Here is a 144,179-nt window from a genome sequence, read left to right as displayed (position 1 = left end):
TTAAATATTTCAAACATCAAGAAAATAGACACACGTGTAACCATAATCCAGACTAAAAAAAGTCAGCACATCATATTTATTACATTTTTTTTACTCTTTAAAAAATGAGATATTATAGATATCACAACCTCCATCTCATTCTCCTCCTACCCGCTCCAGATATAGTCAGTATTCTTGAAGTATGTTTGCATTCATAGCAATTTGCTTTTATTATTTAGTATTGTATACATGATGATGCAAGTAAAACTAACTTATTTTAATTGCTACATCAGAGACTTTAGAATTGAAATTGACTTCTCTGAGCCTTAGAATCTTTCGTAATATTCTTGCCCTAGCCACCCCATAACATTATGAAAACCAAAAGAAGTGATTGTGGGACTGATCCACAAACTACATAGTTTACACTATTATAAGGTAGGATATTTCTTCTTTCTCCTAAAATGGCAATCTCCTTTGTTGATGTGCTGCAATTCAGTCTGCCTATTGCTATTGTTTCCAAATCATGAAGATTTTGTTTTAATAAATTGTCATCGTACTTTCTTTACTAGCAGAGTAGATATAAATAGCCTTTATTAAAAGCTCTTACATTAATATTGGCATGGTCTTATTTTAACCTAACATGCTACAGAAACTTAGGTAACCCATTCTATCATCATATCCAACTGGCAAAACCAAAGATGTTTCTAATCTTTGACTTTCTTTTACTGGACTGTAGATGGTGGCACAAGCAATTGGCCTTTGTCATGCTATTTCCAAACACAGGTGGCATTTTAGCAAAGCCTCTTTATCTGATCCCATGATACAACAAAACCGATGAAAGGCAGCTAACCCCTTTAAAAACAGGATCATTGTTCAGATTTCAAGGTTGCATATTCCATGGATTCTAGTTTACATACAACATTAATTTCATTTAAACCTTGGTGTCTTTTACCATAATCATTAAGACTTGTAATACTATCTTGGACTCCTGTTGATAAGAATAAATGTACTATGCTGCAGCACCACCATTTATTACATATAACCTTGCCTACGTTTAGGTCACTAAATAAAAGTATGTAAAAGTAAATAAGATTATATTAATTAGGATAAAATATAGCCAAGGAAGAGAGTGGAGGTTGAGGTGGGGTATGAAAAGAGTAGAGTAGAGAGAATTTCACCAGAAACCTTAAGTTTAAAAACAACACTTCCACTGAGCCCAAAAAATAATTCTAAGCTTCCTGGCAGCAAAAGCAAAGAGGGAATACCCTGTATAATCAGAGCCATCTATTAAATGATAGCTTAATAGTCCTTGACAAGATAAGCTTTTCCTTTCTTGGCACATAAATGCCCAATAAATATGTCTTGAATAAATAAGAAGCAGCTTGTTAGGTAGACTTAGAATCACCTGTGCTTTCAATAACACCAACAAAGAAGTGTTCATCTTTATTTTTTATATTGACCTTTAAGAAAAGGCAAGAATTGTTGAATAGTAGTTCTGTACAGGTTTCCCCATGGAAGTCTAAGGGAATAAACTCCAAGTAAGTGACCTTCTAATACTCTAATTGATACAGTGATAGAGATTTTGCAATTTAAAAGAATGACGAGTTAACATGTCACATGATTTTCTCTTTGCATGTTCATTTTCTTAGTTGGATTTTTAGCAAAGAATAAGAAGCAGAAAGGTGACTGGAGTCTAAGTATTTTGTGCTATTGATCAAAATACAAGCCAAAGCTTGAAATGTCAGGGGGTATAGATGTTTGTCCTGCAGGATTTGGTTCATACTAAAGGAAGAGCACTCACCAAGTGGTACTGTGATTCTTTGATTTACAATAGCTGCTCTTCCAAGCATATTGCAGTTGGATATGCTTTAGGACAGGACTGTTACTTCTTTATCTTTGTATCTCCACCACCTAGCAAAGTGCCTGGAATTTATAGTACTCCATAAATACGTATTGACTCACAGGATGAAAGATTTTGTGTTTAAAAAAGAAGTGGAAAATGCTAAAAGCTGATAACACAATGTCTAGACTTCTAACTAGGTTTTTTGTGATAATTTTATGTTAAACAAATCCCAATTCATGTACGAAACTGTCATGTCGATAAGTACTTGGAGCACCTATACATGGCGTTTTAGAGAAGGAGGAGGTCTAGACTTCAGTCTAGACAAGATTAAGTCTAGACAAGACACTAGTCTTGAGTCTAAAGTACTCTGAGTTGCCTTTCAGGACACTGTCCAACTCACAAGCACAGTCATCTTTTAGTCAACATTTTAGGTCCATTCCTCAATGTTTAACTCTGGCCAAGTGTTTCAGCCTCTCTAAATCTCATTATTTCATTAAAAAAAAAAATGAATGTGTTGAAATCAGATGTTGTCTATAATTCCTTCTAACTCTAAACTTGTGTAATTCTAACTTTTCTTCTTCAGTGACTCCCTCTCTTTTTACAACTCTTTCAAACTGAAGTTATTTCTTCATATCTCCTATAAATTGCTTGAGTAATTTATTGTTTAATCCCTTAAGGTAGAACAACACTACCTTTAAAATTTAGTCTACTAATAAAATGGCAAAATTATGTCTTCATTTATTATTTTCACACTTTTAAATTTAATTTTCATTATCTTTTATCACCATGCCATTTTGGAGAAAAACAATCTCTGCTTCTGGTGTTTCTTACTTTTATTTCACCATGAAGATCACTGTCATATTTCTGAATTATTCACTTATTCCATTATTCTCCAAAAACAGTTTTTATCACAATTGATATATAAATGAATTCCATGAGATTACATTACTAAGTGTAATTATATTGATCACAAGGGATAAGATCATTGATTACATGTCTTTCAATATAAGAGAATATACTCAGTGTATGTTAGAAAAATGTAAACCTAAATTGAAATATTAAACTAATAAATATCACGTTTAAGATAAATCTGTGAAAGGCCATTCAAAAATCAAATTATAAAGTGATATTGACAGAAACGGCAGAGAAATAATTTTGAAATTCTCTCTTTCATGAAATCAAGAGAACACTAGCAAAAATTATCAGAATCTACTTTTTAAAAACTCCAGAAATAAGAGGCTTTTACAGCAAATCCATGATGTGTATTCCGGAAACATGGGTGCATCTTAGTAGGAATAGCAGACTACAAAGAACTTAAACAAATTTACAAAAAAAAACAAACAACCCCATCAACGAGTGGGCAAAGGATGTGAACCCCATCAAAAAGTGGGCAAAGGACAATGAACGTCTTAAAAGACATTTATGCAGCCAACAAACATATGAAAAAAAGCTCATCATAACTGGTCATTAGAGAAATGCAAATCAAAACCACAATGAGATACCATCTCACACCAACTACAGTGGCATTCATTAAAAAGTCAGGAAACAACAGATGCTGGAGAGGATGTGGAGAAATAGGAACTCTTTTACACTGTTGGTGGGAGTGTAAATTAGTTCAACCATTGTAGATATACAAAAAGAAGCTTAAACAGTTTGGTGGTTCCTCAAGGATCCAGAGCTAGAAATACCATTTGACCCAGCAATCCCATTATTGGGTATATACCCAAAGGATTATAAATCATTGTACTATGAAGACACATGTACATGTATGTATATTGTGGCACTGTTCACAACAGTAAAGACTTGGTACCAATCCAAATGCCCATCGATGATAGACTGCGTAAAGAAAATGTGGCACATATACACTATGGAATACTATGCAGCCATAAAGAAGGATGAGTTCATGTCCTTTGCAGGGATGTGGATGAAGCTGGAAACCATTATTTTCAGCAAACTAACACAAGAACAGAAAACCAAACACTGCATGTTCTCACTCATAAGTGGGAGTTGAACAATGAGAACACATGGACATGGGGGTGGGGGCATTACACATTGGGGCCTGTCAGGGGGTGGGGTCCTGGGAGAGGGATAGCATTAGGAGAAATACCTAATGTAGATGACAGGTTGATGTGTGCAGCAAACCACCATGGGACATGTATACCTATGTAACAAACCTGCACATTCTGCACATGTACCCCAGAACTTAAAATATAATAAAAAAATACTTAATAATTGTATGTCAACAAGTTAGATAAAATAGATAAAATGAAAATATCCTTAGACACAAACTACTGAAATTGATTCAAGATAAAACACATAATTTGAATAGACCTATAGTAACTAAGATATTTAATTAGTAATTTTAAAACATCCCACAAAGAAAAGCTCAGTATGAGATTTCTTCACTGGTGAATTTTTACTAAATATTTAAAGAAAAATATACTAGGTGCATTCATTCCTCCCCTCAATAATTTTTCTTTTTAGAACCTCAGAATGTGATCTTATTTGGGAAAAGAGGTGGTTTAGTTGTAATTAGTTAAGATGAGGTCATACTGGAGTAGGGTGGCCCTTAATCCAATATGACTGGTATCTTCATAAGAAGAGGAGGAGAGACAACAGATATAGAGGGAGGATGGCCACAGGCAGACATTGCAGTTATGCTACCACAAGTAAAGGAATTCCTGGGACTACCAGAAGCTTAAACAGGCAAGGAAAGAACCTCTTCTAGAGGCTTTGGTGGAAGAATGAACCTGCCATCATGTTTATTTCAGATATCTAAACTCCAGAACTGTGAAAGTATAAATTTATGTTATTAAAGCCACCAATTTTGTGGGCTCAGCTCTTGTGGGCTCACCTTACTAGGGCAGCACCAAGAAACTAATACAAACAACTAACACTAACTCCTTATAAATTCTTATCAAAAAACAGAAGAGGAAACACTTCCCAATTTGTTCTAGAAGAACAGTATTTCTCTGATACCCAAACTAGACCAAGACATCTCCTCCACCTCACACATACATAAAACCATAGATCAATATCCCTTATGAAAACAGGCACTAAAAAATCTTTTAAGAAAGACTAGAAAAGTGATTACAGCAACATACAAAAGTGAGTGTACACCTTAACAAAGTACTATTTATTCCAAGAATGCAAGGATGGCTCACATTTAAAATCAATCAATAGAACAGATGGAATTAATGAAGCAGGAAAACTGCATGATCATCTCAATAGATGCACAAAAAGAACTTGGCAAAATCCAGTAACTTTTCATCCCAACAAACTATGCATAGAAAGGACATTTCTCAACCAGATAATGGACATCAACAAAAATCTCATGAATAACATCAAGCTTAATGAGGAAAGACTGACTGCTTTACCCCAATAACGAACAAGATTAGCATTTCAATCTCACAGCTTCTTTTCAGAATTATACTATAAATTCTAGTCAAAGCAATCAGGAAAGAAACAGAAATAAATGGTATCCAGATTTGAAAGGAAGAAGTAAAATTATTTTCTGATTACAAGATCTTATATGTAGAAACTCCTAAGGAATACACACACACACACACACACACACACACACACACACTCAACCCGTAAAAGTTAACACAGGATTTCAGTAAGTTTGCAGAGTACAAGGTTAATATACAAAATTAAGTTGTATCCTACTGTAACAACAAAATTTATTTCCTATTAGATCAGATTTTTATTCCAGTTTTAATTTCTTATTTTAAAATTTGGGTTCAAACTAAGTAACACAAAGCCAAATTAGAGTTTCCTTTAAATGTAGAAAAATTACAGTTGCTTTTGTGTAATCTCTCAATGTTGGAGTGATGTAGAGCTCCATCCTAGGCATTCTTCTCTTTTATATGTATAATTCAAGCCACAGTGATGTCATTCAGTGTCATAGTTTATTACTCTATCCACATCTTAGTAACTCTTAAATTTACATCACCATCTCCAATTTTTCTCCCAAGAATCATACTTGTATGAACAAATACATATTTTCATCTCCAGCTGTATTTTTAACAGTAATCTCAAATTTAACAAGACTGATATACGCCCCTCACTCAAAATCTAACCTTTTTCTTTTTATCTCTGTTTATGTCAAGATCACATAGTAGCTTAAACTAAATACTGAGGAGTGTTCCCAGATCTTGGATTTTAAAAAATATTTCTCACCTCTAATGGGAACACAGCAGCTACTCTGCCTACAAAGAACCTGTATCAGGCAATCTAACTTAAAAGTAATTTCAGTCTTAGATGGAGAAAAGAAAGCTATTAGGATGAAAAACAAAAAAGATTTTTTTGTGACAGGGTCACACTCTGTCACCCAGGCTGGAGAGCAGTGGTACAATTATGGGTCAGTGCAGCCTCTGTCTCCCAAGGTTAAGCAATCCTCCCACCTAGCCTCCCAAGGAGCAGAGACTACAGGTGCAAACCACCAAAACCACCTAGATTTTTCTAAAAACATTTTGTAGAGATGAGGATTCACCATGTTGCCCAGGCTGGTCTGGAAGTTCTGGACTCAAGTGATTCACCTGCCTTGGCCTCCCAAAATGCAGGGATTACAGGCATGAGCCACTGTACCCAGCTGAAGAAAAAGTTTGAAGAAACAATTGCCAAAACACTTCGAAATGTGATCGAAAATATATAAACTAACTGATATGGTATGGCTGTGTTCCCACCAAAATCTCATCTTGAACTGTAGTTCCCATAATACCCACATGTCATGGGAGGGACCCGGTGGGAGGTAATTGAATCATGGGGGCAGTTACCTCCAGGCTGTCCCTGTGAGAGAGAGTGAGTTCTCATGAGATCTCATGGTTTTATAAAGGGCTTTCCCTACCACCGTTTGCTCTGCACTTCTCCCTACTGCTGCCATGTGAAAAAAGAAGGCTTCCCCTTCTGCCACAATTGTAAGTTTCCTGAGGCCTCCACAACCCTATGGAACTGTGAGTCAATCAGACCTCTTTCCTTTATAAATTACCCAGTCTTAGGTATGTCCTTATAGCAGCATGAGAATGGACTGATATAGTAAGCTGGTATCAGTAGAGTGGACTGCTGCTGTAAAGATACCCAAAAATGTGGAAGCGACTTTGGAGCTGGGTAACAGGCAGAGGTTGGAATAGTTCAGAGGACTCAGAAGAAGACAGAAAAATGTGGGAAAGTTTGGAACTTCTTAGAGACTTGTTGAAAGGCTTTCACCAAAATGCTGATAGTGATATGGACAATGGAGTCTAGGGTAAGGTGGTCTCAGATGGAGATGAGGAACTTGTTGGGAACTGGAGTAAAGGTCACTCTTGCTATACAGAGAGACTGGTGGGATTTTACCCCTGACCTAGATATATGTGGAACTTTGAACTTCAGAGAGATAATTTAGGGTATCTGGCAGAAGAAATTTCTAAGTGGCAGAATGTTCAAAGGAAGTAGAGCATAAAAGTTTGAAAAATTGGCAGCTTGATGATGCAGTAGAAAAGAAAAACCCATTTTCTGGGAAGAAATTAAAGCCAGCAGCAGAAATTTGCATAAGCAACAAGGAGCCAAAAACTAGTAACCAAGACAAAGGGGGAAAATGTCTCCAGGACATGTCAGAGACCTTCACAGTGGCCCTTCCCATCACAGGCCCAGAGGCCAAGGAGGGAAAAATGGTTTCCTGGGCTGGATCCAGGGACACCCTACTGTGTGCAGACTCAGGATTTGGTGCCCTGCATCCCAGCTGCTCCAGCCATGGCTAAAACGGGCCAAGGTACAGCTCAGGCCATGGCTTCAGAGGATGCAAGCCCCAAGCCTTGGCACCTTCCATATGGTGCATAGAAGTCAAAAATTGAGGTTTGGGAACCTCCACCTAGATTTCAGAGGATGTATGGAAACACCTGGTTATCCAGGCAGAACTCTGCTGCAGGGGCAGAGCCCTCATGAGAACCTGTGCTAGGGCAGTGCAGAAGGAAAATGCCAGGTTGGAGCCCCCACACAGAGTCCCCACTGGGGCACTGCCTAGTGGACCTGTGAGAAGAGGGCCACCATCCTCCAGATCCCAGAATGGTAGGTCCATCAACAGCTTGCACTCTGAACCTGAAAAAGCTGTGGACACTTGACACCAGCCTGTGAAAGCAACTCAGAAGGGGGCTGTACCCTGCAAAGCCACAGGGGCAGAGTTACCCAGGGCTGTGGGAGCCTATCTCTTACATCAGCATAATGTGGATGTAACACATGGAATCAAAAGAGATCATTTTGGAACTTTAAGGTTTAATGACTGCCCTATCACATTTGGACTTGCAAGGGGCCTATAGCCCCTTTGTTTTGGCCAATGTCTCCCATTTGGATTGGGTGTAGTTACCCAATGTCTGTACCCTCACTGTATCTAGGAAGTAACTAACTTGCTTTGGATTTTACAGGCTCATAGGTGGAAGGGAGTTGCCTTGTGTCAGATGAGACTTTGAACTTGAACTTTTGAGTTAATGCAAGAATGAGTTAAGACTTTGGGGGAGTGTTGGGAGGTCATGATTGGCTTTGAAATGTGAGGATATGAGATTTGGGAGGGGCCAAGAGTGGAATGATATGGTTTGGCTGTGTCTCCACCCAAATCTCACCTTGAACTGTAGTTTCCACAATCCCCACATGTCATGGGGGGTGCCCAACGGGAGGTAATTGAATCATAAGGGCGTTTACTTCCACGCTCTTCTTGTGACAGTGAGTGAGTTGTCATAAGATCTGATGGTTTTATAAGGATTTTTTCCCCCTTCACTCTGCATTTCTCCTTGCTGCTGCCATGTGAAAAAGGACGTGTTTGCCTTCCCTTCCACCATGATTGTAAGTTTCCTGAGGCCTTTCCAGCCCTGCAGTACTGTGAGTCAATTAAACCTCTTTCTTTTATAGATTACCCAGTTCTGACTGTGTCCTTTTAGAAACATGAGAATTGCCTAATACACTAACAGATCCAGAAATCTCAACAAGCCCCCAAAATGTATAAAAACAACCAACTGCATCAAGAAGCACCATAATAAAATCACTTAGAGAAAATTTTAAAAGCTTTTTGCTAAAATATAAAGACACAATATATACAGGGGATCAAGAATAACCCCTGACTTCTAATCAGAAACAATGCAAACAAGAAGACAACAGTACATATTCAATACATTAAAATAAAAAAAAACTTGTCCTAGAAGCCTATATCTAGTAAAACTATTTTCAAAACCATAAGTGATATAAAGACATTTTAGACAAACAAATCTGAGATAATTTAGGTGCAACAAATTAGCATTATATTAAACATTATAGAAAACGCAGATCTAAATAAAGGAATGCAAGAAATGATAAATGTATATTAATAAAAAGTTGTTTTCCTCACTTTAAAAATATTTCTTAAAATACAAATAACTGCTCAAAGCAAATATAATAATATTGTAGCAAGGGATATATACCATATGTAAGAGTAAAAAGTAGGACAACAATAGGAACACAAAGAAAGGAAGGAAAAACAGAAGGGTATTGGGCCGGGTGCAGTAGCTCACGCCTGTAATCCCAGCACTTTGGGAGGCTGAGGCAGGTGGACCACTTGAGGGCAGGAGTTCAAGACCAGCCTGGACAACATGATGAAATCCCATCTCTACTAAAACTACAAAAATTAGCCAGGCATGGTGGTGAGTGCCTGTAATCCCAGCTACTCAGGAGGCTGAGGCAGGAGAGTCACTTGAACCAGGAGGCAGAGGTTGCAGTGAGCCGAGATTGTGCCACTGCACTCCAACCTAGGTGACAGAGTGAGACTCCATCTCAAAAAAAAAAAAAAAAAAAAAAAAAAAAAAAAAAACAAGAAATGTATTGTTGTAAAATTCTCATATATAAAGTGGTTGATAGTATGTGAAGGTAGACTGTTATAGCTCAAAGATGAATATTCTTAAGGAAATGACCAAAATAATTGAGGACACTACTATAGCTAATAAGTCAGTAAACATAATAAAAATAGAATACTAAAAATACTCAATTCAAAAAAGAAAAAGAAGAGGGAAATAGACAAAACACACATGGGACAAACAGAGAACAAATAGTAGGATGATATCCTTAAAATATATAAATAATTACATTAAATGTCAAGTAAATGATCCAATCAAAAGGCAAAGATTATGAGTCTGGATTAAAAAATAAATAAGACCTCATTGTACGCTGTCTGCAAAAATCACACTTCAAATATAAATACATAGGTTAAAAGTTAAGAAAGGAACATGCTATACATTAATTTTATAAAACATGGAATTGATACATTAACTTAAAACAAAGTAGATGTCAACACTCTGTGTAATACCTGAGATAGTACATTTCTTAATGAAAAAAGGGTCAGTTCATCAATTAAAAACACAACAAAATGGCACACACCCATCCTTCTTATTATTCTTCATTCTCTTATGTTACTTTATTCTTCTTCATATGGGTTTATAACCACCAGAGCTATATAAACTGTTTGTTGACAGTCTATTAGAATGTAAGCTATCCAAAAGCAGAAACTTGGACTACTTTGCCTATCACTGTGTCCTGACCACCTAAACAGTGCCTGGATTATAGAATAACTCAATAAGTATTTGTTGAATAATTGAAAAAATATCCCATTTAACCTGAAATAGGTTACGGTTATTAGGTGTTTGGAATCAAACCACAGTTACATAATAGATTTTTCTAATACCAAAAGAACAAATTTCAATACTTAAAAAGTCTTTAAATATAGATTGTTAGGCATGAGACAATAATTGTTTTTACTCCCTTTTGAATCAAGTTGCTTTTATTGTTTTAAATAGTGTAGACATTTACTGGAAACACTTATAGGATTAAACAAAAGTTCTAAGCACTTGGCTATCGACTTCGTAAAACTTGGGATGGATAGGTAAAAAGATGACATAAAATAATAGAACTCAGCTACTGGATTTGGCTCCTATATAATCTAGAGCTGTTTAATTGAACTTTCTAGGATTATGGAAAATTCTATATTTGTGTTTTTCAATATGATAGCCATTATCCATATGTATCTATTAAACACATGAAAATGACTAGGGAAACTGAGGAAGTGAATGTTTAATTTCATTCCATTTGAATTTAGATATAGACTTAAATAGCCACATGTGGCTAGCAGCTCCCATTTTGGCACGGCCAGTCCAGATATTCACATGTGCTGGATTCTCCTCACTGCACCCTTGCTTTCTTTCATGCAGGCTTGGTCATCCTTTTTTGTCACCTCTGTCATGACAGAAATAATTTAACATCTCTATTTCCTACCATTGAATGGGGCCAGCCCACAGCTTTTACCCATAGCATGATTCTATGATCTGTGTCTGGTTTACAGAAATTGCCCAAAAGCCCAAAAAATATTTGTCATATGAATGAATCAACAAAAATATATTTCACTGCCATTTCTATGGAAGGAAAGATGACCCCGTTAGTTATGTATGTTTATCTCAATGTCATAGGTGGCTGAGTAAAAATTAAACATGGCCCAAATTTTCCCCATCTGTGTAATAAAAATGATGAGTTCAGATAAGAGTTTCCAAATGTTGAGGAGCCTTTGGAGAACCTAGTAAGAGAGGTCCTCCAAAAACAACCTTCTTCTTTTGTTCAGACTTCATTTGAAAATAAGGAGAGTCAAATGGAAGCAAAGTTAGGCCTTGATTTCTATGTATGAGATCAAGTGGTGTCATGTTAATTGAATTCCAGATTAGACAGAATTACTCACTAATTCACTGGCAATTCTACACTGAACCAGTTCTTTCACACAGGTGGGAGGCTACCTAAGTAAGACTTAGGAGGTAGACACAGAGTGGCTTGTATTCCCTGAAGTTCCTTTTCACATAGAACAAGATGAAAGCTAAGCAGAAAGTGCCCAGCTTTTATTTCCAATTAAAGTAGCCAGTTTATATATAATTGAGCTAAATAAGTGTTCTCTTACTCATGTGCGTCTATCTGACCACAAACAATTGTTGAAATAAATTGCAAATGAGATTATACAATAACTACATCTCTCTCAGTGAGTGAGCCATCTTTCCCAGAGGTTTAACATTTCTCCATCAATAACTCTGTAATACACAAAATAAAATGATTTCGTAATTTCATGATACAGTTGGCCATTTTATTGAATACAATATTTTATATTTAAGGTGCTTTTGAAAACAGGAAAAAATTTAGAATCAAATAAAAATTATGGCAAAGGGAAGGGGTACGTGTCACTAGGGCCTTGAAGTGACAGTTGAATAAGATGAGTGAGATGAAGTTGGTATTTGATAACAGAAAGTCAGAGGTTACTCAGAGAGGGAAAAATTGAAAGAAAAGATTTGTTCAAGAGAGTCTCTGCAGAACTCAGCAGTTCTTTGGAAAATGGAATGACATCCAAAGCCCCCATCTACCCTCTGATGCCGGCAAGATAACTCCTCTTTGCTTCTGCCAGCTCTCTAAATGAAGACGGGGTGCTAGAGGATTCTTTTTAATTGCTTCTTGATTGGAGTAAACCTGTCCAGAGAAGATAGGTATAAAAACCGTGAATGACAAGGGAGGAAATATATCAAGGTTACCCAGAACTCAAAGACACAAATGAATTATTCTTTAGACTAGGGAACAATTGAAATGCTTCCTCTAGGCAAGGAGTAGCTCCAGAATACAAGTGGGATCTGGCCAAGAGACAGGATGAAAAAGAGAGAAAAGAAGAATCAAAATGAAAAGAGTAAGTAGTAGTATGCCTGTTGCCATAGAGTGAGCCAACCGAGAAAATGATAAGCATGGCAGCCAAGGTCTACAGCCAAAAAGACAGTGCCTCAAACTTGTGCAAGAAATCTATTTGAGATTTTTTTTAAATAATAATTTTAAAAAACAAAATCAGAATTTCAGGTTTCCTTGCCAAAATTCATTTACCATTAAAAAACAATTGCACATTTCAGGCCAGGCACGGTGGCTCACGCCTGTAATCTCAGCACTTTAGGAGGCCAAGGCAGGTAGATCACGAGGTCAGGAGATCAAGACCATCCTGGCTAACACGGTGAAACCCCATCTCTACTAAAAATACAAAAAAAAAAAAAAAAAAAAAAAAACAGCCCAGCGTGGTGGCAGGCACCTATAGTCCCAGCTACTTGGGAAACTGAGACCAGAGAATGGCGTGAACCCGGGAGGCAGAGCTTACAGTGCAGTGAGGCAAGATCACACCACTGCACTCCAGCCTGGGCAACAGAACAAGGCTCTGTCTCAAAAAAAAAAAAAAAAAAAAAAAAAATTGCACAATTCAGAATGCATCAAAAAATAATTTTCTGTTCCTGAATTTCTGTGCTTCAAATTAAAAAATGTCTAACATACAACAGTAAAAGTCCCTTCAGGCTGACTTAAAGAAACTTAGTTTTTAGATCCATTTTTTTCTCCCTTATTCTTGCCCATCTTATTTTTCTTTTCATTCCTTGTTTCAAAGCATTCTGTATACAACCTCTGCCAATAAATGTGTGTTCAATAAATGGTAGTCGTGCATGTAAATGTAACTAATATCATGCATGTAAGTGTAACTAATGTAGAGGTATATGGTACTTATCAACGTTTTAGGATAATCAGTTTTACAATTAAATCACATATCCTCCTCTCTACGATGGTAGTGAAAGTAATAAAAAATTTGGAGTCAAAGGGATATATTTAAAGAGGACTTTTATTTTACTAAGTTTTGCTTTCTGGTGGACAATTTATCATTGATTACACGGCCCAAAGAAAGAGAAAGATGATAAAAATAAAAATAAACGTGAGAATCAGAGACCTCAGGGTCTGAAGGAAATACTGATGTTGCTACTCCTTTGCCTTTGCTTAGTACTTTACTTGAACGAGCTCAGATGCATGAAAACGTCTCTCCCGTGCTAGCACGGTCCTGGGAGAGGGAACTCACGCGCTTCTCACGGCCTGATCACGCCTTGTGAAGCTCTCAGGACACAGCATGCTTCCCTTTGTCAGATGTACTCAAGCACATGCTGGACGACCTTCTTCCAAAAAGAGAAGATGGGAAAGAGAGAATTCATAGGTAAATTTTCAGGGCTTTGGCATCAAAGCACTATCACCACTGAGTGTATTACGATTTTGAAAGCACATTCACATAATGTGAAAGTTAGTCTAGATATTTCTCAGGAGCTGAGGATGTTACTTTTCCATTTCAGTATCTTTTATGTCTGGCAGGAACAATAGTTCCTCAATAAATGTTTTTTGAACTAAACAACTGAGCTGCCCTAATTTGTGGGTGCCCTAATCTTGTTAAAACCCGTTGACTTTAATTAATATGAATCTATGAGGTCAATAAAAAGATGAAAGACACTTGTCTTTTAATGCACAATAAGAACAAGGCTACACAAAATTTCCTTGCAGTTAATTTGGACATTCAGAGTGGTAGACAATTACAGATGATATGGGAGGATGGCACGTAATGTTCCTGTTACCATGGATGAGGAGAATTACCGTCCTAAAACTCTGCTTCCCTCATCTGATTCAGTGTGTCTGAGCCAACTACGAGAGCTGTGTTACTCCAGGCTGGCTCACTATGATCTATTACTTCTTGAGTTCACAGTGTTATTTGGCCATCTGACAAGAGGGATTCCCATCATGCAGTGACTACCAGAAGCTCACAGCCCTTTGAGGCACCTTCAGTCTTTGAACAGTCTAGGTCACACCGATCCTCATTCTATCTATCCCTTTGCTATAATCGTCATATCCACTGAATCACTGTCCTTTCATTTAATCTATGTGCAAAACCCAAATCAGAAAAACGAGGTCTGACTTAGCTCTTCCCATACAAGGACTACTAAATCCTGCTGTTTAAACAACTACAAAGCTTGGGGGATTTGTGCTACTGATAATTCATAGTCTTCAGTACTGCCCAACAATCTCTAAGGATCAATACTCAGTTATCTCTACTAATCATTTTCAAATTACACTTTTAACTAACTGTGTCGCCATCAGTTTTCCTTCTTATTCTTGGTAGATTATTTTTTTCTAGCTCGTTAATAGAACAAGATTCCTCTAGGCAAGGCTTCACTAAGTTTCCTCCTTCAGTACCTGCACGCCTACATGGGTATCCTCCCATCCACCCACACACACGATTTGGATCCCATCTCCACTGTTTCCTTTTAAACTTTGTTCCAAAAACCATCCCTTTCTTACCATGGAAGTACGTTTCCATCACTGTTTCAAAAACCAAATTTCCGTCACTATTTCAGAAATGAGGAACGCTGGAGTCAGATAGATCTGGGTTTGAATTAAGACTTTCCACATCCTAGTTATGTGTCTTCCAACAAACTACATTTATATACCCATTCAACAAACATTTTCTGCTCTTCTACTTTGTCAGCTACCAAGTCAGGCATTGTGACACGGTCCTTGCCCAGTAGGAGATAGAGAAAATAATCACATCATTATGTGTGACAAGAAAAACATATCAATTTATAAACCCTTATTATCCTTCTCCTCATTGTCTCCAGACACCCACCCTTTTATAGTGCTGGCCTAGAATGGGAAAATTCATGGGTATTTTGATGCAAGCTGTGATATCAATGCTTGTCCAGAAAACCATAAGGGAAATGTATAGCAGGAAGCACAGAACCAATGCAGTGTGGCCAAGAGGGCTGGAGAAGGGGAAGAAAGGAAAGACCTCATACCACTGTGACTGAGAGAAGAGAGAGACTTTCATAAACGGGGGATGAAGAGAGAAATGCAGGAGTGAACTTAAAGCCGAGGGAATTTGGGATAAAAGGAATATGTGTAAAGGTGATATTTAGTGAGTTTGCAGAGCAACGAGCAGGTTATCTGCCTTCTCAATCTCATGGATAACAATCTGTTAGGTCTCACTTCTTTCATAGTCAGAAATCTGCTTTGAATATTATAACCTTTAAGTCTAAGAGAGGCCAGCATCAGCCCATCTGGGTTGTGAAAGTATTTAATTATACTTGTGATAAATGGTTTATAGAAAAAGTCAGAGGCACTTAAAATACAAATAACAGGAAACCAAAGTCAAAGATGTGATCCCTGAGGTTTGGGCATTTAACCTGGAAAAGAAAAGAGCTGGACTTCAGGAGCAAACTCTCTAAGCCTAACCTGTAAAATGTGTGTCCTAGTCTGTTTTCTCTGCTTTAACAGAATACCACAAACTGGGTAATTAATGAAGAAAGGACCCTTATTTGGCTCATGGTTCTTGAGGCTTGGAAGTCCAAGATTGAGGGGCTAAATCTGGTGAGGCCTTCTTGCTGCAAAACATGGCAGAGGGCATCACATGGCGAGGAAGTGCACACTGGGAGCAAAAAAAGAAATGGGGGCTGAAGTCCTAAGATAACCAGCTCCAGAGATTATTATGGTAATCCGTTCATGATGCCACTATACATCTATTAGAATGGCCAAAATCCAGAACACTGACAATATCACATGCTGCTGAGGATGAGGAGCAACAGAAACTGCCATTCATCACTGGTAGGAATTTGAAATGATACCACCTCTTTTGAAGACAAGTTGGCAGTTTCTTGCAAAAGTAAATATACCCTTACCGTGTAATTCAGCATTTCTGCTCCTTTGTACCTACCCGTAATTGAAAATGTATGTCCACATAAAACCCTGCATATGGATGTTTATGGCAGCTTTATTCATAATTGCCACATTGGTTTGGAAGCAATCAAAATAGCAGATGAATGAATAAACTTAGTACAAATGAGCTTATCAAGCCATGAAGAGAAACAGAAGAAACTTAAGTACATATTACTAAGTAAAAGAAGCCAGTGTGAAAAGGCTACGCTATGATTCCAACTTGATGATATTCTGGAAAAGGTACGTCTATGGAGAAAATAAAATTATTAGTGGCTGCCAGAGGTCAAGGAGAGGGAGAGGTGAGTAGGCAGGGCGCAGTGGATCTTCAGGGCGGTGAAACTACTCTGTATGATGCTGCAGTGGTGTAGACATGCCATTAGGTATTTGTCAAAACACGTAGACTCCAACACCAAGAAGGAACACTGATGTACACTATACACTTTGAGTGTCAATCTAGGTTCATCAGTAATGACAAATTTGCCACCCTAATGGTGGATATTAAAAGAATTTGATAGTGGGGAAAGCTGTTGAGGGGAGAAAGAGAATATATGGGAACTCTGTGCTTTTCACTCATTTTTTCTGTAAACCTAAAGCAGATCTAAAAACTGAAAAGTTTATTAACAAAAAATTCTGTGATCAAAAATGGAGTAAGAAATGCACTTAAGTTGACAGAGATTTTAGAGTACTGTGGTATCAACATTCTAATATTCATACTATAGTTCAGCATTTGAAATCAGAATACCATTGCATTAAATAAAATGTAATGAAGTTTGGTATAAAACATATACCATTAATTATTTGTAAGAAAGATGACAAATGAGTTAAAATAATTCCATTAAAGTATGTTTTACTTAAAATCACAGATTTTAAACGATGTTGAAGATATTGAAGAAAATAGAGCATAGAAAAATCCATAGAGAGGAATGACACACACAGGAGCCGGTCAGAAGGTGGAGGATGGCAGGAGGGAGAAGTTCAGGAAGAATAACTTACAGGTACAAGGCCTTATACCTGGGTGACAAAATAATCTGTACCACAAATCCCCGTGACATTAGTTTACATATGTAGGAAACCTGCACTTATACCTCCAAACTTAAAAAGTTTTTAAAAAGGAGGTAATACATGAAAAAATATAAAGGAAGAATGGAGGAACAAAGGAAGGAAAGACATGGTATCTACAGAAAACAAAAAGCAAAAGGCAAGCATGAATACAATGGTGTTAACACTAAAATAAATGTGAATGGATTAAACAATCCAATCAAAAAAAAAGAGAAAGGGTGTTCATTTAGTTTTCTTGTACAGAAGGAACTGAAAGTCTAAAAATGTTCTAATTTATTGACTTTGACAATACAAAAGTTATCAATTAACAGTATTTTGAAATGCGGAAAGATAACTATTACTATAAATAGCACATTATGTACTTTGCACATAACTACAGAAGATATTAGCAAACAAAATGTATTTTATATATACAGAAAGACAGAAATTAAAGGTACGAGTAAGAAAGTTAATAAAACAGGAACTAATGGCATGCTAAAACAGTCATAATATATTTTAAATTAAAAGTAAGATACCTACTATACATACAGCACGAATGTAATTTTGTAACATATATGTATATGAAATGCATAATTATATATGCAGAAAAAGGCTGGAATGGAAATTTTAAAGAGTTAATGCTGTTATCTCTGAGTAATGGTTGATTCTAATTTTTCACTCATAATTTATTTATATGTTTTCTACATCTCCTTTAACGTTTTTATGTAATATACATAAACACAAAAATGTAAACATAAAACTCCAATTCAAATATGAATTGAATATGGGTCATAATAATTTAATATTATTTGGCCATCACTCTTAAGCCATGAGAGCAAATAAGGGGATTAATAACAACCTAAAATCACTACCTCAGCCAAACCTGTACAAAGCAGGAGACATTGAACTAACGGGAGCCAAGAATTGATAATGCCAAGATATAACATTAAAAAGCTATTAAAAGCATTTCTGCCAAGTTGAAAGCCATAAACATAATACAATAACTGGAGCATAAGTCATAGAAAGTATCAATTCTCCCCTATATAGAATAAGCCCAGGAAATTGCTTTCAAATCATCCCGGCTTCACCGAATGCAGTCTCTTGTGTACAGATCCAGCAATTTGGTGTTGCACACAGCACTGTGGGATACTACAACTAGTTTGGTAATTAAATCTTTCTCCTTGGTTCCTCTAGTAGGTTTCAGCAAAGGAGATCAAATTCCTTTACTTTCACAGCAAACATGCATTGTACAGTCACCTTGTGATGAATTAGTGAAGTTGGCAGTTTCCTCTTGAATATAGTGACTTTCTTAAGCATCACTTTTTCCGGGTGGGCTCGAAGAGGACATATGGCCAACCCCTCTTTTGTCTGCTAGTCACAACATAGACTAAGTTGGATAGGCAAGCCTGCTTGTAACTGAATTCGCTTCAACACCCTACTCCTAACTAAATTCTCTAATGTTAAAACAGGTGAGATGCAAGTAAATGTGCTTGAATGAAGTATAGTACTGGTTAGGAAAACCCTAATGACTGTTTAAATAACATTTAAATGACATACTCAGAAAAAACATTCTTTTTTTTTTTTTTTTTTTTTTTTTTACCTCCTATCTATGTTTTAGCTTCAGAAAACATCATTTGCCCCAAATTAGGCCCAAAGACTATGGCAGCCCAGTCTTCTGATTTTCCACAGTGAAAGATGGACTCAAAGGCTCCCTTCTAAGACCGTACTTTCCCCCGCAAAATCCTCAGCCTCAACCACTAATTGGAGAAAAAGATTGTCTCCAAATACCATACAGGGGGAAAAACATTCTTCTAAAATGTGACTAAGTACTTTGCCATAAGAACTAATCTAGAATATATTTTTTCTTTTTCTTTAGTCTGGACTCCATATGGCATTCCTGGCTAGTTAAACCATCCAATACACACATTTATTTTGTTCTTAAAATAATAGTAACCAAAATAGATGCAAAAATTAAGTGTTAAAAAATAATGGCTAACTCAAATTTTCCCAGAACTTCAGCTACATTCAGGATGATAGTTTCCAAAGACAGTAACCTACATAAAAATGCATAATATATGAGACATGAGTGACAATTCTGTGGCTTTTAGTACATTAATAATGTTGTTTAATCATATCTTTATCTAGTTTCAAAATGTTTTCCTTGCTCCAAAATAAAACACTGTATCTATTAAGCAATTACTTCCCATTACCCAAGCTCCAAGCTCTTGGCAATGACCAATTTGTTTTCTGTGTTTATATATTTACCTATTTTTTGATATTTAATTAAAAATTGTACAATATGTAATCTTTTCATCTGGCTTCTTTTACTTAATCTTTTTCAGCTTCATGCTATAGCGTGCATCAGTACTTTTTGTGTGTATTTTGTTTTTTGACTTTTTTTGAGACAGAGTTTCACTCTGTCACCCAGGCTGGAGTGCAGTGGCATGATCTAGGCTCACTGTAAGCTCTGCCTCCCAGGGTCACGCCTTTCTCCCGCCTCAGCCTCCCAAGTAGGTGCGACTACAGGTGCCGCCACCAGGCCCAGCTAATTTTGTTTTTGTATTTGTAGTAGAGACGGGGTTTCACCATGTTATCCAGGATGGTCTCCATCTCCTGACCTCGTGATCCGCCCGCCTCGACCCCCCAAAGTGCTGGGATTACAGGCGTGAGCCACCACACCCGGCCAGTATTTCCTTTTTTTATAACTGAAGAATATTCCATTGTATGGATATCTGACAGTTTGCTTATTCATTCATCTGTCGATGGATATTTGAGCTGTTTCCATCTTTCGGCTATCGTCAGTAGTGCTGCTATTAATATTCATGCAGAGTTATTTGTCTGAATGCCTGTTTTCAATTCTCCAGGGATTATACCTGGGAGTGGAATTAGTGGGTCGTATGGTCAATTTCTTTACCTTTTGAAGGAACCACCAAACTCTTCCCCACAGTGGCTGATCCATTTTACCTTTCCACCAGCAACGCACAAGAACTCTTCCCCACAGTGGCTGACCCATTGACCTTTCCACCAGCAACACGCGAGGGTCCAGTGACTCCTCATGCTAATTAACACTTGCTGTTTTCTATTTTCTTCTTCACTTCTTTTTAAACTTGTAGCCATATTCTTGGGTGTAAAGTGTTCTCTTTGTGGTTTTTAATGTGTGTCTCTCTAACAAGAGATAACGTTGAGCGTCTTTTCATGTGCTTATTTTTAAGCCATTTGTGCATCTTCTGTGGAGAAGTATCTGTTGCAGTTCTTTTCCCATTTCTTAATTAGTTTTTTTGGTTTTTGTTGTTAGTGTTGAGTTGTAAGATATCTTTATTTACTCTGGACATGATACTTTTCATATGAATGACTTTCAAGTTTTCTCCCGTTCTGAAGATTGCCTTTTCACTTTCCTGATAATGTGCTTTGATGTACAAAAGTTTGGAATGCAGGGGTGTTTCAACATAAGAAAATCAATCAATGTAATAAATTATATTAACAGTATGAAGGGGAGAAATTGCATGATTATCTCATTGAGAGAAACCCACAAAAAAGTATTTCACAAAATCAAGCATTGTTTCATGATAAAGACACACAGTAATAGAAGGGAACTTCCTCACCATGGTAAGAAGCACTCGTGACATATGCACAGCTCATATCACACTCAATGCTGAAGACTGACAGCTCCCCTCTAAAATCAGGAATAAGAAAGAGATCCCTGCTTTCGGCATTGCTATTCCATTTTACTGGAAGTTCTAGCCAGAGCAACTTGGCAAGAAAAAAGGTATTCAAATTGAAAGGAAAGATGTAAAATTATCTTTATTCATGGATGGCATGATCCTATATATAGAAAATCTCAAAAATTCCACACAAAAACTAAAGCTAATAAACAATGTAGCAACTTCAGGGTATCAGATCACCACATAAAACATTAGTGTCTTTATAAACTGGTAATTAACAACCCAGAAAGGAAATTATGAAAACAATTCTACTTGTATTTTCATTCAAAAAATAGACTGCCTAGGAATACATTTAACCAAGTAGGGGAAAGATTTGCGCATTGAAAACTATGAAATATTACTGAAAAAAATTAAAGAAGCTCTAAATAAATTGTAAAAGCAAAAATCCCATGTTTATGGATTAGAAGAGTTAACATCATTAGAACAGCAATACTGCCCAAAGCAAACCCTAGTAAAAATGTAATGCAATCCCTATCAAAATCCCAGCACGTTTGGGCGTTTTTTTTCTTTTTTTGCAGAAATGATAAATCAGTTTTTCAAATTCACATGGAATTATAAGGAGTCTCAAATAGCCAAAACAATCTTGAGAAAGAACAAAGTTGGAAGACTCACGCTTTCCAATTTGAAAACTTGCTACAAAGCTACAGTGTTACAAGAGAATAGTATTGGCTTAAGGATAAACAAACAGACCAAAGGAATAAATTTCAAAGTCCAGAAATCAGCCCATACCTCTATGACTAACTGATTTTTGATGAGGGCGCCAAGACCAATCAATGAGGAAAAAACAGTCTCTTCAATCTCTTCAACTAGTGGTGCTGGGACAACTAAACGGCCATTTTGTATTACTTAAATGACTGTGATAAAAATGGCATTGGTACACCTAAAGCAATATGCAGAGGAATCAGAATAATTAGCAACTACTTTCACTTCAAAATTACCTTGAGGAGACACAGTCAGTGCTCTGCTCACACTCCTGGCACAGCCTTTGACTGCCATTGCAGCTGGCTGCTGGGCGTCCTTCTGCCTGGCTCTGCATCTCTGTGCCTGAGGGCACTCAGTTCCTGAGCCAAGAAAGGCTGCTCTGGTCACAGAAAGGCAGGCTGGAAATGATAGAATGAACACCCCAGGAGCAGCCTTTAATTCATTTTCAGAGGTCGGTGTTTAAATAGAGCAGCGCCATTGTTTCTTGGGTGGGAAAATTCTGAGACATGTGTTCCGCAATATGCCCCAGAGTTTCTCTGTGTGATTACACTCCCACATTAGGCTACTGTGGAAGTAGACTGAATACTGCACGTGCTATTGGCTTCCTTCTCTTCTTTTATATCACTTCCTCACTCCTCTTATCATGACCCTGAACCCTCCAAAAATGCATTTAAATCTCTGTCTTAGGATCGAATTCTGTGGGAACCTAAGTCACAGTCTAAACAACAGCAACAACAACTTTTCATTGAGTCTCATCTGATACAAGTTTTCATACTAAATATTAGAATTCAGTAATAAATGAGATACTGGTATCATTTGGCTGTGTCCCCACCCAAATCTCACCTTGAATTGAAATAATCCCCATGTACAAAGGGCGAGGCCAGGTGGAGATAACTGAATCACGGGGGCAGTTTCTTCCATACTGTTCTCATGGTAGTAAGTCTCACGAGATCTGATGGTTTTATACATGGGAGTTCCCCTGCACAAGCTCTCTTGTCTGCCACTACGTAAGACATGCCTTTGCTCTTCCTTCGCTTTTCACCATGATTGTGAGGCCATGTGGAACTGTGAGTCCATTAAACCTCTTTCCTTTATAAATCACCGAGTCTCAGGTATGTCCTTATTAGCCACATGAGAACAGACTAATACAGATACTCACTGATCTTGAGCTCACAGTGTCATTTAGTATTACTGCAGTCGTTGATGTTATTAAAACACTAAAATTTTAGACATGAATGGATCATATAACATTCCTGTAAGATTGTTACATGCTGACCTCAAGCATCTAAACTTACAGATGTTAGGTAACCAATAGTGTCACATAAAAATCACGTGTTCAGAAAATGATGTGAATCTAGCATCTTATTCCTTGTTCTAGATTCACTGGAGAAAACACCAGGCTGAAACAAACCAACTTAAGATATATGAATGAGAAACAAGGTTTTATATAACAGAAGAGTGAGCGCAACAGCTGTGTGGCTTAGAGAAAAGTGAGTGCGCGCTTTATGTTTTCTTTGTCATGACACATTGAATTATATCACATGCCCGGAAACACAGCAGCAAGATGACAACATAGGCCAATAACTGGAGTTGTAGGCATGTAAGGAGAAGTAGTCATTTGACAGAGTTAAGTCCTCAAAACTGCCTGAGCTTGTAGATCCAGCACTCTAGCTGCATTTTCAAGGGTCCAAGGTCAAACATAGGTGCATGGTTCCACACCACAGCCTGTCATGCCTGCTCAAAAACAATTCTCAAAACCTCCAAGTGCTTCCTTTTTTACAACAGCCCGAAGATGCAGAAGAAGGGGACTGAGGGAATCATAAAACCCTATGGAAAATTCCAGAAGCCTCCATTCCTGACCAGTCTGGAAAACCAGGTTCCTGCCCCGGCCCCTTGCCTTCACCATTTGACAATCCCTTTCTCCTCTGAAGAACTCAGGAAGCAAAGACACTTGTGCTTGTTTAAGGCAAGAACTGAGCAACAAAGAAAACTATATAATATGAACAGAAGTCTAACCAAAATCTCAATTACTCTGATTTAATCAGTACACATTGTATGCATGTGTCGAAGTATCTCCTGCACCCCAACAATACGTACAGTTTTAGGTATCAATTTGAAAAAGAAGAAGAAAAGTTAAATTTTAGCGCAAAAAAAAAAAAAAAAAAAAAAAAAAAGGTGCAAAACTCTCCAAGGCTGGGGAGGAATTCAGACGATTCCTTCCGTCCTTATTTCCTTTATGCACAGAACCAGTTTCACAAGAAACAAGCTCTTTCTTCACCATCTCCCTTTACTCAACAAAACCTGTATTTTTCTTTCCCTTATAAAAGTTTTGATCAGTTACACAGACAGAATCACCATAAAAAGACAATAAAGTGTTTAAATATTTCTTTGGTTTCAAACTCTGACAAAAAGAAGTAGTCCCAGAAAGTGTATATAATCGTCTTCATATGAATTCTCAGGGTATAAGAAAGCTCTGGGCCGGAGCCAAACTAAGAAGTGTTGAGCTACCCAAAAATGACTTGGCTAGTCAGGAGGGTAAGAAAGTCTGGGATTAAAGCCGTTTTCATAAAGTGTTCATTGGCTCAGTTAGAATAGTTGCCTTCCTGTTGGCAAAGAAATCATAAGGGAAACAACATGCGAAGACCCTGCTGTTTCTCCCACCCATGACTGTTTTTCTTCTGATTCGTTTATTATGTAAGAACAGCAGAAGTCTCCAGATGGGAATAAGGGACAGAGTCTAGACATCATTTATTGGCCACTGAATAGTGGAAACAAGTCTGCAACATCGACTATTTTTCCCCTTTTGGACTCCTCCCCCCACCCCAATTTACCACTTGTTTTACATTGCACACTCTGAAAAGTTAAATGATCCTGACACTTAGAATTACTCAAAAGCTAGAAAGATATTCCCAGTGGTGTCAGGAACGGCTGCTCCCTTTTCCTGAGACAGCTACATGGGCCAGTTGCTCCATCAGAAAGGCCTGCGATTGCTATCATGTCGCTGGTGTGTTTTCCTGCTACTCCTAGAAGTTGCTTGCAAATGGGTAGTAAATGAAGCAGCAGTTGATCACAGTACACCCAAGAGCAGCTTCTCCCCCCACTGGCAATGTTACTGAAAGACTCCTCCGGTCTTCAATTTCTTTCACTTCCTCTATTGCATAAAACTTGACAGAATGTTCACTCAGCACCAGGTGACAAGGTAAGCCAGAGAAATGGAATCAACAATACAAAGCCACTTCAATGAATCTACATTCAGGTTAGTAGGACAGATAAAGAAGTGATCTGTTTCAGTTCTCTTCTGTGTGACCTGGCCACTGCTTACTGCTCTGTCCTCGTATCTCAGCACTTGTTTCTCACAGTCTGCCCCACCACATCGGGCTCCCCCAGTCCCTCCAATGCCCACGCCGCTTCGCGCTGCCAGCTGGGGACACAGGCTGCTCTCCATGTCTGCGGTGGTCTTCCTTGGCTCTTCATTTGGCAAATGTCTATGAATCTTTCAGGTCATGGCTTAGAGGACGCCTCACCAGGAAGCCTTCCCAGAGCCCAAGACTGGGCTCAGCGCTGCTCCAACACGCTCTCCCATAGAGGACCGTGTTTCTTACACCATGTCATAGATTCTGAGGCTCAGAGATACAGGGACTGTGCCAATCACTGTATCTCTGAGACATGACGTCATGGCTGGTACAGGGGAGATGTCCAAGAGCTATGAAGGAATTATTTTCCAATGTCTGTTTACCGTAAATCCTTACCTAAGTAGTTTTATGGAATTGTGTAGAGTTCCTCTGGTGTTAGAAATTATTTTACGGATTTGTGTGACTATTTCCAAAATGGTAGTTGGTAATAGGGTAATAAAACAAGAAGCTCCTGTGGTTAAATACATTTGTGAAACTCTGGAGTAAACAAAATGAATTTCTTTATTGCAGAAAAGTCTCAGAAGCTTCAAAATACTCAGATGAAATACAAGTCTACAAAAGGGTGCTGTGTGAAGCATTGTCTAAGCTTTCTTGGGCCAAAGAGCCCTTTCAGAACATACATACCCTGCCAGCACTTCTCATGGGGTCCCTGTCATCAAACAAACTGGCTGTCCAGTCAGGACAGACAGACAATATACAGCCAAACAAACACGTAATCAAATGATCAAACACAAAGAGGAGTTTAAAAATCCTTTCATCAGTGCTGCTAAGAGGATAAAATAATTAGTGAAATCACGATTGGAAGGGGTGGAAGACTGATTAGGGAAGAGTGATCAGGGAAGGTCCATGCAACAGGTACATAAAGGTGAGAAGAAGCTGGTCTCAGTACCTCACGCCTGTAATCCCAACACTCTGAGAGGCTGAGGTGGAAGGATCACTTGAAGCCAGGAGTGCCAGACCAGCCTGTGCTGCATATAGCTAAACTCCATCTCTATACAATTTCTTTTTAAATCATCTGGGCACGGTGGCATACACCTGTAGTCCCAGTTACTTGGGAAGCTGGGACAGGAAGACTGCTTAAGCCCAGGAGTTCAATGTTGTGGGGAACTATGATCACATCACTGCACTTCAGCCTCGTTGACAGGCTGATACATTATGTGGAGTGAGATCCTGTCTCTAAAAAAGAAAAGAAAAAAAAAATTATGAGACAGAGTCCTTAATGCAAAGATCTGAACAAAAAGTGTCTCAGGAACAGGGAGGAGCAGGTGTAAAGGCCTTGAGGTAGAGCAAGCTCAGTGTATCCCAGAACAGAAAGGAAGTTCAGAGGGGGTGAAGCCTGAGGAACAAAAGGAAATTATGGTGGGAGAGTCAAGGCAGGCCAGGTAATACAGGGCCATGTGGTTCCAATTCAATATTGATTAAAACAGGAAGCCATTAAAGAATCTGGGAGCAGGGGAATGGGGGTGATCTTTTTAAAAGATCATTCTGTTACCTCCTTTTGTCATCTTAAAATTTATAGTTAAAGGATGAAGAGAAATTTCAATTAATGAAATACAAGCAAAAATGGCAATGAAATCAACAGATACTATTCTGACATCAAGAAGCAAATTGCAGCACTGGCAATAATAAAAATTCAGATCATACAAAAGCTGTAACTCATTTAGAGGAAGAAACAAATTGCAAAAAGAAATAATAAACAACTTTTGGGACTGTACCAATGACTAAAGAGAGTAAATTGCATGAACATATTGAGAAAAGATGTAAGTTTCTCCCTGACTTTCACAAATATAGTGAAAACTCAAAATACACCACTTCCATGAGTGAATGGATATTGTGAGTTCAAAAAGTATGTAAGATTAGTCATGGACCAGAATGCTTGAAATGACTTGAACTCTTACAACTCATATATGAAAGAGCGTCAGTAGAGGATTATCCACATGTGACAACAATCCTAAAAATCTACGTGTTACCGGAGATGAGTTGTGAAGCTAACAGTAACTTCTCCAGATTATTTTAACCAACAATGCTGGAAAAAAGGCTGAATTATTTTTTTCTATTTTCCCTACAGAAACTAGTTTTACAAAATGTTTGTTATATGTCAAGGCAAAATACAAGTAGCTCCCCAAACCCCTACAAAACTAGGAGGAAAAAATATTATGAAGTTGTGTGAGGATATAAAAGAATCTTATTTTTCTGGATTTTATGTTTATACCCTTTGTAAGCTTTATAAAATGTATAATTTGTTATGTTGTTTCTGTCCCTCTAAACAAATATTTCCTTTGGTACTAATTATATATTTCTAAGTTTATACTATGTTTCTTAAAGAGGACATTGCCAGCCTGGGTCTATGCTTGCATGGAGCTGTGAGACAGTTAAGGAACGTGAAGAATTGGATGTGTGTGGAAGACGAGAGACTAGAGATGAATATTGGACACAGGGAAACAGAAAGGATGAAACAGAAAGTCCACACTATTAAAATTGCTGGGCAGGGTGGTGCAAGCCTGTAATCCTGGCTACTTAGGAGGCTGAGGCGGGAGGATCCCAGACCAGCCTGGGCAACGTAGTGAGGCTCCATCTCAAAAAATGATAATAATAAAATAAAAATAAATTGAAATATCCTTTTCAAGATTTAAAAGTTACGTCCAAATTAAGAAACAGGTCAGAGAAGACAACATAGCTTTGAGGGCTGAGCAGGCTATTTGAAAATAGCCACATTTCCCCATGAGGCAGAAACTTTAACTTTTCTAGACATTGTGATATTAACTTTCCTTTATAGACTCCACATAATGTATCACGAGAATAGTACCATCGTATCGATTAAAAGAACATATTATACTCTAAAAGCATTTACTAAAATTTAACTAACAGCATTTAGTAAATTTAATTTAGTGTAATAAAACCTGGTAATGTAGAAAGTTATTGCCTGGGTTTTTTAAATTTTTATGTCATTTTCTCTGAAAAAAACATTAAAGAGCAAAGTAATGCCTACATATGCATAGTAGAATTAAAAGTTTCTAACAGAAAAACTTAAAAGGCATCTCTGAGGATTCAAATGTAGAGACTATGATCACATTTTAAAATTTGTATTTACTTATTTTTGAGTAAACAATAATATATTTATGTGTTTCACAAATCAAGGAGAACAAAACTTTTTACAATGACACTCTATCCTGTCCTTATCTCCCAGCTGCCAGTTCTCCTCTCCAGAGGAAATAAGTGTTATGATTTTTTTTACAAACCATCCCAAAGATAGTCTCTTCATTCTAAAAATGTATATACATTTTACACCTGCTTTTGCACAACTGCTCAAAGTGTTCTCCACCTTACTTTTTTCATTGAACAACACAATAATTTTAGATCAGTATCTGAAAATCCAATATTTGTAATGGATGCAGACTTGTACACGACATTACTAAAACCAGCTTCCTATTCAGAGACATTTAGGCAGAAGTACATTTACTAAATATTAAAACATATTATAAAGCTATCATGATTAAAAGTGGTACAAGAGTTGTTAAATAGATCAATGGAACAGAGTAAGAAAGTCCAGAAATATAACCTTACTGTTTTTAGCACATTTCTCATTAAATTTATTCCAAGGTACTTTGCCATGTGTATGGGATTATAAATGGGGTCTTCTCTTGCTGTATAGGTTCTGTATATACTCTAAAGATCATTTTGCATGCCCCTAATTTACAGAAGAGTTTTTCAGTTAATTGTCTAGACTATTTGAAGATATGCTACTATACAATTTGCCAATAAATAAAATTGTACCCTTCCTTTTTTCAATTTTCAGTTTTTTTTTTTTACTTTATCCTCTTGTCAACTTGCATTGGCGTATAGCTCCAGAAAAGTGCTAAATACCAGAGGCAGCAAACACCCTGGTCCTCTTATTTTAATGGAATGTTTCTAATATTTTTTCTTGCTAGTCATACTACTATCTTTAGCATTACTGTAAATATATTTTATCGGGTCGATGAAGAATTCATCTACACTTGTTTCATATTTTCTTTTTATTATGATTGGCTATTACTTATTCCTTTGTAATATCTGGGAAGATTAGCATATTAATTTTTATGCTTAAATTCATTAATGTAGATGAGAATTAATAGATTTATCAATATTAAATAGGCTTGCATTCCTGAAATAAACACATTGATCATGGTGCGTTTTTTTTAATGTTATGGAATCCTATATGTTAACATTGTATTTGCTTTCAAATTATTATTTATAACTCATATCGGACTCACCCATTTTTAATCGATATTGGTTTTGTGGTCAGTGTGAAGAGGACTCCTTGGCAGGGTGCTTCACCTCCTCACTGCACCCAAGTGTCCCCAGATGGAAGAAGAGAGTCCCTTCACACCTGCAGAAACAGGATCACTGCCCTGGCCCTGGCCCTAGGTGTCAGCCCTCGGCATAACTCCTGTTCAATCCTTGACAGCCGGTGCTCCAGCCCACCTGGTGTTTTCAGTAGGATTCCCATTGGATCCAAGGAGAAATGGGCCTATCTGGGCTGCCTTCTTTCAGGCCTGGGGTTCCCTTTCTTGTCAGATTAGATGCCTGGTTAAGACACAGGACACCGGTTCTGTGTTGTCCCTAACCCACAGGATCCCTCATCAGCCCACCTTCCTCTTCCTTTTTCTGGTATCCTCCTTCGGTTTTCTTGGGTTATTTCCAGAGTTGAAAGTTGTGTTTAGCAGGGAGGAGCAGGAAGACAGGACTTGTTCAGACCTCAAGCCCGCAGTTAACTGAATAGATATTAGATGAAATCACAGCATTCATAATAGTGATGTCATTAATATCAATCTCAGTGACTGCAGATTTCAGAAAAAAAACAAAACATCTTCTTTGCCTAACCCTTCAGTCCATGTATTTTTGAAGTGGGCCTCCATTTTGTAAAGCTGGCATCCACAGAACGATCAGAGACGTGTGCGGCTTCTACATGTTTCCAAACATTAGTGAATCTGGCTTCTTCTTATTTTTTTTTCCTAACATCTCTGTGTCATCACAGTGAACACATTTGGCTTTTTTCTTTTGTAGTAAACAACTAAAGATTTTCCACCCCCTATTTCTTTTTCCCGTATCTCTTTTCTGCTAACATGATATCCCATAATAATTTTGATAATATGATGTCGCAATGGCCTCCTCATCTCATCGAGGCTCTAAAAACTCCATTAACCTTATATTCCTACAAACGCCAGATCCTTTGTAACAAGCTCTAAGATGTAGGCTTCAGCATCACACAAATGCTTTGATACCTCATGGTACTTAGACTAATTGGGCCACCAATTATTCTGGAAATCTGGGCATATTTTGGTACAATTTTTGAGCCATGTAGAAGGTTCACAACTGTATACATTAGGGTGAGATGTGTGAAGACAAGTGGAGTTTCCTTGTTTCTTGGGGCTGATCCAATTTCTCAGTTTGTCAAACTTAGTCTGATCCAATAATTCAACTATTTCCTTGGGGAAATTCTCGGTATTCCCTATCTTTTGCTCTTCTCCAAGGTAACTTCTAGGCCTTTTAGGTGAGCCTGCTGCAGTCTGGCTGGGGCTTGAGTGCCAGAGAACAGGGCCCTACAAATGCATAGCATTCTGCAATCTCCCTTGTGCTCTAGGTGAGCTGCCCCTCTCCCTGAGCCCACAGCACTGTGGTGTGCCTAACTCCACAGCCACCCAGGCATCGTGACGGCTCTTCTTTCCAAAATCCTTGGTCTCAGCCACCTGCCTCATCCCTGAAGGTTTTACAAACTGCAGCCTTGGTCTCAAGCCTAGGATTGTTGACTCCTTCATCATTTTCTGCAGGGATTTCAAAAATCTCCTGCACACCACCCACAGGCTGTGGGACCAGGAGCCTGCCTCAGTCCTGTCTGTTTTGCCTCCTCCTTCGGCAAACCGCACATCATGCTGGATGCCACCTGAGCCCAGCTTCTCCTGGGAGAAACAGCTTTCCAACTACAGCACTTCTCCTAGAATGTCCTTGGGTTTTTGCCCTACTCCATCTACAAACTCCCCCACTCACAACCCCACACTGGGGTTCTATCCATGAGAGGAGAGATCAGGATGCACACTGACTTTTCTACCTTAACACTTTCTTTTTTATTTCTTCCATCAGCTTCTCAGCCAGGAAAGTGGGGGACTCTTACTTCTCCTTGTGTCTCCTCAATCTCATACTCCCTCCCTTCTTCACACAGAATTCATTCTCTGGGACCCTTATTCTCTGGGACTCATTCTTGTGTCAGGAGAAGTCCCCCTATCAATAAAGGAGTACAAATCAGTGATTTTCAAAGTATTACACCTGTAATATACAAAGACACTTACTGACACTTGTCCTCTCTGTTTGAAGCACATTCTTCATCACATCTTGCTCACTAGAGAATATTACATAAGCAAAAATCTTCCACTCATGTAATATTGATTGGGGTGGATGAAGGTGTGTGTGTGCATTTCAACTTTAAGACCAGTGAAAATTAATAACCAGATAAAATTAGCAACATCGAGTCTAGTAATAATACATAGCACATTGTCATTTCCTGCCAGAGGAACACTGGAGGCATGTTCAGACATTTATCACTATTTAGTATCCAGTTTTCATGAAGTATTTTACTGTCATCCCTAATTAATTCTACCTTTCAACAAGAAGCTCAGGATTGGCTGCTATTGTTATTCTACTCTTATATGTCAGGGAACTGAAGCAGAGGTTAATTAAATGACTTACTCTTATACCCGTAGGCTACGTTGGCAAGGCTGTGTCTTAACAGGGTTGCTGGCACAGATGGCCCAAAAGATGGAAATTTAAGTAACCCTGTTCCAGCAGGGGGCACCAGCTACATTACAAATTTGGGCACACCCTAGTATTCTGCTGGTTCAAAATCGTACAAGATGGTATACCCAAGAAAAAAATAGACTCCAAGTATTGCGAAGAGGACACCGTTCCCTAGTATCCCTCACACCGAATACAGTTCTTGGGATATAGACAGACTTTAACAAATCTGCAGTCACCTTCCTAGCATGTTTTAAAGAGTTCAAGACAGGAGCTCTTACTCCCAAAGTTCGACCCGTGATGATTTCTAGAATCTTATCATCACAGTTATACTTTCATTCCTTTTGGTCTTAAGAATTTGAAGGCCTCATTTTTAAAACCCCGTCATAAAAATCTCTGAGAAAGGCAACTCCATCAATGGAAATGCTCCCGTCAATGCTCAGGGCATTGGAGAAAGCATAAGAAGAGTGTGTGGTTACAGGATGGGCAAGACGGTCTCCAAGAAGGTGATGCAGGGACACCACCAACCAACTAACTTCCTGCATCACGGTCTTATTTACAGTTATGTCTTCTAGATTTAGTGAGTTCTAAACTCTTGCCTCTTTATATCCCTTAGGTGATAGTTTAAAGAAATACGTGTAGGCAGAATTTAGTTCTAATTTTGGGTCCATTGTGAGCCACAGGAAGCACTTTAAAATTTTCATTGAAAATAAGGTGTCTTCAAACAGCCAGAAAAGTTCCCTGAATCTTTCACATCTGTTTGCCTAAACAGAAACAATGAACTCATCCGGCGTCAAAAGCCCATGCCTGGTCAGTAATACGAGTGAAAATTATTTGCAGATCTTATGAAAATGCAGATTCTGGTTTTGTAGGCCTAGGGAAGGTCTGAGATTCCTCATTTCTCACCAGCTCCCAGGTGTGACCACTGCTGTTGGTCCCTACGGAACATGTACTGAGTAGCTAGAAGCTAGATGACAAAACAGGATCCATCTTCCTCAGCTTTCAGAAACGGATTGTGCAGAAAGCAGTCTAGAATTCATCAAGATACCCTCTCCCCCTCCCCATCAAAAAGGCCATTTCAAAAAAGGGTGTCATATAAGCAAAATGCTTTAAACTCCAAGTGAAAGATGATGTCCAATGAAGGAGTCACTCTTGGTTCTTCTAGGAGATGAGGGAAGTACAAAAGTGCCTAGAGACATAAAGAGACCCTGCCTTTTAAACTTTCTATATTCTTTGCAGTAAGATCAAGATGTAAAAGTTGAGACCTCTACTTCTTTGGGGGGATTCTTTTTAACCTAGAAAACAACACAGCAGTTGCTCAGCATTTTGTTTTAAAGATGTACTACTAGAAACAGCCCCCAAGTATTGCATTGCACCAAACTGATGCAAGATCTACATCGAAATTTTTATGTTGACTAATTCCTTATAAAAACAGAATTGATATATTATTGGTCTAGAGGCAGGTGAGGGGGAAGAGGGTAGAAAAATGCTCTGGATAAGGAAGAGGAAGAAAACACTTATTAAGTGATATGTACAGCGTGTTAGACAATGTATTAAACTTGGTGTTCCTAATAGTCTGATGAGTAAATAACACTAGCTTCACTTTACAAGTAAAGAAACTGAAATTTAAGGAACTTAATCATCTAGTTCAAGTTTCTGCAACTATTAGAAGCAGTAAAGCCTGCTCCAGCATCAGCCTCGCCCTGTTAAAACATAGATGGCTAGCCCCCGTTCCCCTCACTGGAGTTTCTGATTGAGTGGGTCTTGGGTAAAGTCCAAGAACCTGACTTTTAAAGGAGCTCCCAGTGATGCAGAGGCTGCCAGTCTGGGGACCACAGTGAGAGCCACAGTTGGTTGTAGGCCAGGTGGTTCCACGGATGAGATCAAGCTTTGTGGATCTCAGGAAACACGAATGCACTTAGAAGAACAATGTAAAAACCTTGATCGAAAGAGAGTGGCCCAAGAAAAACCCAACTTAAGCCACCATGCATGGTCTTGTGTTTAAAGACACTAGTATTTGTAATACATTGTAATAGAAAACAAGGAAAGAAAAATCAGAAATTCTCTTTGGCATCATTTTCTATATTTTTACTGTTGATAACGAAGAAAGAAAAAATCAATGTTATATGACACACACATACACACACGTCTGTCTTCAGAAAAGAAACATACATATATTTGGAAGGAGTTGTAGTTTTTCATTTTTCATGTGAAAAATTGAGGATATTCTTCTCCAGCTTGATTGTTAACCATCAACTAATTTCTTACTACCCTCATACAGTACAAAATTGACGTGGAGAATTTTTATGAGGCGTAATTTACACCAAAAACTCCCCTCCATCTCTCCTCCATGTTGTGAATGAGACCCTACAGCGATGAAGACTCCTTTCTATGTTTCTATATTCCTGAGGCATATTTCAGAATTTGGAATCCGTCTGTTTGACAAGTAGAGGCACGGTTCTACCGCGGGGCCCCCATCCGTGGGCGTGCACGTGTTTCAGCCACGGGAGTGACAGCGGCCAGAACACGTGGCTAGACTCTCGCCAAGTCCATCAGACCGTTGTTAACAGGGCTGGAAGAGCCAAACCACAGCACCATCAATGCTGTGATTTACGCTTTGAAAACACTCCAAGTGGAGCAAGCACACATTTATCAATACTAATGCAGGAACTGCGTCTGTGAGAAAAATAAGACAAACAAACAAAAGGGGTAGTAATGGTTACACTCTGTAAACGAAGGGTGTCCCATGGTTTAATAACCTTTTCTATCCCAACTAAATCCTAGCTCATCATCTCTTTTTAAAAAGTGGTGCCTTCTCCTGAGCAATAAGCAATCTAGACCAAAATCTCCTTGACATTAAGAGGCTGTTTCTGATATACTTCGGTCTTCCTCCTTCCTGAACTGGCTCAGATGCACTTACAGGTTGCAGAGACAGTGCAGAAGTCAAGCACAACCTTGGATGTGTCATCACTTCTGGCTCTGCAGACCCTCTCTGACCAGTGTTTTCTGCTGTCCTTCCTTCTGTGCCTACTTGCAGTCCCTCTGCTGGGAACTGACTCATCCAGAGCCTTTGGATTTGCACTTGATGCCTGGGTCTGGACTCTGCTTTTGTTCCTAGGCATTGTCTCCAGTTCTCTCTCTTCCTTTCCAAATGCTATGGCCAGCTCTGCCCACTGGGGATCCATGCACGGCTCCTAGAACCCTGGTACTGGTGCAATCACTGGCTGGCCTAGTGGCCCAAATGGAAAAGTGGGTGAGGGGAGACTACAGATGCTCACACAGCACCTAATAAGTAACTGCACAATGAGCGTTTCATAAGGGATGAAGGAAGAAAGGAAGGAAGGAAGGGGGACGGGAGCACAGGGTGCTATGAGAAATGGTACTCTGGCCTGCCTGAGCAGGTCACCAGCAAATGTCTACAGAAAGCCCAGAAACAAGTGGGGCCACAGGCCTCAGAGCTGATGTCCACGTGATTCCTTTATTCTCTTTTCACCACTGATCTCAAATTACAGTTCCTGTGCAGATATTTAACAAAATTCTAGAATTATGTTAATAAAATCTTCATACCCTCATACTCCCTAATATGCCTTTCATTCCATTCTATCTCAAGAAAGCCATTATGTTTTAGTAATTTTACTCAGATAGGTCTTAATGAAGATACGTATTTTTCTTAATGGAAGATGTTTTTAAAAGCTTTTCTTCTCTTCTACCTCTGTTCACAGTCACTTTAGAACCATAAAAGAAAAGCTAAGTTGAGGAATCCCCCAGTTCTCCTATTTGCTCTTGAATGGCGAAAGCTCCCCAGTCCTTATCAGAATAGCTCATCCGTTCACTTATTAATGATAGGAGGACCACTGAATGTCCAGATTGCTGCGGGCCTATGACACAGAAGATCCTTCTGTGAAAAAACATAAACGAACAATTTTGACTCATCATCCATTCTATAGGAAACAGCACAAACAAAAAATGTGTGTGTCCATTATGGAGAAATCCATAATTTTATTCTCAGCAATCCAACTCTGTTGAATTCTGTGGAGTATACGGAAAAAAGACAGGATCATTGGAAATGCTACAGACAGTTTTGGAAATGAAATTTTAGCTCAGGCTTTGACACTTACCACACATGTACTTTCAAAAAGCTGCATGACATGATGTTACAATTAAAAAGAAAACATCAAAACATGTTGTCACATGCAAATATAAAACAATGGGCCATGTCTTAGAGCATCTGCTTCAAGTTAACTGCAGATGTGAAATGTTGATAGAAATTATTATCATTGGTGGGTGTTTTGTACTTTACATTATATCACAATTTACTTAATTGGTTCAGACATATTTTAATAAATTTGATCTTAATCCAATCAGGCAGAAGTGTTCTGAAAAATTTACGTAATTGTTATTATAATACCTGAATGCTCTCTTAAGTGCTTTCAACAGTGTCTAGGTATTTAGGAATTTGGAGTTTGGTTTTCAGAGAGTCTATGAAAATCCCATAGACATTACAATATGAGGTTCTTTTTCCATTTGAAGAAATTTTTACTCCTTTAATGGAAAATCTCAGAGAGAATTTTGGGAAAAGACAAAAAAGGGAGACAGAAGGCCTTTGATTAACGTATTTTACATCAAGTCACATGTATTGTTCTCTTGGCTCTGCACCTAGGACCTGTCCCCACTGGATGGTGACAGAGGCAGATCACAGCAAGACAGCCTAGCTACTGAAGGCATGTGGCTGAGAGAATCCTGGCATTCTAGGTGAAAGTTTCAAGAAACTGCATCTTCAGGTCACGCTGGGGTCAAAGATAGTTTCCTGTGAGGCTTAGTGGCCAACTGGAGTTCAGAAATAAATAAAAACAATAGAAATAGATAAGCATCCATGTTGATGAATATTGCACTGTACCTGGCACATAATAAACACTCAATAAAATGAAATAAAACAAAGTAAGATTAAACACCAAGAGAACATCGTGAGTTCTAACTGAAAGGAACAATAAATTTAAAATAAAGCACGCATTATCACTTGGTTATCTAGACTGAACTGTTCGATATAGTAGCCACATATGACTATCTAAATTTTAACTAATTAAAATGTGATGAAATTTAAAAATTAGTTCTTCCATTGCACTAGACACATTTCAAGTGACTAATAGGCACTTAGGACTGTATGTACACTGCAGCAGACACAAAGATACAGAACATTTTCACCATCAAACAAGGTTCTATTTAAAAGTAGTGCTGCTCTAAACAATTGCCTGGAAGACATCTGAAGGAAGGAATAAAACACGGCTCTGAAATTTTTGATGGAGGAAATACATAGAAAGGACAGAGCAAATGGTGCTTCACAGAAAAGCTAATTCATGTGATATGCAAAATGAGGAGAAAAAAGGTCAGGCGTGGTGGCTCACGCCTGTAATCCTTGCACTTTAGAAGGCCAAGATGGGCTGATCACCTGAGGTCAGGAGTTCGAGACCAGCCTGGCCAACATGGTGAAACCACAGCTCTACGAACAATACAAAAATTAGCCAGGCATGGTGGCACATGCCTGTAATCCCAGCTACTTGGGCGGCTGAGGCAAGAGAATAGCTTGAACCCTGGAGGCAGAGGTTGCAGTGAGTGAGACCGTGACACTGCACTCCAGCCTGGGCAGCAGAGTGAGACTCCATCTCAAAAAAAAAAAGGAGAAAAATATACATTTTTATGGGGACATACAGAATATCTGGAGATTCATTTTGCAGGTAAAATCCCAGGGGAAAAACCACTCAATCATCTAAATCCATCTGCTTAGTTTTTGTGTTGGAAAATACAAGGAGGGAAAAATCATTGTTTTAAATCAGGTTAATAAGACACTATTTGATGTTATTTTTAGTGTTCAATGTAGACTTACAGTCAACACATCAAAGAATGAAATGATCTGTGATACTTGGTGACAGGCAAAAGTACATGGAAATAAAAATTTATGGTATAAGGCATTATTTTAAATTTGGTTTTTCATATTTTTCTTTCAGTGGGAAGATAGCAAGTCTCATCACTGACGGCTTTTTTGTATGACTTATGATGACAACCCACCTTAGTGGTTCAACGCACCATTAAATTTTATCTTCAGTATATTCCCGACATGAAACCTAAATCTCTATTAAGCCTCAGCAATATAATGCAGTAAATTTCTCCAGAGTAGGGATAACCATTACATCTCTGTAAAAAACATCATTTTTTCCACATATGAAAATGGTTAAACTAAAAATTTAATGACTGAATCTAGAAAAGCTCCTTTAGGACATAGAAAATGAGTTTAATCTGTGAATGTGATTTATGGCTGTCGGGGCACCAAACTTCATCATGCAGCCATAGCACACAATAAAATATGCTGCGATACTTGCCCTCCCTAATGATGCTTGTCTTTGTCCTACGCATGTGTTTAGTACCTTGGTGATTCTCTCTGAGCTATAAGAACATCTATATCCACCCCGCTAGATGAGGCAAATGTAACACCAGCTATCAAGATTACTGACTTGTGACTGAAATATTGCTCAGAAGTAACGTTTTTCTATCCTTAGAACTACAGCATTCTATTTCATCCTGGAGGTAATGTGAAATATAGCGGGGGAGGGTTAAAGTATTAAGATAATGAATTAAACAAGACAGCTACTTAAATTAAGTCACATCCACCCAATTAGCCAATGTATTGGGAACTACAGCCACTTACCATGTAGTTGTGTATGCAAAATTATAACACAAATTTTCACTGAATGAACCAACACTGCATATTCTCAAGGAATCTGGGGCATTTTTATTACACAGGAAATGCTAATCAAGGTAAGTTCAAGGGACAGTGCTTTGATCAGTTATAGCTTTCTGCCAAATAACTGAGGTTTCATTTAGCCACATACTCTCATTACTTTATAATTAATCAAAATTTATGTAATTTCTTAGCCATTTAAATATGTACTTATTATTTTCATATAGTTCATTATACCAAGAATGAATAAACATGTTGAAGAAAAATATTGTTGGTACATCAAACGCTGACAAAAGTTAAAATATGCTATTTTGACATATTTTATATGAAGTTATTCAAATATTATCACTATGGATTTCCCTCATTAATATTCACACATTTCAAAGGTAAAAAATCATAAATTTTAGCATAATATCTTGCCATTGTCTTATTCCCTATATTATTTATTTGCTGTGTAACAAATTAGTACTCCAAAACTTATGCCCTAAAATAACACGTATTTATTGTTTAATACTCCTGTGGGTCAGAAATCTGGGCACAGCTTAGCTGGGTCTTCTCCTTCAGGATTTCTGACAAGGCTGTGATCCAGGTGATATTTAAGATCATAGCCATCTCGGGGCTCAAGAGAGCTAGAATCAGCTTCGCAGCTCTCTCGGTGGTTGCAGGCAGAATCCCGACCCTCAAAGACTGTTGGACTTAGGGCTTCAGCCCCTTGCTGGCTTAGCGCCATACCATCTGGCCCTGTCCATTACAGCAAGCTCGGGGTAGAGTGAAGAAGAGTATACCAGTGAGATAGAAATCACAGTCTTCTATACCCTACTCCCAGAGGTGATATCCCCCTACTTTTATTTACTCTATGTGTTAGAAACAAGTCACTGGGTCCAGTGTACACTCAAGAGAACGTGAATATGAACACTCAAGAAGACCGATTGAGTCCAACTGCCTAGGGAAGTGAGTAAAGATCTAAAGAGCGGAGTTACCAACCTATGTAGGAAGTAAAGATGAAAGGATAGTTTTGAGGGAGGAGGAGATAATGAATTCAGTTCTGTTTAGTTTGAAGTCTCCATGGGATGGTCAGGTGGAGGATGTGCTGTAGGCACCCGATACAGGGTCTGTGACAGGTCAAGCTGACCACATAGATAAGAAAGCCATTAGCTCACGAGAGGTAGGTTTGGGAGCAGGGGTAGAGAAAGAAAATATGAGGACAAGGACAGAACACTAAGGAGCTCCAACATGCAGGACCAGGCAGAGAAAGAGGATCTAGAAAGGGAACTTAGAAGGAATGGTCACAAAGCTAGAGCCGTCATCATAATAATATTACAGAAAAGACAAAAGCAGAAGTGAAGAAATAAGAAAATAAGAAAGAAAAAGCTTCTGTTTCATTGTTAAAGTAATACAAAGAGATAAAATAAGACAAGGAATTAAATATGTCCACGTGATCTGATAATTCAGAAGTCATTAGAGACCATTAACAAGTACATTTTCATTTGCTTAATGGTGTGGAAGATAAATTGTAATAGGTTTAGAAGTGACTAAAAGGTGATGAAGTGATGGCAACCCATACAGGCTACACTTCAAGCTTAGTCAAGATAAGATTTTTCTTTCTCCTGTCAATATGGTAAATTTTTGAAAGTATGTTGACAATGGTGTAAAAATATGGTACTACCATCCATTTCTGGTAGAAATAATTATAAATTGAAATATTCTTTCCGAAAGGCAACGAATATTGACAGCCTCTCATAACCCCTACATTTCACACTAGGAATGTATTCCCAAGAAATAAGCAGGGACGAGGTCGGGCAGAGTGGCTTGGCTCATGCCTGTACTCCCAGTACTGTGGGAGGCTGAGGCACGTGGATCATCTGAAGTCAAGAGTTAGAGACCAGCCTGACCAGCGTGGTGAAATCCCGTCTCTACTAAAAATACAAAAAATTAGTTGGACATGGCGGTGCAGGCTTGTAATCCCAACTACTCGGGGCTGAGGCAGGAGAATTGCTTAAAACCAGGAGGTGGAGGTTGCAGTGAGCCGAGATCGCGCCACTGTGCTCCAGTCTAGGTGACAGAGTGAGACTGAAAGGAAAAGAGAAGAAAAGAGAAGAGAAGGGAGGGGAAGGGAGGGGACAGGAGGGGAGAAGGGAGAATGGAGGGAAGAGAAGAGAAGAGAAGAGAAGAGAAGAGAAGAGAAGAGAAGAGAAGAGAAGAGAAGAGAGAAAAGGAGGGAGGGAATTGATCCAAAACTTCATAGGAGGGAGGGAGGGAATTGATCCAAAACTTCATAGGTTAATATTATTGTCACAGTGGAAACCTAAAAACATCCGAAATGCCTAACCATAGAAGATATTTCAAATAAATTAAGGAACACTTTATACGTTGGTAAAGGTAAAACTTTTTATTACCATAGCAGATAAGCCCTAAATTCTCAGTGGCTTAACAAAATATACTTTTACTTCTCCAACCAGTTGCTAAGGGATCCGGTCTGACACAAGTCCCACCCTATTAAACAGCCAGAGCCTGAAGTCATCTTGAATATATCTAGTCAGAAGATGGAGGAAGAGAGAAAGGAGAAGGCATATGCACTTCTTCACCAGGTGGAAGTAAAATACATTCCTTCCATCTCCCTCAGATGCAAGGGGAAGTAAAAAATGTAGTCCTTAAATAGGCAGTTACTCCCAACAAGCATTTTCTAGTATGGAAGGGGAACAGGATCTCTGGGCATAGCTAGCCTTCTCTGCCACAGTCCTCTTCTCTCGTCAAAATGTATCCATGTGCATCCCCATTCCTACTTACAGGATCTATTCCCCACACCCCAGTGGACTTCGAAGCCCCATGTTGAATGTGTTAGATACCCTGGTCAGTCTGGCTCCCCATGTGACCGAATGCAGCAGCACTCTGCTTTTCCAACAAACGCCAAACCCGTGTATCATTTCTATTCTCTCTCAATGTTTGCCTACAAACAGAAACATTTTGCCTGGGGCCATGTAATTTTCCAATGTCCATTTTGTGAGTTGAGTTGTGGAATTCCACAATTGAATTGAATTTGGAAAAGCCGTATTGAAGACCTAATCCCTGATACCTGTGTGTGTGACCTTACTTGAAATTAGGATCTTTGCAGATATAATCAAGTTAAGATAAGGTTATACTGGATTAGGGTGGGCCCTACCTCCAAGGATTGGTAACTTTATAAGGAGAGATTTAGACAGACAGACAGACAGACACAGACACACACACACACAGGTAACTTTATAAGGAGAGATTTAGACAGACAGACAGACACACACACACACACACACACACATTGGTAACTTTATAAGGAGAGATTTAGACAGACAGACAGACACACACACACACACACACACACATTGGTAACTTTATAAGGAGAGATTTAGACACACACACACACACACACACACACAGGTAACTTTATAAGGAGAGATTTAGACAGACACACACACACACACACACACATTGGTAACTTTATAAGGAGAGATTTAGACAGACACACACACACACACACAGGTAACTTTATAAGGAGAGATTTAGACAGACACACACACACACACACACACATTGGTAACTTTATAAGGAGAGATTTAGACAGACACACACACACACACACACACACACACACAGCGATAGACATGTGAAGATGGATGAAGATACAGCTCCAAGCCAAGGAGCGTGAAGGAGCGTCAACCGCCACCCCCAGCAGCTAAGAGGCGCAGAAGGATTACTTCCCAGAGCTTTTAAGGAGAAAGGCCCTGCCAACAACTTGATTTTGGACTTCTAGGCTTCAGAACTATGAGGGAATGAATTTCTGTTGTTTCACGGGCCCAGTCTGTGGCAGCCCTAAGGAACTCATACAGTCTGCATTCAACCAACACATCCTACAAAGATTCTATTTCCACTTTCTGCAGTTATGGCTACAGGCAAGTTCATGATCTTTAAACTTATTTTTGGAGACAGCTGAACCAAATGTTTTGTTACCCCATACCCTGGGCCTCTGTCTTCCCATGCTTCCGCGCAAGGTCTTTTACTGTTCCCTGCCTGGCATCTCAAGAATGTCACATGTTTTAGGATATTTATTATACTAGCACTCACTTTAAGATACTAGTTCCTATTTTAAAGTAACACTAATCAATATAACAGATAAACTCCATATTTCAGTGGCTTAATCCCATGAAATTTTGTTTCTCACTCTGTAAATCTAGCCGGCAGCTGGGGGGAGAGGGAGTCCCAGGGCGTGGAAGTGTTCTACTCCGGAGGGTCATTCATGACCCTACTTTGATACAGGCTCTGCCAATCCTCAACACATGGCTTCCAAGGTGACCCTGGCCATTGTGACCCAGTAAACAGATGAAAGAAGTCACAGAGCTTGGAGAATACCCACTTCTTCACTATTTTGGCCCATAAGCAACACACACGACTTTTAATAAGCGCTTAGTCACATGGCCCTACTGTGGTGAAGGTGTCCTGGAAGGACAGTCACACCCCAGAAACAACTTTACAGAAGAGAAAAAGAGCATTGCAATGGGCTGAATGTTTGTGTTCCCATAAAATTCATATGTGAAATCCTAACCCCCAATGTGATAGCATTAGGAGGCAGGGTCCTTGGGAGATAATTAAGAGTGTGATCATGGAGTCCTCATGAACAGGGTGAGTGTCCTTAGAGAAGGGACAGGTCTCTTTGTCATGTAAGGACACAATGAGAAGTTGGGTCTGCAACCCAGGACCATTAACTAGCACAAACTTTGCATTCCAACACTATTCAAGAGCGTGAGAAACAGCTCATTAAAATACTTACAATAATTACAATTACAAACTTAAAATAATTTACATTGTAAGGCATATTTCGTATTTTTACTCTACCTGTATCTAAAATATATCATTACCAATAGGCAGCAGTACATATGTGCATATGTGGTTGGTTATATATTGATATTATCAGTGTTTGGCATGTGAGTAGGATTATTTGTAATTTTTATTTATTTTTTATACATTTCTAGGTTTTCCCAATTTATATTTCTAATTTAATACATATATACTTTTTGAGTCTGAAAAAGAATAAGTATTATATTGATCATAGAATTAAAGAAGTTTAGCATTGTACCTGGCACATAATAGCTGCTCAATAAACTTTTACTGGATTAATGAAGGACATTGGATGAGAAAGAAGAGAGAATGGATAGTAATTAGAGAGCATTTCAGGATCACAAGAGAGTTTCTGTAAGGGTAGGCTATTTGAGCATGTGTATAGGTTGAGGAAAAGAACTTAGTAAAGAACAAATAAACCTAAGATACACTATTGGAACAGAAGAAACTGAGATCAAAGGCCTGAGGGCAGACTGATCTTGGGCAGAAACAGAGACTAAAGAGGAGAGAAGCTTTGCTGAGAAGACAGGCAAATAATAAGGAAGGGAAGGAATTGTTTCATAGTTTATGTATATAACTTTATCTCTGTTCATATTTGATGTATATAACTTTATATACTGTTATCAATACGGCAGAGTTGGTGTTACTCAACCTGAAAAGTCTGTACTCTGACTTCTATAGCATCTACACCTCTAAAATTTTCATGTAAAATAGAAAAGGTCTTCCAGAGACAGTGAAAGACTAGGCGCTAACTAGAAGGCTCTAATGGAGTTTTCGGGAGGATAGCGCAGTAATGAATAGTCATTGTGTTTAAACTAGGGAGCAACGGAAGATTGAATTACTAAGTGTTCTGTAATGCAGTATTTTAGAAACTTTGTCTCAAGTTATATGCTACTTTCTGTAATTACAGAAATCTAATGTGTTTTTTTGTTTTTTTTTTTTTTTTTGAGACGGAGTCTCGCTCTGTCGCCCAGGCTGGAATGCGGTGGCCAGATCTCAGCTCACTGCAAGCTCCGCCTCCCGGGTTCACGCCATTCTCCTGCCTCAGCCTCCGGAGTAGCTGGGACTACAGGCGCCCGCCACCTCGCCCGGCTAGTTTTTTTTTTGTATTTTTAGTAGAGACGGGGTTTCACCGTGTTAGCCAGGATGGTCTCGATCTCCTGACCTCGTGATCCTCCCGTCTCGGCCTCCCACAGTGCTGGGATTACAGGCTTGAGCCACCGCGCCCGGCCAGAAATCTAATGTTATTTTATCTAATTTTGATCTGGGTGCAGACGGTGTCAACATCTTGGCTCTAGAATCAATAACACGTGTTTAGGTTTTATGACTGGTGATACACCCCCTTGGAAACCATTCTCCTGCATCATTCAGGCCACTACAACAGCAGGTGAATCTTCATGATGTTTTTGTTAGTCTCTGATGGAGGAGACACCAGTACAGTTTTGGCACATGGACTGAAAATACGTAAGATATAGTTCGCAAAGCCAACATTTAGAAAAGTTCTGCCTTTGTTAAAAACAAAATTTTATCTCAATAACTTCAAATAATTTCACACAATTTCTTATGCCCTAGTGAGTCTTGGTCTTAGGTATGCATATATGACTTACCTACTTTTTTCCTGCTATTAGCCAAGATCGGCAGCCCCCCACCCATGTCAGCTACACTCAAATTTGCTAGTTTCCATACTAAGAGTTCTACCTACTCCTTTTACACTCAGGGGAAGGAACAAGTACTCCTTGTACTTTCCACTTTAAATATAGAGCACCTGCCAATGCACTTAGCACATAAAGCTTCTGCTCAGTAAGTGTTAGTTACTAATACACGGAACATACTGGTCTTTCTACACTGCTAAGAATTACCAGTAGTCCAACAATACACTTCCTAGCTCACTAATGAATGTGAGTTTAAGAAAGGGCTCAAATCAATGGAGGGAGAAATTTCTTACATTAAAGCATTAGACAAGGAGTGAATTCATTGTTCAACAATAAATGTTCTGCTGGTTATTAATCCAGGTCCTGGGGATGGTATGTAGAGCTACCAAACCAGCTAACTTCCCTCAGTCATCTACAGCTATAACAGAGTTTGTGCAAGCAGAGTTATAAAGACCATAAGAAGGAAGAAATCCAAGCTGGGCCAAGGCTACCTGGAAGAGAATGATGATGGAAGTGTTTACTAAGATTCCTGATAAATAAAATACCATGCATGGGATGGCTTATTGGTGAATTTCAGCTGTTTCAGGCCAATTTTCTTATAATCCCACATGTGCTCACCAGCTGACCCATGTCGTCATATCATCTGCTGGACATTACTGAGATAGTAAGAACCTTCTCCTGGGATGGGAGTAGGGATACAAATCAGTTTTCTCAAAGTAATGTCAGTATGTGTGAAATTTACCATAACCAGGGGATTGTCAAATATATATACGTATCATTAGATAATCATTGGCTAATCTTATTTTAAAAGTTAGTGTATTCATAACTACTATAAAAAACATTAAAATTGCCTAAAAATATCATTACTAATGCTTAAATGTAAAGTTAGCACAGCAGTGAACCCGAACATTTTAGAGTTGTAGAGGCTCTAGAAGTCAGAGTCCAGAATTTTCAGGCTGACAAACACCAACTCTGCCTAATTGGACACAGTAGCGATTAAAGTAGAGGACTATTAAGTCCTATCAATATCTCTTTCAACCAATCATGATGCAATTTTTACTGTCAACTTTGTAATCTGTATTAAAGAATAATATCTTCTTTCTTTGTTGTGTTACAAGTGATGTCCTATAGGTCATGTCAAAATTTAAAAAAAAATAAAATGAGAAATCAATTTTGTAGATAATTTAGTTCTTATTCCTATCTACCAAGATTTTTCTCTTGTAATATTCAGATAAAGATAAGTTAGGGGACTTGAATCATACCGAGAAAGCTTCAGTGTTTTACTTTATTGTGTTTGGATGAACACAGACATATTAAAGAAAAGATAGACATCATTTCCTGCCATTCATCTAAGGACAATTCAGACTTAATACATGCAAACAGCATTTTTTTAAACAATCATTTAAAAAGCTAAGTGCTCCTTGAAAAACATTAGTGACCTCTGTTAATCACCAGGGCTTGTATTCTCATCCTTATTTGCACTATTTGTACTGTGTACATCATCAGCCTTAGCGCATCTCCATCCTTGATGCCTGTTTGTGAACAAAAACAGAGTTAAGCAAGACCTAGTAAGTCCTTCACGTGCGTGGCCCTAAGCATTCTGGCTACTAAAGGCAGCTGGATTTGAAACCCAGTAGGATCCAACTTGCAAAGATAAGGAAACTAATACAGGGTATGGCCGTAAGCATTGATCCACCTTTCTGGGTCAACAGCTGCTGGTCCGTGGGTATCTCTGATGAAAGCAGGGGAGCACGAGGAAATGGCCACGAACGTATCATGCATCACTCTTTCCACCATCCCCACCCACAACACCACACCTTGATTTTTAAAGGAATAAACTGCAGCACCCAGAGGATTGTTTAATTTTACTGAGAAAGTCCAAACTTGTAACAGCAATAAAAGTCAGAGTTTTCTGGTAAAGAATCAGTTTGGATTGTTCATGAAACATCTTTTATTCAAATGCCTCCAACCTGCTAAATGAAGGACAGGAATCCATATATTTTATAATAATCAAGAAAAGTGCCATACTGCATGGTGTTTCCTAAGGGAAAGCTCTGATGGAATCACAACACGCCATCATTAATGAAGTAACATTTCATCGCATTCATTTGACGACATTAACCCAGCACAGTGGGATACCCCCCTTCATTTGGCCAGTTGACAGCTTCTGGTGGCTTCTGAAATGTGAAAGATGTATTAAGTTCATACCTACTGAAGACATGGGCAAATCATTCCTGACACTGTGCAGTTTCACTTGATAAATCCAGAGAATGTGTCAGCAAGCCGAGTGTAGTCATCTGTGAAAAACACTCTACTTTTAAATAGAAAAATAAAACTTATTACACTTCTCTTTGCATCTTTAAAACGTACAGGCTTACACGTGAATATATCATTCTGCATTTCCATACCTATAAAATACATACCCCACTAGAAAATGTATTCTTGTTAGATCCTAGAATCACTAGGTTCTGGTTGCTTGAGAGAAATTTCTTAAAAAGCATTCTGGCTCAGTTTGGTATTCTCTATGGTTGTCTTTTACTGACAGACAAGGCACTTTGTGTTATTTTAACATCTTATATCCATTCACTCCACTAAATATCTGCTTTCTTCACAGTCCATAGACATAGCTGTAAGAAAGTCTAGCCACAGAAGGAAATTTTAATTTTTAAGCAGTTGATGAGATGGCAATCTGTCTTGGTTGCTGCCATAATCTTCCATTTACAGCTGACATGTTTATTCTTGGGCATTTAAACTGTGGCCCAGAAAGCCATGAAGGGAGGCCAGTTATAAATGTTAGATTTGATTGGAAATGACATTCCAAAATAAACATGCCAAAGTGCAGCACAGTGTTCTCCTATGCATCCACGCTGCACCACACTCAGCACACAAGCCCGCAGACACACAAACACACACAGAGCATTCGCCTGTGCAACTCCACCACACTCAGGCGTGCACACACACAGAGACGTGTGCACGATTTCTATCTGATTCAATCAGAGGGAAGAAAATGAAGCGGGCACCGGTCAAAACAAATGTCATTCTACTCAGCAGCAAAGCATGTAAGGAAGGCATTAAGCCTCATCTTCCAACACCAGAGAAGAATATTTTTAAAGACGCAGAAGGAAGTATTCCTCCTGAAAGATCAGCTGGGAGGTCCCCTTTCCACATCACTCAATTCTCTAATGAGAAAATAAATGAATGAGAATAATAAAGGAAGGAATCACTTTGAAAAGATATAGACGCACAATAAGAATAACCCAGACTGGGCCTTCTGCCCAGAAAATCAAGCGAACGAAGGCAAAATCTGGAGGGGGGAGGAAAAAACAGATTTTTTTTTTTTTTTTTTTTTTAAAAGAGAATACTTGAAAGGCATATTTAGCAAACTATGGGGGAAAAAAAAGGAAGCAAGAAAAACAGCGTGAACAAGTGTGTTTACACAATGGGAAGGCCTGGGAAATGAAAGAACAGAAGGCAGAAGCAAGTAAAACACGGAAACGCGAAGCCCACCTTTCTCCGTAAGGCTCTGCCTTCAGGAGCCAGCATATTATGTCAAATATCCTGCAACAGGAGGAAACGGAGGTGGAAACCCTTAATTAGAAATCTTCAAACTCCTGGCCTGTTTCTTTTTTTATTACTGTGTCTGGGTGCCAGAAGGACACATATTAATTTTCATCCCATTTCTCCAATTTGCCTTTATTTTTGGACTGGGCCCCCCCCAAAACAAAACAAAACAAAACAAAACAAAAACAAACAAACAAAAAAACACCATTAGCCTGTATCTGCTAGAATTATCCCCAGGATGGTGAGAAGGAGATAATATTAGAAGATAACAAATTGCCAAATGGTCAATTCAGTCGATGTGGCTGTACGTATGGAAGGATGAACTGGTGAAGTTTTAAGCTGCTAAAATTTCTAGTAATGTTACACAGGCAGAATCATAAAGTTCATGCTTCTGAGGGTAAAGAAATTTGTTTCTGCCTGGACTCAAATGTTAACCTACTCTTCCTGCCTAAAGAAACAATGTATAAATCCCACTTATCTAAGTGTGGGCTGAGCTCCTGGAGTACTCAGAAAGCAAGAATGGACCTTGTACCATTGTGAAAACCGTGAAGGATCAGGTATTTTACCCGACCTGCAAGCTAAAAGTTAGCCTGCCACCATTTCATGCTTACCCCTGAAGATATGAGACTCCTGGGCTAGAGACAAAATATTTTATTACCTCCAGCAAAAGCAGTAGTCAGTGACTGTGTAATTGCATCAATTTTCCAAGCCCCAAGTCCCACAAGAGCTTAAACAGACAAATGACATCTACATTGACCATGGGTGGCTTTACAAAAGAGAAACCCTGAGTTTGGGGTATTCACTGCTTTTAGAGTTAGTGAAAGCCAGATTTCTTTTTTCTGCAGGGCGATAGTACCTCATGCCTCAAAGTTGCTCTCACTGCAAAGAAAATCCTAAGTCCAGGTGAGGATCAGTCGGGGACTTGCATTTTGGGGACATCGTAAGATATAAATGAGCACAAGACTCCCAGTGACGAGTGTCTCCCAACAGGCACCATGCACATTACGAAACCACTGTTAGGATAATCATCATTGGTGGCAGGCATTTTGAAGAAATCAAAGCCCTTTCAGAAATACAGCTAGTGGTAAAGATTGTGCTTCAAGTTTGAACTCCAGGAACTGCAAATTAAAATAATTAGTAAGAGTTCTCTGAAACGTTCACTAAATTCTCTGAAATTTAGGAAAGCATCCACATCTGCCTCAGCTCAAAGCCCAGCTGAAAGACCTTGGTGAAATTATTTAATCTCTCTGTGCGTTAGCTCCTCCTCTGCATTAAGGAAGTACTAATGATAACTAATTATTAGATCATCATGAATATTAAACGACTATACTTCTAAATATAACACCATATAGACGTCAGCCACTACTATCACTGCTACTGTAATCATAATAGTATACTGGATGGGAATAATATGGAATGCACATTTAATAGGACCAAGATAATTGAAAAAGATAATACGTATTAGAATTAGTAGAAAAAAGTTTTCTTAAGTATTTCACTAAGTCGTGGCCAGGTTCAATTAGATGTTAATATTAGACTTCCACTTCCAAAGAGATGAAATAGAAGTACTTTTTCTCATTCCTTCTGCTAAGTACCATTTAAAACCCTGCACGTTGTGTATAAAACAAACATAAAAAGCCTCTGAAAGACAAAGGAGAAAGCTCACTGGCTAGAGATGGTAGGATACAAGGAACAACATCATGGTGAGTTCCTGGAGGGGTTTAGTTTGGGTTTTAGTGGGAGAAGCTGACAAGTCCAAATGTCAACAGGAGCAGATAAAAGCAAGCCCCCAATAAAAATGCCTGCTCTCCTTAACCAAAGAACCAGAAAGGAGCAGCTTAGCAAGACAGAAAACTTTCAGAGCATAACTGCTCTGCTCCAGCCAAAGAAAAGACAGTGGCCCCATATTCATGCCAGCAAAGGTAGAGTGAGAAGCCTAGACTTCCACTTACTCCAGGGTGAACAGAGACATCTCAACCTCCCTACTGGGGTCATGTCAGAGAAGGCAGAGAAGGGAACTGGGACGTTCATCCTTGCCACATGGTAATGAGGCTGCCTCACTGCAGGGTCAGTGGAGACTTTGTGGGAAACCTGGACTTCCACTCCAACCAGTAGTAATGAGATGCCCCTCCCTCTCCTTGATATGTTGGTGTCACAGGTGGCCTAGTGCAAGGTAAGTGCACTAGGTTTTCGCCATCACTCAGTGATCATAAGATCATTCTCCATGCTGTCAGTGGGACCATGTAGGGAGCACTCATGATGTATTTCTTCCTCTCCTTCCCAGGGGAATAAACAGGGGCCCAGGGGCTGGAGGATCCAGAACTCCCATCACTTTCCAGCAGTAACAGGAAACTCTCCATTTCAGGTATCAATGAGTGCCACGGGACTGGATTTCTTGCCCTAACTGGCGATAAAGAGGCAACTCACTCCCCGTTTTTCTGTCAGAGGATGTCAGAGGAAGCCAACTGATACATGTTTAAATAAGACCCAGAGAGTCTCATAACATAATACCTAAAATGTCGTCATTTCAATAAAAAAAATCACTCATCACAACAAGAATGAGAAAAATCTCAATCTGAATGAAAAGACAATCAATAGAGGCTAACATGAAGATGACAAAGATGTTGCAATTATCTGATAAATACTTTAAAGCAGCCACAATAAAAATATTTCAGTGAGCTATTCTGAACATATGTGAAGCAACTGAAAAATAGAATCTCTCAGCAAATAAATAGAAGATATAAAAAATCAAATGGAAATTGTAGAACTGAAAAACATAATAACAGAATATTTTTTTAAAACCTTAGTGTATGAGTTCAACAGTGGAATGAAAGGGACAAAAAGAAGAATTAGTGAGCTAAAACATAAAACAATATAAATAACCCAATATTAACAATGGAGAGTAAACAAACTGGAAAAAAAATAAATAAACAAGGCCTCTGGGACCTATGGGACTATAACATGAGATCTAAAATTCTTACCATTGAGACCTCGGAAGGAAAGGGGAAATAGAGTGAAGCTGACATGTACTCAAAGAAATATTGGCTGAAATGGCCCAAATTTGGCAAAAGACCTAAACCTACATATTTAAGAATCTAAGAGAAATCCAAACAGAAAAATTCTGGACTCTGGTTGCCCAGACTGGAGTACAATGGCGCCATCACAGCTCAGTGAAACCCCCACCTCCCGGGTTCAAGCGATTCTCCTGCTTCCGCCTCCTGAGTAGCTGAGATTACAGCATGCAACACCACGCCCGGCTAATTTTGTATTTTTAGTTGAGACGGGGTTTCTCCATGTTGGTCAGACATATCTCGAACTCTCGATCGCAGGTGATCCGCCCACCTCAGCCTCCCAGACCGCACCGGGCTATGGTTTTTAAAATGGGAGTTCCTCTGCACAAGCTCTCTCTTTGCCTGCTGCCATCCATGTAAGATGCCACGTGCTCCTTCTTGCCTTCCACCATGATTGTGAGGCCTCCCCAGCCACGTGGAACTGTAAGTCCAGTAAAACTCTTTCTTTTGTAAATTGCCCAGTCTGGGATATGTCGTTATCAGCAGTTTGAAAATGGATGAATACAGCTCATAAATATGTAAATGATAGAAAAAAAAAAAAGAAAAACTCTTAAGAAGTCCACCCCAAGACATAGCATAGTCAAATTTCTGAACACTGAAGACAAAGAAAAAGTCCTGAAAAAAGCAAGATAGAAATAAGCAATTGTTTATATTGAAAAAAATAATTAAAATGGTGGCATATTTTTCACTGGAAATCATGGAGGCCATAAGGAAGTAATCTACTTTTCAAGTGCTGAAAGGGAACTGTCAAGGGAAGAATCTATATCCACTGAAAAATAATCCTTCAGTAACAAACAAGAAACCAAGACATTTTCTGAGGAAGAAAAAGTAATAGAATTTGCCGCCAACAGATCTATCTTTTAAAAAGGTTGCGAATAAAAATTCTCTAAAAAGAAATCATAACAAAGAATCTTGGAACATTGCAAAAGAGAAAAGAACAAAGGAAAGAGTTAAGTATAAGCAAATAAGTTTTCCTCTTCAAGTTTCTAAATTATGTTTGAGGGTTTAAAAAATATAATATTCTCTAATGTAGTTCTAAATATATGGAGATAAAATATTTACAATTTTGTTATGAATGGGAGAAGATAAAGAAATGTAAAGAGATGTAAGGATTCTATACTTCACTTGAACTGGTAAAATATCAAGACCAGTCGGCTATAATAAATTATGTACCTATAATGTACTATCCAGAAAAACTACTAAAATTGCTACACAAAGAGATACTTAAAAACACTACAGACAAATCAAAATGTTATTCTAAAATGTGTTCAAGTGACCCACAGGAAGGTATGAAAACAGAGAAGTCAAAACAAGACAGAACGAATAGAAAACAAAAATAAAATATCAGCTTAAGCCTTAATATATCAGTAATCGTATTAAATGTAAATGGTCCAAATACATCAATTCAGTAACAGAGATTGGCAGAATGAATTTGAAAACATGACCAAACTATATGTTGTGTATAAGAAACTAAAGTCAAATATAATGATAGGAGTAGGCTAAAAGTAAAAAGATGGGGAAAATATATTATGCAGCCATTAATCTAAAGAAATTAAGAATAGCTATATTAACATCAAACAAAGTAGACTGTAGAGAAAATAAAATTACCAGAGAAGAGTATTACATAATGATAAAAGGGTAAATCCACCAAAACATACAAATTCTAAATGTGTATAAATGAAACAACAAAGCTGCAAAATATGTGAGGCAAAAACAGAACTAAAAGGAGAAATAAACAAACTCACAAAGTTGGGAACTTCAACATCCCTCTCTCAACAATGATAAAACAACTGGAGAGAAAATCAGCCAGGATCTGTAAGAACTGAAAACACATCACCCAGCAGAGTCTAACCAACATTCATACTTCAATCAGAAACATTTTTTACACTTACAGAACCTTAACCCATGAGAGATCATCTCCTGGGCCATTAAACAAACCTCAACAAATTTAAAAGAACTGAAATCACACAGAGTGTGTTTTATGAACCCAGTGGAATCAAACTAGAAATCAATAATGGAACGATAACAGAAAAACGTCCAGACATTTGGAAGTTAAACTATATATGTTTAGATATATATAAACTATATATATCTATATAGATATATATCAATATATATAGATATATAGATACATACATAGATAGATAGATAGCTATATATATAGTGACCATGGGTCACAGAGGAAGCCTCAAGCAAAATTAAATATATATATATATATATATATATATAGAGAGAGAGAGAGAGAGAGAGAGAGAGACTTGAAGAGAAATAAAAACACAACATGTCAAAATTTATAAGACACACTTAAAGCAGTGCTGAGAGAAAACCTTAGGAAATTAAATGTCTGTAATAGTAAAGAGAAAAAATTCAAATACATAATCTAACCTTCTACTTCAAGGACCTAGAAAAACAAGAACAAGAGAAACCTGAAGCAAGCAGAAGGAGAAAAATAATAAAGTTAAGAGCAGAAATCAAAGAAATTTAAAACAGAAAAAAAATCAGGACCAAATGTTAGGTGATCTAGCTCCTAGAGCTGACGTGGATTCAGTGGCCATGAAGAGCACTATCCAATTATGATCTTTCTTCTACTTTGTAATATGAAAGATAAACAGAAGCAAAAGGAGGAAATGGTGTGCACTTCTAAGTAACACTTTGATGTGAGCTAGGATTTTAGCTCTCCATATAGACAGGAGAAGTTTCCATCTACCACCACATGGAAAAATGATACATAGAAATTTATTTATTACTTTAGTGGATCTTTGAATTACATGCATCCTCTCTCAGGGTATCCGTGCATGAGCTATTGGATGAAAATTAAAAAAGAAAGTCTGAAAATTAAAAGAAAAAGAAAAAAATAGAAGAACGAAGTCTGAAAACATCTTCCATCATGGAAGAATACTGTGGTAGCATGTGATGAAATAGACATGTGATTCCCTTCCCCAAAGTATATCAGAAATTGCTAGTGTTTTGATGCTTTCGGTTGGTACCATGAGGTTGCATATTCAAGTGAAGGAACAGAATTCCAAGAAAAATGAGGCATATGTAGTTGGAATAAAATTTTGTAAACTTTGCAGCATGAGGAACACCCCCTTGTGGCTGCCAATCCGCCGTGCTGCCCCGGCTGCCAAGTTCTCCCTTATTAATGTACTGATTTTAATGATGACAGCAAAGAGAGTAACAGAGAGACTTGTTTCGTTTTGATTTTGCTGTGTCAGCATTTTTAAAATATTAGCTTCACCATTCAGCTATACTATCACATTCTCCAAATTGTTCCAAAACTAATAAAATTAAAGATAGCATCATTCATGCAGCTGGTAAAAAAGGGAGCTTTTTTATGTCTGAGTGGATCAATATTTACGCATCAAAATTGTAGCATAAAGTTTTCAAGTTCTAATCTGATATCAGTTAAATGGGATAATTTAGACATGCCAACTTTTAATACCACATAAAATTATGTCATTTAATGAATGCTAAATTTAGACATATTAGAAGCATGGGCAAATAAAGTTGTAACCTAAAATGAGGAAGTAAAATCACCTTTTATTTCTAAACATCATGGTAGTTGAGGTTGGAAGTTTTTAAGATGTATATATGATATACATCATATATAGAGATACCATTTTTAAAAATTACCCAAATAATGTAAGCAGCTACACAGACAGAAACCAGTGTATTATAGCCACAAAACTCAAATAGGTTCAGCTCCAACTCAGGCTATCAGTGAATCAAAAAGAAACACACATGGTGTCACAAAATCAGTTGTGCATGAATGATTTCATAATTCTAATTATCCCACTGATCCGTTTTGTCACATTTATCATGCACTGACTACACAGTCATGTCTCTCAATCTTTAAAACACCACTCTGCTGTTTTCTTTATTCCTCACCCTTCCATTCCTGTTGTCTCAGACTTGGAGTATTATGATGGATGCCACCCAGATCCTGTTTCAAGTGCTGCCTCACCTCCGCCATGATATTCTATGATTGCTTAAATTTCCTAAATTGCAACCTCATCATTTTACCCTCTACCTGAAATATTCCAATTGTTCCTCACCCTTTTCAGGATAGACTCCATAATCCTTATATAACATATTAGGCCGGGTGCAGTGGCTCATGGCTGTAATTCTAACACTTCGGGAGGCCGAGGTGGGTGATCACTCGAGGTCAGGAGTTCCAGATCAGCCTGGCCAACAAGGTGAAACCCCATCTCTAATAAAAATACAAAAATTAGCCAGGCATGGTGGTGCATGCCCATAATCTCAGCTACTGGCTACTCAGGGAGGCTGAGGCAGGATAACCACTTGAACCCAGGAGGCAGAGTTGGCATTGAGCCGAAATAGTGCCACCGCACTCCAGCCTGGGCAACGGTGTGGGACAAAGAAAAAAAAAAATCAATTCCCATATAATCTGACCTCTGCCTTTCCATGTTTCTTTCCTCACCCCACTCCCCACATTTGCCTACACACCAATGGTGCAGCCACTTCGAGCTACCTAGTTATGACATTCTTGCTTTTTCACAAACTATTCCTCTGCTTCCTGGGCCTGGGAGGACGACTAAAGCTGCACCAGGGAAGGGCCTGTCCCACCAACTGAGAAGGGGCGGGGCTCCCACTTGCACCCTGGCTGTCACTGGCTCTCCGTAGCGCGCGCAGCCCTGGGGGCGCCTCCGAGATTGGAGCAGGCACCAACAGCAATAGCAGGGAAGAGCCAGGCAGCTGGAGCAGGCAGTCGTGAGCCTGCAGGGGTTGGTGGCGGGGAGGAGCCTTCCTGGCCCCGCAAGAGCACAGAGATGACGGTGTCTGGAGCCATGGCAGGGCGGCTGCAGCGTCACCCGGAGCTGGAGGCCCGGCCCAGAGGGGCAGGGCTGCTGCCTCCACCATGGAGCATTATAGCCCCAGCCACGCCTCCCCCCTGCAGCCTGTGTCTTGGCAGCCATGGCTCTACATGGGCGGCTGCTGCCATGATTAGGATTCAAAAAGCAAAAAGAAGCAAAATAATAGTAGTAAAACAAAGAAAACAGGCCGGGCGCGGTGGCTCACCCCTGTAATCCCAGCACTCTGGGAGGCCGAGGCGGGCGCATCACGAGGTCAGAAGATCGAGACCATCCTGGTTAACATGGTGAAACCCCGTCTCTACTAAAAATACAAAAATCTAGCCGGGCGAGGTGGCGGCGCCTGTGGTCCCAGCTACTCGGGAGGCTGAGGCAGGAGAATGGCGGGAACCCGGGGGGCGGAGCTTGCAGTGAGCTGAAATCCGGCCACTGCACCCCAGCCTGGGCGGCAGAGCGAGTCTCCGTCTCAAAAAAAAAAAAAAAAAAAAAAGGTTCATATATCAAAGTAAGTTACTATGGTTAGTAAAGATAATAATAATGACTATGAAGTGAGGTTTGAGGATGCTCAGTAAATTACGTGCACCTCTTGCACCTAACTATTGATCTTAACAGATAGGACATAAGCATTAGCAGTTGGAGATCAAATATTGCCTTCCTTGCTTAACAAACTGATATTTGAGAAAGTAAGATGGTGGCAACAGTGGGCTGCTTCATACTGAACCGCAGAACTGCACTCCGTGTAATAAACACAGGAGCAGCCAGCTCCCACTGAGAAAGAAGGAGGGAAGAAACTCTTTCCATGCTCACGTCCCCTCCAGAGCTCATCCGTGAGGAGAGCGTTGCCCCCCCACCTGGGGTGGACGGATAAAGGGGTAAAGACAGGCCAAAGGTGTGACAAGTCTATGTGCCTGCCCTCAAAGAAAACATGAGGAATGCCCATTATGTATTTCACCCTGCAAATGACTAAGTTAAAGGCATTTGTTAAAAGAATAAGAATACCAGACAGCAATATTAAGATGTGAAGACTTTAAGTTGCATTACATTAAAAATTAAAAGGTAACTACTAAAAGAACACAAAGGGAAAGTCTATACCAATATAGATAAAAAGAGGAGTGAGTAAATCTACTTATCCAGTAAAGAATGTTAAAGAATAAAACAAAAATCAAAGAAAAGGTTTGGTATATAAACATAGATACACGGAAGTCTGGATGTATTAGTAATCATAACAAATGGTATTGCAGACAAAAAGCTGAATATAATCATAAGGAAATTTAAGAGAATTCCAATTTAGAGACATCTGATGAAACGAGTGACCTATGTGCTTAAAAAATGCAAACATAATAAAAGACAACAAATAACCAAGGAATATTCCAGATAAAGTAGATAAAGAGATATGATGATTAAATTTGGTGCATAATCTCGGGCTACACAGAGTCTTAGCAAAAGCTGTTATAAGAGAAATTGTTGGGACAAATGATAAAATTGGTATAGAAACAGTAGATTAGATAAAATATATCAATATTAAATTTTTAAAATTTGATAAGACACTTGTATATTACAAAATAAACACTGAGGTCAAGGGACATAACGTATATAATCTATTATCAAAAGGTTCAAAAAATTGCATATAGGGGGATGGATATGTGCATATGAGTGTGTATCAAAGGAAATGATAAATTCATGTGGCAAAATATTAAAAATCAGTGAAATCTAGATTAAGTGTATAAGATAATTATACTAGTCATGTAACTTTTTTAAAAATTTTAAATTATTAACAAATAAAATGTCTAAAACTGTTAAAAGAGAGCTGACAATAGAGTTTGTGATCATTTTAAAAACAAAAATAGCACTGTAGTACTGTGTGTGGACACACTGGAATGTAGGATGAGTATAAGTTCATGAGTGAGAAGGATACTACTAACTTCAGAATGCAGTTGTCCCCCCTTATCAGTGGGGGATATGTTCCAAGACCCCCAGTGGATGCCTGAAATCATGGATAGTGCTGAAGTAGGAAATTTCCCTGACCTCTTGACAGGCAGGATCTGGCATGCACAGGCACTGGCAGGGACAAACTCCACTCACTCGCTGCTTCACCTCTCACAGGAGGGGGAGTGCAGGTGAGCAGGTACAGGAGCTGGGGTGGGCACTTTTGGATGCCAGCAAGAGTGAACTCCATGCCAGCCCTGCAGCAGCAGCTTGGGGAGGGTGCCCACGACCCTTGAAGCCCCAGAGAAAGTGTTACACTGCCCTTGTAGCTTTGCTATCTGCGGATGTTTTATGTGTTAACAGCTCAGTGGAGGGTCAGTGTGACGGCCTTTTGCACCTGCACCTGAGTTCTTGTCCCACATCCAGGAGGAATGAGGTTGTACAAACAACCTGAAGACAGTAAATGTGGGGGGTTTTATTGTGATGAAAGTGGCTCTCAGTGGGACGGGGAGCTGAAAAGGGGATGGAGTGGAAAAGTAATCTTCCCTGAAGTCGGGCCATCTGCAGCCAGACTTCCCTTTAAAGATACGCTGTCAAGCCATCCCTCTGAAGTCAAGCCACTTTTCTCCAATGTCTAACCATAGTCTCTGACATCCAGCTGCATCTCCTCTCTCTGCCGGTTCAGCCTGGGGTTTTTATGGGCACAGGAAAGGGGGTGGGGCAGGCCATGGGTGGTTCTGGAAAAGGCAACATTTGAACAGGAAAACAGGGATGTATGTTCTCACTTTGGGCCACAGTTCCGGGCTTGAGGGTGGGGTTCTCACTGGGGACCTACCCTCTTCTGCCCAGAATTTCCCTGCCTCCTGTCCCTATCGCTACTGAACCCTATACACAATACTATGTGTTTTTCTATGCATACATACCTGTGTTAAACTCTGATTTATAGATTAGGCACAGTAAGAGATGAACAACAATAACTTATAATAAAATCAAACAATCATGATGATATGCCAGCATCACTACTCTGGAGCTTGTGGCCACTGAGCCTAAGCCCTGTGGTACTGAAACAGCTGATCTGATGACCAAGACAGCTAGTAAGTGACTGGGTCTGCTGGGCAAAGGAATGATTAACATCTGGGTGGCACAAGATTACATCACACTACTCAGAAATGTAAGTGAATTAATACTTATGAATTATTTATTTCTAGAATTTTTATTTAATATTTTCAGGCTGAGGTTTATTGCAGGTAACTGAAACTGCAGAAAGCAAAACTATGGATAAGGGGAACTACTGTAGTGAATATTTCTGGAGAGGGAGGAAGAAGGCAGAGAAGGAGCAAGGAGTGTGATGGGGAAGGGTACAAAGAGCATGGCAAATGTCTTTTCCTTTATTCAAAAAGAAAGAGGTGTGAACCAAAAGGGTCAAAATGTTTATACTTATAATCTGGGTGAAAGTTTCTTACCTTATTCTCAGCCCTTTCTGTATGCTGAAATTCTTTATTATTAAAGATAGATTTTCAAAAAGTATGTATAAAATATCACATTGCAAACAAAGAGATTAATAAAATAATAAAGACTAATAATCCCATAATAATATGGACAGCTTTCAAATATAGATGTATAACCTTAAATGAAAATGGGTGCAGATAAGTGTATGTAGTGTAATTTCATTGGAATCGATATTTTTTAAAGATGCAGATGAAAGAAGAGATTCAATTCAATTTGAATCAATATTTTTTAAAGATGAATATCATAATGTCTAATGTCGGATGCACCATATTTGCCAATACTGCTCCCAAATGCCACTTACACCAATGAAAATCTATTGAGCAATCTTAACGTAAAAAGCGTTCTTCTAAGTACTATGGAGAATATGAAGATGTGTTTACAATCTCTCCATTCATGGAGTTTACACTCTAGTAAAAGGCTTTGATGAAGTACTAACAAGAATTGATCCAAATCTTTGGAGACTTTGGTAGCAAATGTGCAGAAATCACAGCAGTGGAGAAGGTTCTAAAACCCCCTCTTCACACATCTTAAAGGTTTCAAAGTGTGAGTAACTGTAGAGTAAGGAGGACTAATTTGGTCATAAAGCTGGCTCAGAGGGCAACAGACAATGGCCAGGATGTCCAAAGGGAAATGGTGATAGGAGATCTGATTTTGGTGAGATCAACATCCAGGACGTCAGGGGTAAGAAGCAGCAAAAGGAAACAGCAGATTGTTACCAGTCGTGACTCCAGAACAAAACAGACAGTCCCACGCTCAAAGGCGAGACTGAGGAGCTTTAGAAAAGTCCTGTTTGTAGTTGTAAAGGAAGCAGCAAGGGATGGTGACGGATCTAGGGACAATGGCAGTAGAAAGCCACTGCCACCTGGGACTGGGAAGGGGAGACGGTAATGTAATGTTTCAAGCCTTGCAAGCGCTGTACACTGTAGCCCTGGGAAAGGGGCTGCCCTGGAGGAACTGTGGTGACGGCTTGAGAAGACACATCGCTACCAAAACGACAGCCTGGCAAAAGTGCAGCAGAAGTGAATATCCCAAACTGTCTCATCTGTTCCCCATTCACCTGCCAGTGTTTCTGTTTGACCAAACCCAGCCAGCAGCCAGACACCAGAGGAGCACAGGGGATGCAGTCTGACAGGCCAGGCTCCTGGTCATGAAAGACAAGGTCTAAGAATAAATCAGGAGGGACCAATGGAAGGTGACCAGCATACAGGTGACTCTCAAAGTATGACTCAACACAGCCGTTACAGGTGATCAGTTAAGTGGCCATTCTCGGACATTAGCGTGAGGCAGGGAGATAAGGGTGAGCTGTGAGTGCTGTCATGGGCTAGGTGCCTTTGTTAGAAAACAGATGTTCCAAAATCTACAGTCTCTACTCCATAAGGGTGACAGATGCCAAAAAACAGGGCTATTACTGATGTCAGTACAGATTGTGCAATGAACAACCACCAGAGGGACTATTTGCAATTGATATCTGTGTGATGGTGCTCTCTGGATTGGGGCAACCATGACCTGTATGGATGCACATGGCAGCCTTGCTAACTCATTTAAACCGCGAGAGCTTATAAGGTCACAAGGAAAAGGTGACGAGTATTTCATTATTTGGAGAGGTGTGCTGATTTGTAATCCTCACCTGTAATGTTAAGAAACAAGTAGTCTTAAACATTGCCCTCGCCATCACTAATAATCCTAGAAGGAAGTATAACAGAATAATCTCAGAATCTCAGTGTAAGAATTCTAGTTAAACTAGAATCCTGCTGGAATATGCCACATAAGATATTATTATTTCAGAAAAAGGGACTTCAGGAATATTCTCTTTGTGCAGAATCTCTCTAATTCAGTGTCCTGGCCTTCTAAGTGGATCAAGACTCGGCTTATTCTCCTAAACCAAGACTGTCTAGAAGGCAAGGATGATTTCCTACCCACACCACACACACCGGCAGTACAGCATGCCTCCTCCTTTTATGAAAGTACAACATGACACTGTGAATCCTAGAGACTGAAGAGTAAACTAAGAAAGGACTTCTGGGGTACTTTGTTCATCTACCTACACAAGAACAGGAAGCCATTTCGAACGGCCTCAGTCCCTACAAAATAGTTACGTACCATCCAGGACTTGGACTCTAGATCACGTTGATTCAACTTAATATGGCTTTCACTAGTGAAATCTCCCACTCATCTTGGCTCAAGAGCTGACTGAGGAATATCTCAGATTCATCGACGCCTTCTACTAAACTGATGATTCTGTGAATAACACTTGTGAGTTGAGTTTTCGGGATCCCTGGTATTACGGATTGAGTATTTGTTTTCCCCCCAAATTCATGTGTTGAAATCCTGACCCTCCAATATGTGGTATTAAGAGGCGGATCCCACCATGAACAGGATCCTTGCCCTTAGGGAGGAGGCTCGGGAGAGCTCTCGCACTCCCTTCTGGCCACGTGGGGACAGAATGTGACGATGACAGCCTGCAATCTGGAGGAGAGTCCTCACCAGAACTCAGCCATGTTGGCACCCAGATCTCACATTTCTAGCCTCCAGGACTAAGACAAATAAATGTTTGCTGTGTAAGCCACTCAGTCTATCATCCTTTGTGACGGCAGCCTGAGCTGACTCAGACACCTAGGAGCTGAGGTCTGTAAGCAGAAAAGGGGTACATTCTGGTACATTTCAACTCCCTTATATAAATCCTGGTACATTTAGACTCCTTCAAGAAAAAATTCTTTCACAAATTCTCTTTGAACACGTACTAATTGCTAGGCCCCCCGCTAGGAGCTGGGGATATAACCTACCTTTAAGGACTCTGCTTGGAGAATTGACAGGGAGGGATGGCAGAGACGCCAGTCCACACTGCCTGTGCTCTGCCAGGGCGTGCAGAGCAGGGTGGCAGCAGGGAGCTGGTGGGAGGAGAGGGAAGCCTGCTCTGCCTAAACTGGGGCAGGGATCCTGCATCTCTCACAATGATAGGGACCACTAAAAGAATCCAGTGACGAAGTGAGAATGCCTCACTCACATGCTGTCCCCACATCAATCACTGTTCCCTCTCACCCAATAAATAGATCTTGCCAAAGTTACTACCACACTGCGAAATACAATGTACCAGCAGCAACAGAGCCTACAGATCTGTCTCATACACTTACAGGTTCTAAGAGGGCATTGTGAGGCCCTGAGGCTGACTTTTTAACAATGCCGTTATTATTTGATCAACAGCTATTTGTAAAGAGGGAGATAGATTAGATATATACATACATACACGGATACACAGATACATAATAGATACATACATAGATACATAGATAGAGGTTCATGATAGAAGACAGATAGATAGATAGATAGATAGATAGATAGATAGATAGATAGACAGATAGATACACACACAGACAGAGATAGATAGTGCGTATGTATTAACTGTTCCCTGAGTCTATGTTTACATTTCAAAAGGCAGAATTTGAAATACCGAGTAACAAAACTCATAAATGAATTCTCATTTTAAGCGTGTCCAAACTTTTACAGGGTGAAGAGATTTTCTCTTTCAGTTTCCCAAAGCAATGTGGTCTCAGAATTTAGTGCTGGCTTATAAGCGATTTTGGGGCCTCATTCCATCTGTATTGAATTTGGCCCCTACATTCAGATTTTAATGTAAGAATACTGAACTTGAGAATCTGCTCTTAAGCCTGAAAAGCCTTTGACAAGGGCTTGGAGATGGGCTCAAGTCCCCTGAGGCCTGAAATACAGAAGGAAGCACTGACCACACCCTGTGCTCCCACTCCTCCAAGGACACCAGGGAACGGCAGCCACGGGCCTGGCTTTGACTGTGAACTGGCAGGAAGGTCTACAGATAGTCTTTCTGATTTCCTCAGACTCTAAGGCACTCCATTTTTTTCTGTTTGTTTTAAAATATTTTAAAGCCCTCACTCATAGTTGCAGTTGGAGTTCATCAAGAACCACGTAAGTATTAATATAAGGAAACTGGACTGATAGATGTATCAAACCAGAAGCAGTAACACACACACACTTTTTTCTTGAACTGTTGCCTGAGGAATACTGAAAACCCACAAAATCACCATTTCACCTTTTGAAATGTATTACGTTTCTTGTATTCCGCCTCAGTTATCACAACTCAAGCTCCATGTCCGTTAAAAACCCTAAGAGATTAAGGCTAGCTAATCTACCACCAGTGATGATGTAAAACTTAGTTAAATGCCTAAATTGAGGAACTTGCAATAAAGCCACCTCCCAGTGCAATCAAAATGCACCTTCAAGAAAAAGCAGTAAACAGGGTATTGGGAGAGATTTTAAGGCCTTAGCGTAAAGAGCAACACCAAGACAAGTGTCAAAAGACAAAACGACAGCAGATTTAGTTTGATGATCTCATTGGCTTGGATCTGTGATTGTGGAATCCAGCAACACCTCGTTCTATAAAACAGAATGGGTGTTCCAACGAACGCAGCAGAGTTCAGCTTCATAAGCAGAAAAGAGCTGAGCAAAGCAGACAGAGAGAACAAAAAGCGACTGGTCATTTATTTCAAAGTTAACCTCCTTAGGGCTAAAGGTTGACTGGAATCTTCTGGGTTGGGGGAAAACTGGCCCATTTCAAAGTTCCCTTTGATGAGCGCCACTTAGCACCAGCAACTCCATTCCGGTTTGGTTTGATCTGCCGGATCCCAGTCCAGCAGCTTAGTCCCATAAACTTTGGTCAACACAAGTAAAATGAAAAGCAGAGTATTCTACTGCTCAAAACCACCTCAACCCAGAAAGGAGGTTCTGTGAGAATCACAAGGCTTGGAAATTCAGGTTGGAGGGTGGGATTTGGGGGGGAGGGATGAAGTGAAACAGAGACTAGAAGCCAGAGACAAGAATGAATACCGCGAGATGGTCTCCCCCGCGTGGCTTTTCACAGCTGGGTCTGGCTGGGCCCACGGTCCCCCAGCCGAATCCCTTCTACCCTATGAAGGGCTGACAAGGGAGAGGAAATGGGCCAAAAAGATGGGAGGAAGGGTAAATGGAGCAGCGCTGAGTTCAGAGGGGACCCTGAGAGTTGGAAGCCCACCCAGCCATTCTCAGATCCCCTTTTTAAACCTGTTCACAACCTCAGCAGCAACATCCCCTCAGGGGAAAGCCGTGTTAAAACTGGAGGTGTAAGATGAAGACAGCAGCCTAATTAAGCAGATGGCAATCTGTTCCTGCCTGGGGTCACCAGTAGGCCACTTCTAACCTTTCTGTTCAGTGAGTCTGGGGCTCTGGGGAGGAGGGGCAGGAAGGCAGGAACTAAAAACTTCAGATAACCCATGGCCACTGTAGTTCTCCACTCACACGTTAATTAGGAAACCACTGGAATTATAGCTTTGCCGGCTCTTAAATCAGTTTCCATACTTAAAAGTTCTAAAATTCTGACACCAGCGCCCTAAGACGGAAGGCCTCTTAGCCAGGCTGGCCCACGGGTGTTCAAATGGGGACCCGTCAAACAGCTGAGATTTATATAAATGAGGGCATTGTGTGTTCAAAAGGAGATTGGTATGTTTGATCTTGGCTGTTATTGATTTACCTTTTCCACTTGATAACATTCATTAAGTCAGATAAGTAAATGTTGATGTGTTCCCTTTCAATTGTCAACAGCGAAAACATAGAGCGACCATCACACGGGGTGTAACTTCCATCCATTATCAGTGGGCTGAGACCAAAACCGTTCTCCTACCTCACCATTACCTGAGATGACTTATGACTCCCCAAGCACGAAACCGCTCTTATTTCTCTTGACTTGCTGTGTGCATGGGTTTGCACTGCAGTTCAAAGGAACAAAAGCAACAGAGAAAGGAAGCTACACCATGACAGTTTCTCAAGATGTTTAACGCTGGACTCTACCAGCTAATTAAAATCTACACGGACCCACAGGGAGGTTTCTTTTCAGTGAGCCCTTATTGATTTAAAGCCCTAAAACTGCAGACCCTCAATCATTTGGAAAACCAGTAACGTTTTATAACAACCCCATGCCTAAAGTAACTTCATGGTAACTGAATAGTGTTGATGGTTCAGTCAGTTGAATTTCTATCTAGTAATTTTTTAAGATCAGGCTGAGATGTTTTAACGATGTTTAAAGTCACTGCTGTTTTTTCCATGAAGTACGCAAGTACTAACGGCTGATTAAATTAGGGCATCCATTTTTTGACACAACTGCAAGGTAGCATCAGGTGGGACCTGGCATGCAGGGGTAACTGGTCTACCATCTGACTGCAGGCTCTAGAAGGAGACTGGAGATGACTTGGCTCTGCCATGAACTCTCTACAGATTTTGTAGAACCTTATACAAATGGGTAGACACCTTCATTATTCACCAACACTATTTATTTTAGAAATGAGAAAACTGTTCATCAGATAGATTAGAGATTACCCAAATTAGTCTCTTTTAAAGAGCCTTCCCTCAATATCTGTGTTCAGCTCTCTATTGGACTCCTACAGCTTTGGAATTTTCCTTTGCATTACACTTACCACCATTACACTGATATTATCTTTTCTTAATCAGTCCCCCCAGAGAATGTCCATTCCTTGAGATAAGGTATCTTGTATTATTCATGTTTGTATCTTCTGCACCTAAATTAGTACCTGTTACCAATATTTGCTGAAGTGAACTGGGAGCTAGAACAAAAACAACAAAAAGAGAACAGATCCTCTGATGATACGGAACCTAAAAAGAAGGGTTCCTCTAGTGGAGAACAACAAAACTTTCCCTGATTCCCTCTCCAGTCAGATATATGCAGACCACAAATTAATGTGATCATGTAAAGCAAGCCAGTGATGCCCGTCTTTCCAGCAGAGACCAAAACAAGCAGAGGGGAAAAGGGCTTCAGGCAAAGGGTCTGAGAGTAAGTGGAGAAGAGCAGGTAGATTGCTCAACTCTCTTTATTCTACTTCATCTCCACAAATCGCAACTTGCAATCTAGAAATATACACGCACTTCTTCGTAGGCCCTGTCTTTGTGAGGTAAGCTAAAGAATCATTAAGAGAATAAAACTGAATTGCAAGATTTAGGTTCTATGTTAGCTTCTGCCACAAATTTGCTGTGTGACTTCTGGAAAGTCACTTCATTCCCTAAGGCCTCAATGTCCTCATGTGAATAAGGAAGACTTCTGATCATGCCCTTCAGCGCACACCTGCTGGGCTCCTCCATGCTCCAGGCCCTGTTGAGATCCTAGGATATAGAAGTGACCAAAACAAACAAAGTCCCTGCCTTCAGGGAGGTCACCTTCTAGGGAAAACACAGTATGAAGTAAATAGCTATGATTTTGAAATGTAATGAGTACTATAAGGATAAATAAAGGAGAGCACGGGCAACATTAAAAACAAAGTACACTTCCTCGGCTAATCCATGAATCAAGTGATTCTGGTTAATCCATGAATCAAGTGATTCTGTGAAAAGAAATATTATATGTAGAATCCCAAAAAGGTAAACATGGATAAAGTACCTTATCATCTGGTTCCACATTTGAGGTAGGTAAGTAGGTAAGTAGGTGAGTGGGTGGGTGGGTGGGTGGATGGACGGGTGGGTGGGTGGATGGAGGATACATGCATAAATAATGGATGGATAATGGATAGATGGTGAGTAGATGGATAGATAGAAAGAATGGCTTGAAGTCATACTACGTATACAAGCTTATATCCAAATTCTCCCTCTTCACAATGGCTCACAAGCATTTCCTATCACTCTCACATGGTCAACAGTGGAGTCCTGAGCTTGTACCTGAGCATTGCAGCTGATCTTTAGTCCCTCCTCCCAGCTTCACAATCAGTGCACTAGTGACTTCATGTTGGTTACTTAAAAATCAGCCATTGTAGGGTATTTACACCATAAACATTTCCAAATGCTACACACCAGGCCTTTTTCCTTTCTTTTTTTTTTTTTGGAGATTCAGTTGTTTAATATTTAACAGCATTCCACTGATGGTAAGGCCACTTCTAACCCTACACTGTGGGGATTGGGCAGTATTCAATCTATGAAGAGAGTTAGTATCTCCTCCAAGAACTATCATAATTGTAATGACTGAGGGGCAACTAGGAAAAAAAAAATGAAAGAAAAACTTTCATCCCTAAAGGGATGCTGGAAAAGGCTGCTTGTTTTAGTCTTGAGCTAAAGTGAGGGTTTGTCCACTTCAACAAAAGCTTCCTTCGGTCTCTAGAACTTGTCTAGTAGTTAGTGTGAGAATCCTTTTTTTAGTTTCATTTAATTGCCTCCAGCTGTAGGAATCCCTTTTGCCTCTGATCTATTGAAACCAGCCTTTTGGTTAACCTCCCTGTTTATTTAAACTCCAAACCCACAGACTGTTTTCCTTCTTTTGTTTTATCTTCTGTTTCAGAAACCAGGAAGGTGGGATGGAGGAGGTAGCCCAGTGGCTGTGGGGGCAGCCCTGGGAGCTCAGGGGGCCCACTGGGCAAGTGCCAGGGCTCATTCTGCTGCCGGGAGGGGGGTGTGAAACATTTTTAGGTTCAACTTTTAGGGGAGATGGCTGCTCCAGCAGCTCCAGGGAAATGGGGAAGCTCAGAAACGGAAGGCCACAGTCCTATTGGCATTTTGATGTTGCATGACTTTGAATAACCCACCTGCCCCATTATTAAGCTTGGATTTCTCTTATTGATATAGAAGTGCTGGGAAGGGAAGGGTGGTCCCTTTAAATGTTTCAGAAGTCGGGGAGTGCTGGGTAGAGGAGGGCATGGTCCCTGGCTAGGGCTCCACCCCCATGGACCTAGGTGAGGACAGGCATAGCCTGCCCATATGCTGCACTTCCCGCCCATATGTTGCATTTCCCAAGACCACCCTGGGCTGCCACACCCCCATCTAGCCTATAAAACCCCCCATGACCCTAGCAGGCAGGCAAACAGGTGGCCAAACGTCTAGAAGAGCACATCAGCAGAGGAGTACACAGCTGGCTGGACGTCAAGAGGAACGCACTGACAGGCAGCGGCATCCCGGCAGCCCACTGACCGACACTGACCACAGCGGAAGTAGCGGAGTTTGGCCTGAGTCAGAAGAGAGGCCAGGCAGCTGAGCGGCCCAACTCCAGGGGAAAACCTTCCCACTCTGCCCACTTCTGACTTCCCCCAAGCTACCTCCACTCAATAAAATCTTGCACTCATTCTCCAAGCCCAGGTGGGATCTGATTCTTCTGATCCACCAAGGCAAGAACCTGGGATACAGAAAGCCCTCTGTCCTTGTGACAAGGTAGAGGGTCTGATTGAGCTGGTTAACACAAGCTGTCTACGGAGAGCCAAACTAAAAGAGCACCCTGTAACACAGGCCCACTGGGGTTCAGGAGCTGTAAACATTCACCCTAGTTCACCTCTAGACACTGCTATGGGGTCACAGCCCCACAGCCTGCCGTTCTGTATGCTCCTCTAGAGGTCTGAGCAGCAGGTGAGCCACCCCCCATTCCACAGGCTGCTAGGGGGACAAGGGAACTTTTCCTGTTACAACCAGGGACCTTGCCTGCGATCCTGGGAGGTGAATGTGAATGAATGCACAACTGTCAGGCCTGCCTCTCTTCCAAAACCCTGCCACTTCTCTTTCCTGCAGGTGAAGAGGCTCTATTTCCCTTCACGGAGTTTTTAAAACTCTGCCCTAACTGGGCTGGTCAAGCCCCCCAGACTTTGGGGGACAAGGGAACTTTTCCCATTTCATTATAGTGGGGATGGAATTAGATAAAATTGGCTCATCTGGCTCTAAATTTTATGCTTCTCAAGACGGCAACACAACTTTTGTAATTCAAGGCGCTGCTTATTCAGTGAGGGATGGCCACCAATCCCACTACAATCCTGTGAGCCCCAGGAAGCACTGAATTCACACAATCATGTTACCATTACATGAAAGCCATTACTGTAGATACACCAGAACCTAAAGTGGATGGGTTTTTTTTTTTTTTTTTTTGAGACGCAGTCTCGCTCTGTCGCCCAGGCTGGAGTGCAATGGCGCAATCTCCACTCACTGCAAGCTCCGCCTCCGGGGTTCCTGACATTCTCCTGCCTCAGCCTCCTGAGTAGCTGGGACTACAGGCGCCGCCACCACGCCTGGCTAATTTTTTGTACTTTTAGTAGAGACGGGGTTTCACTGTGTTAGCCAGGATGGTCTCGATCTCCTGACCTCATGATCCGCCCGTCTCGGCCTCCCAAAGTGCTGGGATTACAGGTGTGAGCCACCGCGCCCGGCCTGATGGTGTTTCTTAATAAGAGAAACAGACACAGCAGAACCAAGTCCGTAAGTGATGTGTGGTCTCTCCAGCCCTCTTTCCAAGTGCATATCCTTCACATCACCTCCAAATGCCAAAGCAGTTACATGTGTTCTCAGATCTCATGGATGGAAACAGAACATTAGAAGGACTCTAGGTTGCTATCCTCAGGTGTACTAAGACATGCAGAAATCAAAAGAGATAGTTCGAGTTTGACCATGTGAACAGAGCAAAAAAGATGAGTAAAAAATTGGCTCATAAAGTCAAATCCTGGGGTCATTTAGTTTAGGGAACAAGAGTCCTCTGAACCTGACTGTACCATAGTGCAATCGATTTTCATAACGAGTAGTTCAGAAATAGCTTAAAATGATCCACGTACATTTAATAGGAAATTTTGTTTTTGAAAAACTTATAGCTATATTTCAATATGATAAAAGTGTCAGTATTTAAATGAGTAAGTTTTACCTAAATGGTTAAAAAATGAAGCCTCTTATATGGAAAATCTTCTCCAATAGGGCTCTCTTCCATCCCAGCCTCTGCGTCCTCACTGGCTGCCTGCAACCCCTTCCCTCCATCATGAGGGCTTCCGCTCATCTTCAGCTCTCGTTAGCTAACTTGTCTGTGGCACTCGCTGTGTGAGACCAAGGACTTTATATACTAATGCATTTAATTCAGAAAATGACTCTATGGATCCGTTACTGTCATTATCCCCATTTTGTAGAAGAGGAAACTGAGGCACAGAGACATTAAGGAAGTTACTCAAGATCACACAGCAAGTAAGTGGCAGCATCCAGACGAATGCCACACCCTGCCATGAGGTGAAGGGAGGCGGGCGCACTCCAGATAGCAGTCTCCACAGCAGCACTATGACCGACCCCAACCACACACTCTCATACACACTCTCACACTCACACACAGGCACTGACAAACTCATTTTCACACACACACTCATACACACACACAGTCACACACACACACTAACTCATTCATACACACAGTCACAACACTCACTCTCATGCATACTCTCTCACACACACACACACACACACACACACACACACACACACAGAGTGGTCCTTTTTCCCAGCACCATGACGGCTCGACACTGTTTACTCCTTCGGTTGCCTGTCAGTTGCCTTTCTTTCCTCCTGGAATGTAAACTCCACGAAGACAGCGCCCAGGAAGGCTTGTTCAGGATCCTGTCCTGTGTATTGATCAGGTCCAGCCGAGGGGCATGCCCTGTCCCTGGGCGGCTGCCATGAAGCCTAGGTCAACTGCCTGATCTCCCTGCCTGTAGAGAGCACCTACGTGCGGAAGATAAAATTCCTCCTTTTTAAAGGGATCTAATTTTGCTGAGAAAAAACAAAAGCCAGACTAAAAGACACGACCAGAAGTTAATCTGTCTCCACAGGTGTACAAAGACTGACAAATGCACCTCATGACGGAAGGTTCCACAGATTTGGTTTGCATCTGAGAGGAGCAAGTGAGATGCTGCAAGGTTCACTTAGCTTCCTGAATGGTAGGCGTAGCTCCGTTTATCGACGTAACCAGGCGATAAACAGAGGCACGCGCTACCCAGTTACGTTGCCATGATTCCATATGGTGCTAAATTGATCTCAGCTCTCAGTTTGTGGATTGAGGAAAAGAGTGAAAGAATGCACTTACTGCTCTTCCAGATATTACCAAGACAAGCCCATGCTTTTCTAAAGGGTGGCCAACATTTAGATGAAAAATATACACATAATATTTTAGGCGTTAATTCTCAGCCTGGTGGCACAGTATAGCAAGAAGCACACCAGCCTGGGAAACCTGCAAGCCTGTATTTGGATGCTGGCTTTAGCACTTGCCAGCTCTGAAATTCATTCCCGTCGTCTGTATCGTGGGAATGAGGATACTGACTTGACAGTGTTGTTGGGATGATTAAGTTGAGTAAAATACTGCTTGTGACATTCTTGGGACACCATAGGATTTTTTTTGGTAAATGTGGGTCTACCTTCTTCCAGCCACAGTAAATTTTGTAGCTACGGATAAATCTTTCCCAAAAAACCACACTTGCTAGTAGATATACTTTTTGATCCATAAGTAAGTTTTAAAGTTTAGGATATTTGACAAGTCACTTTAAATCTAAATGCCCATGAATCTTATTCCTGGAGAAGACAGGAGTTTGCATTTGTACACACGGGTGACTTCTATTTGGAGATGTGCCGGGTGCCCTCAAGGCCTGGGGCATGCTGGCTGTCTGAGAGACCCTTACGGGGACAGAGCCCTGTGTGCAGGCCAGGGGTACACTACTGGAGGGAGCCCCGGCTGCTTCCGCTTCTCTGGAGAGAATGCATCAGCTCTGTTACACTTGACTCAGGGTATCTGAGGGCCTCGGGGAAGCACAGGTCCCCACCTGAATGGGAGACAGGACTTCACGTGCTAGCCATTACCCCGGAAACTCTTCCTGGGCTCTGAGGCCTGATATCCAAGGCCAGCCCTTGATGAAGCCAGTAAGTAAGTGGTTAAGTGGCATATTTCTTCCAGATCTCTCTATTTATTTAGCTCTTACATCATTTACTGCAGCGTGCAGCCCCTTTTTTTTTTTTGCTCAGAACCTTTATACCAGGCTCGCACCTCTCTGCTTACAAAATTATACTTATTTTTACTCCATTAAGCTGACATATTTAGCTTGATGTTATAAAGTTTTTCATTAGGCTAACTGATTCTAAGGTATCTGTGGCTTCTAGCCATTTAAAAGCAATGTCTGCCTGTTAAAAGAGAACCTTGTTATCTGTAAAATTCCATCATTAATGATAGAAATTCTGGTAGCAGAAAGTGAAGAATTTTTGCACCATCTGGAATGGGCTGTTTTGCAAGGAGATGTGTTGGAACCTCTTAACATACTCCACATGGGGGGCCACCTCCTCCTCTGCTGGCCATGGTTTTGGCACTGCATCTCCTCCGGGCTCCCCACATTCGCCTTCCACCCCCCACTACGAGCATACACAATCACCTGTGCACATACATACACATGTGGACACACACACACACATGTGGACACACACACACACGCCATCTGTGGTGTCACATGGTCAGCAGGTACCCCCAGCAAATGGGTTTACCTATTACCTATTACGTGATGAGAGACAATGTGCAGTGTCACTCTGCTCTCCTTTGGATTTTGCTTCTGAAGCAAAACATTTCATCTCCTTACACCAACTGACCTTCAAAAGAAAGCAGGAGTTCAGTTTCCTGGCTCTGTGTAGGAGAGGCTCTACTCCTGCAGACAGAGAGGCTTAGCTGGATCCCCCTCCGCAGGGGTGCTGGAATTTCTGCCTGGCCTCCTACCACATATCTTCTCTGTATTCTCTCAAGATCAAAACAAAAGAATCCTTACTGAAAACACTTCGGTGTTTTAGCTATTTTGGCCCATTTTCCCTCCTCTGCGCTTCTCTCAGCCAGGCCTGTGGTTTGAGATGAGGGCAAGGGGTGGGAGCTGTTCATCCCTGTGTCACTGGCAGGGTCCTGTCTACCTATGTGGAACTCAATGGCATCCGTGATGAGGAACCCCATGTCCTCTGCGTAACCTGGCCTGGTGTGAATCACACTGCAGTGACATCCTGCCTACAGAACTCCCTGCAAACTGCTTCCCAGCCGCCCACTCTCAGACCCACGTAGAGTCAGCCCTCACAAGGGCCTACAGTGTCAGGGCTTTTCTGGGGAAAGGAAGCCCCCAGCGTTTGGAGAAGCTTGGGTTTAGGAAGCTATCACCCAACTCAGTAAAAAAAAAAAAAAAAAGAAAGCATCTGTTGTTGGTGGTTTTCTTTCTTTCTTTCTTTTTTTTAAGTAAGGGGAAGAGGAGAAAGAGCTCAGTAATGTGATCCCTTCCTAAACCCCACCCTGCTCTGGTGCAATCAGGTAATATCCATTACACAAAGAATTTCAAAGGTTCCTTTTCTGAGACTGTCAGCCACAATGCTGCCCATTGTTTACACTTTAATTAACTTCTGTTTTACTGATTTATTTTTAAAAAAAAAGATGAATTAGCCTTATGCTTGGAGTTGAATTATTGCAATTTGAAACTCCTCATACCTTTCCTGAGAACTTCAAAGAACAGCAAAGGTTGTTTATGCGCAGGAAATCAAATTAGCAAAACTATTACAGTGGCTTAATGGCTTAGGGTGGTCAGGTTGATGAGAAACAGTAATTGGAAAACCCTCCTCCACACCCCCCAGTCTCAATCCATCTGTTTTAAAGGATCATCAACTGTAAGTAGGTTTGTTGGCTTCTGACTGAGTCATTGCTCTCCTGTTTGCCCATGTAAAATTTCATCTATTTCACATGGAAATGTTCAAACGAGAGAGAAGAAAAAACAGAGGTAGAATTTGGGAGAGAGAATGAAAAAAAAAAAGTGTCATGAATGAAGACAGCGAACTGAAAACAAGAAACATATTTGAATGTGTAATGAAAAATAAATTGCACAATTCAACAAAAACAAATGCTGGTCCATTCAGAAATAAAACACCACAGCCTGTGGAATAGGCACTGGAAATCTAAAGAAGGCTGGCTGACCACATTTTAGGCAGACCGGGAGAGGAATAATTATATTCTAGTGTCAGCACATCCTCTTTCCACAATGGCCATACACATAGAAAAGAAAAGCAATAGTTATTTTGGACTGTTTTACAGCTGTGGGAAAACTTGGGCGTTGAAGACTTAGAAATGTCCTGGAGGACATCGTATCACTGATGAACAGCCTTTTTCAAGTGTGTGTGAATAAGGATTTAACAAGAGGATATCTTTATCTGAGCCATAATGATACCCAGTAAGGATTCTAAAGTTATCTAATAAGAATAATTAAATATTCAAAAGCCTTTCGCTCTTTATGACCAGAAAATAACTGCATTAACTCTGATGTGAATGATGTACTCGCTCCGGTGGATGGCAATGTCAGTACAGTAGTAAGTGCCAAACCAAACCTTCAAAAGCATCCACGCAGCGCTCCCAAACACTCAGGTAGCTAGCTGTAAAAGGGAGTACACCAGAACAGAAAATAAACTTTCTAAGCACCAAAGCATAAATTACCACGCTCTAATCCTTAGTTGTTAAAATGAACAGATCCTCCGGAACAAACCTTTTCCTGTAACACTAAAATACGTAATTCAGTGTCTTAGACTTCTATAAAGAGTGGCCAAAACTCAAGCCTTAATAGAAGCGGTCAGACAGCAGTGTTCCAGAATCTCATACAGACCTTAAAAAGATTAAGCTATAATAATATTACAGGTTGGTCTCTGTATAATTTAGAATAACTTAACATGTGCCTAGACATCAGACTGAACCTGAAGAATTCTGTGTAATGGACGAAAGAAAAATTTCATAAGCTGTTTCTCTTTGTGGCTCTAATAAAAGGACTGTTAGAACTGAATGTAGGTATTTGAGTTCCAGTCCTGGCTTCCCTCCACTTAGTTGTGTGACCTTGAATAATTTTATACAAACCTCACTATCTTCATCTAAAAAGTAGGTATAAAAAACACATCTGCCTTCTTCTCAGGGTGGTTGTAAAGACCAAGTGAAAGGACATTGTATGTTCACAAGGAATTTGGGTTGGTAAAGATGCTTTTAAATTGCTCTGCTATTCACGTTGCATTTTGAAGATTAATTGTACAGGGGATTAAGAAAAATATATTTTTTTGGAGCAGAAAATCTTTTGGCAGGGCCAAATATCTAGGGGCCTATCTTACAGTTATGTTAACGACTAAACTTTTAAATACTGATATTTAAATAATGTGCAGGCATCAAAAGTGTACGGAAGAAAGTGGCAGCTTGTATCAAAGGAGGTTTAATGATTCACTGTTGCTTTTCCTGTATGTTTGAACCTGAATAAGGTCATACTTTTTCAGATAATTTTAGGAAGAACAAATTTAGAGACTCGGATAGTATTTTATAATTGACCATTTCGTTGTGAAAAAAAACTTAAACTCATTCAAAATAAAATAGCAAGTATAGGTTTTAAAATAAAGTATTAACCTAGAAAACATACTTAGTAAAATAAACAACTACTTTCAAAATTTAGCATGCAGGTTATGGCTAATTCTAGACAAAAATTTAATTGCGTGCTTTAACAAGTAATAAAATTAAGAGTGAATTCACATTGTTAAAGAGGATCAAAGTGTTTTTCAGTCCAAGAGCACCTTATTAAAAAGTAGAATGTGGTGTCATCTTCATCTACCATACGAATAACACAGGTCTGGCAAATCTGAGAAATCTGCCCCGAGTTACATGGTTAGTGTAACTTTGAGTCCAAAGTTGTTTCTTGTTTTGTTTTTAACTTGTGCTGCCTTCTCAGCTATTAATTTTCAAATGGAAGAAAATGAGGCCATTTCTTATTTTCTCTTTTTTTTTTTTTTTTTTTTTTGAGACGGAGTCTGGCTCTGTCGTCCAGGCTGGAGTGCAGTGGTCAGATCTCAGCTCACTGCAAGCTCCGCCTCCTGGGTTTATGCCATTCTCCTGCCTCAGCCTCCCGAGTAGCTGGGACTACAGGCGCCCGCCACCTCGCCTGGCTAGTTTTTTGTATTTTTTAGTAGAGACGGGGTTTCACCATGTTAGCCAGGATGGTCTCGATCTCTTGACCTTGTGATTCGCCCGTCTCAGCCTCCCAAAGTGCTGGGATTACAGGCTTGAGCCACCACGCCCGGCCCTTATTTTCTCATATAGTTCAGTAAGAGAGCATTTTGAAAAATATCTGAAACCAGAATGAAACTACCATATGTAAAACACCTGAAATTAGGGTCCAGGTCTCATGATAGGTAGTTAAGGTGAACATGTACCCCTCCATTAAAGACTACATGAGAGTTTAATTCATATCATGAGAGAGGGAGAGAAAGAGAGAGAGGAGTCTCACTCTGTCCCCAGGCTGAGTTGAAGTGCAGTGGTGTGACCCTGGCTCACTGCAACCTCTGCTTCCTGGGCTCAAGCAATCCCCACACCTCAGCCTCCCAGTAGCTGGGACCACAGGTGTGCATCACCACACCCAGCTAATTTTTGTGTTTCTCATAGAGATGGAGTTTCATTATGTGGTCCAGGCTGGTCTCAAATTCCTGGTCTCAAGTGATCCGCCCACCTCTGCCTCCCAAAGTGCTGGGATTACAGGCATGAGCTACAGCCACATCTCTTTTAAAGCCCAGAAGATTTGGGTCCACAGAGGAAAATGTCTAGGCAATAGACAACTAAAAAGAATTTTCAGCTGGGAGCCAAGCAGTGTGGACCAGTAACTACAGAATGATGGCAATGGGCACAGGCTGGCCTGAACCCAGAAACCAGCTGAGCTAGATGAAGCACATTTCCTGCAGCAAAGTGAAGGACCTAGGCCAAAAACAGGTCGGTAGTACTCAGGAGGTTGGACTTGTAGCACTAAGAGAGCTTTACAAGATAGCTCTTAAGTGAACTAATTAGCTGTTACACTGAGTAAAGTGGACATAGAGAACAGAGTTGGAAACAACGACTCTCATTATCTCCAAGCTCTCATTATCGTTAAAGGCTATTTGACAATGTTGCACAGGAGGTGCCCTAGTATCAATGTTTGTATCCAACAGAGGATCCCTCTTCAATTTAGAGCTGATTCAGGAAGGGACCCATCTGATGAGAAAGCAGATGGAGAAAGGGAAAAATACAATCCTTCTCATGCTTCTCAGAACCGCAAGACATCAAAAGCAAAGTGCTGCCGGGCCAAGCTTGCATACGCCAGACACAGAACACTGAAAGGGAGGCCAGCTGAGATCCCACTACAGGGGGTAACACACATGGCCTCGGTGTTGACCAGCACATGCTACAGGGAAAAGCCATTTCCAAAGGTGCATGGCATCAAGATTTGAAATTCAAGTGAACTTAGAGAAATAAAAGATCATCCACAAAACACGATGAGGGCTCTGAAACTACAAAGTGACATCCCAGTGGGAGAAAAACAATTTGAGCAGAAATTAGGCCACCCACAAAGCATAGCCTTGACCAAATCAAAAGGAAATCTATCTCTTACCCAAACATGGCTAAAAGTTTTCAGTCTGTTTGGTGAGACGAAACAAATCAATATTTGTTTATCCCTAACAATAGCTAGGTTACCAGTATAGTTATGCTATGGTGTTTTCTTGGCTTACCCTTCGTTTATCTGGACAGGTCATATAGTACCTCGTTAAAAGACCCGTCCAGTTTTCGTTGTAGATAGATATTTAAACTACGTCATTCAAAGTCTGGCAAAACCAGATCAGCAATACCTGAGGCTATACAAAGCCCAACTCTTGGCCAGGCGCAGTGGCTCACGCCTATAATCCCAGCACTTTGGGAGGCTGAGACGGGCGGATCACGAGGTCAGGAGATTGAGACCATCCTGGCTAACACGGTGAAACTCTGTCTCTACTAAAAATACAAAAAATTAGCCAGGCGTGGTGGCGGGTGCCTGTAGTCCCAGCTACTCGGGAGGCTGAGGCAGGACAATGGCATGAACCCGAGGGACGGAGCTTGCAGTGAGTGGAGATCCCCCACTGCACACCAGCCTGGGTGACAGAGCGAGACTCTGTCTCAAAAAAAATAAAAATAAAAATAAAATAAAAAATAAAATAAATAAAATAAAGTCCAACTCTTTTCTATTCTATGAACTTCTTCATACAGATGGATAGATCGATGGATGGATGGATGGATGGATGGGTGGGTGGGTGGGTGGGTGGATGGATGGATGGACGGATGGACGGACGGACGGACGGACGGACGGACGGACAGATAAGTGGATGAATGGGTGGGTGGGTGGGTGAGTGGGTGGGTGGATGGATGGATGGATGGACAGGTCGATGGGTGGGTGGGTGGATGGATGGGTAAGTGAGCAGATGGGTGGATGGCTAAGTGAGTGGATGGATGGATGAATGAACATATAGATGGATGAATGGCTGGGTGGGTGGACGGACGGATGGATGGATGGATGACTGGATGAATGGGTGGGTGGGTGGGTGAGTGGGTGGGTGGATGGATGGATGGATGGGTCGATGGGTGGGTGGATGGATGGGTAAGTGAGCAGATGGGTGGATGGCTGAGTGAGTGGATGGATGGATGAATGAACATATAGATGGATGAATGGCTGGGTGGGTGGACGGGCGGACGGACGGACAGATGGATGGATGAGTGGATGAGTGGATGAGTGGATGAATGGATGGGTGGGTGGGTGGGTGGGTGGATGGATGGATGGATGGGTCGATGGGTGGGTGGATGGATGGGTAAGTGAGCAGATGGGTGGATGGCTGAGTGAGTGGATGGATGGATGAATGAACATATAGATGGATGAATGGCTGGGTGGGTGGACGGGCGGACGGACGGACAGATGGATGGATGAGTGGATGAGTGGATGAGTGGATGAATGGATGGGTGGGTGGGTGGGTGGGTGGATGGATGGATGGATGGGTCGATGGGTGGGTGGATGGATGGGTAAGTGAGCAGATGGGTGGATGGCTGAGTGAGTGGATGGATGGATGAATGAACATATAGATGGATGAATGGCTGGGTGGGTGGACGGGCGGACGGACGGACAGATGGATGGATGAGTGGATGAGTGGATGAGTGGATGAATGGATGGGTGGGTGGGTGGGTGGGTGGGTGGATGGATGGATGGATGGGTCAATGGGTAGTTGGATGGATGGGTAAGTGAGCGGATGGGTGGATGGCTGAGTGAGTGGATGGATGGATGAGTGAACATATAGATGGATGAATGGCTGGGTGAAGGGATAGAGAGAAAGGCAGTTAGATGAATAGTAGAATTAGATGACAGAATGGGAGAGAAGATGGACAGGGAAGATATGCACCATTTTTGTCTGCACTTCAAGCATTGACTTATTTTCCAGTTTTTATTTACCCCATGTTCATATGCTGAATGTATCTGTGATTCATTCTGTTTCCTTCACATCGCTTTCAAACGATAAACTCACAGGTGGCAGAGCCAGGTCTCTATGAATTGTCTCCATAAAGGAACTCTAGTACAAAACCACACATAGGGAACAGATTTGTTTTAAATTTGGGGATTGATGGGATGTACATCTAATACCAATTAAGTCACTGAGAGACAATTTGGCACCAGGTTTTATCACAAAGGCAGAGATATAAATTCTAAAGTAAAATTTTAATGTAAAATTACTACCAGAAGGCAAGTTTAGGGAAGCAAGAAATATCAGTAAGAACTAGAGACATAAATAATCCTAAAAAACTCAAGCAGAAAATGGTGACAAGAGCTTACCTCCATATTCCCTCGAACAGCCCCTCTTGAAATGAAACCATATAAAATAAGAAATTCAGCACAACCAAAATAATAACAGATGTACTTTAAGTGTTCCCAGACCTAAACACCTTGGAAAGCTGAGGTCACATTCATTAAAAATGATTCCTCTCTTAAACAACTTTGACACATCATCTTGGCTTTAGCAGTGAGCAAAGGAGGTCTTTGAAGAAATCTATACCAGGCCAGCTCAGCTCTATCATACATGGTTTTTCTGACCTTTTATTTTTATATCACTGTTCCAATTTTGTCAAGATCATGGAGGTTTTCAAGTGATGGTTCATTGTAATGACATTTTAAAGCAAAGCAGGTCTGTGTGGGAGCCTGTACTTTAGAAAGACAACATTGTGGGTTTCAGTTAGCCCCACTGCTTACCGGGAATTCCTCTCGGGGTGGTGCGTGGTTTAGAATGCTAGCACATGGATTCTCAGTAGAAACCCTCTGTCCACCCCCAATAGCACTGCAGTTTACTTCGTTAACATCAAAAGGTCAATTCTACCTGTTATCACGTCCAGAGATGGTGAGTGCTCCATACACATTATTTACTGATCTTTACGCACCTGACGGCTTAGGAAATGTCTTGAAATCCACTTTAGAATGTTGCTGAAATGATTTCAGTGCCGGGGGAGGAGCCACGGGGAGACCTGTGGGTAATCAAAGGCCTGGGATCGAAAGCCACACCTGGGCAGTGTGGTCCCAAGGTGACAAGGGATTCTAGCCAAGCAGGAACGGGTTTGTGCAGAGGGCTGCCTTTGTCTGGGAATTCTGTCTTAGGCTCCTTAGTAACACTCTTGCTGTCCATCATCATGTGACCTGACAGAGATGGAATCTCCCACATCTGGGGACAGCATCCTCGAACATTAGTTCACAGGGCCTGTCCCGCAAAGCATACAGTGCACACCTGCCTGAAAACAGTGACTGCCAATATTTTGGCAAGAAATGGAATTCTTGTGTTTTTGTTTGTCTGGTTGGCTTTTTTTCTCCTGAAAGTCCCTATAGGAATAATTAAACCAAAAGCTATTTAATCAATCAAACATTTAATTACTCAAAGATACCATATGTATTTTTTTCTAATAGACTGGATATTCATAGGTTGAACTGCCAAGTGCTCAACAGCCTTGTGAGCTGCTAGACTCTTTAGGCACAGACACTATCCTTCCAGAAGCCGTCCCTGCTCTAGGACTGTGGGGCCCACCTGCACAGGTGCATACTGTGTACACAATCACTGAGCTCAACCAACAGCGATGGAGCTTTGTAACAGTTGACCTGGGGCACGTGTGTGTGTGTGTCTGTGTGTGTGTGTGTGTGTGTGTGTGTGTCCGTGCTCCCAAAAGAGTAATGGCAGCACATCCAGGAGACAATTAGAAGGTACATCATCCATTAGTTTTAAGTTGCACTGAGAAATCAGCACTCTGAAAAGGTCACACTGCAGGCAGTTACAATGAGTGTCAGTACTAAAGTCCTTAGCTTGCACCACCAAGTTGCTCAATAAATTCTTACAAGTGTTGAGGTTGTGCTCTGATATATAGGAGCTCAAACAGAGGAAGAGCACAGTGGTTCATGCCTGTAATCCCAACACTTTGGGAGGCCGAGGCTGGGGGATTAATTGATGCCGGGAATTTAAGACCAGCCTGCACAGCATGGCAAAAACATTTTTTAAAAAATTAGCCAGGTATGGTGGCATGCACCTGTAGTCCTCACTACTCGGGAGGCAGAGGCAGGAGGATCACTTGAGCCCAGGAATTCAAGGCTGCAATGAGCTCTGATTGCACCACTGCACTTCAGCCTGGCAATAGAGCAATACCTCATCTCTATTAAAACCAAAAAAAAAAAAAAAAAAAAAAAAAAAAGAACTCAGACAGAGAATGTGTCTTCTGCTTCAATTCCAAGCTGGTCGGAGGTCCAGCAGCATCAGTGTCACCTGCAGAATTGCTAGAAACGCAGAGTCAGGGCTCCACCTCGGGACTGCTGAAACAGGCTCCACCTCGGGGCTGCTGAACCAGGCTCCACCTCGGGGCTGCTGAACCAGGCTCCACCTCGGGGCTGCTGAACCAGGCTCCACCTCGGGGCTGCTGAACCAGGCTCCACCTTGGGACTGCTGAAACAGGGTCCATATTTTCACAAGATCCTCAGGCATATGTGGGGATGCTGAAATTTGAGCCTCACTGCTCTAAAGTAGACAATAGGAATTTGGGAGCCACCTGGCAAATCCCGGAGACACGACTCCACCTGGCATCCCTGGAGCCAAGAATCAGCGGAAGTTACGGAGTGCTCACGGCAGCTTCCTCACCCGCTCCTTTGCTAGTCCCAGTTTTCACGGGGCAGATAGATGCTCCCTGGGTTGCCAGCAGGCTCCAGGGCTCAGACTGGAGAGAAAGTAGAATGAGAGGAGCTCTCATAAGGTTTGCAAAGTCTTCTCAGGCTCAGCAATGAAGTGTGCCTTCTTCCTGTATCTTCCACAAACCCACATACAGTTAAGACGTTGAAGAAAAAAAGAGGAACAAGGGACAGTTGAAGCAAGCCTACTGAGTGTCCAATGACATATATTTTTAGGTTTCTGGATAGAGGCTCAGGTCAAAAGGAGTTTGATGAACCTGAACATCGCTGATTAAATCATTCACTCATTCACTTGATATTAATCAAGTAGCTACCCTACGGGAGGCCATGTTTCAGGTGCTGTTTCGCCAGCACCATCCCTGATACAAGGCTGGGCTTCCCCAACGTGAAAACAGCGTCCCCAGAGCCACCTCCTGCCACATAGAGTTTCCCTCCAAGTCGGAATCCCCTCAGGATAGACTGGGCCAGGTACAATAGGCTGTTTCTCCCAACAAGGTCAAGGAGTCATCGGGGTGACTGGGTTTCAAAGCGGAGCCTGATCCACCCCTAGGAAAATGCCCTTGTTGTCCACTGCTATCTGGTTAAAAGGTGGCTCCTTAAAGGGTTAACATCATCTTTAGTGCTACTCTCAGATCCTACGCAGAAAGAATATTTAAAGCACATCTCCTCCACTGCTATTTATCCACACACATTCCCCACCCCAGCCTAATCACATCCCTACTTCAGTCTATTAATAAGATTGGTGTAACAAATGGCTATTTAAAGTCCTCCTTAGGGAGCAGACGCCTCTTCGCCCTACAGACTCCTTGAAAGTAGGCACCTGTCTGAGCCCCTCCAGTCTGCCTGCCAGTTTGTCTTGTTCATTATTTCTTAGCTCAGGGAATTACCTTATTTCATGAAGCAAGAAAAATTCCTGGCACTCTCTCTCATTATGAAGAATGATTTCTTTTTATCTTTAATCCCAATGCCCAAACACTCAGTTGCCCATAGCAGGAGCTAATGTGTGTGCATACCTGAGATAAGGGCCAGTCCTCCTGGCCTTTTTATTAGGACATTATGTTAGATGCCTCTTCTCTCTTCAGTGCTTTGATGTGATTTCATTCCATGTGAATGGGGTGGTTCTCCAGAAAACCCAGCCCTAGTGAGACACACATTCAGATTTTATGAGCTGGGTACTGAATTTGGCTCATTCCCACCAGGACAGGTACTCAAGCGCAGACTGTCAGAGCACATGGCTTCCTCTTTATGTTGCAGAGGTTACGATGCAGACTGCATGGACCACAGTCTTCAGAGCAGGATTTTCCTCCAATCTGAAGAGGCATATTTGCAATCATTTCCAAATGACACTGCAGAAATTAAGTATTTATCAAATAATCCCGTTTGGCTGGTTGTACCTATTTGTACATCCTGAAATCATTTCTATAACAACATGGAAAAGGGAAGGCTCCTCTTTGGACTATGAGAACTAGGAATTCATTTCTATTCTATTAAGACTTTCCACACTAAAATTTTTTTTCTTTCCTATATCAAATAAAGTGATTTTTGTGATCATTTTCATGTAAACAATTTGTATAACAAGAGCCAACATTTAAACACTGTGTCTGTGCAGTTGTCTCCTGGCATAGACTGAGAATGTATGAACTCAAGATGTTTGCCTCTCTGTCATTCTATGATGTGAGTGGACAAGGTTGGGATGGAGACTGGAAGTAGAATTTTCCAGAAGGTGTTGCATATAAATGTGGAAGTATATATATATATCCTCATTATAACGGGTGAATTTTATAGCTATGTCTACATGTGCAAATTAGTCTATTTTAAAGTGCTATACTATTACCAACATAAGGCAGTCGGAGCGGAGATGAGTCCCAAGATTAATTAAAAGGAACTGGCTATTTAGGAAAGTAAAATAACTGTATCTAAGTTGGAGAAAGATGAGTTTGGAAGCAGACAAATGAGTGAACCAAGAGAGAGATGGCTGCTGGCTCTCTGCCTACAAGTCTTTAGAGGATGTGAGTGCCACTGAGGAAAAAGGGGACAGTTGTTTCTCATGGCACCCGGAGGCTGCGACTGGGAGAAAAGAATGAGATTAAAACTTTAAAAGCAAAGATAAACCTTCAGCTCCAGAAGAATGTTTCCTAGAGATAGATCTAAGCTACAGAAAATTATCCCAAGGAAGTACACTCATGGGATTGTAAAGGGAAAGTCTTAGAAACCCTAAACTCATATGTCTCATGCAAAGGACTTGATGTCCCAGTAAGATGTACATTGCCCTGAATTTCCACTTTCTGCCTAATGTGAGGCTCCTGGACATGGGAGAGAATCATGTGCTGTCACACCTCTATCCCAATATGCTATAACATGGCCCAAATGCCGCCCAGTTTCTCCCATCTGTGCAGCTCAGAGCTGCAGTGGGGCCGTGTGTGAGCGCTGGCACTGACCCAGCAGGCTCCAGCCTTGAGGGATGTTTCTCAGGATGTGCAGCCACCAAAGAGGCCCCGTGAGAGGATGATTCCCTACTCCTGAGTACCTTCGCCCTAGACAGCCCCGTTGTCCCATCCGTCTGTGGCGGAAATGAGTGCTCCCTACCTCAGTACCTTGCCTGGGGAGCGCCTGTGATGGGCTCTGGGACAGACAGCAGAAACACCACTCTGATCATCGACAGCCTCCTCGGTGGTTCTCACTGGAGCTGAGAACACAGCCACTGCTTGCTAAGGGCTGAAGGTACCACAAGCAACACAGATTTCACTGCCGCAGGTAGCTGCCTCTGACCAGTTTTCTCAAGGTCATTGTGCCAAGAACACAGGGGGACCCTATTCACCCTAAATTCATGCATTTTTACAGCTGCTTCTCCCACCTGGAACTGCAAAAGAAGCAAAGGTCCAGCGAGAAGCACCCAATGCATAATCCTTCTCTAGTGACCCATGAGGAAGCAGGAGCCATGGGGCTTACAGACTCACCATACTAGGCCAGGAATTGGTCGCGGTTTGCAGAGCTCATGTCAGATCCACGTCCATTTCTATGCCCAACACGCCCCACATGCATCCTGCACTACATCCCTCAGCTTTAAAGCTCATGAGTTTTTTTTTTTTTTTTTTTTTTTGAGACGGAGTCTCGCTCTGTCACCCAGACTGGAGTCAGTGGCGCGATCTTGGCTCACTGCAAGCTCCACCTCCCGGATTCATGCCATTCTCCTGCCTCAGCCTCCCGAGTAGCTGGGACGACAGGCGCCCGCCACTGTGCCCGGCTAATTTTTTGTATTTTTAGTAGAGACGGAGTTTCACCGTGTTAGCCAGGATGGTCTCAATCTCCTGACCTCATGATCCACCCGCCTCAGCCTCCCAAAGTGTTGGGATTACAGGCGTGAGCCACCATGCCCAGCCTGGTGATGAGCCTTAAAACCATCTCCCAGACACCACCCCCAGAGACACTGGATTGAATTAGTATCCCCAGCTAGAATGTGCAGACAGCTCAGAGCCACTAGCGCAGCTTATGACCATCAGATGCTTATATGCCAGAAGGTCTAGAGATGGCAGCCCAATCTTGACTAGTCCCTTTGTCAAGGGATCCCGGGTACCAATTTTTATAGAGAAACTGCCACAGAGGATGCCACATACACTGCCTACTTGATTTCTATCTGGAGGGCAGCCCTTTGTCATGAAAATCATGTTGGGCCTGAATCCCCAGGTGTCGCTGTAGTCACCGGATACTCCTAAGCCTGCTTCTTTACCTGTGAAATGGACTAATACTTACCTAAAAGGTTCACTCCGAGAGTTAAATAATAGACAGTATATACAAATGCTTGGTAGCCAATAGGTTAGTTGGATGTTGGTCAAGTGAATACATATTGAGTAAAAGACAGGTGTCAGATACTTAGAAGGTTCAGTTTTTACACTTGTGGTTTCATTTGGTTCCATTTATTGCCCCTGTGTGAGGTCAAGCTGATAGGTTCCTGGTTCCACTGCCCCAGCTGGAATGTCAGTCTCACCAGGGCAACAGCTGTGTCTGTTTTGTTCAAGTGCCTAGAACAATGCCTAGAACATTAGAAGCACTCGATAAATATTTGTTGAATAAATTAATGTGAGGGTAGACAGGTGACTTTGCCTCCCTGCATCTCAGAGCCTGGTCACTGGCCAGAGGAATCTGAGCAGCGTCTTTGCATCGTGCCTGGAGCACACTGACCATGGGGATACCTGTGATGTGGGGACACAGCCCCGCATGTGGAAGATCCTACAGAGGTGACCCAGAAGCACCTCCCAAGTGCCAGGCAGTGCTTTAGGGCTTCTGGAAACATCTGATGTCATTATTTAGGGGGAGATTATGAAACAAAACACTCTTAATTTTCTTCTGTTGCTCTTTTTTGGGGTTAACGCAGAGCAAAGTGAGTTCAAATATTTTTAAGCGGCTCTCATCACATAGGACTAAATGCCTTCAGATCCTCTATGATTCCGCAGGGAAGTTGTTTTCCGGCTCTGTCATTTTCTGAGAAAAATTACTTGCCAAGGTGCCTCTAAAGTGTGTGGCCTGGTATTATCAGGTCTGAGCAGAGCAATAACAACATCTGCCCTTAGACGGTGCCAGGCCCACCTGAAAACGCTTTCTATAAAATCCCTCATTGAATCATCTGAGCCACCTACAGGGGGGTGGGTGCTGCCTTATCTACTCGTCCTCTCACTTTAGAGAACGAAGAACTGAGGCACAGAGGTTTGTTTGTTGTTTTTCATTCTTTTGATTGAGGCCACACAGCACCTCAGTGGCAGAGCTGCAATAGGACTGTTAAAAGAAAAACTCAGCCAGATTAAATTTAAAGAGTTTGAGCAAAGAACAATTCATGAATTGGGCAGCCTCTTGAACCAGAACAGGCTCAGAGAGACTCCAGCACAGCCACGTGGTAGAAGGAGATTTATAGACAAAAAGGGAAGTGACGTGCAGCAAACAGAAGGGAAGCACACGAACAGCCGGACTGGTTACAGCCCAGCGTTTGCCTTACTGGAGTAAGGTTTGAACAACTGGATGCCTGCGACTGGCCAGAATTCAGTGATTGGCACAAGCGTAGGTTACAGTTTGTTTAAACCTCCATTTAGGTTAGAATTCACTATATACAGAGGAATCTTTAGGCTGAACTTTAAATATGTAAAGGGTAGCTTTAGCCTAAACTTGCTTTAACAGAACCCAGGCCATCTGGTGCCACGATCACACACTTCTTACTGAAATCCACCTTCGCCCCCAGAACAGGACTGCTGCCTCCCCTTCTCTGGGTACTGCATGCCTATCCGTGAAGCTACATCACATCTTGGAAAGACAGAATGGCTTGGTTCAAAACACAAGAGAGAGACTTTAAGAAATAGCACATTTCCTCTCCTTTGCCGTCTGTAGTACCTTGGCCAAGGGACTTAACTTCCTGAGCCTCAGTTACCTCATCTGTAAAACGAAGCTGGCATCCACCCTGCAAGGTGCGCCTGCACAGTGAATAGGAGAAAATGCTCACGCTGTGTGTGACGCTCAGCAATGGGCAGTGTTGCCGTGGGCAGAACGGGCAGAAACGAGGAAACCTGAGTAGAACGCCCCGCTCAGCTGCTGGGCCCTGACAGCAGCTGCTTAATTCAGGTTCACCCTCTCTCCTCTCTCTCTCTTGACTCACTTACCCCACAGGCCTTGCTTTTTTTTTGAGACGGAGTCTTGCTCTGTTGCTCAGGCCGGAGTGCACTGGTGCAGTATCAGTTCACTGTAATCTCTGCCTCCTGGGTTCAAGCAATTCTCCTGCCTCAGTCTCCAAAGCAGCTGGGATTAAAGGTTCCTGCCACCACCACACCTGACTAAGTTTTTGTGTATCTAGTTTCACCATGTTTCCCAGGCTGGTCTCAAACTCCAGGTGATCACCAAGGTGATCCGCCCACCTCGGCCTCCCAGAGTGCTGGGATTACAGGTGTGAGCCACCACATCCAGCCCCAACAGGCTTTGTTAAGCAATCTGCTGAAAAATATTTGCCCCATTAGGCAATTAAGCATTTACATTTTAAGACCTAAGTCTGGTTCTTTATTTTTGTTTTCATTAGATTTTGCTGTGTGAGAATCACCATTCCAACTTGTCCTATTATTCTTAGGTTCTTATTCATGGATCCAGCATAAAACTATAACTGGAACTTCATGCTATCTGCAGATTTGAGAATTCTACTGCTCAGAGCTTTATTTATTCTACAAATTATTTTAAAACCTTGAAAAATACATTGCTCATTGCTATATCAGTCTACAGCATTTTCTCCATTTCCAATGAATATAAAGCTGGCCATTATAAATTACTGGTTACGTTTTGGGGGTCAAGTGTCTGGTTCCCCAATTGGATTACACACTTGCTGGAGCCCCAGAGAAGTCTGTATGCATTCTTTGGTTTCACAGAGTAGGTAATCAATACATTCTTATGGAACCAACTATACATTTGCTAACTGATTTGCCACTGAGATATCATCATTTGCTAATGACCCTGGCCCTTACTTTAATCCAATGACTTTGCCTCTCTCGCCTGCATTTCTGTAAGAATATTGTTTTCAACTTTACCCTGAACTCCCAGACCCCACAAAACACGGAAATAGTGCTTGGTACCAGCCAGGAATGTCAGTCTCATCTGCCAAGATATTTGTCTTATGTACCCATCAGCTAATATGCAGTCACTCTACCCAGTCTTTCCAGAACAATCTACCATAGGACATCCTTGGAAAGGCAAGCTGTTATTTTCACAAAATGTTGACCAAACCTAAACTATGCATCACTTGCTTTCCAGGATAGTTTCAAAATCTAGTTCTTTTTCATAGGACGACGTCAGAAGATTGGGAATTCATAAGCAAACAATTATTATTCAATAATTCTCACTTCTGCCATGACCGTAGGTGGTAAAACTATTTTGGATAAGCTTGCAATATTAATTACTCAGTTCCTCACCTATAAAACAAATGTGTTCCGTGGTTCTTGTTTCATGGCTTTGAGAAAAACTAGATGATGTGAGAAATACTTGGTCCCTGAGATGCTGAGGAAAATGAAGGCAGGTTCCATTAGTACCTACACCTTGCTAATAGACAGTATGTTCTGTTCCACTGCCTAGAATTTGTATTTTCTGTTCTGATAAGGTGCAGTTTCAACATAATTTGGATGTTTTTCAATGAGTCATTACCTGTTGAAATTCAAGGGTGAAAAATGGAAACCTTCACACAATCTCAATTTTGTCAACTCAGATCACACTGCTCTAATTTTTGACGTAAAACTTCTTTAGATGCAGTGGTGACGAGAGTGTTTCTTCACAAGCTGGGTCCCAACAATTACTGCTGACGCCAGATGAACCCAGAGAGGGAGCACAGGAGGCTCTGAAGGCGCACCTTTTCATACAGCTTTTGATTAGAAGTGGCCGCACGATCCCTCAGCCCACTTGGTAGTCCCCTACCAGTTCTCCTTTTAATTAATAGACTTGTGAATAACCACAACTGCCTTGTGGGACATGCCAAACACTAAACAGATGACTCAGTTGCAGTGAGCAATCTGCTCAACACAGGGTGCCTTAATTTAAGCCATACGTGGTGAAAAACGAAGGCGCGGCAAACATGCGGCTCAGTGTATAGCTTTTGGTCTGTTTCAAGTTAAATAAGTCCCTGGTGTGCAGAAAGTAACATCCATAAAAGCGAAAGCCATGGCTCTGATTTATTGCCACCTGTTAGCATGACTCTGACCTGCTTGAATGGGGCAGGCATTATAGTCCAGAAGGAGAACAGGGCTCAGGTCTGGGCAGGAGCCGAGGCCGGCGAAGGTGCAGTAAAGTCTGCTGGGCAGGAGACCCAGAGAAGACTTCCTGCTGCGTGCCAATGAGCAGGTAACTGCAGATGCCTGTCGCAGGGTGGGCAACACTCAGTGTGCCGCCACTGTCATCTGGCCCAGTTTATGGACAACATCCATCTCTTGGGGGCTGCAGGGAGGGGCTGGGGTGGCGGCTCGTTCATTAGAACCTGGCCGGAGGGCAGCTCAGATCTGTAAAGGACAGCTGTCTAATTGGATTTGCTTGTGTGTACTGTCTTAGCTTTTACAATGGGAATAGGCTACCCGGCCTTTCTAATTAGATTGTTAAACATAATAGCTGAATGGCACAGCAGTGAAGAATTTGCCCTTCTCTTTGTAAGCGCAAAATAGGGCTCAGAAAAGATTCAGGGTTTTTCCAGCCCATTTCCCCCATCATTGTATCTGATGGTAATGAGACGAAGTTTATTTCTTTTTAAAAGCTCCCAAAGGAGCACAGGCCAGGTTGAAGTTCAAACTAAATGTCAAAACACACACAGGCAATACAGTAGCAAACTTCTGTTTTCCTTGGGCCTCTTGTTTCCCCTAATTGGTGCCTTGTTGGTAGTCTCTACCGAGAGACTGAGAATGAAATGCGATTGGAAATTGAATTACCCTGTCATCCCTCAAGGTGGTCTTCAGACCTGGGTTGAGAAAAATGAGTAGAACAGGGTGGGAAAGACTCACTTGCTGAAGCTCTGGGTCCAGTCTCCTGAGTCTCCTAGGAAGCAGCAGGAAGTGGAAGGAAAACCAGGGAACAAAAGAGAGGAGCGAGGAGAAAGACAAGAAGGCAAGGGGAAAGACAGTGGCGCTGGAATGATGTCATCACCCAACCCTGTGGGTCCTGTGGCTTGAAAGCCACTTTCATCCTCATCTTCCCATCGGAAATGACATTTTCTCTTCAAGGTCTGCGGTTCTCCAAGATTCCATCCTGCACCTCATTTCCCAATTGTCACCATACAATTGTCATCCTTCCCTGACGTTCATCATCTAGGGAACACTGATCAGACACACAATTCAGGTTTGATATCAAGAGGACCTGCACATAAGTTTGGTTTGTTGTTGTTGTTGTTGTTGTTGTTGTTTTTACTGTAAAAGGAAATGTATTTCTCTGTGTTTTCTATGCTCTTTAGAATGTAAAGCACCAGCACGATGCAACGTTATCTTCTACAGCGTTCATAAAAGTCACCCATCTGATGTCTGAAAAGCCCTCACAGCTTCAGCCACTCACTGAAGCTGCCCTTTTCCTTAGAAAGTGCGGAATAAGAAGATTTTCCTTCTTCAGAGGCAGCCACATTAACACTGTATCCCCAGAGTCCCACCACCCAACAGACACAGTCTCTGCAGCCAGGAAGTAATTTTCTTCTTAAATGCATTCAGGAAAGCAAGGAATGACCACAGCAGGGCAAAGGACAGATTACCAATGTTTACCATTTTTATTCTGTTTTGACATCATCCCAGAGAGATGACTACCTTGTGAATAATGAAAGCAGGCAACATATTACTCAAAACCAGCAACAATTTTTAAAAAGAATAAATGAGTGGATAAATGAGCAATTGTCCACCTTCCTGAAGCATGTGAGCTGTTATTTTCCTCCTCCTCCTCTTGCTCGCTGGATGCCTTCCCTCTCTGATTGTGATCTTGAGATCTCTTTGCCAAGATTCAGCAGTGACTCCAGAACTCAGCTCTATTTATAGCCCTTTGTTCGCTACACAGAGTTCAAACATTCTGTCTGTGCATTTGGGTGGTTCGACTGTGGGGACACACCCTGCCCCCAGCGAACACTTGGTTCATGGGTTACAAATCATAGCCCACAGGTGCATTTCTGTCTGGCCTGCACATTTATTATTTAAAAATGGGATCCACATCCCTGGAGCCACGACGGACGTTCTCTGGATTGCCAAGCCTCACTGCCATCTCTGTATTAGGTCTGGTTACTCCCATCGCCAGTTTGTCTGCCCAGGTGTGGAGAGCCTTGAGGTTAGGACTCCTTTTTGTCTCCGCCACTGTGTCCTCCTGTCTGGCCCAACCTTACGACAAATGGATCTGTGGATTCACATGAGCGCACCCTCAAAACTCGGTGAATCCTCCCGTGCAGGGATTCCCAGAAAGCGTTTATTTTGTCAGTCTTTGCACTTGTTTTATAACTCTCCTTAAAACTCACTTCTTTGAGATGTTGCTAGGCTTTTATTTCTCACACTCTATATTGAGAAGGATGGTCAATGGAGAAATGTGAATGAAAGAATTCACTAAAACGGAGACAAACACAACTCTATCCCAGCAGGCTGAGCCATACTGTGCCTCCCTATATGTTGCTGTGTCTTATTCAGATGACGGGTGCATGGACTGGGTGAGACTGGACCCACTTACCCAGTCCTATGTGACGCCCACCTAGAACAAATGATTACTATGAAGCACATTTTTCTAAAGTGATGAGAATAAATAACATTGTATGGAAATTATTTAAAGAAATTCGATTCATCCCTTCCTTATATCATACAAGTTTTAAAAAACTGATCCATAAAATCAGCACAGACCCTGACCCGCACTCTAAACCTTTAAATAAAAGAACCATGTGCCTGCAACGAAGACACTTGTGCAGAAGTACAGTTGTGCAGTCATGGCAAACCCAAATACCAATTTTGTTTTGAAATGAGAGATCCCTCTGCATTCTGCTGCAGTGTGGTGTTTCTCATTCCATTCTTCATTCTGCACACATGGGTGACTTTAAGTCAGTATTCATGGAAACAGCTTTAAAAGGTCCTGAAACTGAGACGTGGATTATGTCAAGGACTAAAATTACTTCAGAACTGTTTGATCATGCAGATTCTGGAGTATGATCAATTTGACACGTGTCCATAACATGAGTGTGTGTGCGTTCTGTATTCCCGCAGCAAACATGAGATGTGAGCAGAAGTTGCTCCATGCGCTCTATATAATGTTTTATTTAGTTTGGGACAGGTGTTGCAAATAGTGTCTCAAATATTACTAGAAATGATCCATCACACTCACATTCCTAGCAATCCTTTCCTTTCCTTCTAAAAGCTTATTGACAGCTGATTTTGCTCCTTGAATTTCTAAGAAAATAACTTTCCATCTATATGTGAATGCATCGTTCTTATTTTTCAGGCGTAAGTATCAGATAATGTGGCCCTGTGTGACAAATGGGAGTTGGAACAGAGGACTTGGCAAAAAAAATTGGGAAAAAAAATGCAGGTAAATCTTTCCTTAGACTTACTCTATTTTTTTGTCCAATTCTGGAATGAGTTCTGGCAAAATATTCCTGAAATTAAAACGTCATGGGATGAAGTTGGTCTGAGATGACTCAGTGTCATATTTTCCCTCTATCTCCTTTCATTTCAAAAGTAATTTTATAAAAAGAAAAAAAGAATTAGAGTCTAAAATCCCAAGGATTGGTTTCTTATCAATTCTTGCAGGCATGAAGTCCAGACTTTTACCTAATTAATGATAAAGGCATGGGAATATGTGATGGCTTGATTAACTCATTCAGAGTAAAAAAAAAAAAAATGCTGTTACGGGAAGGGCAAAAAGAACCTCTTTCACCCTTTCCCTTTATGTTTTTGGTACAAATAGGACAGCTGAGACTCCACACACAGACTAGAGAAGACCTGTAGCCCCTGTAAGTGTGCGGCGAACACTGTGGCATTCAAGTCCAGGGAACCTCTTGGCTTCCACTGCCTGATCCTTCTCCTCTCCAATCACTCCTGTGGAGCTGCTCAATGGCACAGACGCCATAGCATCACTTGTTCCAATCCCAAAGCATCTCTCCTCCGTAGCCAAACTGACAGGCACAACAGTCATGACATAATCTTATACAGGAAACAGGATGCTGGCGGAAATACGCCTTCTGCAGAGACGACTCTGGGACTTTGAAGTTCCAGCTCCCGGCCTGTTAAAGGCCGCGCAGTCTCAGAGGGCAACACAGCCAAAGGTAGAACGCTAAAGTTAAGAATGGCCTTAAGAACCACCGACAGGGTTGGGCACCGTGGCTCACACCCATAATCCCAGCACTTTGGGAGGCCAAGGCAGGCAGATTACAAGGTCAGGAGTTTGAGACCAGCCTGGCCAATATGGTGAAACCCCATCTCTACTAAAGATACAAAAATTAGCCATGGCGTGCCCCTGTAATCCCAGCTACTCTGGAGGCTGAAGCAGGAGAATCGCTTTAACCCAGGAAGTGGAGGTTGCTTTGAGCCAAGATTGCGCCACTGCACTCCAGCCTGGATGACACAGCCAGACTCCGTCTCAAAAAACAAAAACAAACAGGAACCACTGACAAGGCCAGGCGCAGTGGCTCACGCCTGTAATCCCAGCACTTTGGGAGGCCGAGGCAGGCAGATCACAAGGTCAGGAGTTCGAGACCAGCCTGGCCAGCATGGTGAAACCCCTTTTCTCCTAAAAATACAAAAATCAGCAGGGCATGGTGGCGTATGCCTGTAGTCCCAACTACTCGGGAGGCTGAGGCAGGAGAAACGCTTGAACCTGGGAGCTGGAGCTTGCAGTGAGCCGAGATCGTACCACTGCACTTCAGCCTGGGTGACAGAGTGAGAGTCTGTCTCAAAACAAACAAAAAAACAAACCAAAAAACCCACTAACAACTTGTTGGAAGCCAATGGAAAAGAAGTTTATGGTGAACAACAACGCCGTCCTTCACGACAATGCTGTCCTTGCATGCGAAAGCCTTCCTCAGTAGGGGTGCTGTCTTTGTCCTGCTCCATCTCACTGCAGTCTTCTCATGGGTCCCCCAAAGTACAACAAGTAGATGTTGTCGCTGCCTTGCAGGGGTAGTCAACTACAGTCCACAAGCTAAGAATGGTTTTTACATTTTTAAATGATCAGCGGAGGGAATCAAAAGTTCAACAATATTTCATGACATGGAAAATCACAAGAAATTCGAATTTCAGATTTACTAGAACACACCATGGCCATTTTGCATTGTCTAGGTCTGTTTTTGTGCTATAACCGCAAAGTTGAGCCACTGAGACAGAGACCTACAAGGTCACAAGGCTGACACGTTATTAGCTTGATCCTTGCAGAAAAGTTTGCAACCTGTGATGTATTCCGATTTCCAGGCCACTGCTGAGAATTCCCACACAGCCTCGATTCCCTAACTCTAACCCTCACCCTCACCCCTCACCCTAACCCTCTACCCAACAAATATTAAAATCAAATACATAGGCAGCCTGTTACCCTGGCAAACAATTCTGCCAGGAAATAGCAGTAGGTCAAGAGCTGAGATAAATCCTTCTAGCCTATGTGGTGGATATTGGTGCCCCAGGCAAAACAGTTTGGCGTGCCTGTCAGTTACAGAACACTGGGTTGTACTGTTCAGACCCAGGAGGAAAATCTTTATGTGGTATATTCTTTTTGCCATAATTAAGAAGAGATGCAGAGAAAGCACAGAGCAAGATGCCCCAATAAGAAACGATGCAGATTTTCCTGAGACTTTCACAGAGATGCCTCAGTAGGTACACATATGGCATTAGCAAAGTCCCCAAAGACAAACGTCATTTACTGTTCACTCATTGATTGATGAAATTAACTTACTCATTTGCTCATTCATTCATTCATTCACACAGCAATTATTTTTTAAGCACAGGTGATTCATAGATGACATAGTAAGGGCCCTACCAACAAGCAGCTTAGAATCCACTGAAGAAAACAGACACGTGAACTAAATAAAATAAAACATAAATATTCCTAAATAGAAGAGCACAAGTGTAACACACCAGAATCAGTTCCTTGTTTCCTTGTCTAACAATGAGTGCCCACTCCCTGCCTTCCCCAGGCTAGAAAAAATTGTCAGACAGTGTCAGCCTAAACACAGTGCATTTGAGAATTCAACAACTCCAGGGGTGATTCAGAACAAACCAGAAATGTCTCAGCAGAAGAAGTCTAGAGTGGGAGAGGCTGGAGGGATGTTCACACACACACACCACCCCCATCCCCTAGTTCCCCTTCAACAGATTACAGGAAATCAACCTTTTTTTTTTTTTTTTCTTTGCCTTAGCTGCTGTGCACATAAAGAATATGCAGCCTGAACTAGGCCTCAGGAGAAAAGTCGTGCTAGATCTTTATTCATGGTATGTGGTTAAACATGTTTTCATGTTGTCAAAGATTAAATAATTAGGAGAACATGGTCAAGATCAAAAGGCAGTGCCATGTCACAAGCAATTAGGAGGCTCGTACAGCTGTGACAGCGAGGGACCCCCGCTGGTACGGTACCTGCTTCAGCAAGCCATGTGGGCGCAATATGAAGTCTAGATGGGGCACTTCAGGACTTTTCATTTAAATCTCATTAAGAGGGTTGCAATCCAATAAATACAAAAATAACAGCTAAAATGGGTTTTAAGTTCAGCACAATGTAAGGGGGAGAAAAAGAAAAGGCAAGTCAATGGCCTGTAAATTAAAAATCTCTTCTGGAAAAATTCTAAATCGAAATGTATCACACGTCTTAAAACAGATCTCCAACCCAATTTACGTGTAAAATGACTTTTTCAGCGTCTGTACATTCTCATGAAGAAAGACACATGTTGATGATTCAAGTGAGTTTACAAAGGGGCATGCATGTCATCATAGCAATATTAAGTGGGTTTTTTGTAGTGATCCTATCTGTTGCTTAATTTTATGGATTAGAATGTCCAAGCGTGAACCACAGAATCTCACCTGAGAATCCCCTTTACAGTAAAATCCTTATGAAAGTGAAATTCGGCAATAGGGAAACAGCACGAGTAAGTCTAAAATGAAACATTAAAGTGGTCTGATTTTCAAACCTTAAAGGTAAAATCGAGATTTAAACATCCCTATGGTCTGACCTGGGCACCAAAAAGTTTTTATCCCCAAGTCTTCAGAGTGTGTGGGGAAGTCTTCCGTTGTCTGGGCTGGGGCTCCCATGCAGGAGAGCCCCACACGCTGAGAGGAAGAACAGAATAGAACTGCTAATACCCCAGATGTGGCCCAGTCCACACAACCCAAACATGTGGGTCTACCCTGGACCCAGCTCCGTTCAGGAAGCCACAGAATTAAATGGTGATTCTACTCTGTGATTTCTCACCATAAAGCCTCTATTAAAACAATGTTCACATGGTTAGTTTAAAACATTTCTGTGGATAAAAAAAGCCTTGTAACCCCCAGGCCAGATTATCTGTGGATACCACTAAGGTCCCATGTACAGCCCAAATGGCTCTTATCTGCCCTTGGCAGGACCTCATCGGGCCCCATTCTGAGGTCCTCATTCCCTCTAACATCCTCCCGGAAATCACAGAGAAGCCTCTTCTCATCTGCCTTGATATCTGCATGGCGTGTGACCTGCACTTGGTGGGGCTTTGTTCCAGGCACGAGCTGCTCTCCTTTCAGACTATACTAAGAAAACAACCAGGTAAGGAAGGACTGCCCTCATCCCAAGCCACGTGGCCTGTGGCCCTCGGATCACAACATAGCTGCTACTGCCCAAGTGTATATGCCTGATGGAGCCACTCAGTCCCTGCACTAAACTCAAGGCTGCTGCCTGCTCTGTGTCTCTTCACTCTCCAGAATTCTCTCCAAGTCCACTCCGCCTCTTTAGACAGCGGCCACGCCCCCATCGGTCGCCACTCCCTGACACCTGCGTCTGTCTTCCCCTCCACTTGGCTTGCCGGGCACACCACTGCCTGGGGCCCCCAGTTGCTGCGCTCTGCGTACCTGCTTTTCCACCACAAGGATGCTTGAGCCCCTCACGGAGGAGCTTTTAGAGTTTTGCTTTTTGGTTTTTTGAGACAGAGTCTTGCTCTATCGCCCAGGCTGGAGTGAAGTGGTACCATCTCGGGTCACTGCAGCCGCAGCCTCCACCTCCTAGGTTCAAGTGATTTTCCTGCCTCAGTCTCCTGAGTAGCTGGGATACAGGCGGGTGCCAGCATGCCCAGCTAATTTTTGTATTTTTAGTAGAGATGGGGTTTTGCCATGCTGCCCAGGCTAGTCTCAAACTCCTGACCTCAGGTGATCCACCCGCCTCGGTCTCCCAAGTGCTGGGATTACAGGCATGAGGCACTGCGCCCAGCTGAAGCTTTTAGTTTTTGCAGAACTCTGTCATCCCGAGAGTGTGCACACACCTAAAGGGGCACTGGCTCTGAAGGGACTCTCACAGCAGGTGCGGCTCCCTCATCCCGCAGGCCCTGCTGTCAGACGGCCGCTCCTCCCTGCTGGCTCCTCTCCTAGGGTCCCATATGGTGACTGCCTTAATATCCCCTGACGCTCCCACAAAGACACAATGGAAAGGTCTCCCCTGACCCTGGCTCCAACTGACTCACTCGAAGAGTTTGAGATATTGGAGCAGAGATGACCACAAAGTTAATGCAAGCTGACAGTGTGACGTAACCACTGAAAACGCGATTGCTGCCCTAAGCTGAAAACCCTCGTGTATGGCACCCGGATGGAGAGAAGGAAAAATCCCATGCAGTGCACTGCCCGTGCCCGTGCCCATGCCCGCTGCAGGGCGCCACGCTGGGCTCCGGGAAATACACTTTTCAAGGACAGTTTGACTATGATTAGTCTAGAAGGAGGTAACTCAAATGGTGAGGAGCTAAACCAAGCCTTACTAATGAGGGACTGAAGGAACTTGGGGTGTTGAGAATGTGGAAATGAAGAGGAAGCATGACTCGGCTCTCAGAGAGGAGAGGGTGCCAAGCCTGTGAAAGATCGCCTGGCTCTGTGTGGCTCAAACGGGAAACCGGGAAACCGGGCCAAATATCTAGACGTCACCAGAAAGCTGAAATTCAACATATTAGCAATGTTTTCTGTTCCCGCTCCATCCTTCTCATCTTTACCTAACCCCACTGTTTCTCATTCTTTTTCTTTCTAGCAATAGAGCTGCCCAACAAGGGACTCTGTGGCCTGGAAGGTGGTGACCTCCCTCTACCTGGGACTGTTCAGGCGGGGCTGGACGGCATTCTGGAAGAACATTCAGGAAAATACCAGCTTAAATGAGGCAGGATCCTGGACTGGAAAACCTGTAACATTTGCTCAAGAGCCCAGATTCCAGGACCTGAAGTGTGACTCAGAGCAGCGTCCCCAGGCTGGTGTGCAACGACACATTTCAGCATGTGTCCTTTCCATGGTCTATATGGATGTTCCTCGCAGAAAAATCAGAGACACAGGAAAGAAAATGAACCACTATTCAATGTATTAGGAATGAACATGGTGAGCGGGAGACAGACAGTGTATATGTGTATTTTCTCCTCATTTCTCATTTACTGTAAATTTTATTAATATGGTCTTCTGACCACCCCAGCACCCGGGAGTTTCCTTTCGAACTTGTATCTGTTGAAATGTATTGTGTTGAGTATTTTCCTCCAATGCAAGCATTCCTAGGACATTTCAAAGCAGAGACTGAGTACTCCACAGGCAGGAAGGCAGCACGGGGAATTTCCAAACAAAACTTAGTGTGAGAGGCTTCCTTCCACCAGGAGGTCTTGCATAGGAGACCAAGCAGGGAAGGGAGCCACAGACACCAGCAGTATGACTTGGCCCGCCACCTGGGACTTGTGGCTCACCTTTAGTAGGTCACAGTAAATGAAATAACTCCTTTTCCATAAATCCAAAATCTTGAGCTGAAGATGGTGCAGGTTGGGGGTGCAGATTCACAGGGACAGGAGAGAAAGGTGAGTTAGCTCTGAAGCGGCCACACGGCCTGACAGGCTGGACAGGGTGGACACTGAGATGTCCTTCCAGGCACATGGGTACTCCTTGCGGCTAGAATGGGAAGCCCTGCTGGTGTCTGCTCCCATCTCCTGGGCACGGGGGTGTGAACAGAGAGAAAGAAAGGTGCACAAAGCTCTATGTGGGCAGGCGCCAAAGAGAGAGAGACCCACACTTCAACCCTCCCCCATGCCTGCTCCCTCCACAGAACTCAGAAGGCCAGCATCCTAAGGCCACATTACCAGGGGCCCTGTCAGCCACTGGGGTTCCCGAGGAAAAAGGATATGCAGAAACTCACTCTGAGGCCTTTGCTAAATCCTCAGACACAAAGAAAGCTAAACGGGAGACAAAGTTTGGCGGGAGGATCAGAGAAGCCCGGCTCCGCGGCAGGTTTTCTCTTTCAGGCGATAGGCAGGCCCCGGGCCGGGCCCGCCCAGTCCCTGTGGAATGTTCTGGGGGCTCTCTCTGGCACTGGCTTTCAACTCTGCTTCTGAAGTTAGTCTGAACAATGGAAACAATTCCTTTCCATGATTAAAATCTTCCACCCTCTAAAATTAGTCCCAGGAAATTAGAACACCAGTAATTGTAGGAGGCTACACAATCCTAGCAATTTAAAGTGGAGTCATTTACGGAAATCACCAAAGTCCTTAGAAGATACTTCCTCAGTAGTTTTTGTCCTATAACTTGAGGCCACTAAAGGGTCATCAAAGCTCAATGGCTCTCAGTCTCCCAGTTATTAAATCCATTCCAGTTAAGAGATAACATGGAATTGTTAGCAAAGGGAAATTGTGACACAGTGGCCTTTCCTCATACAAAGGGAGGTGGATTAATGTGTACCTTGTGTGTACATGTGTGTGATTAGAGACTTAAGAATTTGAGATTTTGCCCTGTAAGTTTTCTTTGTCAATATTTTTTATTACACATAGAAAAACTGGGATCCGATTTTCTCCTTTCATACTGTCTTTGTTGAAAACCTAATCACAGGAGCACTTCACACAGCATAGGATCGATTCTCCTCAAAGACTCCTAATGCAGCCTTGCAAGGGAGCCTTGGGTTCACCAGCTCAGTAAACAATGGATCTGCGTTTAGCTTGTATGCATTTTTCTCCAATGTGCTGTATTTTCTTATGTGTATCTTTTCTGACTTAAAAAAAAAGAGGGCCCGTGGAAAATTGCTGACAAGGGGCAGATGAATGAGCCCTGAAACTACATTTCCCATCATTAGAACCGGGAGCACTTGCACACTGTTTGTGGAGTTGAGGCCAGAAAAAAAGGTGACACATATTTGTAAGGCGTTCAACCTCAACTCCTTCCATAGAATCGCAGAAACACACGTCAGAACACCCTTCCCTCTCTCCAGCGCCTGCCACCTCTTCCTCATTCCCCTATTTCCAGCCTCACCAATGTCTCACCTTCTCTTTATAAGATGGTTGTTTCCAAAATGGCAGCTGCGGGACTGGAACCTGAGCAGGGTCACCTCACCCAGCCCCAGCCTACCCTTCCGGGGCAGCTCCTTTCATGCCCCGGTGGGGACCACATTGTTCAGTGACTCTAAAACACCCTCTGTGTCCTAAATGTATGCATTCATCTATCCAACAAATATTACTGAACTTTTCCTTTCTTTTCTTCTTTTTTTTTTTCTTGAGACAGAGTCTCACCCTGTTGCCCAGGCTGGAGTGCAATGGCATGATCTCAGCTCACTGCAACCACCGCCTCCCAGATTCAAGCGATTCTCCTGCCTCAGCCTCCTGAGTAGCTGGGATTACAGGAGCGCGCCACTATGCCCAGCTAAAATTTTTTTTTTTTTTTTTTTTTTTGTATCTTTAGTAGAGAGAGGGTTTCACTGTGTTGGCCAAGCTGGTCTCGAATTCCTGACCTCGTGATCTGCCCGCATGGCCTCCCAAAGTGCTGGGATTACAGGCATGAGCCAAGTCTTTGCCCTCCGAGAGCTAATGACCTACAGGAAGGGACACGACCAGCCATCATATTACATAAGCAGGTATAAAATTACAAATTGTTCCTGGTACCAAAAGGAGAGTGACAAAGTGCTGTGACAATCCATATAATTGAGTGCTTTTACTCAGTGTGAGTGGGCAGGGGGCACACATCTCAGGGATGTGTGGGCAGCTAAGAAAGGCAGGCAAGCCAACAGTATCCCAGGCAGAGAGGATGGCTGCGGCGCCTCCTAGGACGTCCTTCCCAGGCATCCCTGCCTGGAGAGCCCTGCTTCCCCTTGATGCACCATTTGAATGACACCCTTTAGGAAGTCTTCCTGGATTCTCTCAACCAACCCCCTTCTTTCCTCCAGCCAATCACTCAGTAAGTGTCTACTAAGCACCTACTGTGTGTCAAGCACTGTGAGGACACCCGGTGCCGTGGGGAAGATGACAAAGCCCTCGCCTGTTTGACAACTGCATTCGTATTCAGGTATGATGAGGCCAACTGCTCAGGAGACAACACCATTTGAGAGTGTGTTACTCAGTTCCCAAGAGGGCACTCCAAACCACACAGGGCACACGGGAACCACCGGCATCGGGAGCAAGAGGACATGGTGGGGAGGAGGCATTACTGTGGTTTCCATAGAATGGAACAGGTAGAGCAGGGTGGACAGGCTCAGGACCAGCTGGTTTGAATCATTTCAGCAGGCAGGCCCTGGCATAGGGCTGTTCCTATTTGTCTGGTCCCTAACCTCGGGGTGATCAGGGGAATTCCAGTGGCCCAGAGGACGGGAGCCTGACGGAGGTGTGGGGTGTGGGCTCTGCATTAGTTGGTTTGCATAAGAGGGTGTGCTTGCAGGCAAGTGTTTTAACCCTACAGACCCTGGCTCACCCTGGGAGGGGCAGCCTCTCCAGGGTCCACAGGACCCAGATGTCAAAGCATCAGAAAAAAAAAGACACAGTGAATGCACTGCCCTTGAGGTTTAGCTGTTTACCGGGGGAGATGAGCACGAGCTGACCATGCAACACAGCTAAACACAGAGTCGGGGCCCCTAGCCAGCCTCTGGAGGGATGGGCTTCTCTGTGGAAGCTTCTCTCGAGCCCTGAGGGGTGGACAGGAGCCAGTCAGGCAAACAGGACATCTCGATGGAGGAAGCACAAAAAAGAGAGACAGAGGAGGAGGGAAACAATTCAGAAAATGAAAGTAGCTCAGAATTGCTAGGAAGCCCAAGCTTGTGGGAAAAAGCACCAGTAAGAGAGAGGATGTCAGGACCAGATCGTGGAGGGTGGCGTTTCACCCAGAAGCTGGCTTTATCGAGAAGGCAAGAAGAGCCACAGAAGGGTTTGATGGAGGTAAGGGATGCGCCTGGCTTTACATTTTGGATCGTTTGGAAGGGAATATCAGAATGCCATAAACACATGTAACTCGCAAGGCCACTGCAACCATCCAGGAGAGAGATAGTGGTGGTGGCAGAGAGAGGGAATGAACAGATGTCAAGGATATGAGCAAAGAAAAATCATGGGATTTGCGAGGTCAGGTGAAGGGACAGGGATGACCCCCCCTCCCTGCGGGACCAGCCGGCAGAGCATTCACTACCACGAGAGATGCCAAGGCAGCCTGGCCCAGCAGACAGCAGGCAGATTTTTAGCTCAGATCCCGGAATGAGGGACTCATCCCTTATGGATTGAATTATTTTAGAAAATTTACGTTATACCATGAAAGTCCACGACACTAGGATACTGTTTACCTCAGAACATCATTATAAGGACTGATTGAGATAATGGCTCTGAAAGTGCTGGCTCTGGAAAACACTGCTCATGTGTTTTCTCACTTTCTTGCTACCATTATTATTCTTGTGCAGCCCAGGCCCCTCTCTGCCCAGAGCCAGGGCATCCACAGTTGCCCCATCTTAATGTCCTTCAGAGCAGCCATGGTATGGTACACAAAGGAACCAGCAGTCCTTGTGACCACAAACATCTCTTCTCCATCTCTTCCTTAGGAGCATTGCACAGCATTCAACAGAATTTATTCTGGACAATATTTCACCCTACTAAAACATCATACTCTTCAGGATCCCAGGAATCTAGGTGTAAATTCTGGCCAGTGAGATTTAAGTGCAAATGGATGGAACTTCCGGAAATGTTCCTTGAAAGGACAGGGTATGACATTTTTCACTACTTTATTCACACTTTTGATCAGAACTCAGATGAGATGGCTGGACTTCTTGCAGCCACTTTGGACTATGAGGAGGAGGTTTTTCACCAAGGCATCAGTCTGTATTCCATATGGCGATGGAGGCACTTCCAAGTCCTGGACTCCTCTGCTCTGAGCAGACTTACCTGAGGAATAAACGTTTTCCTATCCTGTTTAACCTACTGTTTTTCAGGCCTTTGTAACTCACAGATAAATCTAATGTGAAGTGATACATCTGACATCCTAGCAAGCCATCGGCAGTTTTACCCTAATACAAAGAGCGTGAAGGAGTAAAATGGGTTATGTGTTCATAAAGAATGTGATCATACAAGGTCAGGAGATCGAGGCCATCCTGGCTAACACGGTGAAACCCCGTCTCTACTAAAAACACAAAAAATTAGCCGGGCATGGTGATGGGCGCCTGTGGTCCCAGCTACTCGGGAGGCTGAGGCAGGAGAATGGCGTGAACCCAGGAGGCGGAGCTTGCAGTGAGCCGATATATCGCGCCACCGCACTCCAGCCTGGGGGACAGAGCAAGAGTTCATCTCAAAAAATAAAAAATAAAAAATGTGATCATAGTATCTACAAGTCTAAATGAGGGGAAAAATACCTGTCAAACCTTTAAACAATGTATTTCATTTACTTTGTCGGACTCTTCTAAGATTAAATTTAACATTTTCTCAGAAAACTAATACTGAAACGATCTCACTTTTGGTGTAAAAAAAATCAATATCCACTTTTTTAAGCCTATCTTTACTACACGACTGGTTGTTGTTTAAAAAAATAAAATTAATTCAGCTCCCATTAAAAGCATTTTAGAGCAAAGCTGCTCCAGAGAATTCTCAAAGAAACAGGAAAAACACTATCACTTCTCTGGATCTACTTGAAAGAGAATTGGGTGACTTTTACTTGCCCTTTCTTCTCAAAACAAATTTTTGGACTAAGACAAAGTATGGAAAATTTCTATGAAGTATTTGATACTTCAGTGAATGAGAAAGAAAGCAAGTTATAAATGTATTGCAAAGTGTACATTCAGACTTCAGGGATACAAGAGGTAATAAAAGTTTTTTTGTTGTTTTTTGTTTTTAAAGGCAAGCGCTCACTTGGAACATTTAAAGAAAACTTTAAAGACAGTGAGTAAGACATTGCCATTTTCTAACGAGAGATATTCATCTTCATCTACCTGTTATGAACTGAACTGCATCCTTCAGAATTCAAACGTTGAAGCCTTAACACCCAGTATATCAGAATAGAACTACTGTGTCAGGAGACAGGGCCTTCGAAGAGGTGATTAGGGTTAAATGTGGTCCTTAGGACAGGCCCTAATCCAACATGACTGCTGTCCTTGTAAGAAGAGATTAGGGCACAGACACATATAGGATGACCATGTGAGGACACAGGGAGAAGACAGCCATCTACAAGCCAAGGAGAGAGGACACAGAAGAAATCAGCCCTACAGACGCCTTGATCTCAGACTTCAGCCTCCAGAACCAAGACAAATAAATATTTCTTGCTTCGGCCTTCCAATCGGTGGTCCTTTGCTAGGCAGCTCCAGCAAACTAAGACACTACCTCATGCTGTTTCCCACCCTAGCTACAGTGGCAAAGCACCAATTTTTAACTCCATGCAGACAAGATTCTGAAGCAGAGATGAGAACAGCTGCTGTCTTCAGCAGATGTTCTGCCATGACACTGCTCACTATGATTGGATGGTTCAGTTCTTCCCCGCTCTCCTCTGGCAATAGTCACCTGAGTTCTGCTTCGCACAGAAAACTTGGAGTCATCAAACGGGAGTTCCCACTGTCTCCACGCTGACAATGCCACTTAATCTGTCCCCCTTTCCAAGGCCTGTGCCTTGGAGTCTGGAACTTTTCCTATCCATTGACTCTTCCGTGTCTTCCATGCTCACCCCATGGCTATCGAATGGCTCCTGGTTCCTCCTGCTCTGTAACACCCACGCTTCTTTACGGATCTTGGGAGCTGCCATTTTTGTTTCCTAGCTCCCTCTCACTTCTCAGCCTGCTCCAGCTTAGGCCCTGCCCTCGTTGCGTAACTTCACAACTCTTGCAGAGGTGACAAATAAACTCCCCGACGCTGAACCCAGAAGACTTGTCAGTCCCTTCCCAGCAGCATCCAACGCGCTTCACATCCAGTGCTCTCTCCCCTTGTTTTCTGGTTTCCCCATTCTCCCTGGCCTTTCCTTTTCTGAGTCATTTGCAAAGACATCATCTTCCACCTGGACATTTAATTCCGAAGTTCCTCAAAGGTTAACTCTCTACCTGTGCCCAAATTTCTAACTATGCCACGATAAGTATAAATTGAGACCTGCAGTTCAACCCTTCCTCTGTCATTCATCAGGGAACCACACAGTAACCTCACAGGCTGAACCCCTGATTCCTCCTCTGGTCTCCAGCAACAACCCGGGTCCTCTCCCAGGCTTATCTGTTGTCTGAGGCAGTGCCATCTGCACTGTTTTTGTTGTTCAGACAGAAAGCCAGGAGTTAGCCTTGGAACCTTCTTCCCCCTCAGTCTCACCTCCAAACTATCACTAAGTCCATTTTTCCTCCTAAAAGTCTATTGATACCATTCAGTTTCTTTCAGTGCCACAGAGGTCTTTCTCCTGGAACTCCCAGCTTCTCTAACACAGGCTATTATTATTCCAGCTCCCTCATCCCGCTCTCTCCCCAAGAAAGAAATGTTTGAACTGCAGCTGCAATGTCACCTTCTCTTCCATCCATCCCCAACACCCTCCCTTCACAATCTGCTCTCTGCTCCAGGAGTGAAGTCAAAATGCCTGGACTCACCCCGACAGGGTGCCGCCCCGATAGCCCCAGCTTATCCCGACTCTTCCCATGGATGCTGGCAATTTGGGCCCAAAACATGAGAACTTTATTTTACTCTCACAACTCTAGTTATATTTTATCGATTTTAAAGAGCTCTTTATGTAGCAACAGTATTAATTTTCTGTTAGAGATTTTGCAAATATTTCCCCGGATCTGGGCTTTTAGGACTGAAATCGCCATGTTCTCTATGCTCTTGCAGACGATGGCAAATAATACGTCAGCAGTTACTTCTGATGCTGCGGCCACCTCAGCAAATGGAAGCACCTGGCCCGCCTCACCTGGCAAATCCACCTGGAATGGACCGTGCCTTGCAGAAAAGGAGAGAAGCTGCAGAACGACCCTCAAAGCCAGCAGCCTGATAAACTGCATCTCAGACACAACCAGTCTTTAGAGACAGGAATAGCAGACACTCTTTGTGATGAACGCACTGAAATTTCAGGGAAGCCACACTACAGGGTTTCTTAATTGAACTTTTGTGAATTTTATTCAAAGCAGACCATAACAATATGGTTCTTGATTGCCGTTATTTCTCTACCTCGTGAGGAATGTGGGCCTGGTGGAACTGGCTATTGTTCTGCGTATCACATGCTTCCCCATTATTTCCCTTTCCACGTCCACACTGAAATTTGGTCCCAGCGAGCGGGCAGGTAAAGGGGACCCAATTTTCGAAGAAAATTAATGAAGGGAGAATGGATGGGCGAGCGGCTGCCCTTTCATCCCTGACGGCAGAGCAGGCTCAGGTACAGGAGGGTGGGCTGCTAGGCGTTGCGTTTAAATTCCTTTATCATCTCAGCCTTTTCTCCGAAGGCCTTCAAAGAGCTGAGCCCAGCTGCTCCCATCCCCTCGCCTGTGCCTCCTCTACTGATGACAGGACACGGAAAGCATCCCCAAAGCTCGAGCCACAGAGGCAGGCTGGGGCAGGTGCTGATGTCCTTGCAGCAAGTGAAATATTGTACTTATATTCAAAGACAGCCATCTTCACACCGGGTGCCTGGGATGACAGTCACACCAGATACTGCAGCTATCTTATATCACTCCATCTTTTCTGCTCAGCCAGTGTACTCATGGCTCATTGTTCAAGACACTCCCAAGTCAAACCAGCAAGCCGAATTTCACTGCTCTGAGTTTAAAATGTATGAACTGCTGTCGTGGTCTAATAGTAAGTATTATATCTGCTTTAAGATCTCCCAGCAGGGGATAAGGGAAGCATACATGGAGCTGGAAATTCATGGATTCTGCTCTTCAAGAAACATCAGGCCTGAAGAAGGGCCGTGGAGCTCTCGGGATGGTGCCTGCAGTTAATGAGCCTGACATTCTTTGCCTTCCATGACAGGACAGAGGTTCCCTTCACAGTAAGGTTGTGCAGTTCCCTTCACAGTAAGGCCAGGCGGTGCTGGCTCACGACCATGCGGCAGCCTGAAAATCAACCAGAACTTGGAAGTGAACACACACTCTGCCTCTCAATAGAGCAGTGACACTTCGTTACTCTGAGCCTCCCTTCCCTCTCTGTAAAATGAGAATAATTCTCACTTTTCCTGAGAGTGTATAGAAACTACAAGAAGCAAAGCATGAAAAAGCAACTGGCATCCTGCAGACCAAACAGTAAGTTAAATTATGCTGTTAAGGAAATTGTAAGATAAAATTCTAAACTTAGGTACCTTAAATATATTATTTCACCCAAGTGAAATTTACTTCAGGGTTCCTAGAAACATTCATTCTTAAATTCATTTCCAAGTATTTTTGGAGCACTAACTATATGCCAAGTGCTGTTCTGGTACCTGGGGCACCCTAAGTGGAGTGTACCTGGGGTACCCTAAGTGGAGTGTACCTGGGGTATCCTAAGTGGAGTGTACCTGTGGTATCCTAAGTGGGGTGTACCTGGGGTACCCTAAGTGGAGTGTACCTGGGGTACCCTAAGTGGAGTGCTAGTAAGTGTTTAACAACAAAATGACACTCTGAGAGGAGGCAATGAACAAGCCCTGATTTGTAGCATTTGCCAGTTACTGTGGTGTAAATTCTTCCACCACAGCCAATTTCCAACGACCTGTGAGATGCAGAGTGAGGAAGAGAATGTGCACCGTCAGCTCTGGCTCCAGCCCGAGCCCAGACGGCTTACATATAAATCAATAAATAAACCACCGCCAATCCCATCCACCTTCACAGACCCCCCTTTCTGACATTACCCCCTGCAGGTGAAATATGACCCAATACCTCTCCTTCACCAATCTCTTGCAAGTAGGTTTTCAGAGATGTGGTGAACATAAAAGAAGTGATACAGATTTTAAACTATTCATATTATCATCACAATATTTTTTTTCCTTCCCAAAGCATCAACAAATAAAACATGGGCTCCTGCCCAAACTTTACTTACATGCAAGGGACTAAAGCTTATTTAAAAACAAAAACCCAGCCAAAAAAAATTGCACTCCTCCAAAACTGTAAACGACTTATTCTCTTTGCTTTGGTCTTACCCAGAGCAAAGGGGATCCCGCACAGAATGGAGGAGGATCCACCACGGTTTCTTCCTCTTGGGGACCACTGAACTGTGGAATAAGCTGTCCCCACTCAGTGCAGGCAGAGGCCAAGAGAGAATGTGAGCTTTGTAGGTGCTCTGCTTTTCTTGAGCCTTTGCAAACACATCCCACAATGCATAGGCCTTCAAGCATAATCTTCCCATTGTTAGGGTGTGTGGGGATGACAGAGAGTAAACGGCAAAGGATGGCAAATTTGAGAATTCCCAGGGCACAGCTCTACAACTGCACTAAATATTTCCTGGACTTTCTTTTTTAATACAAAGCAGTAAAACTGGGGGAGAAAATGAATAGGATGAACTTTTTGCCAATTTGGGAAATTTGCAGCTTTCTGTATTTGCCACTCTCCACTTTACAAAACTAGGCCTGGTCCCCTGTGGCTAAAGATTGAAGGCAGTGCCTGGGCCATGCCAGGCCTCCTGTGTGTAGGAGCAAGCAGGCCTACAACCTCCTGCAAGGCCTTTCTGGGCAAACACAGAGTGGGTCCCAAAGCAACCATTTTTTGACTAGTATTTTGCCAGAATCCTCCTGTTTTACTTGGGCTTTTAATTTTTCTTAAAAAAAAATCTAACTTGATTATTCCATTCTACTCAACCTGCAATGAACTCCTTTCGTCACACCGTGGCTTGTGGCATCAGTCGGTGAACGTGCCAATCACAGTGAGATGAAACATGCTGTGCCAGGTGCAGACTTGATGAGTAAACAAAGGAAAACCAGAAAACACAACGCACCTACGTCTACTGCCACAGACCTGGGATAATCTAGCAGAGCCTCAGTCACCCCTTTTTCTCCCATGATATCTTATGCTAATTGAAGACCAGCAGTAGGTAGCAGTAGCCTCTCAGCTGCGCTAGCAGACACCCATTGACCACATCCATTCCCTGGCAGTTCTGCGTGGTCAGTGAGAGCCTGAGGTGGTGGAGTCGGACAGGCTGGACTCAAATTCTGACCCCTTATTGACTTGCTTTGAAACCTTGGGCCAGTTCCTTGGGAAGATTCAATAAATTGTTGTGTAAAGCGTATCATCCAGAATAGTGTCTGGCACTGAATGTGTATTATAGATATGTTAACTGCTGTGGGGAAGATTATGGAAGAGTTTGAAACATGCGTAACGGATTTTTGGATAGCCCTCAATGGAATGCTACTATTACAAGGATTATTTGATTCTACAGCGTGTGCACATTTGCTTGTTTGCTTTTCTTTCACTAGACTACTTTGTAACTCTGTAAAATGCAAGTTGATTTGTAGAAAACTCTTAGTTATACAAACAATTCCTGCCTGTAGACATACATACTGTGTCTCATCTCCTGGAAGTCAATTCAGTGTCACCCTGTGGATGTGGACCAATTTTGCCAGCTTACATCCATTTGCAAATTCATTTCAGCAATCCTTGTCTGACTATAAGGAATATAGTTCTTCGAGTTCTCTTATGAACCAATGGTAATGTTATCATATTGGTTTCTTAATTTACACATTCAATGCAGTTTTTGACTTGTGCTGATTTTATATTTGCCTGAGAATCATGATCTCATTCTCTTTTACAGTTAATCCTTTAACACCATCATCATCATCACCATCATTTTTATTTTATTTACTCACTCATTCACTTAACAGATATTAGTGAGTAACCGCCAGGTACTAGACACCATAAGCTCCTTCAATTCCTACAATACTTCAGAAGCTGTGCAGAAGTTGGAATTGGACGTTTAAAAGCCCCTATTTATCTCACAATATTTTAGGCATAAATGTTTCTTTGAAGGTTTGGTACTAACCACATTGTTCAGATACAGGCAGGGCCTCTGAGTATTCCTATAACAACCAGAAAGGGCTGTCCCTTTTTTTTCAAAAATGTACAGAGTATAGAAATACACAGTATGTTTCACCATCACTTCACTTTTTCTACCCTCAGCATTTTTTTAACCAAGTGCCCATTTTTACAGCCCACACTGACCAATAGGGAAGATACCCCTCTACTATGGAGAAATCTTCTGAAAGGACCTCGCACCTAAAAGAGCATATTGAGAACATTAAATCACTTTTACATAACAGAGTCCTACCAGGGGGTCACCAGACCATTTGATCTCACAGATTTCAAGCATGTGAGTTAAAAGAAAACGCACCCCCCAGGAGACACAGTACCAGTGGACTCCACGATAGCTTTGATTCCCTTGTCAACTCGGATTTCACAGGTGAGCTAAAGTTAACCCAAACTTGCCTTTGCCACCCAAGCTCATCATAATGGGAAAACCGGGGCGGTGGAGGGGGGCTGGGGAGAGGAACTGGCCTGAGGGCGGGCCTTCCACCATCTAGAATATGGCCTTACTCTAAGGGGATCGTTCCGGTTTGCCATCATCTGAAAGAAATCAGCTGATCCGGCAGTTCCCAGACTCACACACCATGTCCCACAGGGAAGACGCAGAGGGCCCGGACACAGGCACTGCAGCCTGAGAAGGTTCAGGTGGGACATTGCTTTCAGACATCCTCCTCAACACATCTTGACCTTCAGGGACTGTAAACGCTCCTCCTGGTGGGGTTATTTTAAATCAAAGGCCAGCATGCCCACAGCTGCACAAGTACGGAATGCCTAAGAAAATAAATACTAGTTAGAGGGTGATTTAATGCAGTTAGCTGCAGTGGGTGGAGGCTGGAGGCAGTAGCTTTTAACAAGTTTTATTTGAAAGACTAACTCAGTGTGGTTGTCACGACAGTTGTGTTTGTGGCTGGGCTTGCACTGCTGACAGATGGAAACCTGGCAGCCTTTCCTAACTCATGCAGATGCTCTACAGGAGGGACCCGGCTAAGTAATGCCAGCGTTAACCTTACACAAACCGTTCTCCTCCTGGTAATAAACAGAACATTTTAGGGCTGTTCTGGTCAAAACACTAGCAGAAATATTCAGCTGTTCCTCCCTTTTCATCTCTGTTTGCCCTCTGAGAATTCATTTAAAAAGAAAAATGCTTCTGCAGAGAATCACTGCCTGAAAAAAAAAAGAAAAAGAAAAAGAAAAGGGAATGTTTCACAGACATCCTCATCTTTGCAAATGCCCTCTCGAGTCATCAAGTCCCCGACAACGTTAGGATCTCCAGGAAAGGAAGATAACCAGCAGGACACCTGTGGCTTTCCACCTGTGGTGGAAAGCCAGCGTTGGAAGAAAATATACTCCCATCAGTCACTCTGGGAAATCAGTTTCAGAAAACTGCTTTGCAGTTGAAAAACAAACAAAAATGCCCTGTGGAAAAAAAAAAAAAGCTCAGTATTTCATATTTGCGCACCAAGTGTGCTTTTAAGGAAGCAAAACTTCTTGAACTTTGCTGTATTTTGAAAGAGAACATCATGACACATAGAGACATACACCCAAACAGGATCAGCCAGCCAGCAGTGGAAATAGAGGAGGGAACACCCAGGAACGAGTTCTGGGAACTCCTGGTACAACCGTATGCAAATCATTTCACAGACATGCTGGCAGGCTGAGTTCCCAGAGTAAATGATTTTCACTTCTGTATCGGCACTATCTTCGCACCAAGGTAACTGACCACATACCTCTCGTCTGGGGAACACAGACAGGTGGGGTCTTTGTTAACCCTCTATTATTATAAAAGGCAAAACCATCACAGAACATTGTGTATACATTGTCAATGAATCTCCGTGGGTAGATAAGAATTGTTCTTTTTTTTTTTTTTTCTCATTTTAAAAAATGTTTTGGGTAATTTGCAGAATGACAATACAACCCATTGGAACAAATGACTTTCCAAATAGTTTTCAAGTACTCCACCTATATTTTCAAAGACTAGATAGCTCCGCCCAAAGAATTTGGTGATTTTAACCATTTCTCAAGGTGAAACTTGTAAAGGATTTCTCCTTCAGCACAGATGACATCTTGGGCCAGCTAACCTGCAGATAGAGAGATTTTCTTGGGAAATCTATCAGTGGGTGTTGCTTTTTAAATAAATCACAAAAGAAAACTTACTCTAGCAAAAGGGAGGGGGGTCAATTACTCTTAATTCCACATATGGTTTAAAGTATTTCTGAATATTTGCCAACAAAAATAAAAACCAGGTTATAGTGAAGGCACTTCTTACCAATATCATCTGCACTCAGTGATTCGTCTCCTTCCCTGCTCCACCTTTTCCTAACGCTGTATATCCACTGGCAGGAGGTCGCCCGTAGGGGGACTGATGGGCTTGGGCTGGCTCTGGTTCTAGGAAATGAGAATTCTTGCGACCTAATTTGATGTAGATTTTTTTAAAGCCTGCTTAATGTATGGCACCTCTGGGGATCCCAGTAGATCAGACCAGGAGTAAGGAGACAGCATATATGCTCCTGACTCCCTCTCTGTAAGGGTCACCTCTGGTTACTCAAGACAAGTAACTTCTCTTCCGAAATGACCCTCCTTCCAGTAAATGCTGCCCCTCTTTCCTTTGGATCTGGGGTTGATCATAGGCCTGCCTTTTCTGGAAACTTGCACTGCATCGCTCTTCATGGTTTCCCCATACCTGCCCATGCTTTGAAAGTCTCTTTTTATGAAATCATACTCAAATTATCCTAGCCTGAGGATGCCACCTGTTTCCTGCAGGGACCTGGCTTGGTGCACAGCCCTGTGTAACACTAATTCCTAACCTGGGCTCCCTGAATTCCCTCCCCTGAGCCATCTATTGGTAGAAGTCTATCTCAGCATAAGTCTCTTTTATAGTTCTTTGTCATTTATTTTATGTATTTAAAAACATTTTTCCATGAAGGGGTCCGTGGGCATCACCAGATTGGCAAAGAAGTCCACAGTATTAAAAAAAATGGTGGAACAAAGTGAGCAGACACCTATTTTGCTCTCTTCTCCACTGCTCTGTATTGAAGGTAGTATATAATGGAATCACTGATCCCTATGTGGAAAATGTCAGAGACTCCGGTCTCCTTCACATATGCTTCCTCTCAGAAGGCTGCCAGCATAAGCCTCTCATTTTACCCCAAGGTAAAGCTTTCAAACTGGTTGAAAGGGTGAAGGTTTGAGAATTATTTTCTTAGATATAAAGAGAAGTAAGTAGGTTCTACTTCCCTTGAAAGAAGGCCTAGCCATCTCATTTTACTTGGTTCTCTTTTTCTGTCCCTGTCTCAGTCACTCTTTTTTGTTTCTCTTGGTGTGTGTGTGCACGTACACATATGTTTGGATGAAGAAGTATAAAGTCTGGCCTGGGCAATTCCTCCAAGGAAGCAAGACTGATGAGTCCTCACGTTCTTCTCTTTTGCTTGATCTGTTCATCCAAGACACCTGGAGACTTTAGGCCTGGTGGATCTCCTCTTTGGAGAGACCTGGCCACCTCTTTTGCCTTTTTCAGTGTCCTCTTCTCTGATATAGCTAAGTCAGGGGGACCTAGGAAGCAACACCCTGTTTTCCCAAATCCTTCCCCCTACCAAGCAGAGTCTTTGTATGTATGTATGCACGTATTGATTGATTGATTGATTTTAGTGACAGGGTCTCACTTTGTAACCCAGGCTGGAGTGCAATGGCACGACTGACCTCAGTGGTCATGAGCTACCGTGTCCGGCCACCAACCGAGAAGAGTCTTGATAAACGGCAGCCATTTCCTTTTTCTGATTTGGATCAAACCCTCTTGCTCACTGATCTCCTCTGGCTTTCTCATGGGCAGATCTACTCTCATTTTTCTAGGCAGTGGGCTGGAAAGATGGGGACAAGGCCAGCTGATGGGTGACTGTAGGCAGACTAGCACCCATGCACTGTTAGTGTTCATTCTGAATGACTGCTGAAGATCATTCTCCATGGAATCTCACCTAGTCTACTAAAGTTTGTAACCTAGGAGCTAAAGGCACTGTTAGTATGAAAAGTTAAATTATTTTGCTTTTTTCTCTGTACAGAGATCTGGTTTGATGAGGTAACTTATCAAGGGAAATGTTCAGTATTTCAGGATTCTCTTGTCAAACACAACCAAAATATTACACTTACATTTTCATCTTTATAAGCATTTGATTCAGGATGTTTATACTCTATATTGTTAAGAATCCATCACCCTTGAACAAGTAATTAATACTAAATAGGAAGATGAACTAAAAACTGTAGCATATAAAGTAAGTCTAATTGCAAATCAGGACAAGAAAGTTTTCACAGACAAGATGATGTGGAAACAAAAAAGCAATACCTCAAGTGTCAGAACCAGATTGTGTAGAATTAGGGCCGAGTCTTTTAATTGGCAGCCAAAATGAACAAGAGTAGGTAATATACAAGATGAGGAACTGTCAATGATAAACCAGTCTGTGACTGAAAATTGATTTGGTGGCTAACATGAGTTTTAAAGAAAAAAATGCAAAAAGCATAAAAGAGTTATATAAAATCGACAACTATCCCAGAGGCAATGGAAAAACTAAGCATATAATATACTGGATAGGGTAAAGACAATTTGACAGTCAAAGGCCAACTAGAAGGAGAAACAGAAGACATCTAAATGGATCAAAATACGTAATACATCCGACATCACAGAGCAGATCCCACAAGCCTGTGTTGACAGGCTTGATCTGCACAAAGCAAGCATGGCCAAAGTTAATTTTAATTTTCTTTGTCAAAAAATTGCCCGTCCTGCTTATCTTTGGCCTACACAGTGTGAAAATATTTGTTAAAGGTTGAGGATTTTAAAAAGACGAACCTACTGCCAATTATAAGAACTCGTGTGGAAAATGCCTCTAAATAGGTGGGGGAAAAACGGTCATGGGACCAATATTTTAATCTAGTTATTTAAAAGAAACAACTTATTATAAACAAGTGCTCACAGCTGTGTGCCTCACAGAATTTCTTTTGAAAACATGGGTTTGCGATTGGAGAGACCAGGAAAGGGACCCTGGGGAAGGAAGGCTGCTCGTCCCCCTAGGCTCTGATCCTCCCCCAGGCTCTGTTGTCCCTGCTACGTGATTGGGAAGAAAATATGACCCTGTAGAGCAGCCACTTGTGCTCCGTCATCCACTCCTCCTCCAAATGCCAACAAGGCCACGTGCTAACTGTCTTAGCTTAGGCGAACGATTGCGACTCTCTAAGCCTCCAGAGGGCTCCTTCTTTTCACAGTTGCCTTTGATTTTTATTTGCACATTGTCCTCTTGTGCATGCTTATTTCTACCTGTAGCTGCAGTTCCCCAAGTCGAAGTCAATCCGTTCACTGTGGTCCCCTGCTCAAAGCAACAGACTCAGGAGTGAGCAAATGAGCAAGTCGAATCTCATGCATTCTGTTGCTGCTGACAACAAAGATGTTTTCTCTTCCTCACTGGACACGAAGCTTGGGGCGAGTCAGGTTTTGCCCTGGAAAAGCTGCCTCAAGGGAACAGAGCCGCTGCAGGAGAAGCAAGGCTGAGAGCAGGAGAGAAGCCAGGTCACGGCAATTTCATCTGCGCTGCAGCTGAAGCTGGAACTGCCCACTGGACCTAGATGCTGTGACAGGAGCCAGCACATTTTCTGTTTTTGTTTAAGCCAGTATGGAATGGGGTTTCTGTCACTTGCAACACAGAATCCTGGTTCAAGTCTATTGGGAAAATTACATAACATAAGCCTGGATAACACCTAGTATGGTGCCTGTGCCTAAGCAAATTCACACTAAATGCTTGTCATCGTATCATTATTCCTAATGCTGACCAAAGCCTAGAGGAAACGAATCTTCTACCAACTCCCTGGTTTAGTAGTGACAATATTGGACTATCTCCAATCAAATATTCTATCAGACTCAAAAGCATGGGAGTATCAAAGAAAAAACTACTACAAAGTTTGTAATCTTAGATAAATTTTGACTCACCTGACTTGGCTTATGGGACACCTAAACCTTGGTAATGTTCTCACCTAAACTTGTTTAGGTTAGAAGCAAAACACACATCCCCAAGTTTCTTATCTGTCTGAGGTGTTCTTGGGCAGTCATTATGCCTTTGGGTGGTGGGGCCTCAGTTCCTTTAAGCGTGGATACAGTTCCATGGGGCTTGGGTTGCCATTTCCTCCTCTGAACAACATACCATTAGAAAACATACACCTCCCTGGCCGGGCGTGGTGGCTCACGCCTGTAATCCCAGCACTTTGGGAGGCCGAGGCAGGAGGATCACGAGGTCAGGAGATCGAGACCATCCTGGCTAAACACAGTGAAATCCCATCTCTATTAAAAAAAAAAAAAAAAAAAAATTAGCCAGGCGTGGTGGCAGCTACTCAGGAGGCTAAGGCAGGAGAATGGCGTGAACCCAGGAGGCAGAGCTTGGGGTGAGTTGAGATCGCGCCACTGCACTCCAGCCTGGGCGACAGAGCGAGACTCCATCCAAAAAAAAAAAGAAAATATACACCTCCCTGGTCCTCTCTGTGTCCTTCCTGATTCTGGGTGTCAGGATGATGATGCCATTCTAGAATCTTCTGTACCTCATGTCTTCAAGTGTTGAGCTTAGAGCCCCTTTCTTCACCTCCTCCTGAGGTCACACTAGGTAGGACCATTGAGAAAATTTCCTCTGTCCTCATATTTTGTTGAATTAAGGCTGATTCTACTTGTCAGCAGCTCAGCTTAATTTCAGGACTGTCTTATTAGAAGCGGTGTTGCTCAGAGGGCCATGTAATCATCTTAGAAGACAACACAGTAGCTCGTTTAGGCAGCACTTCCTGAGGCTCATGATGGCCACACTCTATACCAGGTACTGTCCCCAGTTGAGTGCTGAATCGGAGAAACAAGCTTTGCTTTTTGTCTTTTTTTAATAAAAAGGTAAAAAGCCAACAAATGCAGTAGAGTAGTGATTTTGAACCCAAGGCTGTGTATTACACTCTCCTGGGGAGCTTTAAGGAAAATCCACTGACCAAGTCCTCCCTCAGAGCAGTGAAGTCAGGATCTCCAGTCGTGAGCACTCCCCCAGCCACTACAATGTGCAGCCGCATAAAGAAGCTGCAAAAGGCGGTGATCAATGCAAGAGATCGGCGATTAGGTCAACAGATACAATTCTGTACCTAATGAGCAGCACTCAAAATACAGTTGCAACTCTGGGCACAGTGTCTGAATTATTCACCATGAGTCCTATGTAAATTCCATTATTTCATGATTCAAACATTTTATTTTGTTTGTATTTGCTTGAACAATCATCCAAGCGATCAATTTAATTCAGTAGTTCAATTTATGTAATTGATTTTGTATCTGTTTTTGAAAAACTTGCCCAGTAACACAGATTAGAAATCTCATTAATCTAGCATCCATCTAAAAACTCATTCATTAGGACTTCTGTATAGAACCATGATTTAATATCTGCAATGCAACCTTCCCATAATACTGCAGAAATCAGTAAATCTCACATGATTTATTGAAAGGAAGCTACAAGTAAATGTTCCACCATTACATTTACACAGACTTCATAGACCCAGTATGCTGCAAGTCTAACTTTTTCCTCTATTTACATGTGTATATGGCATATTTTCCCCAAACAAGAACTCATTTTATGGCCAATTTTATAAAGCCATTTAAAATATTATTTTAGCACATTTAATGAAAACAATTAAATCTAATGGCACAGAAGGGATTAAAAAAAACCAATTGAGTGAAATATCATAGTAATAAAAAGCCTGAACTGATATATGAAATCAGCTTGAAATAAAAAAATGCCAGTGTCCTATATTTTAAAACCTGTTATAGTAGCAGAAAATTTTCAAATCTAATTGAACACAGATGCCTAACCATGTTATACATACCCCCAGAGAAAGGTCAATGTGAATACATTCATGAATTTAAGAACTCCTGTAGAAAAATGAATTTTCATGGAAGGTAGTCCTTTTTCTCCTGCACATGGAAACCTGTCTGTATACATTTAAATGACTAAACAAAATCACAGTGCACAAGATGATGCTTGTCTGCTGGTTTGATTAAAATATATATTTTCCTCACACCTTGGGTTATAAGCCTGCATGAGCAGGGCCCCTTTTATATGATTTCTATCATATAAAAAGCCAAAGTTATTAAAGGTTTAAAGATACAAAACAAAATTCACATCAGGACAACGGACAATGTAAACTACTCACATATTTGCCTATTAGATCCATTATTCCTAGAAATGTGCTTACTTCTTCAAACTCTTGCTTCAGCTCTCCAGGAGGCTGCCACGTCCTCTCTCTGTCTTTGGGGACAGCCCTGGATCCTGACTTGTCTCCCAAATGACCAATCAAGGCATTTGTCAAAACAAAAGACCATCTTTTTTTGATTCATACACATATGAATACGAATATCTAAATGGTTTTAGCATTATATATATGACTTTAGCTTGGTATATGTAAAACTTTTAGGTTCATATAATATTTAAGTATACTTATAAGTTTTGAATGCTGAATAAATAAACCATTATCAGCCCAATTCTCCCCACCAACTAAGGGCAGAGAAATGTTTTTACTGTAAGGAACACATCTAGGACATTATGCAGATGTGCGAATTATTCTTTTTTCCATCTTCAAATATATGGATTTTTATGTGTATTCTCAGCAAAGAAAAACTTGAAATATAAAGTCAGACAACCTTCTGTATCAGGCTCCTGTAACATGCAAGAGTAACTTAAACCAACAAAGATGTTATCCTCCTAATGAAGGCGCCCAGAGGACCCGAATGCATGGGCTGGTGAATGTTCTCCCATGGACATCAGCTGCCATTAGGTCTTCAGCTGAAATAGGCTGCAGGGAAATTCTGCAGAAGTAGAAGATTCTGGCAAACCAAAAACAGCTTTTACAAAAGAAAACTTGCACTGTAACACCTTTCTAGAACTTTCTCTCCATCTCAAGGGATACACAAAATATTTATCTTTTATAAAAATATGTAAAAAGCCAACCAGGTTGATGGAGAATATGTTAGTTCTCAGTAAAAATCTATTCTTGTTTCATACCTCTTATAGATCAAAGGTGTTTCAAAAATGGGGTCTGTTTTATGTGTACTTTTATTTAAAGTAAGTGTTTAAACCATATCCATCAAACCAACAATCAGTAACTCAATATCTACTGCTCTTGGGAGAACAGAGATATTTTGATGCTTACAGCAGCTTTTACCCGTATTTTAAGAGGCTACAGAGTCCAATAAGTGTGTGCTGTCTGTAATGCATTACTGACACACACTGCATACGATAAGGGTTAACAATGCAGTCTGTCCAGCAATAAAAAATAATTTCACATGATTTTATCCAGAGAGAAATACAAAGGTACTACATTGCTTTTTAGAAACATTTGTAAAATAAAATAAAATAAACATTATAATATTTTCTCAATATTCTCAAATGCCTGAAAAAAAAAACTGTTGGAAAACAAATCTGAGACATACAATATTAGGACTCAGGGGGTGCTGGTCCTCTCAACTACATTCAGATATCCAGTCAGCTTGAAAACACAACCCTACAGAAAGAAAGATCTCTTCAGCTTGCAGCTTATGAGCTGCACTGCTGAAATGCCCCATCTCAGGCTGATTTTTATAAAGGTCAGTAACAGGCTGCTGGCTGTGAACGCAGACCGAGGAGGTGCTGAGTACTGAGGAGCAAGGCCAGAAGCACAGATGCACACTTACACCCAACCTACTTACCAAATAGAGCTCAGAAACATCAAAGCTCTGCCCCTACTTTTTCTATACCTTTACATTTCTGTTGGACTTTTAAAAGCAAGAAAAGGCAGTGATGTTCTTGCGTTTTCTGAAACTCTTTGTGACTCCACACTTTTAAAGTAATGAGTAAGCATTTTCTTTTTCTCTGAACGGTTTTCAGGCATCCCCAGTTCCCCACCCCAGGCACACACACGGAGTCTGCTCTTCTCTGCTCCACCACAAGCAGCCACACAGTCTGCAGAGTCGCTCCGTTTCCCTGCTCAGGCTCAGTGCTCTCCTGCGCCACAACTCCTGGCTCTTTTGCTTAACTCTTCCATCCTCTCCAATATCTGGGCAGATGGCCAAGATCTATCCATTTTAGTGGCTCAAGGAGTCTACCAGATAGTGTTCAGACTGGAGGGATGACCTCACAAGGAATTTATTTTTCCTTCTGGTCTAAATTTTGTGAGTTGGACCCAGACTGATGTATTTTCTAAGTCGGGCCAATGGAAGTGGAGCTGTTGCACCAGAGTTAAAGTCTGACAGCTTTCTGTAACTTTCTGTTGAGGGGAAAGAATGCGTTAAGGTAGACTGACCTTCATCTGAAAGTGAGGCGTATATTCTACCCTGCACACCTTCCTCAAACATGCTGACACAACACTAAAACTTTACACACAACCAAGTCAATAAATGCAAAGCTATGGTTTTCACAGCGATCGTAACTCACGTGTCCGCAGCATTTTCCACTCCTGCAGTAGGTGTTACGTTTAGCAGCATGATGCAGATACAGTGGAGCCCCGTGAGCTGCCCAGTTCCCTAACTTTCCTTGACTTGCAAACCGGTTGGGCCCATCGTCGTATTCAGTGTGTAAATAACACTTGTGAAATCCCTTCCCATCCTAAGCAGCATTCTAGTTCCCGTTACCTGGAGCTAAACAAAGGACACTCTTACAAGGCTAACCTCTCCCAGGTAATCCGGAACTCAATCGCTCTACATCTCTTTTAGAAGCTCAGAATTCCCCAACTAACAGACCCACTTTGCTTCAAACCCCTGTGTGTGATTTGAGTTTTCTTTCTCAGTAAACACGTGGGAAAGCTGAAGTACAAATGGCACGCTGGGATATTTGGGGTAGTTAAGTTGACTCATTTATAGATCTTTGAAGTTTTACAGACTTTCCAGGTATCATCTCAGGCACTGAATTGAATTTCACCAGAAACATCAAATATCAGCAATAGGAAAGTTTACAGTTTGTAGCCTGATACTTTAACTGCTTAGTAAGTATTACAGTCTTTTTTTATCAGTAGCAAGTAGGTAGCTGATAACATTTTCAACGAGCTCTGAAGTTTCTTTATAAAAGTACATAATCTCAAGCCTAGATTTTGAGTTCTACCTAAATGGGATAGAGGCAATTTCCAATGAAAATCACGTTTTTCCCTCATGACTTAGCTGAAAACTTATAAACTAACTTTGGAATTTCTAAACTCCTCCCTCTTAAGCCCTGATCATACCCCAGGCTGATTTTATAGGAGGGCTGGATAAGACAGCAAGGACTATGATCCCAAGGTAGGAGTACACGTGAAAGATCCAGCCAGGCTCACAGCCAGCACATACAGCATCTTTGCATGTACTGAAAGGCACCTCTCCAAAAAGCCTAGGAGAAGCGTCCCCGCTGGATATTCCAGTTCATTATTCCTCCCTGATGACTCCGACATGCCCAAGCCCTGATGAATCCAGCCAGTAAACCTCGGGCTGATTTCAGCCTCTCGCTAATCTCCAAATTTAGGCACCTTTATGCAGGGCATTTCCTAAGCAACCAAATGAAGTGACCTTGGTCTTAGAAAAATAGCTCTGGCCAAGCCACAGAAGTGTTAGAGCATGGCTCAAAGGTTGGACTCAATCACATCCAAATATTAACCAGCTTTGGGATTTATTACTGTATCATTTGGAGAGCATGGTTTTATCTCTCTAAGCCTCAGTCCCTTCATAGGTAAAACTGGCATTAAATCACATTTCAAAATTATGAGTTAATATATGCAAAGTCTGTAGCAAAGCAGCCGGCTGCCTTTAAGTGCTCAATACTGTGTAGTCCAGTGGAGTGATCCTGGTTTAGGAGACGGAAGCCTAGGTTCCACCTCTACAAATGTGTGACCTTAACTGTCATCTTGTGATGCTTAAATTTTTTGACCTTTATCTCATGGGAATGTTGAAGTAATCAAAAGTAAAAGTACTTGCAAAAAAATTCCATACTATTATCTTTGAAAGTAATTATGCACATCTGAAGTTTTAAAGAGAGAATACCAATAAATAAGGTTAGAAGGTGGGTTTACCCAAAGAGGGCAGGAGAGAACCAGGGTAAGAAGACAACAGTAAAATTTTCAGGAAGAAACAGCCTGGTTCATTCCAGCAAGGGCAGTGATTTCTTAAGACAAAAATAGCCTGTTCAAGCAACTCAATGCAATAGCAGCCCGGGTTTAGCCTGTTCAAGCAACTCAATGCAATAGCAGCCCAGGTTTAGCCTGTTCAAGCAACTCAATGCAATAGCAGCCCGGGTTTAGCCTGTTCAAGCAACTCAATGCAATAGCAGCCCAGGTTTAGCCTGTTCAAGCAACTCAATGCAATAGCAGCCCGGGTTTTCAGGACTGTTCTACTACATTGAAGAGAAAGTTCCCACCAAAAAACCTGATAAGTGTTCATGATAGCCCAGGAGTGCTCAAGCTTGACTTTGAGAGGCTTTTTCCATGGTTCATTCATGGCTGTAAAACATTCTCAATAACAATAGCAAGATTTCAAAGGGTCAGAAAGACAATCAGGAATGCCCTAGAAACATGGCTGTGATCCGTGATTGGGTTAAGTGTTTTACTACAGGTGTCTTCATTTTTTGAGAGTAGGAACATTCCGAAGTCCTCCTAAACTTCTGACTCATAATAAAGGAGAATGAAGGAGGTGTAAATGGTCACTTCTTTCTTGTTATGATTTCATTGAAACTTTGTTGAAAAGATTTTTTTTTTTTTTTGGCTCATTATTCCTGCTCTGATTGATTCTACAGACTCAAGACGGTGCTACTCATTTTAGAACTCTCTAACCTCCAACAATGACACAAAACACATTTTCCCGTTTTACTCCTCCTCCCTGAGATAGGAAAGGACAGGCTGGAAACAGGATAGAAGAATCTGAGCTCAGAGCCAAGACAGGGTTATTGAAGCAACCCCAAAATCTTGCACTGTGTCAGCAGGTTCACAGAGCAATACACACATCTAGTCTGTATCTCTGGTGGCCCAGTGATCAAGTCCCACATCTACCTTCTCTGCCCTTCCTCGTCCTGAGGGGCCCAGAGGTCAGAAATCTGTAGCGAGGTCAGAAATCGGTAGCTGCATTACTAATAAAGTCTACCAGCTTATTAATTTAAAATGACACCACAAATAAATGAGGATTGCTTTCTATGTGTCACCATCAGCACTAGCTTTCTATCACTAAAATAGTTCAGCATTCTGCTGGTTGGCTTCAAAGCACGCTCTGTGTCTGGAATTAATTTTGTTGCTTTCAACAAACAGTTATGAACACATACATGTGTCAAGCAGAGAACTAAGCATTAGCTATGGAAAGAATAATGAGAATAACTATCATTAAATAGCAACACCTGGGGGCCTACAATATAAGACAGAGAAAGAATTAAAAAAAAAATTCTGCTCTCAAATGCTTACAGTGGTGGAACTTAAAACACATCAAAACAATATATCATAATGAGTACCTTAATAAAGTAGAAGCAAAGTTTTGTGTGAGCCCCTAAAGTAGAAAGCAATTCACTCCCTAGAGGTTCAAGCAGGACATTACATAAGAGATAACAGGCCGGGCGCGGTGGCTCACGCCTGTAATCCCAGCACTTTGGGAGGCCGAGGCGGGCGGATCACGAGGTCAGGAGATCGACACCATCCTGGCTAACACACTGAAACCCTGTCTCTACTAAAAAAAAATTCAAAAAATTAGCCGGGCGAGGTGGCGGCGCCTGTCCTCCCAGCTACTTGGAGGCTGAGGCAGGAGAATGGCCGGAACCCGGAAGGCAGAGCTTGCAGGGAGCCGAGATCGCACCCCTGCACTCCAGCCTGGGCGACAGAGCAAGACTCTGTCTCAAAAAAAAAAAAAAAAAAAAAAATGACATGGGACTACATCCATCAGCGGGTACAGAAAAGAGTTATACACCATGACCGAGTGAGACTTTTTCCAGGTGTCAAGGCTGGTCCAACATTTGAAAATCAATTAATTAACCAATCACATCAACAGATTAAAGAAAAAAATATGTATCAACAGATGCAGAAAAAGCAATTGACAAAAATCTAACAATGACGAATGATAAAATCTCTCAGCAAACTAGAAATAGAGAACTTCCTCAACTTGGTAAAAAACACATCTACAAAAACCTACAGCTAACATCATACTTAATGGTGAGAAACTTGATGCTTTGCCCCTAAGATAAGAAACAAGGCAATGATGTTCTCTCTCACCACTCCTGAACATCATACTGGAATCCCTGGATAGTGTAATAAACCGACAAATAAAAATGAAAAGTATACAGACTGAGAATCAAGAAATAAATCTCTCTTGGTTCATAGAGGACACAATGATTTGTCAAAACAAAACTCAAAGATTTGTCAAAACAGAAAACAAAGCAAAACAAACAAACAAAAAGCATGTAACTCTTAGATTACAGCAAGGTTTTAGGATACAAGGTTAATACACCAAAGGAAGTTGTTTTCCCATGTACCAGTAGTGAATAACTAGAATTTGAAATTTAAAACATAGTACTATTTATATTAGTACCAAAAAATCCTAAAATGCTTAGGTATAAATAATATCTACAAGATCTATTTGCAGAAAACACCAAAATTCTGGTGAAAGTAAGCAAAAAAGGTCTAAATAAATGAAGAGATAATCTATGTTCATGAACAAAAAGATTCAATATTGTCAAGATACTATTTTTTCCCAAATTGATCTATCCATTCAAAATCCCAACAAGCTACTTAGTGGAAATCGATAAACCAAACTTAAGTTTATATAGCAAGGCAAAAGACCCAGAATAGCAAACAAAATACTTAAGTAAAGCAGAAATGTGGACTGGCACTACCCAAATGCAGGACTTAATATACAAAGCCATAGCAAGACACTGTGGCATGGGCAAAAGAATAAACACACATCCTTTGCAAAGGAGTAAAGTCAATTAAATGGCAAAAGGATCATCTTTCCAACAAATGATGCTGGAGCAATTGATATCTATTTGCAAAAAAATAGAATCTAGACATACTCTTTACACCTTTCACAAAAATTAATTCAAATGGATAATGGACAAGTGTAAAAAGCAAAACTATAAAACCTCTAGAAGATAACATAAGATAAAATTTAAGTGATTTGGGGTCTAATGAATGTTTGGATACACCAGAAGCACAACCCAAGATAGAAGAAAATAGGTATGTTAAACTTTTTTAAAATTAAAAACTTCTCTGCAAAAGATACTCCTTTGCAAACAGAGAGAGAAAGAGAATAAAAACACAAGTCACAGACTGAGACAGAATATTTGCAAAATACATTTCTGACAATGTACCTGTATCCAAAATACACAGAGATCTCTTAAAACTTGACAATAAGAAAACAAACAATCCAATTAAAAATGGGCAAAAGATTTAAACAATGACCTCACTAGAAAAGATACACAAATGTCAAACAAGCATATTAAAAGATGATCAACATCATTTGTTATTGTGAAATTGCTAATTAAATTATTAATAAGATACCACCACACACCTATTAGAATGGTTAAAATCCAAAGAAAAAAGAAAAAAATAATAATTCCAAATGCTGAAGAGGATGCAAGGCAATAGGAACTCTCATTCATGACTGGTAGGAATGCAAAATAGTGCAGTTCAAATTTCTTATAACGCTAAAATAGTCTTACTACGCAACAAAGCAACCACGTACTTAGGTATTTATCCAATTGAGTGGAAAACTTAGGTACTCCCCTCACACACAAATCCTATACAGAAATATTTATGGCAGGTTTATTCATAATTACCCAAAACTGGAAACAACCAAGATATCCTTTAGTAAGTGAGTGGATAAACAAACTAGAAAATTTATACAACAGAATATTATTCCATGATAAGAAGAAATGAGTTGTCAAGCCATAAAAAGACATGGAAGAAACTTAACCACATACTGGCAGGTGAAAGAGCCACTCCAAAAAGGCTACGTACTACATGATTCCAATTATTCAATTCTGGAAGACAAGACCACAGAAAGAGTAAAACATTCAGTGGTTGTCAGGAAGGGTGGAAAGAAAGCATAGGTGAAATACAAGGTATTATTAGGGCAGTGAAACTATTCTCTATGAAACTACAATCTTGCATATATGACATTAGGCATTTGTTAAAATCCATAGAACTTTACAACACAAAAGCCAACAATCCCACTACTAGATATCCACCCAGAGGAAAAGAAGTCATTATTTGAAAAAGATGCTTACACATGCATGTTTATAGCAGTACAATTCACAATTGCAAAATCGTGGTACCAACCCAAATGCCCATCAATCAACGAGCGGATAAAGAAACTGTGACACATACGTGATGGAATACTACTCTGCCATAAAAAGGAATGAGTTGACAATATTTGCAGTGTTGGATGAGATGGGAGACTATTATTCTAAGCGAAGTAACTCAGGAATGGAAAACCAAACATCATATGTTCTCATGGATATGAGGACGCAAAGGCCTAAGAATGATACAATGGAACTTTGGAGACTTGGGGGGAAGAGTTGGAAGGGGGCAAGGGATAAAAGACTACAAATATGGTGCAGTGTGTACTGCTTGGGTGATGGATGCACCAAAATCTCAAAAATCATGACTAAAGAACTTACTCATGTAACCAAATACCACCTGTACCCCAATAATTTATGAAAAAATAAAATAAAATAATAAAAGTTTTAAGAGTGCACCTTAAAGTATGTGAATTTAAAAAATAATTTAGGGAGTCAGGAGATCCAAGGAAAGAATGCAGACTGACAAGTGAGTCTAACTGTATTACAAATGTGTGAGGCCATCTCAGTGAAGGGGGTGGGACAGGGCGCTGACCCAATGCCTCTGGAAATGAATGGAATCTGTAGTGCCAAAGGCAAAAGGAGCTGCATATAAGCATTGTACTCTACATGACAAAGTTGCTCCCCATGGGGCGAGAGGTTAATGATTCTGATCCTGCTACTCAAGTATACTGTAATTGATAAATTAAGTAAATAGGTGATGGATAGTAGGAGTCAGGTATCTCTCTGTTGTAGTGAGAATTTCACAGATGAGCATGGGGAGGAGGCTGTGGTAATGGACTAGATTTGGGGACATCAGTATGAACTCATGTCTAGCTTGATGTTGATAGTTATATGTGGGAATATTTGCAGATATGTTTATACATGGATTAGCATATCTACACATATTTCTTTACTCTGTCAGTTGAGATGGCCTAAAAGAGATGAAATCCAGCAGCAACAAATGTATCTAGTGCCCAAATCTTGGTTTCAAATTCCAAGGGACCAGGACTCCTTGGAGAAAATGGATGAATCTAGGACTGCAGCAGAAAATATACAGGGTGAGCCTGAGGCATCTTATAATATCAGAAAGTAAGAAAGTACTAAAAAAAAAATGCACACACACACACACATTGACTGATAGGGTATGTCAAAGGAGGCATAGAAACCAACTATAAGGGTTCCTGATGATGAAAAGCTGGAATAATTTGAGCAATGAAATAAATTAATTAGTATTGGATTGTAATCTAAAGACTAAAATTAATACCTTTGAGCCTTTATTGGTATAAATAAATGAACATATCCATAAATGGAGAATAGACAAATCTCCCCTGCATAAGAATTTTAAATAAATCATGTGCATTCTTCACCCTAAAAGAGAAGGAACATGTGATGGTTAATACTGAGGATCAACGTGATTGGACTGAAGGATTCAAAGTATTGTTGCTGGGTGTGTCTGTGAGGGTGTTGCCAAAGGAGATTAATATTTGAATCAGTGGACTGGGAAAGGCAGACCCACCCTCAATCTGGGCGGGCACAACCTAATTAGCTGCCAATATGGCCAGAATAAAAGCAGGCAGAAGAACGTGGAGAGATTAGACTGGCCTAGCCTCCCAGCCTACATCTTTCTCCAGAGCTGGATGCTTCCTGCCCTCGAACATCAGACTCCAAGTTCTTCAGCTTTGGGATGCAGACTGGCTTCCTTGTTCCTCAGTCTGCAGACAGCCTACTGTGGGACCTTGTGATCGTGTAAGACTCCTTAATAAACTCCCATTTATATACATACATACATATATATGAGATGTGTATATATATATAGGGTGTATATATATAGGGTGTATGTGTGTGTGTATATATATGGTATATATGTATATCTATATATATCCTATTAGTTCTGTCCCTCTAACAGAACATAACTTTCCCACTCTATAATGGTACGCTGTGCATAGTGACTTTTGTTCCAAAGAGTACATTATGAAAAACAGGAAGAAAACACTAACTTTACCGTGGAGAAACCTGACAAACACTACTTCAACCAGGTATCAAGATCAACATCATCATTCATAAATCATGTTGATAGCATGTACTCTTAATATAATGAAAACGGCTCTTTGTTCCTGTGACCTTCTTCCTCAAACACATAGCCTAGTCTAAACATTAGAAAAACGTAATACAAATTCCAATAGAGGGCATCCCACAATATACCTGATCATTCTGACTCAAAACCGTCAAGATCCTCAAAATAAGGAAAGTCTGAGGAATGTTATAGCCAAGCAGAGTTTCAGGAGACACGATAACTAAGTGTATCATGGTATTCTGCAAGGACATAAAACAGAAAAAAAGAACAGGGAAAACCTGAACAACTCTAAATAAACTATAGACTTCAGTTAATAATTATAGAGCAATATTGGTCTTCAATGCACCACACTAATGTAAGATATTAGTAACAGGATAAAGTGTGTGTGAAAGGTGATTACTTGATATCTGAATGATCTGCTCAAATTTCTGCAAATCTAAAAGTGTTCTAAAATAAAACATTTTTTAAAAATCATTGATTATAGGGACAAAAATACAGTGCTCAGGAATAAATTTGACAAAAGATGTGCAAGGTATGCTTACTAAAAACTGCAAAACATTGATGAGAGAAATTCAAGACCTAAATAAATAGAGAAATACACATTTCAAGGTTAAGACCCAGTTCTTAAGATCCAATCACCCCCAAATGGAGCCACAGATTCAAGCCTTTTCCAATTAAATTCCAGCAGGATTTTACAGAAACTGGTAAGCTGATTCTAAAATTTATATAAAAATGTGAGAGACCTAGAATAGTCAAAACTACTTTGAAAAAGAAGAACAAAGTTACAGCATTTACACTATGTGGTTTGAAGGCTTATTATAAAACTACAATAATCATGACAATGTGGTTCTGGCATAAAGGTGGACAAATACATCAAGGGCAATGTATAGAGGGTCCAGAAATAGACTCCTATACATATGATCAACTAACTTACAACAAAGGCCTTAAAGCGTTTCAATGAGGGAAGGATAATCTTTTCAGCAAATTGTGCTGTAAGGTGAAGAGCCATATGCAAAGGAAAAAAATGTAACCTTACAACGTATACAAATGAATCTTAAGAGAAAAATGTTAGTGTCCTTGGGTTTGGCAAATACGTTTTAAATAGAACCAAAAATCACAAGGTATAAAATAAAAATCCATAAATTGAACTTCATCCAAATTAAATACTTTTATTCTTCCAAAAACATTAACTGCATAAGAATACAAAAAAAAATGCCATAGAATGGGTGAAAATATTTGCAAATCATATATCTGGCAAAGGACTTTGTACAAAAGATATATGAAGAACTCATACTTAACACAAAAGGAAATAAGTCAACAATGACAAAAAATATTTAGACACTTTACCAAAAAAATACAGATATCAAAAACCATATTAAAGCATGCTGAACAGCATTAGTCACTAGTGAAATGCTAATTAAATTACAATGAGATGTTATTACACACTAACTATAATTAATAAAATTAAAAAGATTGGCCGTATCACATTTCAAAGAGGATACAGAGCAACCACAACTCTTATACAATTCTGTTGGGAAGGTAAAATGATACAATCCACTTTGACCTTGGAAGTTAATCTGGTCATTTCTTACTAAGTGAAGCTTATACCTACCATGTGACTTAGCCAATAAACTCCTTGGTATTTATCCAAGAGAAATGAAAGCATTTGTTTACACAAGGACTCATATGTAGATATTCATAGAAGTTCTATTTGTAATAACCCAAAACTGGAAACAACCCTCAGGTTTATTAAACAATGAACAGATTATGAAATTGTGGCATAACCAAACAATGGATATTACTCAGTAGTAAAAAGGAATTAACTATTGATACTTGCAACAATGTGAATAACTCAAAATAATTATGGCAAGTGAAAAAATCTATGACGATCAAAAAAAAGAACACATATGGTATGATGTAGCTTATGTAAAATTCTAGAAAATGCAAATTAACCCATAGTGACAGAAAGCAGATTAGTGCTATGGTCTGAAAGTGTGTTTCCCTTCAAAAAGCTCATGTGTTGAAATCTGTGCTCCCAAGGTGATGGTATGGGGAGGTAAAGTCTTTAAGAAGTAATTAGAGTTAGCAAAGGTCATGAGGCTTGAGCCCTCAGGAATGGGATGAGCGTCCTTAATAAGATTTCTGAGAGAGGCTGCCTCCTCTCTTCACCCTGTGAGGCTACAAACAGAAGACTGCCATCTATGAGCCACGAAGCAGATCCTCACCAGACGCTGCATCTGCCTGCACCTTGGTCTTGGACTTCCCAGTCCCCAGAACTGTGAGAAATAAATTTCTGTTGTTTATAAACAAACCCATTTATGGTAGTTTGTTATGGCAACCAGAATGAACTAAAACAGTGTTTCCTTGGGCATGGGCTGGGCAGAGGGAAATGGGAAAGAGTCAGGAGGGATGGCAAAGAGGTGTGAGGAAACTTTTGAGGGTGATGGTTAGGTTCATCATCCTGATTGTAGTGATTGCTTCATGAAATATACTGTCAAAAGCTATCAAATTTTACACTTTAGTACATGCTGTTTATTGTATACCAAATATATCTCAGTAAAGCTAAAATATAAGTGGTCAATCCAGCCAACACCCTAACCTTACAGCAGTTTCACTTATCTGACAGCACTTCCCTTCAGCAACCCCTCCAGGGTTTGTTTGTTTCTGATCTAGTTCACTACTCTTAAGTCTCGCCACAGCCACATTCCAGGTCACAGATACTCTCTGAAGACGCCCATCCCAGACTCCTTCATATGGCGAAGGGATATCTGAAGACACTGTTACCTTTTCGAGTTTTAATTTTCTTTCCCTTAAAGATTGGACTTCATGGTCTATTATTTCAATCAGTTGTAGTACTTCCGAATTTGGTGCTTCATGGATGTATAAATGCATAAAAGAATGGGTCATAGAGGCAAAACTTTGGATTCCAGCTCTCATCTGTCAAGATATTTAATCTCTGTGCCTCAGTGTCCTCATCTGTAAAATGAGGGAGCTTATTTTACCTGACTTATAGGGTGATTTTGAGGATTAAAAGAGTAAATACCTCTCAAGTAAATTCCGATTGGAATACAGTAAGCACTCAATGCATGTTAGCTATTTCCTCTACTTAAAATGTTATACCCATCCTCAAGCCTCCTTGTTACATATTCTCAACAAATCAACTTGCTCCTGCCTCACAGAAACAAATATAATGTAACGAGAAGGAACTCTTTTCTCCCACCATTGAAACATATTTATGCCTGCACTGGTCTTTCCTCACTCTCTTTTGTCTCAGTGAAGGAGGTGACCTTTCTACCTGGGCCCTGCCATCACTCATGCTCTGTGACCCTTCCCTTCTCACCTCCTCAAGGGCTGTATTCCATCACTTATTTCAATATTTCTACTCCTACTGGATTTTCCCCACAACACACACACACACACACACACACACAGAGTGTTCTCCCACATTTATACTCCAAAAATAAACAAATTAAAAGTAAAAAGAAAGCAAATTTGAATTTCTTCAAATTCAAATTCCTTTCTAAATTCCATTCTCTACGCCTCTCTGTTTTTCACTGCAAAGCTTCTTGAAGCAGTAGAATATATTGGATACCTACCCTTTCTCACTTCCCACATTCTTTCAATGCACTACGTTCAGGCATTCCTCCCACAGTGCCCATAAAACTGCTCTTACTAGGGGTTACTAATGGCCTCCATCCATGTTTCCAACCCAGTGGTCAGTTCTCTCTTCTCTAACTTGATGTGTCTGTGTCTTGTGACTACATGACTCAGTCTCTCCTTTGCCTTCTGTGACACTGAATGGTCTTTCCTGATTCTCTCTGGGGCTCCATGGCTTGTTGGTGAAGTCTATGTCACTGACTAGTTCATCCTCCTCCTCCTTTTGAGTGCCCATGTTTCCGGATCTTGGCCTTGGCTCTTCTCACTCAACACACAACTCTTCATCTGAACACACTACTCCATTTACCATCTCCTGGATGTTGGTTCCCTACTTCTGAAAGAAAAGAAACGACCAGACCTTATTAGCCATCTCTCCTCAAATTAATCTAAAAGAAAAATCCTTGGGTTCCAAACTGGGCCCATTGTCAAGGTTTTCATCTTTCAATATTCTGTATCTGAGTGGTGCTACCGTGGACTCATCCATCTACTTGCCCAGAGCAGAAATGTGGCAGGCATCCCAGATTCTCTTTCCTCATTTAGATCTCACCTAAAGTTACCAAGTCCTACAGATTCTACCTCTTTAATATTCACTCATATCCACACCATTCTCTCTATCTGCAAAGTCACTGCTTTAATCCAGGCCCTCATCAAGTCTTGCCTGGATTACTGCGACTGCCTCCTAACTAGTCTCACCGCCTCCAGCCTGGCATGACTCCAATGCCTACTCCACACAGTTGCCAATGTGTTATTTCTAAAATATAAATCTGATCATGACATTCCCATTCTTAAAGCCCTGTAACTGCTCCCCATAGCTTCCAGGGTAAAATTGAAACTATTTAGCTTAACACAAAGGTACATGATGATGTGATGCCTATGTACATTCTACCTCCATATCTCCTCACTTATCTGCACAAAGTCTCACTCTCAGTATTACACTACTTAATGTTCACCAAATACCCATGCTATTTCATGCTGCTTCCTCCTACCTTCACAAATAGAAGAATAGAACACCGTTCCTGCTCTCCTACCTGGCTGACTGCCTCTCGTCTCTGAGGGAGGACCTCAACAGCTCTGTTTCTCTGACGCTGTCCCTGATGCACTAACACAGTTAGGTGTTCATATATTTATTTTACACATCTCTTTCACAACAGCTAATATTATTGATCTCAGTTACACAGCATGCATTGTTTATATGCTTTATAACATCATCCCATTTTATTCTTGCAATGACACTTCAAGACAACAGTGTTACTATCCACCCTTTGTCATGGAAAAATGAGGTTTTGAGAAGTTCTATAACTTGCCTAAGTTCATACAGCTTAAATGTGCCCCAGCCTTCCTTTCTCCAAAGTCCATGCTCCTAAAATGATGCTAAAACTGCTCTATCACTGAGTGTGTAAGTGGTTGGATCTGGTACACAGCATGTTGTTGATAAACAAATGCATGAATAATTCTGATTTCGGAAATATTGACTTTGAGGCACCTTCAAGACCTTCAGGCTGGCAGACTGGCTCTGCAGTCAATGCAAGCTACAGGTGAAGGCGAGCAACACCTCAGCCCAGGAAGCATCACCAGGGGACAGAGGATTGAGGGAAATGCAACAAGAGCCAAGATATGGACTTGGAGAAAGGCAGCACTGCAGGAATTCAAAAAAGGTAGGCACATATGCGGATGGGGAGCTCAAAAGAGACAACCCTAACAGTATCTCTCTTAATAGCATGGAACTATCACCAGAGACAAAAAGGAAAGGGCTCATTCCCATTCTGCTCCTGGCCCCTAACCACATGGCCTAGGTCCCTAAGTCTGAAAGCCCTCAGTGGACAAGACACTTCCGCCCTCCTCCTGGTGTGGAGCACCCCCTGGAGGCTGCCCCTGGAGAAACGGCATTCACCCTCCACGGTGGAGGAAGGAGAGCAGACCTGTGACTTGACCTTCTTAACCACCACAGAGCCCACAGACCATACATGATGTGATTTACATTTAAACAGTGAGAACATAAAGTGCAAAGAATTTAGGTCCTCTACGCTGGATCACATGAAAAATCGGGATTTCAGTTTCCTGTCCATTTTTTTTTTTTTCCACTTTTTTTCGATTTCTTTCTTGGAAGGTGACGGTCACATTTGGCTTAACATAATAAGGAGGTCTAAATCTGCTTTTATATTTTTGCCTCAGGTAGGATTACCATAGAGAACTTTTGCCACATTCTGAAAAAAATATATTGGCTTCTTCAGCCTTCTCCTCCAGTTCTCTCTGCCTCGCTGCAGCTCTTTCAAACGTCGGAGTGGTTTCTGCTCAAATGCTCAGGCCTCACGTGTGCTCTCTGGCAGCGAGCTGTGCTTTTGTGGAAAATTCTCCCCTTCTCGCGCATCCCTTCTTTGACATACCAAATGTTGCTCCTTCTGAAGTGCTTGAAATCACCAAAGTCAGGAGGGGTTCTCCTGGGGTGTGAGTCGCCCTCCAGGGAGAGCATCTTACAGGGCTTGGAAGTACAACTTGCTCAAGAGTGAAGGAGCTTTTTTCTTATACATTAGTTTCCTCACATACTGTTCTCATTTTAATTAGGTAATGGAAGGCCAACAGCAAAAGAATTTTCCAGCATTATTAAAAAAAAAAAAGTGTATGAGCTTTAGAAAATAAGAACAAGAGATTTAAAAGCCTTTTCTAAGACCACATGGCATTCTGCCACTGCTCCATCAGTTGTCCTTGAGGGCCACAGAAAGGCTCCATGTAGATGTATCCTACACAGTAATGGACTCAGCTGGCCCACAGGATTGAAGGATTTCTTGCTAAATTTGGTGCCAAATATCCTTTCACTGCTTCAGTGTGTCCTGCGTGACCTCCTCTCCCTTGCCAGGCTCAGCAGTGCAGTGGGACCACGAACTTCCAAGGGCTTAACGAGGCAGGCGTTGGGGAGAAAGCAGTCTTGTTCCAACTTCGAATTCATAAGAATCTGCCAGGTTTTGCTGAGAGAGAGAAGAGGAGGAGGAGGAGGAGAAGGAGGGCAGGAGACAGAGGCGGCCAGCGGAGTGGACCATTTTTCTTCTCAGCTCTGGCCACTGCATATTGGTTTGATGTAAATGTTTTGCTTCGTTTTTCCTTTTCAAATCCAGGATTTATCAAATGTGACAGCCTGACACTCCCAGAGACAAGAATTCCACAGGCACGTGCGGCACAGGACAGGAATCCCTGCTGCTGTGGGCTTCTGCAGGAATGCATGAGTACACAGGCAGGAGTTTGGAAAGAGTCAGCCCAAGATTAGAGCATCCACAGGCAGCACCTCTAGGTAACTGAAGTCATACCAAGGAAGTGTCGCAGTGGAGACGTTTGCCTCATGGAGAGAGTTTGCTTCTCCAGAAGATAAGACTTCTTTTTCTCTCAAGGGCAATTATTTTAACAATCTTCTTGCTGGTCAATTTCATTTATTTCCCTTAACTGACTTTATTGCAATGTTCTCAAACTATAGGATCTGAAGCATTGTTTACCAAAGTGCTTAAACTGCTGCCCTTGACCACAGTTGCCGCCTTCATCACAGTTGTTTTCAATTCCCAGCTGGCTGACCTGTTCTCACCATGACTATCTGGAGGCACTCTTTGGATGCTCTAATTGTCGCTTTATTTTATTTTATTTTATTTTACGTTTTTGAGACAGAGTCTTGTTCTGTTGCCCAAGCTGGAGTACAGCTCACTACAGCCTCCACCTCCTGAGCTCAAGCAATCCTCCCACCTCAGCCTTCAGAGCAGCTAGGACCACCAGCATACATCAGCACACCTGGCTTTTGTCAGACAAAAGGTCTCACTGTGTTTAAAATAAAAGATAACCAAAAGAATTTATTGTTTTATTATGTGACTTAGACATACACACACTTCTTGACTCTGTTGACCTGAGCATCTTGCTAATATGACTAACATCATAAATCCAATCCATATGTTCCCAAACAATGCGGTGAGATCCACAGGCCCAGACAGCTTGTACCTTCATTCCCAAAGAAATCCTTAGTGTAAAATCCTTACTTGTCTTGGTGCTCCTCTACATTTCTCAGGAAATATTTGTTGACTTGACTATAACCAGCTGAGAGTAAGGATGACTCATCAAAGACTCATCATCAGTCCTGGAAAAATAACTGAAGTCCCATTCCCTACTGAAAATGGATCAACCTTATTCTCTGCGCTACACACATTACAACTACTTGTATGCCTTACTCTTCTCTTCACTGGAAAATCAACAATTCTGTGCTGATATTTCCAGGACAGTGGTGATTGCTACAAAATGGTCCATAACTATTATTGCTATCTCTTCTCTGGATAATAATAACTTTTAATGATCTCTGTAAGCAGTTAACCCCAAACATATTATCAATGAATCTGGGCCACGGGTTTAGTTTGTTTTGCCTAACAAAAGGCCAATAATTTTATCAGGAGAGTTAGTAGCACAAGACTGGAATTATTTCTTACAGCAAAAGCAAAAAGGGGATGGATGGGCAGAAGGAGACAAACTGTTTCATGTGGTGACACAAACACAAAGAAACGAAAAATCTCTTCCTCTCAATCTGGTCTCAAAACTACCCAAGAAGTTCAGGGAAATCACCTCTAATTAACTGTAGATGATAAACATGGATTCAAACTCCACCATGAAAGCTGTTCCGTGATCTTTCATGCCAACTGGTGTGAACGCATGTCAACAGATGGAAAATCTCTTGGAGAAAGAAAACTAACTTTTCCCAGGCAAAAACAGCAGGTATAAGAAAGAACAGTTTTTCAGACAATAAAACAAGTAAATATTACTGGGTTGTAATAAAGTATTATAAATTTCTCTCCTGGAGCTTACAGTCAAACATTTTCCTGTTTGGTCAGCTGACTAGGTCATTAGAGTTTAGAGTGGAGAAGAATGGCTTTACTCTCAAGCTGGTAACTGAGATCAACTGCAGCTGAGAAGTAAACCAAGTATAATTATGTGCAAAGTCATTTCTTGACTTTCTTATTTATCACCTTTTCATCTGGTCTCACTATTAGCATTGTCTTCTCTGCTAGCCTCACTCTGTGCAAAAATCAGGTAATTCTGATCACGCATTTTTGTTCCTGTTAGGTGAAGAATTATGGTGCTATGTGTGGACAGCTATTCTAAGAACTCCAAAGGTATTATCATGAGAAAGAAATCCTTCAACCTTGTAAAGATACTAAAAGCTTTATATTTTTTAAAGCTTCCCAGTTTCTAAATCTTCACAGTTCATCATCCCTCATAGCAACACATTGCTACCCCCACACAATATATGAGTTCTTGAAAACTGAAAAGTAAATTCAATATCAATATATGAGTATGTTTTAAATGCACCAGAACAACATTAATCTAGCAGATCTTCTAAACAGAAACCTTTGCTCAGAACTATCTAAAACTGGTAACGCAGTCAAGAACAAGGGACATGTTCCTGCCCTCATACAGCCTCCAGTCCTATAGGAAAAACAGACAGGGAACAAATAATTCTCAAACAGAGTAAAGAGTATTGTAAAAGGGCAATGTGCCAAGCCATGCAGGGTCTTCACAGATAAGTTAACCACTGAATCAAGAATGGCTTCCCCTGACCTGAATAGACAGTTCTCAAAAGACAACATCCAACTTGCCAATAGGCATATATTTTTAAAAAAGCTCAACAGGACTAATCATCAGGGAGATGCAAATCCAAATCACAATGGGATATCACCATATTCCAGTTAGAATTTCTATTATCAAAAGGTCAAACACCAAACATTGATGGGAATGTAAATTAGGACAGCCATTATGGAACACAGTATAGCAATTCTTCAAAACATAAAAAACAGAACTACCATATGATCCAGCAATCCCACTGCTAGGTATATATCTAAAAGAAATAAAACCAGCATGTCAGAGAGATCTCTGCACCTCCACGCTCACTGCAGCACTATTCACAATAGCCAAAATGTGAAATCAACCAAGGTGTCCATCAACTGATGAGTGGGTAAAGAAAATGTGGTACAAATACACCCTGGGATAGTATTCAGCCATCAGAAAGAATGAAATCCTGCCATTTGCAACAACACAAATGAAGTTGGAGGACATGATGTTAAATGAAATAAGCCAGGCGCAGAAAGACAGGTACTATGATCTCACTCATACATGGAATGTTTAAAAGGTAAGCTCATAGAAGTACAGAGTAGAATGGAAGTTACCAGAGGCTGGGAAGGGTAAGGGGCAGGGGAAATGGGGTGAGTTTGGACAATAGGTCCAAGATTACAGTTAGACACGAGGAATAAGTTGTGGTGTTCTAATGGACAGGAGGGTCACTAGAGTTAACAGCCATGTACTGTACATTTCAAAGAAGCTAAAAGAGAGGAATCTGAACATTCTCACTAAAACTAATTGATAAATATTTGAGGTGATTAATATGCTAATCACCTTGATTTGATCTTATGCAGTGTATACATGTATGAAGCATCGCACAGGACCTGTAAATATTAACAGGGAAAAAGAAAAAGAGACATTTACGTTGAGAGGCATAGTCAGCTAAGGAAAAAGTGAAAAGAAGAGATTCTAGGCAGAGGAATTGGCCTAGAGGTGGTTCTCACCAAAAAAGAAAAATCTAGAACCACCAAGAAGGTTGCAAGTTGGACAGTGGGGAAGAGAGGATCTTGGACGAAAATGGAGATGCGGGCAGGGGTTGGGCTCAGAGGTCCACATAAGCAGTGTTTGAGTTTGCTTCTCAAGACATCTGTAAGTTTGCTGTTGTAACTGGTTATGGCAAACCAAACTAACTCTTTGTGTAAAGTGTGATTTTCATCCCCAAGAAACACAGGGTCTTAGAGCTGAAAGTCCCCTTAGAGGATATCTAATCCAAACGTCCACGGATTAATTGGTGCAGAAATTCCTTTCTTGAACACACCCTACGGTGTTTTAGAACACATCATTTGTTTTATCTATAGCTCAAATTGTTAGAAATTTCTTTCAACCAAAACCCGCTTCCTTGAAACTTCCACCCATATTTATGCCCTCTGGAGTTTCACAGAATCTGTCTAATCCTTTCCCCACCTGACAGCTTTTCAAACATTTAAAGACAGCTATCTTGTTCCCATTATGTTTTCTCTTCCCCAGGCTAAAATCCCTAATTCCCTCACCTGCTCTTCATATTACAAGATTCTAGATCCTCTCACCAACCTGGTTATGCTTCTCAGGACAGGCCCTAGTTTGCCAAGAAAAAATAAGTCACATTTGCTTTTGAAAATAAATCTCAACAAAGAAGCTGAGCTACTAACCTATTTTGCTTATATATATTTTTTCTTTGCCTTAGAATACGAAATCTGGCACACCTGGCATTCATGAATCACAAATTGTCCGTAGTTGTGATGAACCTTGAAAGGTTTGGTATGGTGTCCCAAAAAATAGGCATTTGATAAATATCATTCATTAACTTATAGATCTTTCTATATTTATTCCTGAATAAATGAAATGGTTTTACCGAGTTTACGAAATCTAAAAGAGTTTATGCAATGGCATGCAGATTTCAAGAAAACTCGTGTGAATACACCTGCTGACCTCTGAGACCAGCAGAAGCCAGCTGAGTCTTCCACAGCTTGCCTGCAACGATGAGAAACAGCAACCTCAGGCAAAACGCATCCTTTCAGGAATAAATAACGTGGTCCACTCACCTCTATCATAAAACTGTATCCTTACTATTAAATCCTGCCAGTCCAGCTGCCAGGAGTCAGCCAAGTGCCAGGGTTCTCTGGTCATCTCTGTATTACTATGATCACAGTGCTTCATCGTGGGCTGGGGGAGGGGTGAATGCAGTAAGGGAGGTTGAGTGAGTTTTTGTTTTGATATTACGTTACCCATTTCACTTTAAAGTGTGGCTGAAATTGCGACCAGGCAACATGTTTATCACGATACAAAATTAAACGCTATCAATTGTTCACAGTCTTGAGGGAAAAGCACATGTAAGTAATTAACTGTGATGCACCATAATGAGATGTACGCACAACAAGTTGATGCAGGCTGAAAACGGAATCCAAAACACTTTCCTGTCCCTGTGATAAATGACACCGAGAAGCAGCAAAAATAACTAAGTTACTTACTCCACGAAGATAAGACAGGAACCAAGTAAAACAGCTTATTTATCAAGACTAACAGCTTGCTCCTGAAGATTTGCTTCAAGCCCCTCGCCTCACAGTAGCATCATTCCAAAGCTGTTATGTCATCACATCTGCCCAGTTCCAACCAGCCCCCTACCTTTCATGACCTGCTGTGAAATCACCTCTTCTGAAGCCCTCAGTTGTCACAGTGGTGTACTTCCTTACTGGAGGACAAAGAAGAGAAGACAGCACTCATTCCTCAAACACTACTCTGTTCCTTAGTTTAGATCCTGGCTCTGGGCTTGACTTACCTTTGTGAAATTACTTCATAAATACTTTGTGTAACACTAACATGGTTCGCAAACACTACCGGATTCTTAGAAAGCATCTTTTTTCTTTAAGTACAACTTTGGCTTCTTCCTCTCAGTCACATTCAATATTCGATGTCAGAAACTTTTGTTGGTTTCTGAAAGCAGCAAGGACATGAACAAACGCTTTAAGGAAAAGGGTCAGCAGGCCCACAGATAAGGAAAAGATGAAGACAAAACAGGCTACGCTCTCCAAAATTGCAAGAGGAGGAAAGAGAGACAAAAGGGAAAAAGAACCAAGAGAAAGAGAGTGAAACAAAGGAAAGACAGAGCCAAGGCACGAAGAGAAAAAGGAATAGCAGAGAGAGACGCAGATTTGACCTCAGACCCTGGAACTTGCCCGGAGTTTGCATTGTGGTTTGAACCTACTTCAATCCATTCGTCATTTTATAAATGTGATATAAAGAGACCTCTAGAGCTCATTTAAGATCTCCATTTCTCCTCAAGCAAAATTGCTCTATATTGAGCCCTGGGAGCTGTAAGGAAAACGTATTCCACAAACTCCCTTAGTGATCTTTTGGCACCTCACAGTGCATTTAAATTGAAAATACACCCTTACGTCACATTAGAACAAGGGAAACAATCACACCACGGTATGTTTGGAAGCAAACTATTTAAAGATAAGAAGGAAAGATCCCATGGTTTTAATTGGATTAGATCATCTGGTCTCACCTGTTTTCCCTCCCCACTGTAAGTTTTCCTTAAACCAGTATTAATTTCCGACTGAAATATTTTGTGTTCACGGGATCACACAGGCAAGCAACTGCACAATCCCCTCGGCACAGCAGTCCAGGCTCCTGCAGCTGTGCACATTCCTGAGTGGAGTCGCCACGAAGGGGGCTGGGGCCTCCCAGGGCTACCATCTTGGATGTCGACACGCCACAGGGGAAATTCACAGAGACATTTTACAAAATTTCCAGCCAACAAGAAAAAAAGGTTTCAAAGATGGTGGCATCCCAAACAAAAGTTTGAAAGCTCCTAGAGTAGTTCTTAGAATCATATTCATCTCTCGAGAAAAATCAAAGGTGGAATCGCTAAGAAGTGCAATGAATTTCCATGAGCTCTGCAAGTCTGCGAATGCAGAGCCTGCCTTTTACCCTGTGTGTCTGAAGTGAGAATGAAATATGTTTTGCAGTAGCTAGAAAATTAGCGTCTAAACCGAGAAGCACAGTAGTCCTTTTAGGCCTTCCTCCCTCTCAGCTATCATCATCAACATCAACATGACACACGAGCAAATGTTCATACCACATAATGTTTGAACTGAATCAGTCACAGTGACCTGCAAAATATTTAAAGAGCTGTCAAGAGTCATGGTTTTCTTTTAGGAAAGCTAATACTGCCTCCATTCTGTGAAAAACAAATGTAAATCATGCATGTACGTGTGTGTACATACAGACACATATCTATAAATTATCTCTTTATAAAATTTTGTAAGGATTTCAAATGACACAGAATTCAGTGGAAAACTACTTACACATACCTAAAATGAATTTTACATGATATTTTTAATTCTGTCATCAATTTGATTTTTATCAAGTTGCATTAAATATTTTAAGATATAAAATTAATCAATACACACATATCATACACTAGCTTCCTGAGAAACATTCCTCCTCAGGTGAAACACTTACTTCCCAAAAGAGTTAATGAATACAGGAGCTAATTTTTATACAGCATGGCTTTCATCAAAATTTCTTCCCTCTGAAATGCTGACTTGGTTATGAAGCTTTAACAAAATTATCAGGTTGTTTATATACAGTGAGGCTCTATGTTATTTCAAATATCTCAAAAGCTGACCTCTCATGTGCCAGTAAAACCTAAATCTGCCATTATTTTGTTCTTTTATGCTTATTATTATCACTCCTTTTAAATTATAATCTAATGC

General features: G+C 41.4%; 1 long non-coding RNA gene across 1 annotated transcript; it reads right to left on the bottom strand.

Annotated features, from left to right (window-relative positions):
- Positions 1-34,090: 34,090 nt before the first annotated feature.
- On the bottom strand, positions 34,091-100,950 carry LOC119620100 (uncharacterized). Its single transcript, XR_005236556.1, has 2 exons — positions 100,807-100,950; positions 34,091-36,053 (listed from the first exon to the last, which is right to left on the bottom strand). It is a non-coding gene; the product is annotated as an uncharacterized lncRNA (long non-coding RNA).
- Positions 100,951-144,179: the final 43,229 nt, after the last annotated feature.

Source organism: Chlorocebus sabaeus, chromosome 3 (genome assembly GCF_047675955.1).
Source record: "Chlorocebus sabaeus isolate Y175 chromosome 3, mChlSab1.0.hap1, whole genome shotgun sequence".
NCBI classification, from domain to species: domain Eukaryota; kingdom Metazoa; phylum Chordata; class Mammalia; order Primates; family Cercopithecidae; genus Chlorocebus; species Chlorocebus sabaeus.
This window is presented reverse-complemented; position numbering and strand designations above follow the sequence as displayed.